Source organism: Vanessa atalanta, chromosome 22, assembly GCF_905147765.1.
Source record: "Vanessa atalanta chromosome 22, ilVanAtal1.2, whole genome shotgun sequence".
Lineage (NCBI taxonomy): Eukaryota > Metazoa > Arthropoda > Insecta > Lepidoptera > Nymphalidae > Vanessa > Vanessa atalanta.
Window position 1 is genome coordinate 5199063 of NC_061892.1, and position 144179 is coordinate 5343241.

A 144179-nucleotide genomic window follows, 5' to 3' on the forward strand; every position below is an offset into this window, starting at 1 on the left:
GACCAAGACGTGGCTTGCAAACACACGACCCTACGTACAATGCTCCTTCCTTCCAACCAACCGACTAGTCTAGTGTGACACCCTCGGCATACTCGTCCAGTCATAGCATCGTACAAACCTCTATGCACACAGAGAACACCGCGTCTCAAATTAAACCGGACGAAGTAAACCCTAGCACTTGCAGCGGACGGCAAAAAGTCGAAACGTGTGGGACTGCAGACGAACTTGTTTCTCCATACAAGGTCCTCCTCGACAAGTCGCTTCCCAACGCACCAGCTCACATAATATTGTTAGCCGCCGCCGATAGCTTTTTATGTCCGATGCATTATTCGATACTCATTTAAAATTCTAACATGAGCTTATAAAGAAAGCTCGCCATTTCCAAGCGGTCCCCTGCTGTCGTCGGTCGTCTTTAACAGTTCTGTTATATCGGGACGAGTTTATTGGTGTTTTATTACCTAAATAAATATATTACGCAAAATCGCTTTGGGAGGCAGCGCCGGCAATAGGCGCCCACGCGCGAAAATTGCGGGGGCGAACGCTAGAGGCTTCACGCATTCAAACGTGCGCGCGCGCCGATACACACGCGCCTATAAAAACCTTTTTTAAGTCGAAAAAATATAAACACGACACGAAAATATCACCATTTAAGAGTCCGGTTTATAGTCTGTGCTGTGTTCCATAGATTAGGTTTAAAGGATTGATAGTTCATAGTGCCGTCAATGACACGAATTTGTGATCGATGTTTATGAATGGAGTTCGATGTGACGTCATGCATAGTGTTGTGACTGTGTGCGCTGCGGTTCGGAGCGTCAATTTGTTGACAATGCGTGATCATTAGACTGGAAAGGTGAGTGTAGTGACTTATATGTTGGGGCAATACTAAGCCAGCGTCATTTATTAAACGCCAAACGAGCTGCAGTTAGTAACATATTAGCGGTAATCAATTTTGTTTTAAGGGATAGGAAACCATATGAGTTTTGATCGTTCATGAATTTATATCTAATATGTTTTGAATATACACGTAGATTTGTGCTTTCGAAAGATCTTTGATGTGAATCGATTAATTTATAATGTCAAGCGCAGATGGTGCCGTGGGTGGCTAACTAGTTATGTTACGAAAACGATAATCAATAACTTCTCATTCATACACATAACATACATACATAAAGTGAAAAGATACTTAATATAAATAATTTACTTCTAAATTAAATATTTTATACTCTTGATTTGAATACGGATACCTTTATAAATAGCTTAGTTACCACTAGTCTTAAGTGTCAAACGTAGTGTAAAATCATAATCCGTTTTTAAAATAAAAATCATGAAGTCCTCCAGCTTTTAACTTTACCTAATTGTTTTTATTATTAATTCAAAAAATGTTAATTTATTTATTTTACTTTATCTAAACAACTATTGTCAACTACATAAAGTTAATTTGAACATATATAAATAACCTTTTTGAATGTCATAATTATATATTTTATATTATAGAATTATTTTAATCATATATCGCATTCATTCTGTTTCTATGAGTGTAAAACCCACACAAGCGAACAAAATATTTGAATGAAAGCGTGGGTGAACAGACCGAATGTCGCGACATTTCGAAATTAACTCTGTTATCCAACTGTAAACTATATCTTCTTTACATCTATTGCAATAGAGTTCAAAATCGTCTAACAAATCTTAAACATTAAGCTATTATTTAATTTTTAAATTATTCATACATATATAAATGGGGCCCATTCACAATTATAAAGTTGTAAGTACTTGTTAAAAGTAAAAATATACTACATTGAACATGTTTAAAATACTTGAGTGATGTTAGGGGAACGAATGAATGGAATTAATATTCGTTTAGAATGAACCGGAAAAAAGGACCAAAATGCGTCAAAGATACGAATACCAATAATAATTTATCTTGTAATTACTTTTTATTTTGTTTTTACTTGTTTTTACTTGTATAAATGAAAATGTATGAAAATGGATGGTGATGAAAATTTCGTTGGTTATTCTTTCCGACGAGATTGATTCGGTCAAAAAAAAGACTTTTTCTTTGTATGTTCATGAATACAGAGTATTACTGATTGAAGGTAGAATATATGATGAGTAGGTGGTACCCACCCAGACGGGTACTACCCAGACCAGAAGTTAAATACGTAAATCTTTTAATTTGTGTTTGAAGTACATCTTGTGCTCGGAGGCAAAGGAAAACATCGTGAGGAATCTTGTATCTGTCGGATAAAAATCATCCAAATATGTATCCAAGAACCCGTATTGGAGTAATGTTCTGGAATAAACTCCAACTTTTTTCCACAAAAGGAGAGGAGGCCTTAGTCCAGCAATGGGACATTTTTTGGAGCAACAGGCTGTTGTTTAAATTAACTGTAGTATTTACAGATACTGTAAATACTATTGATGTCGAAGTTCAAATTAAGTTTACTTGATTATGTGTAGACGAACGCTTTTGAGGTTGCAGATCCTTTTGGCGCTGAATTTAAGTCCCTGGGCAGGAATACGACACTTATTAATTGTATATATTCAAGAAATTATCTGGAATCAGAAAGTTGGTAATGTTACTCCCTTTCCTCGGAAAGCACGTAAATCCGTTCTGTACAACGTTTGATCTCTTTCCTCTTGTTTGATCTTGAGAATTAGGGGATAAAGAGTGCCTCTGTACTGTATTGTCTCCTGCACTGATTGGCTTATATAAGTTAACAATGGCCTCTTTGCGATTTAAATCAATTAAAGATATTACTTATAAAGTAGGCTCATAAAATCTTTTGAAATGTCATATTACATACAGTATTGAATTTATTGTAAAGTCAAAGAAATTACCGGTTCGGCATGAAGATTCTACCGAGAAGGACCGGCAAGAAACTCAGTCGTACATTTTTCTATCAATTTAATTAGAGAGCTTATGACACTTATCATGCACGTTTATGTTTATATATATCAGTCATGTAAATCAACAAATACTAAGGCCGGACTTTTTTGTCCTTAAAATAATCTTGTATTGAGTAATACCTCTTTATCAATATATGAGTTCTATTAGTACTTACATATATCCGCTGGGACATAAATTACGACGGCAAGATTTAACTGAAGTGCACAATGGTGCTGATTAACATAATAAATAAGCAATCTCTAAATTACCTATTAAAACTGGAGAAAGAATTGATACCTTTTATCATCCCATATGTGAGAAAGAGAGAGACATATTCAAAATAACAGAAAAATAAACTGTTATAAACCAAGGGTTATTATTTAGCTTAAAGTTTATATAAAATTCACTTTGTATTACGATTTCTACGACGGAGTGACGCCATAATAGAGCGTTATGTTGTTTTCCGTGACGGAATACGAGATGGATTTACCCCTAAGGGGCGCTATTTGAAATTTTACATTAAAAATCTACAGAATAGTCTGCACAAGCACTTATAAAATGTTTCTTATGTCAGAGTAATCCTGTCAAGTCGTACGCATTTAGTTTTATAATCATATTCCGTTATTAATAAACTAGTTGACGCACGCGGCTTGCGATTTTGGGGCTGATTTTCAAATTTCGTGAACAAAATAGCCTAGATTGCTTGATATGTATCAAATTTTATGAAATTATGTTCAGTGGTTGGGCCCTGAATGAGCAAGCAGACAGACAAACAGAGTTACTTTCGTCTTTTATAACATTAGTATCGATTAAGTTGTTTATATTGCTAAGTAAAACATAGTAGTACATTATTTGGACATCAGACAACTTATAATATCAAAATATAAATAAATGAGACCACCTGGAGACATATCTGAATAGAATAAAGCTTAAATCATCCAAATCGGTCAGTCGTCTTCGAGTTATTGGCAGACATACATAAAAAAATCATTCACATTAAACATTTACAGTCGTCTCCTTTTATGAAGTCGTTTAAATAATGTCGTTTTCACTTTGACTTTTTGATGTATGAATTAAGATACAGATATTACGTGAAGCATTTTTTTTATAATATACGTTGGCCGACGAGCCAGTGGGTAATCTGATGGTAAGTGGTTTTTGTGAAAATTAATAAAGAAAACGATGTTAGTTTTATGAAATTAATACAATTTTTTTTTACAATTTGATAGAAGAAGAATATTTTTTAAAATATAAATTCTAAAATAAAAATAAATCAATGCAATGAACCTCCTTTTAAAATTTGACAAGTTAAATAGCAATAAAAATAGTTTTAACTAAGCAGTGGTACACCACACGTAAAAATTGGCGGCGTTAGATATTTTAACCTTTTCTTATATCACCAATGCGTCAATCTTGGGAACTAAAATGTTATGTCCCTAGTGCCTGTTGTTACAAGGGCTTACTCGCCCAACACTCGTCAACGGAACTTGATGGACTATAAAATTTTCAAAACATGCAAACTCTTTGTATATATATTTATGCTTAATTTTTTAATGAAGAATATAATGGTCTTTCGATCAGTGCGCGAACACTAGTTTTAATAAAAGTATGTGAAATAAAAATACGTCAAGTAAGACAAATTAGGATAGATCATAATATCATGGGGACGAAGATAATGACAAGCGCCCAATAGATCAAATACAGATATTTGAATATCAATATCGATTTCATTATAAAAAAGTCATGCGATAAAACCATCGATTATGCCGATGTCGAGATTAGTAAATTATAAATAAAGTGTCTACTTGAAAATAAATTAAATTAAACGATCTTTTTAATGTCTTAAATAGTTTTATCGAGCAGAAAATTGTCTCTTACACGGTTTCCGACTTGTCTAAGATTTCGGAGTTTGTTATCTTGGCTTCTTTTGTTTTCGTTAAAGTTTGGAAAAGGTCCAAGGGAACTTGAGTCACATCTACCATAGGAGGGACGTGAAGTGACAGCTTAAAAAGATTGGAAATGTCTTAATTTGTATTCTTTTTCATAAATATATCGTTTTAAAATTAAAATAACTAGATATTTGTTATTTTATATTATTTATGTTTCCAGACGTAAACTTTTGGAAAAGTTATTTTAATATGCAGTAAAAAATATTCCATGAATAGTTAAGCAACATTTTACAATATCAGTCGGATGGAAGGATCTCATTTAAAGTTTAGGTACAAATATTAACATGTTTTTTTTTTATTTCTTGAAGATAGACGAGCAAAGGGAGGATTGGTCGTATATCACCAACATGTTTGTCTGCTATGTGAGTCTGCCACAGAACTAATTATAAACAATGACATTAACCATCGACATACACCCATAAGATTTAAGATGCTATGTCCCTGGTTCCTGTAATTATACCACAGCATACAAAGTATTAATGTTTGTTAGAATATATGATTAGTGGGTTGCACTGAGCCTGCACAATGATATTCCATCTTTATTGTCTTTACCTTGTTTCTCAAGAAAAGGCAATGAAGCCATCTTAGCAGGTAATTATTTTCAATAAATAACGCTGGTGGCAAGAGAGCTGGTTCATTTTTGACGAGATAATCAGAGTTGCGTTTCAACGAGGAAAAACCACCATCCCACGTGATCATGATTTGTACAGTAGCTATTTATAATTTTAATTACTAGGTATATATGTACTTGTATAAACAAAATACTTAAGTAAAAAAGGTTTTTGATAGATATTAGAAAATTAATATATGCATGTATGGGAACAACATTAAAAATATAGGTATTTAGGTAGGCTTATTTATGTAAACTAACCTTCTTATCAAATATAATTCGATTTCTTATCTTTGTGCGTTATCAGCCACTCCACGCAATGATTAAACGAAATTATCAAAAGCTTTTAACACACCATTATTTTGTTACATGAAATGATGCGTGTAAGGTTTATTCTACATATAAGTACGCAACTTAAATTTTATACAAAAAATATATCGGTTTGACTCAACTTATTAAATATAGATTTATTTAATAATCTATATAATATATAGATTATATATCTATATATTATATAGATTATTAAATAACCAATTATTATTAAGACGACGGTATAAAAACTCGATTAAATTTGATGAGTAATAATAATAAATAATTATGAAATAAAATAAAACTTAATTAATTTCCATATGCGTTATCTAGATTATATAAACGACAGAGAAAAGGTGTTATGTGTGCTCATGACAGACCGTATCACAGGTTTCCTTTATTTATTTTATTTTAAAATAGTATTTATGTAACATTCATATATTGCATTAAATACTTCTAATAAAACAAAGTTAAAAAAAGAATTGGCGGAAGAGAGTGGAACAAACTCTATAAGCCATATAGTGCTAAGGAAACATAAACTTTATTAACAGCGTCATAAACAATAATATCCTGTTTATCGCGACTCGATACTGCGTCCAATCAGCATCGCTCCCGTGAGGCGCAAAAGTATTTTATCAGTAAAGGTTACGACATATCAAGAGGATTGTACGAGCACCTTATGGTTGTACTATTAAGTAATTTATTTTATTAAATATTCGTGTTTTAATTTCGGAATCACTTTTGAACAATTGAAGCATTGTAACTTAATGAACACGATAAAAATAAAAACTTTAACTAACGAAATACAAGTTCTACGGCAAAGGAATCCCAAACAAAGTGACGAAATACGGGCAATGTGGTAATATAAACTTGACATGACTTTGGTGTAGGATATTCGAGATCCAAAAGGCATTCCTTCAACTCGAATAATTATTGGCGAAAGAATTTGATGCGTCCTTCAGATACGACCATACGTGAAATGCTAACGTTTCGACGTTTGACCGGTCGCATGACGACACGTTTAAATTCTTGTGGTTTTTGTTACGATACGATACGAGCATATATAATTGTTCCACGATACTTTCGTTACTATTTAAATTTAATTATATCGATCATGTCAATTTCGTGTGTTTTTAAATAATTTTAGGTTTAGTTTTTTTTAACATTAATGAAATATTTATGATTTTGTAAAAAATAATTAGATAACAATCTTGTGATTGTATTTCTTACTAATTATATTTATAAATGAGTATTTTGTAGATACGAAGTATGCTTGGAAATAAAATCAAGCAATTCATCATTCACGTCTGTAACGAATAAATAAAATAATAAGTTTTTAAAATAATAAAGATTTCATTCGGTCGAATGTGTCGCTTGCTTTATACCGAGGTCACCGGATGGGCTATTGTTTCTAGTAAAGGCATAGAGAAAATGCCGTGTCCATGAACGATACTCGTTCCGCTAGGGATGTTCAACTAGTTTTTTTTATTGTTAATATAAGCCATATGATCTGCCAGACTCTGTGGTTTGTCGAAACAAGGAAAAGAAATAAAAATAAATATAGAAACTTTTTGTATCATTATTTTTAGTAATCGTAATTCGAATAATTTTATCTGTATTACAGGTAAATAATATAATAATCAAAGTCAAACACAAAAATCTTTATTCAATATAGAAGTGTTTACACTTGCTTATTGATAGTCGAAAATCTACCACAAATATAAATTCTATACGTAAATGTATTCATTGTTGATTCATCTACTTATAAGGCGAGAATTGAGTTATATTTAATTCAACCAAACAAAAAAAAAATATTTTTAATTCACCAGCTTAAAATAATTAATGATTTGAGATTAACTTTGTTTTATTTATTATAAAAAACGTATGATGCTTAAAATGCTGATAACTTACATATTTATTACAGTTAAAAACAGAACATTAACAAAGTATGCACCATATCCAAGTACAAAAACAGCTGTAACATTACATTAAACCTTAATTATAGGTGATAACTATATTACATATAACAATGGCAAGATTTATAGTGATAAATATTAGATGCCAAAACTAACTTAAAATTTAAAATTAATATGTAGTAACAATATGAAAAACGTATCACTTAAATAATTTATTTATTAATATATTTTCTTTATTACATTTTTTTTGGAGCTAAATCTAAAATTAAATTCAAACTGTAATCATGAAATAAATTTATAGATTAAATATCATAAATAATTAAACTAAATACAAACATTCTAATTAACAACCATTATTATGACACCATGCTCGTTTGAACCAATAAACTAAACAATATTCGTCAATTAAATACGATTTACAGCATTCCAAATTAACCCAACTTGTATACATATCTGATAGAGGCAATCAATTACAGCTTAGGCCCATCCCAGTGTCCAAATATTAGGTTGATTCTTCATTACGAATGAAGAGCGATGCGATACTATGTATTTCAATCGTTTTATAAGTTCACCCTTATCTTTCTATGTTATAGGAACACTTCGATATTTAAAAAAAAATTATGAGTAATTAAAAAAATAAATATTTTTATACTTAATAGAAATCATCCTAGCTTAGCCAGTATTTGATCAGTTACAAAGAGTATACTGTGCGTTTGCTAAGAAAAGTTAGCGTGTCAAAGGCAAATTGATAATGCGGTTTATTCTACTCTTGTTATATAAATGTCAAATATTAATGTCAAATACTTTCACGTAGCTATGTGAATTTGTAATTATTATAGAAAAGAGATAGGTGGTACAGATCGTACTGTTATTTTGTTGATTTCTAGAGAGTGGTAAATTTACAGTATAATTTGTTTATATTTAATTAATTACTCAACAATACATTAGACAACAATGATGCTTAATTAAATATGTCATTGGTTTACCTATTTGATCTTTTATTAGTTATAAATTAAATGTTGGAATGTTGGAACGTCTAGTTTAGCTTTACTTTATATAGCATTGGTTATCCAATGTACACCAAGCTTTACTCTCACGCCCAATCCCAAAGATAAACATTTAAAGCACATTTAATGTATGCGTATCACCTGCTTAAGAAAGTAGTTCGAGTCGGATTTTATCACACCCACATCAGATTTTTAATTAAAAATCAGATTGGCTAATAAAATTTCGTTATGGTGTTGCCCTAGCACTGTAAAGTGAAAGAACGCAGGGAATTTCGAAACATAAACAAGATAATGATATTCTTGCTTTTTTATCGTAGGCCTTTCGGGCAGACTGTTAAACAATCCTCCTAATGATTTGTGATTGCTACTGCTGTAAATGTGATATTTACAATGCTTCGTATTTTTTCATTTTTAATACATACTACGTTAATTTGATTTTAATTGTTTTTTTTTTAATTTTGACGTAAATACTATTTTAATTAAAATATATATGTCGGCGGAAAATCACGTATTTAAGAAAATACGTGCCCGAAAATTATCGTTTTGATTTATTGATTTTTGAAAATTAGTTTGAAGTATTTCAAACTAATTTAACATTTCAAAATTTACTAAATATTATTAATTTAATAATCAAACAGTTTTCAATTATTAAAAATAATTAAATCAATCATTTCCGGGCACGTGTTTTTCTTAAATACGTGATTTTCCGCCGACATATATTATTTAAAGATTTAACTAAATAAAGGTCAAAATTAAAAATAATACAATTAATGTACTATATTGTCGAGGGAGCTTATATTTTTTATTTTTTTGTAGAACCCAAACAAGAAAATGCCATTAATACATTATGATTGATAGAAAGTTCCGACAATTATAGATATTATCACTTACGAGCATCTCTTGACGCTTCTCCATTCAAATTATCGGTGTGCATCGTGCTTTCAAGATTTCTTATGCTTGAGATGACTAAAATGCAGCAAAGACGTAAAAAAATATATTTATATTTAGATATTTGTGGAGACACCTTCCTAAATGAACATGCCTATTAAGTTTTTTATTTATAATGTGAGCTTGAAACTACAAAACTTAATATGTATGTAATGTAATGTTATATACAATAAATAGCGTCAATAAATATCTAGGCGTCTTTACGCTAAGTATATATTTTGTGGAATAATACCTGTGATGTGTCGTAATCAAATTAACACGATATCTTATGCGATGTCTACACCATGATTGATGGCGCCCACTACATGAGTACAATTAGTGAGTGAATTAGCCTTCAAACGATATCTAGGTTAACATGTATCTTGGTAGCATTTCGTTTATACAGATAATAACTATATTTGTTCAATAAATACCAATAAAATCGACTATTTTTTTTTAAAGATTAAAACCAAAATCAGGCTTTATAGATAAATATTTTTTTAAGAATTCTTGTGGTTATATTTTTTTCTTATATATATGTTGTAGCTTGTAATGGGAGTGGGGATGATAATATTCTAAGAAATCAGAATCGATTCAGCCTTTCACATCACTAGTCAAATCGTGAGGCCATTGATGCTTTATTAATTAAATATGTGTTCATATCAATGTGTTTCAAATCACCATTATTTTATTATAAATGGCGAATAATAAATTAGGCTATGATTGAGTATTGTTATTATGTTATTATTGATTCGATACTTATTAATTTCTGACATCTCTAGATAGTCTAATCGCATTTTCTTCGCAATGAACTTTGATAATTAAAAAAACAGGTATTAATGGCATTAATTATTGTTTTATGGAAATTGCAAATTTTCTTGCTGTCCGTAACAATATTAATGATAAAATATCTATTAGGGTATCTAGTCTTGCTGCTTCTGTATTATGCTCCATCTGTATATGTAAATTTTGCAAAATCTGGTACATGTTGTTAAATTTAATTATAAAAGAAACATAATGAAACTAATTTGATTGCGATAGATGTGATAGAACATCACGTGATTCTTGTACCAATTTAATCTGAATGTTACTTGAATGTGTGTAGTTCAGTTGTCACGTGAAAATTCAATCTCTTTATCACTGATAAAAATCTAAGTATCCGTTAAATCGTATTGATGCGTTTCTTCTAATATTTCTTTGGAATGTGTTTCTTTCCACATTTGGTCGTGTAACCGTTTCCGTAGTTATCATACTAAACTCAATTAGTAAATCATTTTATGTTGATTGTTATCATTATGTTGATTTAAAAATAGCCCATTTTGTTGCGACTTTCGATTATTAGAAAAAACATAGATGTTTTTAAAAATGTTTTAACTAGAATGTTAAAAAAATTGAAATTCATCAATCAAATCAAACATTTAGAAATGCAGTAGGAAATTTTGAGTTATACTTTTGAGAACTAATGTTTGAAACAATATATTTGAGCATTTTTTTAGATTTCATTGTAAAGGTCGTTTGAAATCCCGTGATAAGTAGATGGTTCAGTTGTTACGTGAATTGGTAGCATCGAGGTCCGACGGAATTATTCGTGATGATGGCAGGAGACCTGATGGATTGACATTGGTTTCCTGGGAACAAGGACGAGCACTAGTGTGGTACGTTAAGTGATATTGTACAAAACTTTATTAAAAGTATAAAACCTAAGTATAGAACCAAATTTCCTGCAATAGTGACATATTGGTGACCAATGGTAATTGGTTCATTTTTAGTTCAGATAAGCAGAATCAGAGGAATTGCTAGTCAACGGGGACAGGCTAGCAGGCATTTATATTTGTATATAATTAAGGCCTTAATTAAATTAAGGCTAACGTAAATAAAAAAGAACATAAAAATAATAATCTAAAAACAGCTTATCCTGTACAAAATAATAAATTCTCTGATACATGAGGCATTTTTAATTAAAAACGTATGTTTCTACTGAATTAATTAATATCGTCTAAAATTCTCTAAGGAATTATTCATTGAGATTCGTTATCATTAGTACCGGAAAATCTTTCACGGCGCTTAACTTATGAATATTTTATAGAATTTAAACAAATTGTCATGAAAATTAATTTTACTTTTAATACAAATTACATGCCTTATATTAACGATGTTCCTTTTATCTCGAGATAACATAATTTTCATAACAAAAGTAAGCCATAATTATGGTGACACTCTTAAAACATACTGTAAATAGTCTACCCCATCACTTAGGTATATTACAATTTGCTCATAGGACAGTTTAATATCTTCCTTAAACGTGTGTATGTATATAAAGCTTTTAAATCATCGAAAAATCTTCAATTAATTGGTTGTGTAACTAATTATTTTGACTATTACTTGTTACCTTGACATAAATATTAAGTTTATTTTACAAACAATTATTTCCAAATTCATTCACATTATAAAAATATTTCAACAGTTACTTCATTAAGAAACATCTATAAATTGTCATTTTTAATATTAACGGTAAAACGTAAACAAATAATGGTGTAACAGAACTTAATAAAATATGTCATTGCGCTTCTTACCAAAAGCGAGATTTCGTATAGTTGAAACTTCTGAAAAATATTTCGATAAAACTTGTTTTACGAGAGTTATAAAATATTCGAATGTAAATAGGGCGGTATGATATTTGAAACTGAATACTTCTACATCTCATTAAATCTTCGAAATGCTTTGGATGTTGTAAATTTTTGACCGGACTCAGGAATGTGGGTTGCTCATCCCGGTTCGAGTGAAATGTAACATGCAATGCAACATATTTGTTTATTATATTTATATTAGCTTGTCGCTTACGGCTTCGTTCGCGTTTATTGCGTATACAATATACCAAAACATAAAAATGTTTTCATACTTCACAGTATTTGAATGAGTACTAAAGAGACTGGTTATTTGGTGAAACTGTTAACTTTTGATTATGCCAAAGCGTTTGACAAAGTCTCACATGGACGTTTAATAAAAAAAGGTTGCATATGTAAACACGGCGATTCATGTTGTTTATTTACATAATTTAAGATTCGAAATAAACTTAACTATTTGTATGAACTTTTTGTAACAAGCATTCTCCAAGGTTCAACTTTTGGCCTCTTTTACAATATATACATTAATAACTGTATATATATATATTTTAAATATTCTTAATTTTGCTATATGTGGAAGATACAAAAAATATCTCTGTTTTGTTCCGTGGAGATAAAACTTATTATATTATGAATTTTTGGTAGAATCGTCGATATTTCAATCATTTTTAGATAGATAGATAAAAACATTATTGCACTCAATATCATAAAAAAAAAAAATCAATCAATCAATCATTTTTACTATTCCTTATAATAGATTTCATTCATTCATACCTATTCGCGGAAAAATATTTTCAAATAACGTATGCACAGCCTGATTACATCATCAACATGATCTGTACTAAACGAAATATATATGTTTGATGTGTCTTTGAAATTAACCAGATTCGCTGAGATTTTACTAATTGTTAGATTTTTCTAGCAATATAATAAGATGTTTTCTTTTTTGAAAATGCAATTACTAAAATAGTGTTTGTTTATAATATAGTAATAGTGTATGATTCTAAAATATTAAATATATAGTCTTCAACAGACTGTTATAAATCAATAAAGCTCCTCTGTTGAATGTGCACGTGAATCTAAACGGCACATTTACAATTGTATATTCAATTCATTAAAATTCAAAATAGGAAGCGAATAGACAATGATTAAAGTGTTTTGCTTTCATTTCGAAATCCACTAGCGAGGCGGCGAGCATATCTAGTAATTATTAATTTGCATGAATGCATGTGGTTTCGAAGCCCAACCACACTCGATTACCACCCACCCATCGCTAAACAATAGTACACGTGCCTACGCTACAAACTTACATGAAGTAATCAGACGCTTTCCGCATTTTTGTACAGTGGGGACGAAATCCGAATGTGTTGATACGGGTTCAGTAGAATTAGGATATTAGGTATTTTTTATCTGTGATAACAATATTTTTTAAAAAGGTATATTACGAAATCGATCATCCATTATCGATTTTCTATAACTTGATTGCATCGTTGGTCTAATAGCTAGCTAGGTTTAAAGTCAGTAATGGGCCAATAAAAGGTTACTGGGGTTTGTCTGCAAGGAATTGTCAATAGCATTGGACAGGCTGTCCATGCCTCGAAAAGCACGTAGTCCTGAACCTAATCTTTTCCCGGTAGTGTTTATTGCCATCCTTACCGATTATAACATCAAAATAATAAGTTTCCCTTGTTTTTGCACAGCCACATGTGCACTAAAATATAATTTCAGAATTATTTTGCTATTTCTTGTATGTATCGTTATTACCAAAGTTAAGAGAACGTCTTATATTAATAGTAAAATAGTTTGAAAGAACCCATAAGAAAATGAGATAAATAAACTTCGACTATAACCGTAATTGTATCCGTGCAAAATAATGGCGAACAACCGATATGTTAAGTAGAGCTAGAAAATCTAAATAGCCTTTAGTATCCTCTTAATTTCTCGCTTTTTTATTGAGCCATTACCGCCCACACAGTCCGAAACAATGGCCTGTCGATTTTCAACGCTCTCTAGAATAATATAAACTATTATAATAATATTTTATTATGCATCAGATAAAAGAACGTAACTGTTAGAAATATTATAAAGCAATATAATGGCACTTTGATATTTCAAGGTTAAAAAATTGACACAACGAATAAAAGAGAATATTTTGCTTTAATTATATTCTGAATATAATTATATTTCGTAAGACATTTGTTTGTGACTTTGAATGTTGTTTAAGGGTAACAGTTTTGGTCCTCTTGGTCGTCTTCTAAGTCCCTTCTTATTCAACTAATTGTGAATTAATTCATTTCGATTTCGAATATAAGATATCATTGAAGGATCTCAACTGAATATCGCGTTTAAATGAAATCCAAGATCCAAGTATACTTTATTCAAATAGGCTTTTTAATTGTCATTTTACAGAATCATATTAAATTTAAATTGAATTTAGTTTTTACCGCGAAAAACCGACAAGAAATGTCACTTTAAAAAAAAAAGGTTATTAAGCTACTTGCATAATTTGTTTATTTTATGCCAGTTCATCTCAGTCATCAGTAGTTTCACTTTTAACTAATAAAATGATGAGTCAAAAGTGTTTGTAAGAGTCTGTTTGAATAAAGTATTGATTTTGATTAAATAAATAATATTGAATATATTCAGATATTTTAAATGTTGATTATGAGATCTTTTGAGTTTAGTTCTTTAAGTATTGATAATATATACATATATCTGGTCTCTGTCTTTAAGAATTAATTTTAGCACATAAAATCATAATATACTTCTGCTATATGATTTCCTTCGTCTTTCCCTTGTTGAGTTTATTGTGTTTTATTTTTTTTATCTTCTACAGTATCTTTAATAATGTGTACTGATATAAATACCAAAGTAACTCTGTCTGTTACGTCTTAGCGCTTTAACTACTTAACCAATTAAGATGAAATTAGGTATGGAAATAGTTTGAACGGGGCTACTTTTATTTCAACCCTCTATGTGTGAAATTAGTGATGACGGTTTGTGTCCTTTAGGTAAAGATTTACAAATTTGGTGCAGGTAAAGCTACAGTTTCAGCTAGTTGATTTTATAATGGAACTTGGATCTTGGCCTATTAAAAAATTTAAAACTTATTTAGGCATATTACTCAATACGAGATTATATAAAAGATAAAATTGTATGCACTTAGTATATATTGATGTATAGGCATATATAATAATTGTATTGTATTTTACTGATATCTCTTTAATTAAAATGGAGTAAAAGAGTGACTACTGAGTTTCTAGGCGGTTCTTTTCGATAGAATCTACTTTTCGAACCGGTAGTACCTTTACATTTAGTTAAACATTGTATCATTACGATTCGAAAGTGCTTTTTTGAGCCTAATTAAATAAAGAATATTTTGATTTTGATTTATTTTTGTTCATATATCATCCGTTTTGACATAGACATAGATAGCTTATAGGTATTTATATATATATGTACTTTTAAATAATATGTTTAAGTTACATTTGTACAAATTAAACCAGTTTCAAAGTCCAGTGCAAAATTTATGTATATTTAGATTTAACGACGTATAAAGATTATGTAGAGAATATTTTTAAAGTTATTGACAAGAATATTGTCATACGGATACTTTTGTGTCAATAAATTAATATAAAGTAATGATGTGGACATAGTGATAGCTAGGGCGATAAATAATTATTATTTATAAAATAAATGTAATAGAACGATTAATCATATGTGATTGAAACAGCTTAAGTCGATTAGGAGTAATCAATCGGTCGACTGATAATCCTTAATGCAAGATTGATGTTACTCTTATTATACCATTGCATTCCTATTATATTCGCTTTTAGTTCTTGTCTAAACATTAATTAATTCAATAATGTCGGAGACACACTCTTCGAAGTGTATATGTATGTAATTCGAGGGTTTACACTAAAAAGGTTTTAGTTATATCATTGTATTTATGATTATCATACTTTTATATCACACAGCAATAAACGTGATAGAATTTATAATATATTTTATAATGTACAAAAAATGTATGAAATAAATATATAAATATTTATACGTGATGGTTAGTTTATTTGTGATATTTTTTTTTTCGAATTCACAATCGCTCCGCTTATGAATGTGTCTCAATCCTTATTATGTTCTCAATGGTAAACAGTCTTTGTAGTTTCCGTGGCCCACGCATTTGTGGGCGTCACGACAGTCCGCCGTATAGAACATTTTGTTATACAAACATGGAATTTTGATATTTTCGATGAACAAAATAATGGATATTTTAGCGTGAATATTAAAATGTTTGGTACGGTGTATATGCTTTCCAATTTTAGTAGTGTGTTTGCTTAACGGACAAGATTTAGAGTATGAGGCTATACAGCACGTAGGTGGCAATTTAGTGGTGAATTACGTTTTGAGTGATATCCAGAAAGATAAAAAAAATGTTTTTTTTTTATACTCTATTACTATAATAATAAAGGCAAAAGTCACAGACAAACCGTAAAACCGTAACATAACAATAATTTACCCGTAGAATAAGTGACGAGAGTGTGGTACATTCCCAAACGGGTTTGCAAGTAAAATGAAAACAAATAAAAGATAAATTTATAACGTACATGTTAAAGGTTTCGCAAAATACCTCACAAATTAATAAGGGCTAATACAACCCATACCTTTTAACAGAACAATGCATCATCGACATGTTCACAGGTTGGTGAGGGAATTACGATCTATTTCTAATAAGTTTATTTTGAAAGTTGTAGCTATCTAAAAAGCTTGAACTGTGCTCTCAATTAAATTATGACGTTTGACTATTAAAGCAAGTTCGTGTAATAATGAATATTTGTTCTAACATATACATTAATAATAGTTAATACAATTATTATACGCGACCTACAGGTTTATTTATTGATGTCATTGATTTCAAGAAAATCTATACATGGGGAAGTAAAAAGATCTCTACAACATTAAAGATTAAAATTACATTCTAAATAAAATGAAATTATTCACATATGTAACATATAATCCGTACTAATATTATGTATCTTTTTGTATGTCTGTCATATCCTGAATTTGATGAAATTTGATACGTGATGAGATTGAACCCAAGAAAGGACCTAGGCTACTTTTTTATAACTAAAACTAACGACCCCCTAACACGGTAGTGAAAATCTAATTGGCTTATAAATACATAATCAATCAGTATAATAATTTAGTTATAATTATATAATATGCGTAAATGATAATAGAGAAATTTACGAAATAAAAAACAATTTGAACAGTATGAAGCAAATTCCGAAATACAAACTTTATTACTGGATAAAAAATCTGCACGTGGACGAAACAATTCACACAAACGCACCGATATCGTCATCTACATATGCTTACAAAGAAATCCAATCGTCCAAAAAACCCGCAGATACTAAATTTCGATTTCGTAACCAATTTTGGAGTACACCGCCGAGAGCTGGAATTTTTTTGCCGTTCCATGTTTTTTATATTAGCCGACGTCCTTCATGGCATCCTATAAACAAAGAGCCTCGTTAGTGCTCCTGGAATCCAGTTGGAATCGATGGAAAAAAGTACCTCCAATCGATCGAATGTCAACGACCCATCTGACGTGGGAATCCGGCCGGGATGACATTACAGAGGCATTGTTAGCTTTTTATTGTGCAATACCGCCGATTTGTTGGAGTAAGGCCTTCGCAGATAATTGTACTCGACGTTTCGATTTGAAATACGGTTCAGAGACTCGTAGAAGTGCCATGTTGTTTATACATTTACCAAGTACAGTACAGTAAGTAGGAAGAACTTTATCGTTATTAAAATTACTATTTAAAGATATTTATATACATACTACTGTTACTCCAATGTTACATATGTGGCAAAATTTATTTCGAAACATGCAGGCTTCCACGGGATGTTTTCCTTCAACGATCTCGAGATGAATCTAAACAAAAATTAAGTATGTACAATTACAACCGATTTATGTGTACCTAGCTTTGGATCCAGTCTTAGGTAAGATTAATGTATTTTAGCTATAGTACCATCTCACTTATCATATTACTGATTTGTATTCTGATGAATATTCGTAACATATGCCTAAAAATCGATATTCGTTACATTTTTTTTTATACTGTATAATCGATTCATTCTTACTCAATTCCGATCACTAATTCAGCATTAACCCAAATCTTATCTGCAATGAAATATATAAATTTAAATCTAACTGAAAAACCCTTTTAGAAACCGTTAATTACTACCTTTTTAATTTTAATGTGCACTGTGCTCGCATCTAAATTCTAATGATTCTTGATTACGTTATAAATGGTCGTTTAACATTATTCACTAATAAAACTTAGCGCTACTGGCATCGAAAGCTGATAGGATTAATTTTATTTGTTTAATGCATAAGGTAAGGCCAGCGTCCATTGAATATAGCACACCATAGCACTTCATATTAATTTCCCCTTTGAAATAATCGAAAGTGCATTTCACATTAAATTCTGTATAAATAAATACGAATGATGGGAAATCGTCGATGCAAAGTTTTTTGATCAACCTGATCAAATAATTGAATATTTATAATAAACATACATTGAATGGCTTGGATATTCGAGGGAAAGAGCAGGGACGTTTTTAAAAGACATAACGCTCAGCGTTATTGCACACACTAACTGTGGACAGGAGCTCATCAGGTTCATTTTTAGCATTTGTAATTTTGTATACATTTAATATATTACACATAAATTTGTCTCTTTTTGTCAACAGTAAATTGACATTCGAAAGAAGAAGATAGCCTATGACGTCACTAAAAATTAATAATATACTTCTTACTAGGTTATATTTTATAAATTTTCATTTTAATGTCCATCGTATGTCGGTATCCGGGGGCGTCACATGGTCGCCACGACTTGATAGTGTGGGCAGACACCATTGTATCCAGACTAACTTTCTAATTTCATATTAAATGTATTAATTTTAATGTATGTATGTTTTTTTCTGGTGTTTGTTCTTTGTGCATTTCTATCTCATCAATTACTTTACCGCCAAACATCAATATTCTGTATTTCTGTCATCTGCTTTGTTTAAGGAGCTGGTGTGCCGACACAAAGAATAAAACATCTAAGAACGTATGGTTGATAACTCAGTACCCTGTATGGGCTACTTCACTCTTTTCGCCGTTCCAGTGGACATTTTGCTATTTTACTGTACAATCTAACTCCGAGCAACAATAATTGGTATTGTTGTGTTCCAATTTTAAAGTTGAGTGAACCAGTGTAACTACACAATGGTCATCTCAGTTCCCAACGTTGGTGGTACATTGGCGATGTATATAATGGCTAAAATTTCTTACGGCGGCAACGTTTATGAGCCGTTGTGACCATTTACCACCAGCTGATCTATTTTCTCAATCTAACAAAGGTACAAAAAAATGGGAACGCTGATGAAGGTAGAAGATTTATTGAATAAAATTTCTAGGTTAATCTGGATAGATATCATCTACTTTGTAGGCATTTTACTATTTAGTATTGTGTTTAAATATGAAGGGTATATTTTTCTGTACGTAAAACTCTTCTTATTAAATTTATAATAATTGTATTGTTAGTTTTGAAATGTTTAGCTTTGCCTTTGATGGAAAACCAAGTTAACGTTAAAATAGCAGGCACTCTCATTTCGATGGTGTCGTGGAATCTGTAACCTTATACGTTGATTGCGATAAGCCATCTGCATAAGGTTTATGCTTATTTTAGGGATCCGCATTATATTTATGCGTTAATTAAAAAAATGTTACAAATTTTCTTAGAAATTCCGAGGTTAAATACCACAACATTTCTAAAAATGTTAGGAGACAAAATTCACATAAACCTATATACATATTTTAATGGTAGTGTTTAAGTTGCGATTTTTTTTCTATTGCTAATATACCATTGCAATATTTTTACATATTAATTCGTAAAAAAGTGTTGACTTTAGTATATTTTTTAGAATGATTTTCAATCGTAAGCAGAATAATAGTCTTGAAAGTTTACCGATACTTCTGCGAAGTTTAATCCACGATGGTTCAGTCCCACGTGTTCTATGAAACTCGTACATAGGCACCGAGTAAAATGTTTTTATTAAAGGACAAAAATATAAAGAATAAAATCTTGTTATGATTACAATTTGAAAACGGAAATAAAATAAGGTAATATATACTAATATTATAAATCCGAAAGTAACTCTGTCTGTTACTGTTGTCTTCACGATTAAACCCTTAAACCGACTTAGTTCAAATTCATTATTGAAATAGTTTGACTCCCGGAGAAGGAAAGAGGCTACTTTTTAATTCGACCTTCGAGGGGGGTAAAATGGCCGGGTTATGTAGTATAAAACTTTCATCAATTTCACGCGGGTAAAGTCGCAGGTTGAACTAGTAATATATCAGATATACTTAGTATTATTGTCTATCAGTTTGAAGTGTGAGTTAGTTAGTGTGACCAGCAGAAAGGATGTGACATCTCAGTCTGCCTAGTTATTTTATATAAAGAAAAAATATACTAAAATTATTAACAAATCACAATAAAAAAACAAACAAATAAAATAAGAATCTATAAGCGTGTCTTAAGTAAATACTTTACCGTACAAGGGTTTCACGGAATACGTCGAAGCGAAACACTTTTGTCGTCCATTGTATTCTCTTTAGTAATTCTACGGCTTCCTATGGGAAAGCCGTGTCATTACCATTTAAACGATTGCTTTAGAACAATATTCTCGTCTTCGCGTGGGTTTTCCATTGATTACATTTTATTTATTGTGCATGGGAAAACTTTATGGTTTATTGTAAAGTCGTATAAGGACTTCCTAATAGAATAAATTGCCGGAAAAAAATAAAATATAAATAGAGAATATATTTTTATAACTACGAGTATAAAAACTTAGCAAAAGAACACTGTATCTAATTATACTACATGACTAGCAAAACTCACAATATATAGAAATGATAATAAATATTATATTATAATACTAATAATTACAATAATTCCAAGTTACGTCGATTTTTTATTATTAAAACCAAACCTCAGTAATGGTCATAAATTACTTTAAAAAAAAATACTTATTTAATTTTACAATATAACTAGTAGTATATGACGGATTAACAATTGTATCCAACCTACATTGAAGCAGGCCTTAGCTCAGTTGTGGGACTGGCTGTTACTTTTACTTTAAACTATTTTATCAGCTTAAAGTATTTTTTCTTACTGTATATTACTATTCTTACAGTTTATTTATATGAACTCCTGATTCAGTTTAAACAATATAAATCTTGAACAGTATACGGGACGCCTAATGATGTGAAAGTTGCAGATACCATTCTGACCCCACGGTCTATGGCCATAACCATTTCTGGTACATGTATAAACATTTTTAGAGATAAATATGAATACATTTTGATATAATATATTTAATTTATTCTTAAACATACAGTAATAAATATTATTATTATCCAAATCAAAATACAACGTACAATCAAAGTAAAAATAGCCGAGATGGTCCAGTGGTTAGAACGCGTACATCTTAACCGATGATTTCGGGTTCAAGCCCAGGCAAGCACCATTGAATTTTCATATAATTTGTGTTTATAATTCATCTCGTGCTCGGCGGTGATGGAAAACATCGTGATGATATGTTTAATTTCAACGAAATTCTGTCACACTGTGAGTCCACCAACCCGCATTGGAGCAGCATGGTGGAGTAAGATCCTAACCTTCTCCTCAAAGGGAGAGGAGGCCTTAGCCCAGCAGTTGGAAATTTACAGGCTGTTACTATTTTATATATTTATAAATTATAGTACACTTTAATAGAGGCTCTTCCAAGTACTTTTGTATCGTCGTTTTATTGTTATGCAAGATTCGGAATTGGTTTTTACAAGAAGTACTTAGCATACATTGCTTTATTAAAATTATGAAATATGTTCTATAAGTCTAGCCTACAATTTCTATTAATATTTTGTTATTTCAAAATAACTGTTCAAAATAAACTCGCTATTTACCAAAATCAATACTGCTGTTTGACTGTTGTTTCGAGGTATTCCAATAAACGAGTAAAAATTACAAATTAACATAGATTATTACTCGACTGTAATAATCCAAGATTTACATTGTCTTACATTACATTTAGTCCAAGGTATTCAACTAATTATTTCATCACCAACAACAGTTATAGCAATTTTACGTACAAACATATACATACGTAATACTATGTTTAGATAGATTGTCAAATATGAGTACGCGTCGAAAAAAAATAGGAGCCAACAGTTGGAAACTAAGTACAAGTAAATTACTACACTACTAATTGCACTAGTAAATTAGTATGACGTTTGGCGTGTGTCAACCGTAGCTTTCACGCACACCAAGATATTAATTTTGTTATTAATGTTTGCTTTAGTTTTTTTGTAGTTTTTTATACATATACATAATCGAAGTCATTTGGCGTATAAGTAGGTTATAGCCATTAAAAACTATTTTCAGGATTTTTCGAAATTCTACTAGCATTTTCACCCTTAATATTATTAAGCTTAGGATTGAAAATTGAGGATTGAAATTTTTTTTTATGATATCGGTAGGTGGACGAGCAAATGGGCCACCTGATGGTAAGTGGTCACCACCGCCCATAGACAATGGCGTTGTAAAAAATATTAACCATTCCTTACATCACCATTGCGCCACCAACCTTGGGAACTAAGATGTTACGTCCCTTGTGCCTGTAGTTACACTGGCTCACTCACCCTTCAAGCCGGAACACAACAATACTAAGTACTGCTGTTTGGCGGTAGAATATCTGATGAGTGGGTGGTACCTACCCAGACGGGCTTGCACAAAGCCCTACCACCAAGTAAATGTGGTAATTATGTTACTCTATAATATTTTATATATGAGGTTTTACGTCATTATCGTTTCACATCGATTTCGACAAGGGAACCCTTGCTATTAGCTTAATTCACATTTTGTATAAAAACTGACCACTTAGTATCAATATTTGAGCGATTAAGATGAATCGAGTCGATAATTGGACGAGGATCCAATTATAGCTAATTACGAGAAAATAAAATAAAATCGATACAACCTACAAACGATACTCTTTTATGAGTTACCAAGTATACGTTCTTTTTTTTTTTAAATAATTATGTCGATTTCGGTCTGTATGTATGTTTTGGTCAAAGTTGTCGTGATGTCTTTGTCATCTATTTTAATGAAATTGTAGCGTGGGAGAAACTTCACGCCTCGCTATTGGAACCTTCGGAAGGTAGATTCGTGCATTGCGATGTACCTTTTAACTAAAATCTTTCAAACGTTCTCTAAAAAATAGATTATTATAATTACAACATTAGTAGGATCGAAAATGTTAGCCTCTTGTGCCTGTAATACTTCAAACTGGAACTAAATATGTAGTATAGATGTATTGCGTTGGAATGCTTATTGAGTGGTTAGTTCTCACCATGACAGTTTTTAACAAATCCCTTTACACCGGTTACTGTCAGTAAACAGTTTGATGATGCCCTCCTGACTGATTTCAGTCACAACTCACATCAATATGATAATGGGATCGTCCACATCACCCGGCTTCAAGTGAAGCTAGTTATCTGCGTAGGACATACTATAGTGAATGATTTAGTTTTAATACACTTGCACTCTTCTCCTACATTCTCTTAAGTCAATGGGATTCGCGGACAGGTCTAACTGTTTTTTGTACTTTCCGAAGCATGATAGTAAGCGCTGCCGAATTCAAAACTATATTTTGTAACTTAAAATATTTTGAACAAAAAACATGATAACATTTTATTGGCCAGGGCTAGATCCAGGACCTCGTATTCCGCGGTCGTTAAAGCTAGTAACTGCACCAATTCGGTAGTCAAGTAGCTTAAACTATAACCCGAATAAATGAAAACTAAGCGCAGTCCTTGCTTTATATTATATACAAAAAGCGTGACATTATTACATTGACTTTGTATGAAATGCATTTTCTATACCCGCACTTTCTGAATTTCATCAGTCTCGGTTATGAAAATAAAACTGCAACTAACCGCGTTGAAGCAATATCCGGGCTTTTGAAAATCTAACGACATGCCAAGAAGTTCAGCCCGTATTATGGAACATTATGAAACTTTAGAATTTATTTAAACAGTCTTTACGTTTGATTTTATCATATTTCGATTTATAAAGTAATTTATCTACCTGTCAACTTACACGAGTCCTTTATAACATACTGACTTTTAGAAATTTTTAATATTTCATGTTTCATTGCTAAGGAGATGAGAGACACAGCACGATGAGGAATGTACATTAAAAAAACCAAATACTATGGTATATAGTTCAACGGTACAGCAGTTGATGTACTGCAGCGTCAATTCACAAATAAGTTAATAGCATAAAAACCTTCACAAATATACAAATGTGTGTTAACTTTCATGGTAATTCGTCGAACAAGGTGGATACTGGTATGTCCATTGTTTTAACAAAAACAGCTGTTTTTATGCTAAATCAGTAACTTTTTTTCATCTAACAACGTCGTAAATCTCACATTGAGAAATAAGATTACAGTTAGTTATTCAATATTCCAAGTATATGAAATAAGCTAATCATATTCCTCGCATAAATCACTTACAATCAGAATTCTGTTTGAATCAAGAAAAAGCTGGTATTGGAAGCGCAAACATCGTTTGTTTATCGACTGTTCAAGTATTCCGACGGATTGTGAATCACGATCGAATCGAATCGCTGATTTTTCTGAAAAATTAAAACTTCTCCGTTCTGAATCTTGTTTGGTTTTCAACGTCACATTTTTTTCTCATTTTCGAGTGATTGGTAATGAGTTTGAAATGAAAATTTAATTAAATTGTTAGCCTTTGAAACTGATTTTTAGATATTATTTAGACAGCAATCAGCAATTACTAAAAATAGTGGTTCGCCGGGTAAACTTATGTTTATTTAAAATACATTTTAGGAATTTCGAAATCTATGACAGGTTTTATTTTTTCATATAATTTGATTGTAAACTACACCTGCAAACCCCTGGTGTTGCAGATGTCCATGGGCGGTGGTAGTCACTTTCCATCAGATGAGTCTCCTGCTTGTTTGCCACCTATAACATAAAAAAAACACTGCAAGTCACTCATCTACATTTAGCGCCAAAATGACACCTTATTTAAATTTTTTTTTTATGTCAAATAATATACGTTAGTTAAAATTATTGGAGTTTGTCGATAGTAATTAAGTTTTGTTTGCGTTTTTCATTTTTGTTAATCATTCTTAAATTCTAAAATTAATTATTTGTTAAACTTTAAAATTAATTATTTGTTAAATTGTAACAATTTTGTAAATTGCAATCTATTTTGCATTCACAGCCTGTAAATTTCCCACTGCTGGGCAAAGGTCTCCTCTCCTCTTTGAGGAGAAGGCTTAGAGCATATTCCACCACGCTGCTCCATTGCGGGTTGGTGGATACACTTGTGGCAGAATTTCGTTGAAATTAGACACACGCAGGTTTCCTTACGATGTTTTCCTTCACCGCCGAGCACGAGATGAATTATAAACACAAACTAAGCACATGAAAATTCAGTGGTGCTTACCTGTCCTCATAGTCCTCTTTAATTTTCAGCACATCTTCGGCTAGAGCTCTTTAGAATGAGACCATAACCGATTTTTAAGTGCAGCCATCTTCCCATAATCACTGGGACAAATATCGGCTTACGCTATTCATATATAGGATATGTCAGTAAAGACAAAGTAGGCTGTAGTACTGGTTAATACAATATCCCAAGGATCGTAGCTCAACCTTTCACACTTTTAGGCAGCCCATTATACTGTTGAGCTATTAGGATTTCTTCTGTTTGTATTCTGATAGTTATATATATAGATGTACGAGAATACAAATGGTTATCTTACATTGTCGAGATACAATTTAAACACACGAAAACTCAGTCTCGACAAAATAAATTGTCTTCAATTCGTGAGAATTTTCTTTAATATCAAATTAATTATTTTAAATCAACTTATGATATAATAAATAGTTCATTTTTGTCGAACACTGACGTGATATCGTTTTAATTTATAACGCAATTTGATATTAAAATCCGTAACACATCATTGGGCTTAATTAAAGCTCGTAATAATGAACTTCCAATAGGCTTTTAGTACTTCATTATAGAACGGTGACATGACTTTTGTTGTAAATAATTAATAATTATACGTGACAAATGTCATGGTGAATATATTATGAGTTATTTTATTTTTCATAATAAAATTACATGACGCATTTGTAAAATGTTGATGCTTTCAATCAACTTTATTTGTATTTATTATGAGAATTGAAGTAAGTATAACGAGACCAAAATAAGAACAGCTATTGTATTAAACATGACCACGTGCAACGGTGACAATAAAGGTGTAGCATTTTCCTGTTGAATCTGTCCAAAAAATGAACCAACCTTGACATCGGTAGAGGAAATGAGTTTTTATATATTAATCTTCTGCACGTGTGTACGAAACTCAACTCCTTTACGGTTGGACCGATTTCGATGAAAGTTAGGACGGGCAGCTCTATATATATAATTCTTCTGTATGTTAGTATGTAAATGAACTTTTCCTTAATGACTGGACCGATTATTAATAACTCTTAATATGAAACATTTTGAAGTGTCGTTTGAGTCCTTGTACGACTTAGAATGGTGGCGCTGCGATCGGGTTTTCCAAAAGTAGACATATTTTATATAATATAGGAGGGACCTACTATATTATATAAAAGTTTTGAAGATCTTGTTAAGCATATTATATACATAAAATCTCAATTAAAATATTCGTTTCGATTTATAATCTAACTATGTACTAATCTACTGAAATGCTTAGAATATCAAAGTGGTTTATAATGCGCCTGCATATTCCGTCATAGCTACAATGTGCATCTTAGTTAATTCACCAGAACAAATTTCGCCAGGCGGTAAGCTTAAGATATACGCTACGTGATTTTGTGAACAATATATTATATAATTTAATATGTACGTTGTTGTTGTATTATTATTATATCTGATTTGTGCCCTCGTTGGTCTAGGTAGTTTATTAGACACAGATCTCGAGGTTCCGACGTCGTACCGATAAACAGTTATTAGGTTTTCCCGTCGTTAAATCTCAACAGCAGCCTGGAGTCTAAAAGCGTGACAATCCCTTGCTTCGGTGAGAACATTAAGCGGTAGATACTGCAAATTATTTCTTTCCAGTTATGTTGAAATTACTGTCCTATTGGATTACATAAACATAACATAAGCAGCCCGTAAATGTCCCACTGCTGGGATAAAGGCCTCCTCTCCCTTTGAGGAGAAGGTTTGGAGCATATTCCACCACGCTGCTCCAATGCGGGTTGGCGGAATACACATGTGGCTGAATTTCGTTGAAATTAGACACATGCAGGTTTCCTCACGATGTTTTCCTTCACCGCCGAGCACGAGATGAATTATAAACACAAATTAAGCACATGAAATTTCAGTGGTGCCTGCCTGGGTCTGAACCCGAAATCATCGGTTAAGATGCACGCGTTCTAACCACTGGGCCATCTCGGCTCCCTATTGGATTATGAGAGTAAAATAGGTAGATAGTTTTAGGAACTTGTGCATTGTAATATACCGCGTACCCAGTTGCATAGTTAGGTGGGCAAGGGCCCTGGTGCATAGAAAAAGAATCGGCTCTCGCTCCCTCTTTCCACCCCCTCTTTAGCTTCTATTGCCCTTCAAAATTATAGATAGGATAAAAAAAAACTTGTAAACAGGGTCGAGGTTTTCTAACTTCAGGACCTGGCGAGTTGCTTGACCCGCTCTTTTCAAAGCTTAGGTTAGATGGCACCCCGAGCTCCGGGGCCCTTGTGCACTGTATCACCTAGCCCTACGATAGCTAGGCCACTGCGTGTACCACGTAAATGGCAGTCTTGCTTGAGAATGGATGTTGTGACCGAAACCGGTCAGGGGGATCATCATAATTATTATGTCTCTTTAGTTTTGAAAATGGATATTATATTACAATAACAAACAAATGCTTATATTATTTTATTTTATTTCAATTCGTAACACATGAACCGTACAAATATAGAAAATTCAGTAAATTAGTACTAATTTATTTCTACGACCTAGAATCTAAATGTAATACTTAAACTAAATACGTTGATTAGAAGGTTAAATATATAAAAAAAAAGTTATTATTTAAACATTGCACAATTACCTGCTATTCGAAATTCTATCCTAGAATAATTTCAATATTCATCCATTATGTAATCTATATTTTACTTTTTTAATTATAAATTTATATTGTACTATGACGTATGTAGATGATTAATGTTTTTAAATAATGAGTAAATCTTAACCTATGACATAATCCATATTTAGAAAAAGTATTTTATACAAATATGGATGCTCAACACCGATTATTTTATTATTATTTATTGAGCAAGACCCTTGATGTGCTTCTAATCGTTTCAATATAAAACTTACAATTTGATGTATCTGAAAATTTATTTTACAAATTGTTCGTTTATGCAAATTATTTTTTTTGTAATTATAATCGCGAATGCATTATTTAATCAATAAACAAACTGTTTTATTTATCATGTGTATTAAATTCGTCTGAGAATTAAAATTTTAAGACCACATATTTAAGGCATGGTTTTATTTGAATAAAGAATGCAGTAGAGAAAACGTATGCTTTTCACGGTACAGTGAACGCGCAAATCAGCGTTAGTTGCCTTTACGGTGTATGCGATGATGAAGCCCTGTTATCCCCACGACCGTTAACACGCTCGCACACAATACCCTCGACTTTTCAACACATTGTCAGTTTACGTCAGATTTTCATAGTTTGCCTTTAACAAGTGGCCTCAAAACTTTAATACTTATTAAGGATATAACAATACAACTTTATGCATCTATATTTTAACATCTAGATAGATCAGGGAGGCTTTTCTCTTTGCAATAAGCATAAGAGGCAGGCCAGGCCTTGAATCCAACTCTGTCGTAGATACGCTTGGCGCAGCGTACATCATCAGCTAGATCTTCGTTTAGGAGATCTGAAATAAATTTAAGAGTTAGTTTTATTAACATTCATAGAAAAAGCGTATCAAAGTGCTCTAATAGAATTGGTAGAAATTAATATTATTTATATAAATAATAGCATTATCTGACAGCCAAAGTTCTCTTTATGGGTATTTTTATTGGTTGATTTAGGTTCTACACTGTATGAAAAATTAGCAATCGGCCACGGCTTCGCACGGATGCATTACTTATACTAAATATACTACAGAATGATTTATATTAAAACAGATGACAGAAACAGATGATTTATATTAAATGCACAATATATTTAAGGTACTTAATTGGATAAGGATTAATGCTGTATTGCTTAAAATCGCTTCGAAAATAAGCTATCAATATTTTTTATCCTTTACATTTGACGAGAAATATCTCGTTCAGCCAGCGTTTGCAATGTAAGCGCAAACATACGTACATATAAACCTTCCTCTTGAATCACTCTATCTATTATCGCATGATACAGCGGGAAGTGACTTTGTTTTATACTATGAAGTGATTACTAGTAATCGGTGAAGTTGTATTTATAAAATACATAATAGAAGTGATTTTAACTTATTATTTAGTGTCAATAATGGGAAATATCATTCCTCATTATACTATGTATGTCTTCCAGTTCTCATTCCTAAGTTCCTACGAGAGATTAAGAACAGATTATATAATATCTACAATCTAATTGAATGTACGTTACACATAAAACATTCACAGTAACAGCCTTGAGGAGGTTTGGAGCATATTCTACCACGCTGCTCCAATGCGGTTTGGTGGATACACATGTGGCAGAATTTCTTTGAAATATACATGCAGGTTTCCTCACGATGTTTTCCTTCACCGCCGAGCACGGGATTAATAATTATAAACACAAATAAAGTACATGAAAATTCAGTGGTGCTAGTCTGGGTTTGAACCCGCAATAATCATAAAACATTAATTTACTTCATTACATATATTATACTTTCTTAATGAAATGTATTTAAAAGACAATGCATGGAATCCACAGTAAGACATTGCAATGTGTCAAACTCACAGAAATGCAGTCTTAATAAATTCAATTATATGAAATAAAGTTTATTAAACGCTAGAAGAGCACGGTTAAATGAAATCTGAATGTTGCGAGTGACGCAGTGAAACATAATTAGTTGGAAGTATTAATCAGATTAGCGCACCTTCGCATTTCATGCTGCAGTGACCTCCTTTCCTTCCTTTCTTACACCATTCCTTGTTGTTTATCTGTTAAATACAAAATAGAATACATTTAATATAATTTAAAATACACTTGGGGGTTTTAAGCGAGTCCGTCTGGTTACGTTCAACCCACTCATCTTATATTCTACGGCCCAGCAGGAATACTTAGTAGTTTTGTGTACCAGTTTGCTCAAAGTACGTAATAGGTATCTCACTTCCCATTGTTGGTGGCGCGTTAGTTTTGTAAGAAATGGTTAAAATTTCATACGTCGCTAATTTTTATGTGCAATGGTGACCACTTGTGACCACCAGTGACCACCAGTGACCACCATCAGGTGGCCCATTTGCTCAGTTGCTTATCGATGCCATAAATGTCTCTGGACCAGTGCTTAGAACTCGTTCATCTTGAAGATTTAAATCTGGATAAGGATCACTGAGTTTTCGTGCCTACATTTTTATTAAATATCATGGCATCCTTCGAATGCCAGTTTTTATTACGACGATATCCTTTTAATGACTTATAACACAAAAATGAGCTCATGAAATTCTACCGGGATGCGAAGCTGCGACTTTCGGCTAAAATCCAGAAGTCTTATTCTATGGGACTATTTTGCTCATATGGTAGCCATTGTTACTAGCACAAATTCTTATTAAAAGATAATTATTGAGATAATATAAAACGCTAAGACCGATTATATTCGGCAAGAAGCGTGATAAATCTTTATGATAGATGATAGAAAAACTTGACAAATTGATTGATCATTATTTACTGATACGAAAATGGAATAATATTTAAAGAGATTCAAAACAAAATATAAAGTCTAATCACATAAGGCCTTACTACTGATGAAAAATGTGATTTTTTGTTTATCTAATTAAACACTGATTTCTCTTTCTGTCATTATTGAATTAACATTCGAAAGAAGAAGACAACATATATAATGAAATACCTTCTAAAAACATTTAAAGGTAAAGCTAATATAATGTATCAATACATTAAGAGTGTTTGACTACAATGTTAATAATATTATGTAACGATAGATTTTTTTAAAAATGAATTGTCACGTAAAAGTTTTAAAGAAAAAACGAGGAATAAAATAAAATCTGGCATTAAGAAGGCGACGGACCGTTCTTGAGATGCAGTAAAAAGAAAAAGAATTATCACAGGACTTCTTTTTGCTGTTGCGGTGGAACATTTTTCTATAATAGTAGACGACCCAGTGGGTAAAAAGTAAAGTAAAGTAAAGTAACAGCTCGTGAATGGACTATTGCTGCATACAGGAGGTTTCCTATTGTGAATTGATAGATTATTCCATCATATCCACATAGAGATTTCAGCAGAAATTCATTCGACACATGCACAGTTTTCAAGTGATAACTTCTTATGGTAGCGTTAACCGCTTCGTTACGTAACGCGTTAAGGCGCCAGTCTGTCAGGCTCTTCTTTCAGGCAATAACGATACTAATAATGTATATCCACAAAATTCTAATGTACATATTCAAGAATTGTAAAAAACAATAAAATATGTTTTATAAACAATTTCAATATTTAATAGTTTTTTTAAGATGATTTCCTTTACTGATAAATAGGAGATGAATTATAAAAACAAATTAATCAGGTGAAAATTTAGTGAGGCATGCCCGGGTTAAATTCACAATCTTCGGGTAAGGTTCATCTGTTCCAGCTGCTGGCCTTTATCGGTTCTTTAAGGTTGAAAATATGTTGTCTTAATGTTTTAAAATTCGAACATATTCCAACTGAAATATTCAATCGTCATAAAAACTATTCCTTTAAAAAATAAATAGCAATTCCATTGTTAGTATCAATGTTTAATCAGCGAATTAAAATATATACTTTTTTTTAAGTTAACAGTAATAAAAAATCCATCAAAGTCTTTATATATCTTCAATTTAGTCTATTGTTATTTAGAAAGAAATGAAGATCAAATTTTCTTGAAGATATAAAATAAAATATTGTATTGTTATAAAATACAGAAGAGTCGACTCTTGCCTCGCTGTGATCAAGTGACATTTATTCGACACAAGAACCTTGTTTCCGTCGTCGGATTGAAACTGTCTGCTTCTTACGATCTGAACTGTCATTTCAGGAGACGACTGCGATTGAGTTTGAGAAAAATATTGATGACTATTAGAAATTTCTGGAACGACATAAATCTCTTTATAAAATATAGTGTGGAACGTAGTTGAGATTATTGTCAGCGATCTGTTATCTGTCTGCTTATTAATTAAATTGTTTTCTTTTATTTTTATGTTTATTGAAAAAAAAAGTTAAAACTATACACTGATAAAAAACATTCTCTGAAAGTAATTGAATCATATATACGATATTCTTGTTCTCAATTCTTATCTACTAGTTATTCAAGGATTTATCGTTTAATATGTATATAACTATTATTAGTTGAGACGAATGTTGTCTAAGGATGGTTATGGTCGCAAGTTACTTTTCCCTGATCGACATTAAATTTAAGAATTGATATATTTGAATAAATTACGTAAACGCGACCGCGACCGGACTAGATAAAAATATAATTGTCAACAGACTTCGTCCAGTAAATTCGGAGTAAAAGATATTTCGACAGTCAGACAAGAGATTGATGCTACAAGGGATAAATTTTTCCATTGGATCTACAAATGGCCGACCTAAACAAATATGTAAATTAATGGTGTGTTTATTCTATTATAGATGAAATTTTTTGAAGGCTTTGGAAATAAAACCTCGTCTGCATTATTTGTCGGAATATATGTATATTAGATGCTTGTTTTATTGTTTGGTTTGCATATCGTTGCTCTTAAATTCCTAAATAATCTTTGACGCTAAATGATAATCGTACTGAATAATTATAAATATTTTTTATGAAAAAAAAATTGTCGCTCATTAAATCTCTCCACCACGATATTAATCGTTTAACCGCACAAGCTTGCATTATTTCATGTTTGTGACAATTATAGAGGAAAGAGGTACAAATGAAAAATGCTGACATATAAAAAAAAAACAATAATAACGCATTTTTTATTCATCTGTTTTGTACTATCACGTTAAATTTACAATATCGAAATAAAAAATAAATCTCAAACGGAATTATTTATTGCATATTACACGACAGACAGTTGGCGAATGTGAGTTACAAGTAGGTTAAATAAGGATGTTATATCGACCTTCACGGCAGAATTTGCGTTTATAGTATGTGTGGTATCTAAGGAAATTATCCTAACTTATAATTTTATTAATGCTAAAATCAATTTGTTTAATTGTTTGCTTGTTTTTGCGTCTTTACTGCTTCACGGGCGAAGACTTGGACGGAATTCAGATATTCATAAATTATTTTCTTACCTAACGTAACGCATATATATTAATTAAATTATTTTTAAAATGACTTATTTTTATTTAATCACTCTCACGCGTTGTTAATTTATTTCCTTGTGTATATTGTGTATATTTAAAAGATGTTTTCTATGGAAAAGGAACTTCATTCCAATCACGCCTTACGACACCTTTTTATTAAACAACGATTATTTAAATTTCATAATAATATATTTTTATTTTTTGTTAAAAATTTTATTTAGAATAAAATTTGTACAAAAAACCGGCAAAACTATTCACGAATAAAATTAAAAAAGGAGCCATTATATTTTATTCCCGTCAAAAAACTATCCGATACGCATTTCTCCATTAGGGGCGTTATAAAAATGCAAATTTCAGAACACACCGCACTGCATTTTGTATGTAGTCAGCAAACATGTTTTTAATTAATTCGCTTATTTATTTGGCCGTTGATGGCGCTGTGGGCGGAATTATCCATTATCCCGTGTTAGTTGTACTCTTGATTGAGTTGCATTATTGTGATAAAAATATATCATTATTATGTCGTTAATTTAAACCGTAGACGATTTTAAACGGCGTTTTTGTGCTTTACAGCCGGGTGGATATCAGGCCAATAGGCTATCGAATATACATTGCATTCAAGTAACTATTTAAATCATTGCTTATATAATTCATTATTTATATACTGGAACAGTTTTGGGTGTATTTACATTCATGGATTAGACTGGATCCATTAGGCGGTCCTGAGATTGCTTTCCAGAATATTTTTTAAATAAAAAAACTTATTGTATTTATTATAATTTTACTAACAACACTGTAAAATATAAGTGTTATATATTTTTTAATGATAAAAATAGGCGGAGTAGCATATGGAACTGATGGTAAGTGGTCACCATTCCTTACATCGCCAATGCGCCACAAAACTTGGGAACTAAGATATTATGTCCTTTGTGCCTGTAATAACACTGGCTCACTCACTCTTCAAACCGAAACACAATACTACTGGGTTTTTGCTGTTTGGCGGTAGAATATCTGATGAGTGGGTCGACCTACTCAGACGGGCTAGAACAAAGCCCAACCACCAATTAAAAACCCGTTTCATTCAAAAGCCTGGGTTTGAAACCCTAAACATCGGTTAAGATTCACATGTTCGTACCATTGTGCTATCATCTCAAAAACAGATTTCTACTTCGATATAAATATTCCCATTTTAATATTTACATCAATACCAAAATGCATCCTTAGATCATCCAATAACATAATCCTAGGTTCCATTTCGACTGTAAACATAAGAACGGGAGACGTCGGATTAGCAATCTCGGAAAGTATTAGGACGCTAGATGTTATTTACCGACCGCCCAGACTGATTTCAATCGCTTCGATTTGCACAGAGAACGTATTTAGTAAGAGAGTATTGAACTTCTTATACGCCAGGTTTTACTTGAGACATTACGTATATTTTATTTGTAGGTTTAATATAATGTATACAATGGCATTACTTAATTGCAAAGATTATTAATATTAAAATTCTGTTGTATTTTTAGAATTTAATCTAATATTAAGCTGCATTCAAAAATACCTTTGGCAGCTAATATCAAAAAAACAAAAAATAAAAAAATATTTTAAAAATAGAAATGATGAATGGTCGAGTTTTATTTGTTTTATAACTCTAAAATATCATAGATGTAAATAACACTAAACTTAAAATAATTTTCGTACAGACATAGGAAATTCTTTTATTTATAAGCAATTGGAAATAAATATATAGATAGTACGAATATTCCGCCTCTTTGCAGACACCGCAATTGAGATTTCCTTGGTGATTGAAAACGTAAGTACGTGTCTGTTCCCTATATCGATGCGGGTTTATCTGGCGATAGTGTTGGAAGAATTTCAACGATAAAAAAGTATCGACTCTAATTTTACTATCTAAGTTAGTTTTCATATGGAGTGGACGCGGATCTATGTGCATGATATTGGAATAAATCTATTTGAAATAATATTAGCTACAGAAGATGTTTATAATTATATTATGTTGTAGTTTTGATAAGTACGAGGCTGTGAGATTTATCGCTATATATTTATGCGATATATCAGTGGTTGACTCATAATGAGATCATTGACAATTAATTAATTCAGTAATTCCGATTGACTTGAAATTTAGCCTAGTTACTACTTTCGCGTCATAGACGCTCACCAAAAAAGGATTTATGGAAATTTCAACTTTGAACTTTAGCCGTACAACATCGGGACTGACAACTAGTAGGCTATATACTCGTAGGTGCTTTTGGTAACATTTTTAAAATATCTAATATATATTTTTATTAAAATAAATATATAAAATAATTATTATATTCGGTGATATTTCCACATCACTACTTAAACTTTTAGTGACTAACATAGACGAATGGTGGAGAATTGATCGGTGTGAATCTCGTTACGACTTCACTCGGTCACAATTCATCCACTTAATTTACGTGAACTCTATATTTTTAACAATGATATTTATTACTTTGTTGCTTGAATTTTTTTTTTCATTTCTTAGAAATACCCCTACGACCAATACAGCTCAGTGGCTAAAACGTTAAGGATGTCTGCATTTTCGATCTTGGGCTAGCAACAGTATATACTTATTACTGTTTAACTGTCTGTTGTACTATTAAAGTCTGCCACATATTTAACACTAGCCAATGTTAGAGCAGCGTGGATGAACAAGCTCCAAACATTCTCAGAAATAGGAGATACGAATTTGGCCCAGCAGTTGGAAATTAACACTTGTCTGTCTGTCTTGTTACTTTTTTTTAAATGATATATTTTACTTCATTTAAAACTGTTACATATATTTTCAAAAATTTTAACAATAACTTCTGATCGCCCGTGTTTTTATTCGCGTTTGAGGGGTCAGTCGTCAGGTTTTCTTGAAGTATTTTCTTTAAGTTCAATCTTGTTTCATATCAAATCACATTTTTAGTTTCGGTACAGTGGTTTGGCTATGAATGACTTTCGTATTTATAATATTAGTAAAGATTAATAGTCACTTTGATACGTATTTCTAGAATACTATTTCCATGATCATTATACGTTTGATTTGTCTACTAAATCTTCATAAAGAAATGAATTATCACTACTCAGCGTGTATTAGGAAATTAACTTTTCAGATTATTTACTTCTAGCGAACAACCCCGGAACGCACGCAAAGAATTGCTCTTAGATTTAAGATAAGATATTTATTAGTCTGTCAAAATTATAAATATAAATAATAATATATCAATTCGTCTGAGTCGTAATTTTAATATATAGATTAAAATTCGTCATATAATGATATATTCAAATTTGAGTAATTTAAACTGCCAAGCTCAAATTTTTATTGTTACAGTCAGTTTCCGATCGCCCGTTTCTCAGCGAACGATTTTTCGGTGGCACGTTGCAATCGTATATAATTTCTAAAGTATGTTATAGTTTAAAAGAGAATTTGGATCAATATCAATACATTTTTTTAAATTTGCTGTCATATATATACTTTTTAAATATTTTGTGGTACTGCCTTCGTTTAGAATTGTTTCTATTGGTGAAAACTGCATCAAAATCCGTTGATTGGTTAAAAAGAATTTAGTGGAGACAGATCGCAACTTTGTTGTATACTATTTATAGATATAGTTAAATAACTATTTTCAACTGTGCGGTTCTTACGGAGAAGCAAAAAATCGCCATGTCTCAATTCGAGGGTGTCGTAATGGAATTTTAACGTACCATATCTACCAATAAATAGCCATTAATGTGTTTTAATGTTGCGTTTTCAATAAGAAACTGACTTTATAAATTAATAGCTAGTTTCAATGAGGACAAGCTTAAATAAAATAAAATAATTCTATAAAATCTGCTATTTCATGAAATCTGTTCTAATATTTCAGTTATTCCAATATAATTCAGAGATGTTATACAATGGAACCCTTCGGTCCCGCATCTAAGGTCGCTGCACTGGCCCACTTCCATCTAAATTAACACTGGCAAATCTGGCCATAATGCGTTTCATCCGTTTGTGTACCGTCAGCAAAATCATATTACATTTTATTAATAAACGGAATTAAATTTTTGTTAATACTTAATACGGATTATATTACAAATTTGTTTATAAACAGATTTGTTTATCTCTGCTACTAATTAATTACTATGCAAAGAGCAATTATGTTCGATTTTATTTTAATTTTAAAATATTGCCAGTTTTTATTTTCCAAGAACATTAAGATTTGTTTGGTTTTACCAATAATATAATATTAGTTACCAATTATTGAATTTAGAAAATGTGAGTGAACCAGTGTAGCAACAAGCGAGGGATATAAAATCATACATTTAGAAAGTGGCTCTTTGGCAATAGTTATAAATAAATAATAAATATTGGACAACATCACATACATTACTCTGACCCCAATGTAAGTAGTTAAAGCACTTGTGTTATAGAAAATCAGAAGTAACGACGGTACCACAAACAGCCATACCCAAGCCAACATAGAAAACTAACGAGCTTTGTCACAAGTTAAAATTATTATTTTAAAAGCGCTGACAGTGTTAATGTCTATGAGTGGTGGTGGTAATACGGTAAGTGATCCCATTTACAAGTCTGACTACCTAATTGATATAAAAGACCCGTCAGGAGATTTCACTTGTTCGTGATAGTTTGTGCTGTCGGTACAGGACGTGTATTAGTTAGATGTTCTGATTGTTATATCTATTTTATTACTCGAATGCGGTCACAGTGGGACAGGTTGAACTAGAAATTGTCGACGATTCTATTTAGAATTAACAGATAAACTCTGTTTCGCTATTCAATATTAGTACTTAAATATTTGAATAGTTTATTTAGTTGAATTTAAATGTTTTAATGATATATACCTCAAATATTTATCGTAAATGAGATTTGAAAGATATCGTAATGTTTGAAACATTCAAATATCTAATTCCAGCATATGTTGTCGTACACATATAAAAACCAAGTGTCATACCGATTGCTTGAATGATGTGGAAATAGCTGTAGAGCTATCTTACAGCAAGTTATAATGGAGGGGATATACTTTCATAAAAAAAGCCCTCTTAAAAAAACATATGTGTCAAATTTTATTGTGATTGGTAAAATAGTCAGTCAGTGTCAAAATTTGTTAATCTTAAACTGAGAATAATATAGACACGTATATTACTCAGCATGTGATTCTGTAAGAATTAATCTCACTAGTGAAATATTGACAAACGCCGAGTCTTGCGTCGAGAAATAGCGGCGCTGAGCGTTTTCTATCGACTTTATCACGGTGAGTGCTCTGAGGAATTATTCTCTCTAATTCCTGCTTCCCCTTTCCTACAAAAATCTACGCGTGCTGTCTGGCGATGTTCAGTGATACGTGTATATAGTATTTTTTATAAATATAACAGTTGTATTTCGCATATCAAATTTTGACATTTCACGCTTGTGTTTCGTGGTGAGTCCCGAGTTCCGAGTTTCGGAATACCTGAGAAGGACCGAAAAGTCCGGACGAGTCAATTCTTCATCATAATCATCATTATCAACCAATCGAAATCAACTGTTAACCGTTGAGCCAAAATTCCCGGTTCTCTGTACTCCGCATACAATCGTATATTATTATAATTCTCATTTGCTGTTTCTTTAATATAAATCATGAAGCCACTTGTTTTTGCTACTACGAAATACGTCACTAAAGATTGAAAACATATTTCAAACAATCTTTCATAATTTTGCCTTGCCACGACATTTTGATTTCTGAAGTGAAGCTATAACTCGGATGGTGATGAACTCCAGGCTTTCCTCGTTACAAAGATATTTGGCATAAGAATCACATAATGTACATAATTCGAAATGTTCCCAAACGATTTTTTTATTCATCATCGTACAGGAAATAAATTATAATCATATTAAGTAAATGAAAACTCAATTTGAATTACGTCAATTTCATTGGAAGTTCCGAATACTGAAATAGTTTATTTTGATTCTAAATATATACACACTGATGATATTCCTGGAAGCTAACAACCGTTTTTTCACTGATGTTTTAGGTTTAAATTTTGTAATATATATAGAGCAAACTCGCGTGCAGTAAATTTATTAAATTTTATTATTTTAAAAATAGCAATATAATTCTTATACTACCTTTATTACTTGGCTGTGTTCGCAACCAGTTTTAGCTACCGTTAGACGTTCATAAATAAAGCTTGCTTACAGCTTAGCACGCTGACTGATATATATTCGGAATTAAATTTTGAATGGGCAGTGATGAATCAATACTTGTAATCTAGCGAGTGAGCGCCATTTGTTAAGAGCCATCACATTCCGGAGTGATTAGTGCAAAATTATGCGAATATTTCACGAAAAGCCCGAACCGATGCTGCATTTACATAGGTTTGGAAGATAGTTGATGTAGTTTAGTATACCTATCTATTTATTTAGAAGATTTTTTTAACATTTATATGAGTGATAAAATTAACCAAAATAAAATAATTAATAATACACTCAAAGTTGTGAGTAGCATTGAATTGTAGTTTGGATTTTCTCGGCAAAAATTAACCAGTTTGTCTATTCCCGTGGAGTGTCATGTATCTATATATAACAAATGTTTTTTCCAAAGACTAAACTATTAATGTTTAAACTATTAATGGCACAAATATATTAGAATTACAGAGTATTAATTGCGCCGTTTCACTTCAACATTTCTCGCTCCGGCTTCGACGTTTAACATTGATTTTCTGACAAAATACTGGACCCATGTATTTCAACGCATGTAGCATCCATCATATGGCTTGTTCACGTTCCCCGGCTACAAGTATCAGTACAGTTTTAGTGCTTATAATATAATTATAAGTTTTGATAGATAACAGTTGTGTCTTTATTCTTTAAGGCAAAATTCTATCAAATATTTTTTTTTTCATCGTTTTTTTTTTAACATTGTTTTCGGTCTTAAATGAACGAACACTAAATGAATTAAACTCTAATATTTACTTCAGCATCGGTACAGGATACAGAGCATAAACTAATCAGGACGTCTGCATTCAGCATTTGCTTTGAATGTTCCAGAAACATCGTAACAGTATTAGTAAATAAGATTGTCATAGCGAATAGCAGTGTTGTTGATATTTGAAATACTGTCGACTGTATCTCAAATTTAATAACATCCACTAGCTTTTGATAAATCCATACATATATTTCTAGAACTTTCTATTAGTTTAATTCGTGTTCTGAACGGAATTTCGTCGTTATTTTATTTTATTATTATTAAAACGATCGCGTTTCTTTTTTAAAGTATGGATTAATTTCCAAGAGGCCGTTATAAATCAATTATATAATTGCGACTGCCTAGTCGTAGGTAAAATATTTTGCAGTTTTTTATCTAGTATTTAGTACGCATTATTTGTCTTGGATTGTAAATATTAGATTTAAATTTAGTTCAACAAATAATAATTGGTCTGGTTTTTAACAGTTTTTAAATATTCAACATTAAATCCTATTTACAAGGCATTATATGATTCAAATGACAATCATTCGACCATAGTGAATATTATATATAAATTGAGAGGTTTTCTTACTCAAATTGTTCTGTTTTTTTTTTTTTTAATTTGACAACATCCACAGGTTCACAGTTGGTGCCTTTGTTACATTCTTCATACTTTTATACATTTAGGTGTTCTATATTTTTATTGAACATCAGCAGATCTTTGCTGAAGTTCAAGCTTGTCATCTTCTTGGAAGATACTCAAGTGATTCAATGAGACGGCAATTCTACAAGAGTGAAGAGAGAGATAAGCGTAACCAACGGCTTTTTGTTCTTTCGGATTCTATGATCCCGCCAAGAAATTGGAACAGTATCACATTCTCGTGTCTGCTTCGCCTGACTTCTTCTCCGTTGTGTCAAATATGAGTTAGGGCGTGAAGAGTCTATTTGTGTAAGTGCACATACATGTGTTCAAAAATCGAATGAGCTAGTTTGATCATAATGTGTCGGTTATTTTTGTTCAAGTTATAAATAATACACAAACGAGGCATAACGCGCAATATGGTAATGACGTTTTAATATGACTGCGTGTAACTGTGACGTTATTTGTGTGATAGTGTAATTCGTAATAACAAAATCAATCATTGCTGATGATCAAATATGAAATACTGGATTACATTGCCAAATTGTTTGTTGGTATTTAGAATTACCGGCAATTATCATATTTGACAGATTGAGGTAAATAAACTGTGTCGATAAACAGCTGTTAGATCGCTTTGCGTAATTTAAAGTAAATTTGAGTAACGAAAATTTTATGATTTTGATTAAAAATAATCAGAGTGAAAGATTAATTCAAATTTTGTTTAGTCGAAGTCACGATATAATTACTACTAATTACAACTTGTTTGTGCGTTAAATAATTACATATGCAGAACTACGTATGAATAATGTAGCAAGCTATTGACATTTTCCACAAAAAATAGGGAAGTTGGACTTACTCTGTTTACTATTGGCTTAAATAAAAAAAATAACATAAGGCACGTAAAATTAATTAAAAGTTGTAATTTTAAGTGTTATCATTGAAATCGGACAAATGCTTTCAAGGAGGAAATCCTTGTTCCTAGAAACATCTCGTATGTTTAATTGATTTATTTGAAGATATACATCAATCTAAATATAATATTTACAGTGCAGTTAGAGTAAACTAGATATTGCCAAAGATCGAATACCCTATGTATTATATCGCTGACAGAAACTTAAATTAAGTTATTTAAAACTCGTTGTTCTAGTGGCTATACAATGTCATATTGTTTTTCTAAAGTTTGTAGATAATAAAAATATTAATTAAAAAAATCAAAATGGCTGCCATTTAGCGTGGAGGCGGGTTGGACCCAAATTTATGTTGTATTTGTATATTAAAATAGTTGTTTTATTAGTATCTCGAATATCGCTAGTCCGTAGCCGGACACACTGTATATAAGGCTCTAAAGTCCAAGGTATTGAGTTTAATCCCCAGTTCAATAAAGTAAAACGTTATTAAGGTTTTCTGTCGAAAATATAGTGGCCCGGAGTTTGAAACTACACTCCTGTGGCTCTGAATGCATGTAAAGTGTCTCTTTCCGGTCGTAGCAGTATTGTCGTGCGATTGGGTTATGAGAAAGAGATAATAGAGAGTCCACCTGTGTTTGCGCACACACTTGTGCCCTATAATATAATATTCTGCGAAGTTGATTATTCTTCTTTGAGATTAGTCGTTGTGATCTTAATAGGTCAGGAGCACGTCATCATTATCAGGATAAAAACAAATTCAGTATAAAATATCCTTAATTTCTTTAAAAACATAAATACTTAGAAAAGTATACAGCCTATTCCAAACGCAGAAGGTGTACATTTAATCAACCTACATTCATATATTTTACTAGTTTCAGCCCGCGGCTACGTTTGTGTGTGATGGTTTCAATCTGTGTTAAGTCATCTGTATTCCAAATTTTATCTAAATCCCTAAGTTCAGTAGTTTTTGAGTAACGAAGATTTATAATGATTATAGCGTTTATAATATTAGTAGTTTGTAATTTTCAAATAGCATTAAAATATATTTATTAATAAAAAATCTCTATTCCACTTAATTACTTACCATTTTAATAACACTTCCAATTTTCTGATGACAACTTTGTCGATATTCAAAACGCCATTTTTTCACGAATCCATAATGAATACCTTTATTATTTTTATCTTTCGACCAATGATGGCAATTTATGATGTATCTTTAATCATCGTTTCTTTTCCTGGTATTGTAACGAGCTCTAGGTATCATATTTTTATGAAAACAAACACAAAAGTCAATTACGAGTACGAAATTTAATTGTAGGCGATTACTTGTGCAATATCAAACAAAACAGTGACTACATAAATATTATGTGGGAAAACATTATAATTATCTATGAAAATTAAATGTAGGATGAGCTATTGTTTTGATTTAGATATACTAATGAAACATGTCCAACATGTTATACCATATCATCAGTTCCAGGAACGCGTCAGAATTTACCAACGCGAATAATATTTTACGAATAATTTGATTAAAAGAATAAAGATAATAATATATGATATAATATATTTTTGTGATAGCAACACTGTTATTTAAAAGACATCTGTCAAGTTTACTATTTTTTTTTAAAGAACTCTACTCGCACGTGACATTGGCGAAATAATCTGTGTCTTTTTGGCACAAATAAAAGCCAGAAAAAAAACAAAAAAGAACTCTACGAAATAATCTGTGCCCTTTCTCCCTTAAAATATAAAATGTTGTTTAGAACTTCCACGTGTAATATGATCCTCTATTTGCTATACATATACTAAGTCGTTTCTTTGTGAAAATGAGCACCTACTCCGCTTGGTTCTTTGGTTTTTTTTAAAGCTTACGTTTTTCACAACATTAGCGATTTCAGTGGATTTAGTCTGTGAGAGGCCATCACGGAACACGATCGTGAAATGACAAAAAGTGATAAGCGGCATTGATCATTATAATTGTAACATTTAAAGAATACACGATTTATTTAACTACTAATCCACCACATTAATTAGTATCTATTATACTAATTAATCAAAATCAATAAGATTTTTCATAACTAATTGATGACGACCTCCGTGATCGAGTAGTGTGTACACCAGTGTGTTTTCATGGGTACGCCAGTCCCGGGTTCGATTCCCGGCCGAATCGATGTAGAAAAAGTTAATTAGTTTTCTATGTTGTCTTGGGTCTAGGTGTTTGTGGTACCGTCGTTACTTCTGATTTTCCATAACACAAGTGCTTCAGCTACTTACATTGGGATCAGAGTAATGTATGTGATGTTGTCCAATATATTTATTTATTTAAATAAATTACCACTTCCTAGTGATTTGACACATTCCTACTAGCATGAAAATTGCACATCATTGTAAATCGATTATCAATGTTTCCGAATTTTAATTAAGTCTATTTATTGGGATTTAATGATAAACTTTAAATAATTAAACTTTGTAATTTATAATAACAGTGTTATTTCACCGTTAGTCTAATAATCATAAAATATTTATTACGATATTAATTTTCTTATGCAAAGTTTGTAATATCATAGATTGCTGTATCCTCCATCTTTAAGTCAATTTAAAACTTAACTCGATTACTATTACGATTTTTGAAAATCGAATTGTAGATAGTGATCGAATTTTTGACCGGGGAATTGAATTATTCAGCCAGTAGCAGTTTTCTGATTATAATTTATAAATAAAATATATGTGTTTTTTTTTTTAAAGAATGAAATATTATTTGTTTAATAGAAATTTTTATGTCTACAATTTATAAATTCTTTTGTTTTTAATTTTCGCGTGATTTATTTGTTTGAAGTCAAAGAATCACAAGCTAAATTTATTACTCAAATACAAGTTTTAAGAAACATTCTTTAATAAAATTTTGTCCATTTAAGTAAGACGAGTTTTCTCTACGATTTCTTGTGGACTGATTTTTGTACAGAAATACGCTATATTGCAAAACTTTATAAGTTTATTTCTTAGAAATATTATACCACCTTATATAACACGATGAAGTTTCTCAGTACATTTAATTTTGTTTATGTTTTGTGAAGGGGAATTCGATTTTAATTCGACCTTTCGAAAGCAAATCGAAAATAAAACGAATCATGTGTGTACATACATAGTTACCTTATGTAGTATTTTTTCAATATAAAAACTAATTGACTTAGTTCGTATCGCATGAAAAGTTTTCATTGGTTTCACGGACCTTTTTCAGAGGAAAATAGATTTGATTTTTGTATATATTTTTATATTTTTTTGTTTTCAAAGAAATCAATTTTGAAATCAATATTCTTTCGATCTTTTTTTTTAATGACTAAGGTCGCAGAATAAAATGGGGCATTTTTAGGAAATTACTAATATTCCTATCGTTGACCACTTTGATCAAGCTTAAGGCTTCTGCTAGGAGTGCGGAAGACACCAGCGACTTTTTATAATTTGAGCCATTGACGCTTGCGCTTGGATATGACGGCATATAAGACACGACCGGGAAGACCAACAGGCATTCAGACGCAACAAATACGGCTTAACGTGTTTTCCGTTGCACGAGTGAACACACTTCAAATTGCCAGACTACGGGCTACTTCTGAGACATTTTTCGTCAGAAAAACTCCATTTCTTTTAACTTTTTATCGGCAGATCTATCTATCTAATAGCTAGATAATATTATATGGATACAGGACCTCGGGTTCTGTATCCATATAATATTATCTAGCTATTAGAGCAACAAGTTACACAACGATGTTATTACTTACAGAATACCACGGAAAAACAAACGTTAATATCGAACACACTATATATTTAACTAGATGTGCCCGTGCATTCGTGCATGTTTGAATATAATATTATTGTTGTAGCCTAAGTTACTCCTTATTACATCATCTTTTCTTTCCAGTGAAAGTTCCGTCAAAATCGGTCCAGTCGTTCCAGAGATTAGCCAGAACAAACAGACAGACAGACAGACGGACAAAAATTGAAAAAAATATATTTTGATATATGTACCGTGTACACATTTAGTAAAAAGCGGCTATTTTAATATTACAAACAGACACTTTTATTATATGTATGTATAGAAGATTATTCATTTCGCTTGTAAAAGTAAATTAAAATATATCTTTCTATATTTCTATTAACCCTTTATGAGAATCCGTTCAGTCGTTCAAGAGGGATTGCGTAACAAACATGTAAACGTTGAATTTTTTGTACATATCTAGTATTTGTATGTTTTATATCGTTAGAATGTAATAAAACTACCGTCGGTATAACGATTAACAGCTATTTTTTTAAACAAATTCTATAAAATATAATAGCCTGTTAATTTTCCCAACGCTGGGCAAAAGCCTCAACTATATGACTGGTGGGGAATTCTCATTCACCATTTCTCATTTTCACACGACATTTTCCTATACGAGATGAATTATAAATATAAATTAAACACACGCGAGCTCATTGGTACTTGTCCCGGGTTTGAACACAGGATCATCGTTAAAAACGTCATCGTTAATCACGTCTTGTAACCACTACACCATCACGTCTTCAATAAAGAATAAATTTTAAAATATATGATAGATGACATAAAGCATTGTAGCAGAGCTAAAAAGACTTTTAATTAAAATGCGCTTATAACTAGCGTTAGGCAGAAGCCCGTTAAATGTGAAAACTCAATTAATGCACGCCAGTTTATTGCATAAATCACTCTTAATTAGGATACTTCACGTTGCTATATTTAAACGTATGTGTTAATAATGTATTAGTTGCTATAATTTGACTTGGTATAATCTGTTTTATGTATGTTTGAGTGCCTCTGATACTTTATACACACACACATATAACATAACATTTTACTCTAGCAAATTTAAAATATTTGTAATTTAAATATCACTGATTTTATCAAAGTGATTAATGTTACTGTGAATATTGCTGTAAATATATTGTGACATAACAGTGAGGATTCCTACTTTGTTAAAAACATCCCGAAGAGAGTCTCTAGCTCCAAGATTATAAATAGACCGGATTGCTCTCTTTTGTAAAATAAAAAACAGATTCAATATCTGCAGCGTTACCCCAAAGTAATATTCAATATGAAATAGAAAAGACGAGCGGTATCAATATCAGTTAGTTGTCTAACTATTTTAACCGCGTATGCTGCGGAGCTAAGTAAGTTTGTAATCCATTGCTATTCCTAAAACACCGTAGTATCGACTACATCAAGACGGCCACCGTTTAAAGAAATATTATAATTTTGCTTTTTAACATTGGGTAGAGTAAAAACTATACATTTTGTTTTTTGAGTATTCAAAACTAAACTATTTACTGTAAACCAATCGTGTATCTGTGATAATGCACCGTTCACATCGTCGTAGGCAGCATAGATACGTAAAACCTATTTTCTTTTTCGTATTTATGCTTAATTGCATTATATGCATTAATTTTTCATGTATAAGATACCAGTTGCAGCGCGCGGCTTCGTCACGTTTTAGAAGTTGGTCGTCTGGTATAAGGCATAAGAAATAAACAGAAATATGACATATGGTACCGGAATGGTAATGAAACCCCAAAAAACTATTTCGTACAATTTAATTAAAGTTTCACTGTTTAATCGTCTTCTTATTATTTAACACTTTCTATAAAACATACAATTAAGAAGCGACATCGATCTAACTCCATTGAACGACATTATTATTTTATACTTCCAATCATCCAGTCGATCCAGCTTCCCGCTATTCCTATCGTATAACAAAATCCCCGTCACACTTTCCCGCCGAAACGTTAAGGGCTCCCACACAAAACTGCGAATTCACATCGCATCGCAAATATCTGCGAATTCGCACGAACGCACCGCAAGAATTTCCGATCTGCTTCGCATCGCACATTCCTACGATATTACGTCATCCTTGGTAACGCCATTTTAGTCCGCTCTGAGACAGCTTTAGAGAAAGACGCGCGGCGCCTGCGCCGCCTTCTTTGTTTATAAAAAAATGGCGGAATATGATGTAGATTTTTTAATTTCTTTAATTGAGGAGGGTCCCCATCTTTGGGACACAAGTGATGAACATTATAAAAATAAATTTATTAAGCAAGATGCGTGGAAAAGCGTCAGTGAAAGTTTGTTTCCAAATTTCCAAGACAAAGAAAATTTATCTTCTCCAGTCTCAACGCATAGTACTTTTGAGTAAAATAGTTCCCATCAGAGTTCATAATCGTAATAAATGGATGAACCCAGAATCTTCTTTTTCTTTTATATCTATTTAACAATAACAGCAGTGCAATAATCTTTTTGCGATCCATCTTAGGCTTCCTAAAAACACGTCCAGTACGGCTGACTACACTTGAAGGAATGGTCGCCCTACCAAACGGTTTGCCGCACTAAATCGTATCGCAGAAATTCGCATCGCACGTTCCTGCGATGCGAATTCGCATCGCATCTCATCGCAGTTTTGTGTGGGAGCCCTAAGAAAGCATATGCCCTTCCTTGGGGTTTAAGATTGCATCAATAAAGAGCCATTAAAGGCCGTTAAAGAGTAACAAACGGACAGAGTCATTTTTAGCATTTATAATATTAGTATACATTTATAAATTTTTGTAGTAGTATGTGAGTAGAATATTGTAGTAGGCTAGTCTGGATAACGTTTTCAAAAAGTTGTTAACTCGATTGCCTCTTGTCGATTACTCCGCGGTGTTACGTCGATAGAGTGTTACTAGTTGTGAAAACGATGTGCCATCAAACTTTACAATGTTTGGTTGTGATTGATTTTTTTGTTGAAAATTGTTTTCTGAACTGACACGTACCTACCAGCTATATATGTTTCAGTGACAAAAGAAAAAATACATTATCTGTTTACGGATAAATATAAAACCTGCTTGAAGCTTGTTCGACTACGAAATGGCACTGAGTTTTGATGTGCTTAATTTTTTATTTATTCATGCCGTGCTCGGAGGTGAAGAAAAACATTGTAAGGAATCGACACGTGTCGTATGATTGTGCCGCAACCCACATTAGAGCAGAGTAGTGGATAGTGATGAAACCATCTCCTCAAAACGAGTGACCTTTGTCCTGTTACTATACTTAGTCATGCTCCACAAAAATTATGCAAAAAAAAAAACTTAACAAGAAGAGTGAGTAATATCAAATTTATTACCAACATTAAATCTCATTAATTAATCTTTTGTGTTCCATTTAATATTAATTTAAATTTATTAAATGGAATAAAAACCAAAAATGTAAAGTTCCGAAAATTGTTGACCGTTTCATAATTAAATCACGTAGGTAATAAGATATATCGGAACACGATATTTTATATGTATTACGTTGGCTGAATAATTAGTGCCTTTGGGAGCGCGCTATATTTTGTAAAGTGACATTTCTCTTATATTTACCGACAAATTTGAAGCGAGTTATAAATTTGTTACTTAAAATATTTCTACATTAGAACAAGTGTTTTGTTATTATTATACTATTAACCAGCATTTATTTAACATATATATTTCATTGTGCAGCCAGAAGCTTAAAAAGGTCTTAAAAACATGTTTGTTATTGAGGATAACAATAAGATCGCATGAAGGTTTTTATACATGACGACAGATAGATGTAGATAGATGCACAATCTATAATTCAGGATTGTAAATTGATGACTGTAGAGTAACTATGAATATAATGTATGTTCAATTTTATCAATAATAAAATGGCTTGATCTTAAGAAAGTGAAAAAGCCTGTTTAACTTTAACCTGCTTGTAAATGTCAGAGTAGTGTTTTCCATGGAAAAATACACATATTAGACATTTATTTTGAAAACTAGTCCAATAGCGTTGAGGTCGTACTTAAACATCTATCCATTTTTATATATAAAATATCTCGCTGGTCAGAATAGTAGATCCGTAATTCTGTTCTATGAGGAGTTAATTTGTATCTCACTTGTGAAATACTGACTTGCGGTGATTAGATTATTTTGATGCGTGTACTTTAAATGTTGTAATTTTTATATGAATTGTGTTGAGTCTCGAGTTAAAAAATAACAGTATTGGTATACTTTTTGAGTCTGATTTTTTGAGATATTGTTTTTTTTTAATTAAATAAGTAGGCTGACTGGGCCACTACCGCCCATTGATAGTCGTTGCCAGATTTCCTGTTTGGCTGTAGAATATAATATTATGAGCGGGTGTTACTTATCCAGACGGGGTTGTACAAGTAAAGAAAAAATATATACTTACTTGGAATAATCCGAAGCTGGTGTAAGAATTGTTGTGATTGGTAACTTTTTCTGTTGTTCTTCCGCTGGCGTGCTCGATCAAACATACCCCTGGGAACGGTTTTTTTATTATATCAGTTGTTTTTATATAATTTAATTTTTGGATTAAAATTAAAATATAATTTAATTATTGGTATATTTTTTGACAACATTTATATTCCGAAACAGTGGTACGAGTTGTTTTACATTTTATATTTACGTCTTCTTGTAAAATGTAAATTGCAAACTGCTTGCAAGGCTCAACTTGAGCACAACTTTTGTAAAAATATATCATAAAATTCATAAAAGTCCTTATTTAAGGAACCTTACGAACGTTGGTCGTCAATAATCTACTGCCGATTTGAAAAGAGTTTATCTGAGATGATCCGACAAAATAATTCATTATAAAATTAAATATGATTACAATTTTAAGCTTTTTAAAAGACAAATGCTTCTCGAAAATCATCTAAGTAAACTCGTCAATTTGAAACACAAATTAAATTCGTCGACTTTAAAATAAGTAATTCTTATAATAACATTAAGTCGCGGAAACCGAATGAATTGCCGACCTTAATAAGCATTCACGGTGAACTTAGAGATCTCCAATTTGCATAAAAAGGGGGCATGATTCAAATGACAAAACATTTCGAGAGGCTCTTTCATTTAAGTTTAAAATTGTTAGCGCTCCGGTTTAATTGACACTGTAAAGGGACGCTGGGTTAATTCGAATTAATTCAAATTGATACGGCCTTAAATCAAAAGCGACGTTTGCTGTAGGATTTGTTCTGTTCATTGATATCTAAAGTATAACAGATTTCATAAATCGATTAGACAATCCTTCAAAATCTTGGTACAATGGCAAAGATGAACTATATATACATATATACCGTTCATTTCGTATTTATTTGGTTGTAGGGCTTTGTGTAAGCCTGTCTGGGTAAGTATCACTCATCATATATTCTATCACTAAGTAGCAATTCTATGGTATATACTAAGCAATGTATGGTTCTGTTCAGATTTGAAGAACGAGTGAGCCAGTGTAACTGTAGCCACGAGGGAATAGCTACTTAGTTCCCAATGTTGATAGCGCATTGGAGACGCAAGGTTAAAATGGCCCATTTGTCAGTCCGCCTACCTATTTCATAGAAAAAAATATGCACTGTATGAAATATGTAGAATAAATGAAGACAAAACATAATAAAGATTACACATATACAAGTTTAAATTAACTAATAATGTCTAGATTAGAAGTGCATACAATGTTAGCTATAATATTAGCAGCATTTTCCCTTTAACTCGTTACTCCGATTTCTTCAACGAAAAACGAGCCAACCTTTCATTCGACGTTGAAGGTAATGAGATGGCGTAAGAAGTCATAAAATATGTTTTTTTTGCAAGCGTCGTAAAGCTGTAATTTTGAATGACGAATAAATGCGCCATTTTCTAGATTACGGCTGCCGCGGTTCCCCGTTATCGTTATGTTCTTGGCTGTGGAATGACTAATGTGTCAACGCTTGATGTTATTCGAGAGGCCCTACCCTTTCCAACGGTACCAATATTCCAGTGGTATTAAGCTGTTAGTTTCTAGTATAATTGGTACAGAATAATTTTTATGCTTATAGAGCTGAGATTATTGATAAATATATAGAAATAAAATAGATTAGTTACTACACGTTCCCTTATACGGAGAGCTCGTTATACGATCCGTAATACGCTATTTACAAAATAAATTAAATGTTAATTTTCCTGTGTCATTTTCCACAATCACGTTCACAATAGAAACATGAAATTTTATGCAATAATTAATAAGAAAACTTTAAATTTGTTGCTCTCCCAGAATATGTTGTCTATCTGTCTGGTGGTGCGGAACCCTGAGTGCGCGAGACCGACTCACACTTGCTTGGATTTTTTAAAATTGTATCTCTTAATTGTATCAAAATCATTCGTAAACGAATAATTTAACATTGCTCCTATACATGAAAAAAACTTATTCAAATTAAACAAACCATTAAATTGAAAGCAGATTAATGTAATTAACACAAAGTTCTGGTCTTCATTTCGACATGTCTTAATAAAATCGATATCCAATGATGATCCACGTACATCCAAAGATGAAGTCAAATCGAAGTTTCGGATACTCAGCGATGAGTAATATAACAGGCGAAGTTGCTTTCAATCGCTTTAAGTTCGAGAGATTCAGAACAAGAGTAGGCACATCACTAATTAATTCTTGTTCGATAACTGATACCTACAATATATATTACTGGTAGTTCTTAAACATGCTATATAAGATCAAAGAGCATATATTTTAGCTTTTGTTAGCCTAGTATAGTCAGTTCAAGCACGTTGACGTGATCCACTATCCAAATGTAAGTGTGTAATTAGAGTTTCTATAGTGTGAGTTCTATTGCTACCCTCAGATTATAATCTATTCGGACACACACACACACACACACACATATCAGAAGAGATTCATAATCAACTGGAAATATGCTCTACTACATATAAACCCGATTTCCAGTAATGAGGTTATTGATTCAATGATATTACAATATCTTTATAAGTATATGTATAATAATCTGTTCAACCTCATTTAATAAGATGTAGAGTCCTATTATAATTCAGTTATAATTAAATCCGTCATGATACTGGCTGGCGTGAATGCAACGAATGTATTGCCGTGGCTTATCTGTCTACCGTGATTTTTTTTTTTAATATTTATGAATAGAATTTTGTTAAATGATAAAACGAAGGGAAGGTTGGCAAAGTTACACGAACAGATCGCGCAGGAAAAAAAATCTAAGTCTCGAAAACTGAAATCTGGAACACAGCTTCATGTTATAAGGTCTGTAACAATGGAATATTGATATTTATTGATATCTTTATGATTTTTTCTCCTATGAAGTCGGGACGCGCTTTATATCCTGTAAATTAAAACCAAAACTGGTTACGTGGTTCTAGCAGAGTTTGTGATGTTTTGAAGAGCCAATTAACGGTAATTAAAGTATTAAATACATTCATAATTTCCATCTGCATTTTGCCTCAACAAAAACGGTACAATAAGATCGGTGTCATTGTTTCTTGTTTTCGTTTGAAGTTTCTATAACATTACTCTTCATTAAAAATAACGTCACGTAACGTCAATTCATTAATGTATACGAACATAACGACTTTTGTACAAGACACTAAGCTCTTTATACCAAAGCTCCCAAGTCAAAGCCTAGTTGTAATTCAACATATATCATATGCCTCGAGAGAACTGAGCGGTACTTTGCTGATTAGTCCTGTGTTCGCTAATGCATCCATCTCACAGCTTGCGTTGTCAGCACCTCTGGGATAGTCTTTGCTAGGTTAACTCACTGGCTTGAATGATACGCTGTACAAGTATTTGCTTGCTCCATTCACTTTACAATCAAGCGAAAATAGTTTCTGTGATATAAGAAATTTTACGTAAAATTTACAATAAATTTGGAAAATTATATGTTATTATATTATAGATGGTAATTGGGAGGTGGTATTCGTCGAATTTTAAAGATAAATGAAATTAATTGTATATGATTTATAAAAAACCGACTAAGTGCTAGTAGGACTCGCGCACGTAGGATTTCGTACCATTATCAATAAAAAAAATGTCTGTTGTATGGCAGCCTGCTTAAATATTAAATTTATTCTGTTTTTTAATATTTGTTGCTGTAGCGGCAATAGAAAAACATAATCAGTGTCTAGCTATCACAGTTCATGAGATACAGCCTGGTGACAGACGGACAAATGGACAGAACCCTAAAAAAAATACCTACTGAGTTCTATGTCGGTTCTGATCATTACATGCTTGTTTTATACCACCATGAAAATTACCATAAGATCCTATTTGAAAAACATATTTGATTTTGATTATTTTAAATGGTATTATAAACATTAGTGTAAGAATTGGTCAATTCTAAAATCGTTTTCTTTTTATTTCATACGTATTAATTCGAATAACATTATCTCGTTGAAGTTTTTTTAGCTCCATCTTCATGGACCATAAGTTCTAATGAAAATTAAATCCTCTTAAAATTTTGCAATTCGTGGTTAGATGGTCAGGCTCCATTTCAGTTTAACTGCACTGTTACTTTTACCTGAAACGTCTGTTCTCATCCATTTCTCTGTCTCCGGATTTGTTAAAGAAAATTGGATACTTTTTCCAACGCTATTTTCCTTTTGATTAAATTTAGTAGCGGTAAGACATTCTTGATAAGGTATTTTGTTTTCGTTTTATAATTCGGATGTTTAAAAGGCTGTGATTATATACGTGACTATATTTATCTAAATAAATTGCACGAAATTAACTCTAGAGTTATTTTTATGAAAATTATATTGCTTACATTGGTTTTTATTACCCTTAATAGGCTAGCGTTTGACCGTTGTTTAGCCTGATGAAGAATCGACACGTTGTACAATGTAGCACGCTTGTCTAGAAGATACCTGTTAATAATATTTGAAGACACCAAGGTTGTACCTATCGGGAAATTCAGACTCAGGCAAAGTATTCCACAGTTTTGGATTGGTCTTAAGAGCTATTCAAACGCACATACACCAGATTTCTGTCTTCATTTAATTTACTCTACAGTTTAAGAAATAAAGAGTTTATCTGCTATTTTAGTACAATTCCTTAAACGTACTACACAACATATATATTTTAGTAAATCGCATTAACAAACGGACTAAAATGATAATATAACTATTCAGAAACTTCGTATTCCAATTGCATAATCTTGTTAAGGTAAGCCAATAAATACTTACAATTTGATATCAAAGCACGTGGAAAGTTGTACCGGAGGAGTTCTCTGGAGAGTTGACAGCGTGTGAATGTTCTAGCATGTCCTTCTATGTTCGTCACTAAGGACACGGCAAGCCAGAACAGCACGAGTTGGCGTCGCATTTTGATTATTGCGGTGTTCTAATATAACATCAAAAGTATTAATAATTATTGAATAAAAACATAAAATAATATAGGATTTAGAAAATTTGAACCCATATCCTTCGATATTACGATGGCTTCGATAGTTCAATTATGGATCCTCGATAATGCTAACACTTTGATGTTTCGATCTAATGCAATTAAAAGAACCACAGATTTTTACAATATTAATACAAATCGACTACATTTTTTTTTAGACGTATTTTAGATTTTATAAGAATGATAACAAATTCCGTTATAAGTGTACTAATATTTCTATTTACCGCTTTCAATTAAGTATAAGTCTTGTGCTAGGAGTAGGACAATAACCCAAGGGTCACAATCGGACATCCCGCCTCATAAACGAATGCACTCTTGAAATTTAATCGAATTAAATAACCGTTATTGTATCGAGTTACTAACAAGTAACCCTTGGGTATCGCGTTGAGTGCTACGTAAACTTAGTATTGCTTCCTAGGTATTTTTTATGTACTTTGTTATGTGATATAAATGTATAGTACCAAAATTAGTAATAATAAGACTATTAATGGAAATATATTCTAAGACATCGAGTAGAAATAAAAGATAGAAACAAGTCATAAGAATATTGCGAAATAAATTCGCTAAATATATATATATTAAAATTATCTACTTTGAAGCAAAATATTCTATAATTATATATTATATTTAAAAACTTGAATTTATTTAAATTTTTATTAGAACTCCATTAGTATCTCACTCGTGAAATGCTGTAAATTGATTTACGGTGATACGCCATTTTGATGCGTGTAGCCCGTCCATGTTACAATGATTATAGACAATGTTGCGTATTACTTTGTGCATTACACAGTTGTGTACTGCGGTAATTTTAAGTTTATTCTTACAAAATTTACTTTTGGTTTTTATTATTGTTTTAATTAAAAAAAAAAAATCGGAATTAAATAAATTATTTTCCGTTAAAGAAGTTAAATTACTACAAAAATAAATCTATTGTTATTTATAACATTAACACTAAAATTTGTAATATTTTTTTACTTCAAAAATAAATAAATAGAATATAGTCATATTTCGAATAATAAATAACATTTAGTAAGTCATTACGATCAATGAAATTTTGAATATAATAGCAACACGCAGGCCTACTAAGACAGACTATTCATTCTTTCTAGTACCGAATAGCAGTACTATGTATTACTATGAATTACGATTGAAAACGTAATATCTGAAATTAGTTTTCAGTACGCAGGCAATGCATGGACTGGTTGGGAACATCGGCATATTTATTAAGGTGACTTACAAATCGGTCGTATAATATGTTGATTAACTCAAATATCAAGGAGCAGAAGATACGGGATAAATGAGTTACAATTTTAAAAAAAAAAAACGTCGATACGTAATAGAAACAAATCTAAATTACTAGATTAAGAATATATTGTTCCTTATTGTAATTAAACTGTAACTAATAAAAATACCTCTATCCGATTTTCATTGGGTATTTGAAATTCGGTTACATGAATACGATAACGTGATTGGCTAAAAAACGTTTAAAAACTAAAAACAAAAGTAAAATAGGAATCCTGTTGAAAATAGTTCTGTTAATTTATTGAACGAGTCCGTGTATGCTTTATTTAAACTTTTCAAATTCCCAAATTATTTTAAATATTAATATATATATTCTAGTAATAAAAACAGAGACATTACCTTAACAATAGTCTGCGCAGGAGATGCAAGTGCAACTAACTGTTACTCAGGACACAGGGGCCCTGTCAATTATTCGATTATGTATTGCACGCATCTAACGCACGCGCTTAAGGGTAAGCACAGACGAATCGCAAAATATTAAATTATTTTAAAGACGGTATATTTAATTTATTTATTACGAAAAATAATCAGATGGAATCAAAGTAAAGTTTAAAGAAATGAATTTATTTAACATGTACAGCCTGTAAATTTCCCACAGCTAGGCTTAGGCCTCTCCCTTTGAGTAGAAGGTTAGGAGTATATTCCACCACGCTGCTACGATGCGTGTTTTTTTAAATTTCGTTAAAATAAACACATATAGGTTTTCTCACGATGTTTTCCTTCAGCGCCGAGCACGAGATGAATTATAAACACAAATTAAGCACATGAAAATTCAGTGGTGCTTGCCGGGTCGTTATCTATGTAAGTTACTAGGTGACTTCGCTTTCATCTCATCCAGGCTTCGAAGACAGGCAGGTTCCTCGCGCAGACGGTCGCGCCACGCCGCTGGAGCCCTCCAGCGTTCCCGCCATCTCAACGCTTCAAGCGCACTCGGAGGTGGCGCGCTTTCTCTTTCTTACACAAAATTTTTAAATAAACATCCAAACTTAATAATGAGTAATAAATAGCAAAATCAAGACATAAAACACGATGTCTTTGGTGGCAAGAGTAGAAAGATTTATGTTTAAAACTGTTTTATTTTCTTTCCAAATTCTTAGAGGAGTGGCAGTTGGCCCTAGTATAAAAAGTTAGTTAGTAGAATAATCATTCAAAAGCTTTTAATAGAAAATGATCATATATGTACAATGCGTGAATCAATACATGAATCAAATTGTAATAACGGTTAATAGAATTAAACGGACGATTTTTTGAAAATGGAATTTTTACGTATTCTTTTTATTTACGATACCGATTGAATGCACAATGGCCTTTAAAGAACACTTCAGACAAAAGTATAGTGCGCGTTTGCTATCGCCTAAACCCCTGTTCCCGGGATCATTTATGGCTGCGATTTCAGCGTAAAGACTCGCAGTTTTTTAAACGGCGTTAGGAGACTCGTACAGCTATGCAATGGTAACACCTAACCATTAGATATATGTTTTGTTTTATGCGATTTTATTCTGGAATTTTCCAACATTTAAGTGTATCATCGTCGTTTTATTTTACGTTTACGTTGTGTCGCATTGGTATTAAAATATTATTACGTCTATGTAAAAATATCGTATGCTTATTACCTCCATATAGTAAAATGTTTACCTAGGCAAAAAAAATATCCCTTGAAAAAACGCGTGTAGCAGTAAGTCTAATGAACGTATCGTTTAAAGAGCTTGATGGTAGGGCTTGAAATTCAGCAAGGCCATCTGGGTGGGTATTTACCCACTCATCAGGTATATAACCGCCAAATATTGGTTTGAAGGGTGAATGAGGTAGTGATAGATGTTATGCCCCTTGTGCCTGTAGTTACTGCAGGCACAAGGGACATAACATCTAAGTACCGAAGGTGGCGCATTGGCGATGAAAGTAATAGTTAATATTTCTAAGAAGTGTCAATATCTACGACTAGTTACTTAACAAATTTAAATCCTTTTCTAACGTTTAGATATTTATATTTTACGTTATAGATCTATTCATTCACGAAGGCCTTTTTTCCTATGTTCAGGATGATATTAGTGTTAAATATTAAAATACAAATACACTTTATCGCCTGAATATTAGAAGATTTGCTGATAGAAGTTTTGTTCTATTGGCTTTTGAAAAGTGAGCCAAAAATTAGATCATTTAGGACAAACAAGGTTTGATTTTCTTTTGCCTATACGAAGTGGTTATAATTTATTACCTACATTACAATTATTATATGTATATATTGAACCTAATAAAGTGAAAAAAATATTTAACAATTCCTTAAATACTAAAGATATTCTAATACTATTATATTAAATAAACACCGAGTTAAAAAATTACATTTTCTACATCTCTTTAACGACATTGCAAAAATGTTGATGTAAGAGAAATGGCGTAGAATAAAACACTCTTTCCCCAAATTAATATTTCAGAACCTCACTTCATAAACAAAACCTCACGATACAAAGGGCTCCACATTTTTACAAAGCCTTTATAATTCTCAACAATAATGAAAATGAAAATGGATTTGAAACAATGTTTGTTGTTGAAACTGTTATTAAGCGTGGTAAGTGTCAGGGGCATTAACTCTTAGTGATGTATCGTTAAGGGTCCAAAATAAACCAAAATAATGCGATCTTCATATGACAATGTTTGTTTTGGGCTTTTTTTGAGAAAATGTAAAATTTGAAGGTCAATTTCAATTGGTCGCTGAAAAGCTTAAGCTTGTCCTTAGGAGGCGATTAATTTGAATATTATCGTACCTCTCGTATTGTCTATTTCAATTTTAGTAGCTTTGAAAATTCTTATTTAAGATAAATTTATCAGAGGAAAACTTTTTTATTATCTGACGATGATTGAGTAGGTAGTACTACGTAACGAGCTGTGATGGCCCAGAGCTTACAAGACTTAATTATAACCGATGATTTTGGGTTCAAACCTTGGACACGATACTTATTTTTTATTTATAGTTCATCTCCAGCTTGGTGGTGAAAGTAAACTCTTTGAGAATTTGTCCGTCTTGGAGCAGCGTGGTGGAGTAAGCTCTCCTTACCCTAACCTTCTCCTGAAAAGGGAAAGGGGGCCTTTGCCCAGTAGTGGGACATGTATAGGCTGTTATTTTACTATCGCTACCTCACTCCACGTTAGTAGTGTCCAAAAAGTTCTGTTATAAATATCTGTCTGTCGGTCCATATGTCACAGGCATTTTTTCTGAAACTTTAAGAACTATACTATTGTAATTTGTTAAGTAGATGTATTCTGTGAACCGCATTAAGATTTCCACACAAAAATAGAAAAAATATTTTCATTGGGGTTTCCCAATACTTAGACCTGAAACTCAAAAATAATTATTTTCATCAAACCCATGCATGTTTTTTTTTTAAGTTATAGGGGGCAAACGCTTTGGATACTCACTTGATGGAAAGTGATTACCACCGCCCAAGGACCGCACCACCTGCTCATTAATTAAAAAAACCACTATTATTAAAACATCGATCAAAGTTACAACGAACTACAAGAACTTTTATATTATGTTACTTGGTGTTACGGAAACCTTCATGGGCGAGTCCGACTCGCACTCTCGCCTTTTATTAAATATGTTCGTAGACGCAAAACTTTAAAAAGAATAATTAAATACGTATACATACTAACGCACATTTTATCATAACATGCTCTCAGACAAAACTATGCCGGTTTTTAATAAAATGTATTATAGCTTACGAATTAATTATCGAATTTTTAGCAGGCTTCAATAAAAACCAATTTATAAATACAGTCTTTTTTTCGTTAATAGATATGTCAATAGCTCTCATTTGATCATATATTATATTAAAATAAAATATTAATTATTTTTTTCAACTTTTGTGTACATGTAATGAACTAAAAGTTTATGGTCTTTATGTATTTTTATATTTGGTCTAACAATTCATTCTTTATATCAATATAATCATATAAAATCAATGTTATATGGGTAAACACGACTGACGAAAAAAAAAAAATGTTTTCATAGGGGTGTATTGGCTGTGTGATTGACCAGATAACTTATGTCTGTATACACCGGATTTGACTTTTAAAAATGAATATAAAACAATGTTATTTTCCGTAATCATGGAGATTTTTTACATTATTTTAAGTATATTATAAAATAATAACACGTATTTTTTATATATTGTACTATATTATTATTTTAAAGATTTTTTTTATACTAATTTGTTTATTTTTTTAAACAATATCCAAATAGTTGTAATGTCCATTTTCTCAAGGTGCTTTGCGCTGATTCAATCTATTTGAGATATGGGCCAACGACCGTCCATCAACCATCTAATAGTCGTGTTAGAGTTGTTCCCATCGTATCGGGCCTAATGCAGTTCTAGGTATTAAACGATAAGATATTAGCATCCATATTCAGTTTACAACATATGACAAAATAAATAGTAATGTAATATATAATTTTCTTGAGCACTTCCTATGCGGTTTGGTGTGTTCAGAACAAAAATATAACACGTACCGTATTTCGCACTTGTGACTTGAAATACATTTTTTTAATGTTAATTTATCCTTGTATTTATACTTATAAAAATATGTGTCATAATGGACTTCGATACATGGCCAAACTATTGCATGTAGGAAATTGAAATAAATGAAAAAATAAAATTTATTTTTTAACGTAATAAAGGATTTTTGGATTTTTTTTACTTTAAAGGAAATTGGAAGGAGTAACTTTGTGATATTTTTTTTCCGTACGAAGACGGTTAGTGAGTTATTGTTTCGTTTTCTTTCCACCACTCCATGGTGATGACTTAGATATCCTGCGACTTGTCGAGCATTCCTCAAAAAACAATGAAATTGAAACCGAATATTTAAGAAAACTATAATATTATAAATACCTACGTTTTATTGAGGAGTAAAGGCCCCAATAAAAATGGTATCCATTTTTATTAATCCAGTTGAAATACCGAGAAATTCCGATTTTCTAAACGAAAAATAAACTGACTTTCTGTCAATCACGGAGGCAATATTGGGTGTTAAATCTTATAATTTTTTTTTCAATCTTATTCAAAGTATTCCAAATGCAAACGGCACAGTTATAATTTAAAAAAAAAAAAACGTAATTACTTTTATTTTATTCTTATGCACAATTTATTTCACTTTAATATTTTTTATAATAAAAAGAATAATGCAATCTAGTGTAACTAGATTTATTTATCATTATTAAAAAATAACGAATAAAATATAACGAAAAAATGTTATATGAGTTTCGAAAAAAGTAAATTAATTTTAAAATATACAGGGTGTCCCAAAAGTCGACGTCAAGCCGAAATTTCCTGACAGGTAATGCCACACCAGTTATCAGAAAAATTAAAAAAAAAATTAAGTCATGTATTTTTGAAGTTATGGAAATTTTTCTTTTATTCTAGAAAATTTACACCATGTGACCGTTTTTTCATTCCTGTTGTTACAATATTTACTTTTTGCCAATTTTTTTTCTCTTACGTCATCCCGAATAGTGCTTTATGTAACCTATGATCCTAAACCCTGTGTCGATCACTCCAACTTGTAGGAAAATGTCATTTTATACCGTACCAAGTTTTCAAAATTAAATTGTATGTAAATATGACTGAAATAGTATCTAGTCTTTTTTTTTGAAAAAGTATATTTTTCTAAAGAACATTTATATAATTCCGTTATTGCACGTTCAGTTTTCTGTAGAAAATTTTTATTCGCATTCGCCTATAACTTGGTGAGCACGAGTCCCGTCCGGCCGTCAGTCAGTGGAAATGCGCCATTATGTCGCAGCCACACGCATAGCTGTAGCAATTCTCTCACAAGTACCTCTGGATACGAAGAAATTACCTTTTGAGATCTTTCTTATTTCATTTTCGTTTGTTCTTTCTGATTTATACCGGCAGCAAATATCGATTGGTGGTTTCATTTTGTATAATTGTTGGCGTATTAAAATTAAAATCACTTATTAAATTTTTTTTTTTTTTCGTGTAGTTTTTGTCAATTAACACCCCTATTTTAATAGGCAATACCTTGAAGCTAGTGGTTTAAATAAAAGTGAAAGATCTGGATTCGACATTTATCTACTTAAACGGTTAATTTCAACAGATATGTCATATATGAGTACGACTTAGAAACACACTTATAATTTGACGTGAACCCATCGATATAATACATAGCTTGGAAGTATAAAACTTATATTATTACAGTAGAAAAAGTTATATTATTACAAGTTGACATGATATGAGAATTAATGCCAATTGAGACCAAAATAAAATTATTGAGAATTTATAAAATAATACGCTTATTATTAACTTATTAATGTTATAAGAATATTAGTTGAACCCGCGGCTTTAAATTCGCAAAATTTATAAAACTACCTATAAATCCATACCAAATTTCATTCAGCGATTTTAAGCGTGAAGTGGTAATAGACAGAGTTACTTTCCCATTTATAATCTATATACATATATAAAAGCGAAATACCGCTCACTGATTAATCACGAAATCACAAAAACTATAACACCTACCAACTTGAAATTCTGTAGGTTCCTTATAGGATGTAGACATTTGCTTAGAACAGGTTTTACGAAACTGTATCCCCGAAAACGGGGCTTGGAAATTTGTGAATAAATTTCAGTCAGTATTAGTATAGATCAAAGTTGTTTATCGTTGACATCTATGGTAAAAAAATCAATTTAAGGTGATGATAACAACGTGGTTTTATTAATATTTGATATTTTTAATTTAGTTAATACTGCTATATTATCATTCTAATTATACATTGTTATAAGTTGTAAACTCTTATGCAATATATTTTTGTTACAGAATGTGGCTAATGGGCGCGCTGTCAATACTGTGCGCGGTATCACACGCTGTGTCAGAGTGGCATTGTCCTGAATTGAGTGCACGGCCCTCCGCTGAGTGCTCGTGCGATCTACCTCATACTCTGCGATGCGCTGGCGACCATACAGCGTTACAGGTAACACAAGTATAGAAATGTCCTTTATTCTACGACTTAAAAATAATATTTAATACAATTATTGATCTGTACAAATGCGCTCGGAGAAATCTCTTCCAGACAAACTCTGGAATAAATTGTTTTTGAATATCAACCATTTTTTTATTTGTTACCTTTTTTCAAAAATTACCAATAAAGTAAACAGGTTTTATTTCATTATTTTTTATTAAAAAGTACTGAAATAAGAACTAAGTACCATTTTCAAAGCAAAATGTATTTAGTATTTTTCTTTTGTGTCAAAAAATAAATCCGTTGTGTTTGGTTTGCTTTTAAATTGAAATAACGAAGTCAAAACTATTAATTAAATTCAGAACACTATTTTTTCCTGCCGTTGATTCCAATTTATGTTTGTTTTCTCATATATATGTATATTTAGGTATATTAACTCGTACTTGTTGATAAGTTTGAAAGATTTTGAAGCAAGCAAGCTAGTTACAATTGTTGCTGAATTGCTGGGTCAATAATTATTTTATGATCCCAAAAAACGTACAAAATGGTTTAACTGTATATATATATATAAAAAAAAAACATATTTGTCAATGTTTGTGTTTTAAAATATATTACAAAACTATTAGCTTTTTAAATGATAAGATGTTTTGGAGTGAGAAGATCACCCCTAGGACATTTTAAATGAAAATGTAAATATATATTTTTTAAACAAAAAGATATTCTTTCGCCCTTTCTTTTACGTGTTTCTTCCCAAACAGATGGTGGTATTATTTACAATTAAAGCAAGTTTAATACCTACTGAATAAATATTTTGATTTTTAGCTCCAGGTAATTCTTTTTCAATTTATTGGTTAGAGCTCTGTACAAGCCCGTCATGGTAGGTGCCATCCTTTCATCAGTTATCCTACCGTCAAACAACAATACTTAGTATTAATGTGGTTGGTGTTTACTGTACTAGAGGAACAAGGGACATGATATCTTTGTTACCAAGGTTGGTGGCACATTGACACACACACACACACACACACACACACACACACACACACACAGAGAGAGATAACACACACATGAACACAGATAACATGAAAAAAATCAGAGCTTTGTATATTCAAAAAGTAAAGTAAATTATCACTATCGGCGAGGATGAGGTCTTAGCTTAAAGTAAATTATGCAAAAAAAATAGGGTGCGAAAGCCAACTTAGAAAAGAAAAACAACGGCATTTACAATATCACAAAGGTTTACGAGAAGACTATTAAAAATCAAAATATACTTGAAAAGTTCCTAGCTACATCGTCAGTCTACAAGATCAGTCAAATAGCTACTCTTTTCCACTAAAACTAAATAACACCTTTATGTATACTAATAATATAAATGGGAAAGTAACTCTGACTATCTGTCTATCACTCTTTTACGGCCAAACCACACTTAATGAAATTTGGTGATGCAACCTTGAACCCCAAGCAAGGACATTTTTATGTCTAACAGCTGAAACACGAGCAAAGCCGCGGGCGACAACAAGTTATTCATATACTCTAGTATTGAGAAATATTTATTTAACATTTTGTAAATTATGTTCGGTAAAGTTGAATCGATTCGTTGCTATGGATAACATTTTATTTATTAAGGGAGCTGATTGGTTCAATCGATCAGTCCCTACGCTTCAACCCGCTTCACTTTGAGAAAAGATTTCATTGGACGGAGCGTTTCTACGTTCCTATTAACCTTGTTTGTGTGAATTGCAATAAGAGAATGCAGTGCCGCAATGAAATTGAAACCTTTGTCAATTTCTGCTCGATAAAAACCAGATTGACGTGTAATCGCATTGACTATCATATTTTCACCAAACTCATTATATAAATGTATTTCTTTATATATTTAAACTTAAAATATTCATAATGTTGTCTTAGATTTTCGCGATTATTACACATTGAAATAAAACTAGTTTTTAACGGATTTAATCGCGTATATTAATTATTTTAACATCCCGACGTTTCGAGCACTTTGCAGTGTTCGTGGTCACGGGCAGACTAAGGTGACATTTGTCTGTTCGAATTACAAAAGAAATATTATAGAAATCGTTGGCGGTAGTTGTAAATAATATTTCTTTTTCATCATTCAATCAATGTAATATTAAACTACATATATTCTGACCGCTTCGTTGGTTTAGCGGCCAAAGATCCGCAAGTCCTGGGTTCAAACCCAGGTCGATCCGATTAAAAGTTATTGGGTTTTTTACCGAAAAAAAAATCAGTAACAGCCCAGAGTCTAGATGTTGGAAACGTTTACACTTTCGCGTCTCGGAAAACAAGTAAAGGCGTTGACCATGCGCCTGAACTTCTTCCGGTCATGTCTGATTTTCTGTCTAAACGGAACCATTTTTGAGTTATCACGTTTTATAGCTATTTATTTTATTTTCAAAATAAGTCAAAAATGCCACCTTAAAAAATTTATTAAAAAAATATCAATATAATTTTTTTTGTCTTCTTGTGTATATGCTTCTTAAAACCATAATAATTTTAAGAAGAATATTTGTTTTAAGACAAGAGCTTATTACTATTGTATACATTTGTTTTAATAAATAAAATAAAATCTTTTTATTTCAGGTCATTTAGGCCCATAAAAAATTAGTAACAGAATCTCTTAAAACTATGTCAGTATGCATATAAGAACAAGTTTGATTTAATTTAATTTAAATACTTCCCATGCCGTCCGGCACCAGCTACATGAACATGTGTGTGTATCCAGTATTTTGTTTTAGTTAATCGAAACAATGAATGGATTTTCAAATTCCTATAAATCACAAGCAATATATTTGTCATAGAGATTTTAGTATTCAAAATATTACATTTCATTGTTCGCTAGTTAAACGAGAATTCGTTTTTATTTGATATATATGATTCGAATATTTCTTTATTTATACTACTCTCGCTCTCGCCTCGACTCGCCCCACACAGATTTTATATGCCTAAAACTTTAATATACTTACTAATATAAGTCCTCAAGTATATACAAATATGAATTAAAAATAATCTATACATAAATAGAGTCTGTTTGTAATAATCGCTTTTTACTAAATACTTATGTATTCACGGTACACATACCAAAAATATATATTTATTTAATTTTTGTCTGTCTGTTTGTTTGTTCCGGCTAATCTCTAGAATGGCTAGATAGCTGATGTAATAAGGAGTAACTTAGGCTACAACAATAACTTTTTTAAATGCAAACGCGCACAGTGTCGCGGGCACAGCTGCTTATATAAATCTTGACTTGGAATTATGGTAAGAATGCTATCAGCAATCCCCCGTTGAATCGCAGTTCATATAAATGTAATAGTGAGTTTATTGTTTATGCGTTCTCAGGGATACAGAATAAAAAAACATGTCACCTACAGGGAGCACCCCGTCCACCCCTTAAAGGTCTTAAGAAATAAGTTTAAACTTATTTATAAACATAGCGTTAGGTAGCTGCTATAGCAAAATTTACAAAATAACTGATTAGCTCTAATGAGAATTCGTTGAAATATACTAACGCTTACGCGGGTAAAATTTCGATATTTTTAACATGGTGAACTTGATCGTGATTTGTGAAAAATATTTATATATTTTTGACATTAACGCTGAAATAAATATTAATCATACCTTACATCACCAATGCGCCACTAATCTTGGGACCTATGATGTTATCTCCCTTGTACCGTAGTTACACTGCCTCACTTACTCTTAAAACCGGAACACAACAATATATGATGAGTAGGTGGTATCTACCCAGACGAGCTCCATTTTCAACCATGCACCATGCGTTGTAATCATTAAAAACATTCAAAGGATACACGCATCACAGTCACCAACTAGGTATTACTATAAGTAAGTTTGTGATATTTCAAGTGTGATAAGAATTACAGCATACCGATTTAGAATAAATTTGGTAGATGCCTTAATCATATGCCTTGATAAGCATAAGCGATTTTTTTTTAATTTACCCCCACCCTTTATCTCCACAGACATTTGATCCGGTCCTTTGGTGTATATTCCTATTCTTTGAAGGAGTTTATCATGCATAGGAATTTTTTGACAGGAAGCTTAAGCTAGTAAAAACTTTACATTTTCTTTGTGTGTACATAATATTTGGTAATTAACTTTTAAATTACTTATTTCTTGTAATATAAGACTATTGTTTGTTAATAACTGTATGAATTATTATAACATTTTTTTTTTCATAAATTTTCATTTATATATATTATTTGATAAAACATACTTATAAAATACAAATTTAGATATTCAGCTCCCATATAGAAAGTAAATATAGATATTTATGAGATGAGAGGCTTATGTTTGAATAATAATAATAATTATTTAAGCATTCTTTGGAACTTGTACAGTTAGCCTCATAAATATGAGTACGTTTCGATACAAGGTATGCATTATTGATAGTTTTTGTATTCAAAACCAAACCACAAAAATGTATGAATAAATAATTGGACTTTTCATTTGTATACTTGTACATTAGTAGTTGTCGCCCGCGGCTTTGCTCACGTTTTAGGGATTGGTCGTCAAGGATCAGGGATATATATATTAAATATTATTATTAGTTTTATGATATAAGTAGGCGGACGAGCAATTGAGTTACCTGATGGGAAGTAGTTACCACCGCCAGTAGGCAATGGTGCCGTTAGAAATATTAACCATTCTTTACACGTCAATCAATCATCGAACAATCAAGCTTGGAAACTAAGATGTTATGACCCTTGTTCCTCTAGTCACACTGGCTTACTCACCCTTCAAAAACGAACACAGCTATACTGGACGTTACTTGCACAAAGCCCTACCACCAAGTAAGTAAAAAGTACTCCATGAAATACACACATCGTACATAGTATTGTTGTGAGTGAGCCAGAAGAACTACAGATACAAAGAACATAACTTATTTAAGACTGTCTTTACAAAGATTTTTTTTCTGTGAAATTGTTATAAATATAGTTGTTTCGTAAATATTAGAAAGTTTTTTTACGTAGACAGTAGTGTGAACTCGCAAAAATCGACACGCAAGGAAACAGCGTTATACCCCTCTTCAGGCGACCGTTCCTTCTATTTCTCATTTTCTCTCTCTCTCTTTCATTTAATTAAATATATTTCTTGTTATTTTATTTATGAGCCGATATTGCCCAGTGGTTGGAATGCATGCATCTTAACCGATAATTTCGGGTTCAAACCCAGGCAGGCACCACTGAATTTTCATGTGCTTAATTTGTGTTTATAATTCATCTCGTGCTCGGCGGTGAAGGAAAATATCGTGAAGAAACCTGCATGTGTCTAATTTCAACGAAATTCTGCCACATATGTATTCCGCCAACCCGCATTGGAGCAGCGTGGTGGAATATGCTCCAAACCTTCTCCTCAAAGGGAGAGGAAGCCTTAGCCCAGCAGTGGGAAATTTACAGGCTGCTTATGTAGCTATGCTATGCTATTTCGAACCCGAAATCATCGGTTAAGATGCACGCGTTCTAACCACTGGGCCACCTATTATATTAAAAAAAAAAGTCATAAATCTAACAACAGCTTTGTCAGCAATATTTTGAGACGGTCTGTACATACGTAGGATTGTTGGTTGTGACATCCACTTGACACACCCACAATTGTTAAGAGGCGTAGGAATTCGAACATGAATAGTGATTGTTGATCAAATATTTTTGGCTTAGAAAAAGTCTGTTGTGACGTAGTGATCTTCAAAATCTTTTCTTATTATTATAAGGTTTTATTTAATTTGCAATGTTTTTATTTCCTTAGACTGAATATTGAATTACAACCACGAGATCATAATATATTAAAAAAAATGTTCTGATGACAGTGTATATTTATGGTAATTATGACCTAATTCTTCACGTAGGAGCGAGAGAGACAAGGAATGACGCGATGAGGAACTCCTCAATGCTCAGCAGCATTTACAAATTTTACGAATTTTAGTACATAAATTCTAGTTATTAAGAATGTTTTTTTTTTAATATAATTAATTTACTAGAAGTTAAAATATATTTGTCGAGGAACGAGCAACGCCATTTGTTAATACGATTAAGAACTATGCGCCGGTGTTGCTAGTTAATTAATTCTCGATATCGAAATGTCAAGTGGACAATTGGATGGAATCATTTTGCGAAACGGCAACACTGCATTTTTGATGGAGTTGTCATTCATTCATTTGTTATTACCGATTTTGTTCCGTTAAATAAAATCTTGAGAAGTCCGTTAACGGTTTTATTTGAGCACCGAGTAATGGAGGAAGAGCGATCTGAGCCCGAACGTGCGGAGGATGCGACATATGTATAATGATAATACAGAAGTTACTATATTTGCTTACTGATTGGCACGTGTCTATCAAAACATAAACACCAAAAATAAAGCAGGGACATAAGTACACCGATATTATTGCTTTTCTTTTAGTTACTTTTGACAACACACAGACACACAGACAAGCTTGGCAACTAAGTACTCTGAGCCTTATTATTAGTAACTAGACCAATGAAGCAGTTAAAATCCACCGAAACATTTATCTATATTAGTCGTTTATATTATAATAAGAGGTTTTTTGTCAGGCCAGCGAAGAGTTGAGTTGGCATTAAATACATTCTCGTAAAGAAATTTCATAATAATACCTGATACTATTTTATTCTATGCGTTAAAATTGGATTTAAAAAAAAGTTGATTGAAAGGTTTGAGTCCATATCAGGCTATATTTCATGAACAATTTCATTTACATTTTTGTTTAATCCAATAGAAACAGTGACATGAAATAGCTAAATATAAATTTATAGACCTGACAGGTGAACGTAACAGCCGCGAATTCATCAATAACCAATCCCCGCGTCCCGTGGCCTGCAAAATGTATTTGCATACAAACCAATTTAAGGATTTTAAAATAATTCGTTTTAATTTTTGTGGTTAATTACGTACGGATCGAAACTCTAGAAATTGATAGCGAGACCACTTTTTGTGGGTTGTTTTCTGCGTAGTGGTATTTAAACATGATTTTTTAATTAAAAATATAAGGTATACTTAAATAAATGAGATATGAATTAATTGTATATTTTTATACAGTTTTTGGAACCTAGAGCATTTAAAAATTAATTACTTAATAAGAGGCTTCATATAGTCAATTATTATTCATTTACAGCCGAGATGGCCCAGTAGTTAGAACACGTTAATCCTAACCGATGATTAGAAGTTCAGGTCCAGGAAGCACCACCGATTTTTCATGTTCTTAATTTGTACTTATCTCATGCTTGGAGGTGAATTACTTTAAAGAACACTTCAAGTTAGGATCGAGAAAGACCTCTTAGTCAGCACCGACTTCGAATTAATTAGTAAAGGAAATTAAAAAGAATTATAGATATTCAAAAAATGTCTATACAATGATTTTATCATAATGATAGATGAAGTTTCTTTCTTCTTAAATGTGTAGTCGATTATTCCTAATTGAATATATGTTATTTTTTTATTTAAACAACATTTACGTTCATCCTCTGTCATTCCGTCAGCTAGCTACTCATACAATTTTAATTTTAAAAATAATATAAGTAATTATATTTGACCAAAAATTATAGTTATAATCGATACAAGATTTATACACAAGATTTGTAATGTTAAATAAAAAGAATGGCATGTCTTGTAAGAATTTTAAAGTACACGCTACATACATCGCGTGTTGCATGTTGCCTTTGAACACTTGCTTTAGAATTCTTTTACAAATGATAACATTTTGTAGCTTTATATTTATTGCATTATGTTGTAGTGTAGTTAAGTTAAGCTATAAATCAGCATGTGCTTGTATTTAAGTTTTTCTAAAGAAAGGATTTTGCTCATAATATATATCGTGTATGAAGCAAAATAAACAAGCGATGGTTATTACACAAGCGGCTTTATATATAGTTACAACAGATCTCATATTTAATCTAGTATCGCAGATCTTATTGATAGTGAAACATTTTAAGTGAAGGCAATTCAGCAATTAAATCCATATAAAATAATCAATTTTACAATAACAAGTATATTTTGATTGAACTTATTGTAAAACAAGCCTGTTAATGCTTTAATGTGGGACTGAAGTATCCTGTTCCGAGGAGAAGAAAAAGGACGTTTTCGGTCTTAATTCCACCACTTAGCAACAAATCAGATGAAATTATAATCGCTTCAAAAAGTATAATTTTAAGTTTATGCAACAATATTCTAAAAAGCAGCAGTTCTGATTCATACTATTAATGAGCTACTTATAGTACTTAGAATAATAATAAATGCTATAAATATTACGTGAAATAAATTAGAAAAGTTTTATAAAATCATACAACTTTCTATCAGCAGTAGCACTGTTTTGCCTTTATGAAGCCTTATAATTTTCAACTACAGAAATACCCTACTTAAGGCGAAATTTCATAAATAGTTTCAACAAATTTATATTTCACTTTACATAACAATAATCAAATTTAAATTTTGTTCAGAGTTAAACAAACGGCCGGTTTATTTGTACATAAGTTTGCTGAGCAAAAATCATCTTAACAAAGGGAGAACCGATGTGAAAAGTTTCAGATTCTCTGCTACGATTTAAATAAACTATTAAATAGACGAGCCCTTTCAAACAGTTGGCGTTTCAAGTTGACTTATTTGGACAAGTGAAATTATTTTGTTTAAACCATTAATTCATTTCGATAATTTATATAAGTTAAAATATCTATATGGTTTAGTGTTATCGTAACCGGAACGATCAAAGATCATTGGATCCTATGTAAGAATTGGGTATGTTTAAAAAGTGTTTATAATTAAATTAAATCATTTTTTTTAGCATTAGCAGCCTGTAAATTTTCCCACTGCTCGGCTAAAGGCCTCCTCTCCCTTTGAGGAGAAGGTTTGGAGCATATTCCACCACGCTGCTCCAATGCGGGTTGGCGGAATACATATGTGGCAGAATTTCGTTGAAATTAGACACATGCAGGTTTCCTCACGATGTTTTCCTTCACCGCCGAGCACGAGATGAATTATAAACACAAATGAAGCACATGAAAATTCAGTGGTGCCTGCCTGGGTTTGAACCCGAAATCATCGGTTAAGATGCACTCGTTCTAACCACTGGGCCATCTCGGCTCAAAAATATCGCAATTAATTAATTAAATCATATCACAATAAATCCGTAACTAATATACGTGCAATTTCAAGATCAAGTCAATTCAAATTTCAATTTCAAGTCTAGAATCTAAGACTTCTAATACGGACTCATATTTAAGTTGCTTTTGAATACCATATTTCGTTGATATACCAAATGCACGTACAATATCTTCGTGGAGATAGATACTAATATCACATAAGATGGCTTAAACGGACGTAGGGCTTGTTACAGGCTCATTTTTGGTATATCACCTTTACTAAAGTATTTAAGACTTTATTACGATTCTAATTCGATGTGAGAGTGATCAACATCTTAGCCCAAATCTGAAAAGTCCAACTTAATTTAAAAATGTCTTATACCTGTATATAGTTTTTAATAAATCCGTCATTAAATGAAGCCTAAAATAGTTCGTGGGCACTATGATGTGATGTCTTTAATTTTTTTTAAGTTATGATAAAGTTAATAAAAAATAATTATATATTTTTATTGAAATGTTTGTTATCAGATAATTGGCCGCCATCTTCGCGAGCAAAGAGCAAGAAACAAGAATAGTGCTGTATCATTATTGGACTGTGCTCTCCGTGGGGTAACATCGCTGTCTTCAGCTTCAATAGCGGAACTGGCTGGTGTCGGTCTACATGGTCTGGTCATATCATCTGGTGACATAAAGCGAGTGCAGCAAGGCGCCTTCAGTAGCATATCTACGACGATACTTGCTTTAGGTAATGTATCCGTTATTTTTTATCTTTTTGCTAGAGTAAATTTGAAAAGAGTTCAATTATGTAGGTACCTATGTATAATAGTTATATTTTTTTATGGTATAGTTAGGCGATCGGACAAATGGGCAAACTGATAGTAATTTGTCACCAACACCCACACACATTGGCGCTGTAAGAAATATTAACCTTATGATTCCTTACATCGCCAATGCGCCACCAAACTTGAGAACCTAGATGTTTTGTCCATTATGCCTGTAGTTACTGACTTACTCGCTCTAAAACACGTAACACAGCAATACTATAATATCTATTGATAATATACGAGAGACAAGGCACCATTCTCCAATCAGTTAACCTGTTAAACAGTAATGTTTTAAATGTCGTTTTAGTAACTAGGGTAAGTGATCAGTGTAATTACGAGAATAATAGATGCGAAGGTTAGCAGCATTAACAATGTACACGTGGTTAGCTTACTTTCCAAACTTGTTCTACTTTTTGTACAGAAATAAATCAGAATTAGTGTTTGAAAAAAAAATATACTTGGTTAATGTTTTGTCATTGGATTTATTTTTAGTATATAAAATGTTACTAGATAAGTCTCTTTTTCTTTATGTGAAAGATCTTTTACTTGGTGATAGGGCTATGTGCTAGCCCATCTAGGTAGGAACGATCATTAGATATTGTCCAAACAGCAGTACCCAGTATTGATGTGTTCCGATTTGAAGGGTAAGTGAGCCAGTGTAATTACAGGCACAAGGGACATAACCTCTTAGTTCCCGAGGTTGGTGGAGCATTGGCGATGTAAGGAATGGTTAATATTTCTTACAGCGCCATTGTCTATGGGCGGTGGTGACCACTTTCTATGAGACGGCCCATTTACTCGTCTACTTACGAATGCCATTATTCTTCCTCTTCGCCGCCATTCTACTAAATTCTTTGCTATATGTTATTCTTAATAAATTCTTACAAAAACCATCGATTTTGATGTTTCTCATCCACTGGACATCACGTTATATATTTTTTATTTAATAATATAAGTTTAATAACAGGTTTACCTAACAATCAACTGCCATCAGTGCCGACTGAAGCGTTATCATACCTCACATTTTTGGATCGATTGGATCTTTCCAATAACAAAATACACATCCTGGATTCCAATTCGTTCAAGGTAAAATTACTCATTGTTATCAAAATTATTAATACATTCAATTTTAAATTTACGTTATTTGCCATAATTGTATATAAAGCAAATCAAACAGGTCCCTTGCACATTGCTGTGTTTGCACAATTAAATGCAAATACGCAAACATGATATGACAAGTGAATTTCCACCATATCGCGATTACTAAACTGAAGTTTGCAATAGTTAATCTATTTGACTTTCTCAGTAGTATTTAGTTTTTTACATATCACGGTATGATTTCAATAAAAGTAATTTTGCGTAAAATACTAGTGTTGTAAAGTGATAATGTAATAACAAAACTGTACCATTACGATTCAAAAGTGCTACTATTAACATTCTTGCATGAAGAATATTTTAATTATTTGATTGATTGACAAGTACTTAAGCCAGTTTCGATTATAAGAGGACTAAAAACAAATGAAATAAATTAGTATTGAATCCTATGAAATAGTGTGGTAGTACATAAAATATACATGATTAAGTTATAAAAAATTATATAACTGGCAAAATAATGTTTCACAGGATTTAACTTAAAGTATTATTTATAATTTGTGTTGAATTATTTACCTGCACTTAAGTGCGTAATATCTGTCAGAAATCAAATAACATAATAAAAATATTGTCAAGTTTCTATATGGTTCGTTCGAGAGAATTTGATCATATTATTTAAATGCTTATAATAGTATCCATAAAATTAATATTATTTTCGTTAAGATTAACTGTTTACCTTTTAAGAAGTACAGGTACTTTTAGCCAGAATATACATAGCCTCGGTAGCGCAGTAGGCAGCGCGTAAGTCTCATAATCTTAAGGTCGTGAGTTCGATCCTCACCCGGGGCATACTTTTTAATCGTTATATATTTTTTAATGCAATTTTACTATATAAATGTCGTTATAAATTTGATGGTCAAATAGTCGTCAAATTTTATTATTTCAATAGAGACTGTATATATATTTCCAAAGCCTGACTACAGACTTATCAAAAAATAATAATATAGTATAAAGCTATAATTGAAGGGCAAATTCATAATTAAATTTTTATCATTTTATTTAAATCTGTTATGTATTAAATAATTAATTTAATAAAATTAATATTTTTTCCTTGACAGGGTATTCAAAATCTTACATACTTGGACATGAGTGACAATCAGCTGACGAGTATATCACCGGGCGCGTTTGAGCCTTTATCTAAGCTGTCTGTGCTACGGCTTCGTGGCAATTTACTAAAAGTGTCCGCTCTGAATGCCTTGAAGGTATTACACAACTTCTGTTCATAAGGATCTATCGTATCTAAATAATTTTGTAGTTTTATATCGTAATTATGTGTCATTGTAACTCTATTTATAGAAGATAATATGGATCATTTGAAGTATAGGGGATGGGATAGGTAGACTTATTCATTAGCGATCCCGTGGCGCCTACCGATGAGACGGAGAGGGTACCGCTGGTTTTTTAGTGGGTATTCCGGTGTGCCGCTAACATCTTGGGCACCGGCGAGTCCCACATACCCCCCCACTTCCACGTGGGGGAAACGCGTAACGCGTTTTTCCAGCGAAAAAAAAAAAAAAGGCAGACTTATTCATACGGATATGAAATTTTCTGTTTTTACAAAGATAGCTTCGAGTTTGCAAAAATTCTTCGTTTAAAATTTAATTTTTATTTCTTCATATTATACTAGAAAAATATACACATATAATAATTGTGATCGGTATATAAGTCCATGCAGCTTACTTGCGTAACAGCCACCACATGATAAGATTAAGCCATGTAAAACAAAGTCATTATTTAATACTTCTAGTATTGTTAAAATTATATGATTGCATAATTCGAAAATTCTATAATTGTAGTAATGATAGTCAGACATTCTAGGTATAGGCTCAGAAATACTTAGATATTAGTCAGTACGTTTTCCAATATACAGCGTTAGGGATTAGCTTGGCATTAATTACATTAAACACTGAAGAGGCGTTGCTCAATAATAGGATATAGTTATATATAAGATAATTTTAATATATATATTCTAAGCTGTGCATATACGGAACAACTTGAAAATTTCAGACGTATGGATTCAAACACGAGGGCTCTAAATTAAAATATCGGCCTTTTAAAAAAATAACTCTTAAATAGTCTCTTTTATTATCCGATGGGACGGTGAATTCAACACAGTCGGAAAGATTTCACGAGCACGGCTTTACGTGCTTTCCGAGGCACGGGAGTGAACACTGCTGTTACTGAGCATTTTTCGATAGAAAAGGCAATAAATTTTTTATCACCTGAGGTTGGAGCCCTTTAACATCTTAGTTTCCATGGTTAGTGGCGCATTGTCTATGGACCGATGGTGACGACTTACCATCTGCTCGCCAATTTGAAAATCTGCCTTAGACTATTTTAATTGTCCTTTCCTGGTCGCTGAATATAAATAAATTATAACACTTCAAGGAAACCGTAATCTATGATACTATTATGAATATATTATGGATGAATCATAATATTCTCGAAGTCCACAATTGTATTCCAAGTGGTCAAAATACCATCTTCAGTCGCTCAAAGCTAATCATACTACATGTGGTGTCTTTGAATAATGGATGAGTCTTGCAATGCGTTGAATAGAGGCGAGACGGTGCGAGAGCAGTCAGGCGTTAAAGTCTATATCCTAGAGGATTCGTTTCTATGCATTCGTTACATAATTTCATCTAATACTAACAAAGACCAATAAATAATCAAGGTGTAATTTTGCTTATGATAAAATGGAAACATGTTTTGTCTTTATTGGAATTTTTTTGATTGAGAAAAATTGATAGACACCTAACCAATGAACTCTCCACATATTATCATAAAAACACAGACACAAGTTGTCGTAGACTTAAATGAGAAACTAACTAATCAGCTCCAAGAATTTATATAAGCCATAAAAACAAAACAAATTCAAGTAAAAGTAATTAAGGCGAAAAGAAATACTCGACAAAGAATTATTACCATATAAACTACAATAACTATCTTCAATTAATGTCCTTGTGTGCTTAGCAATGAACCTCGTTATTATAAATGTTATCTTCTAAAATATTTCTACAAATAATTTAAAGTTGATTTTATTCGTCGTTAGTTTTAATTTAACTTCGTCACTCTTCAATCAATCTACATATTTTAATCATGTTTGTTTGTATATAGGAGGCGCATTTTTTAAAGGAACTCGACGTTTCAAGTAACGCACTAGAAGGACCGGTTGGACCGACCACGGTTCCGGCTCTCAGCATTTTGGAAACCCTTCACTTGTCCGATAACACCTTTGCGAGCATTCGACGAGGGGCTTTGGCAGGTAAATCCCAAATATTTTAAATTATACCGAGAGTGTTTGATACCGATCGATCACAGGTCAAAGTGAGCTTCTGATTGGTGAAATAATCTTAAGTAAATACTACCAAAAATCTTTGCCAACTTTGACAAAAAAGTATTTTACATTTTAATAACGATGTATTTTGTACATATATGATGTTAGCTTGGTGGTTGGTTGGATTCATTTGTCGATCATATTTGCCAGCAACACATGGGGCCTTATTAAGATGTAATCTAAATTGACCGATGTGAAGCTATGAAATAATATATCGACTATAAATTCACGTGATTGTAACCGACAACATAGGTACGCACCTTAGCTGTAATACCATTGTATCGTACTCGAGACGAGAATTCTGCTATTGTAATTATATTTATAATTGCAATATACTAATTTACTGATAGTCAAAATATTTATATTGGTGTCAAAATATCTCAATTGGTGGGATGTGAAATATGTAAAGCAGTGTTAGCAGTCTTATATATTTTCCATTTTTGGGTCATTGGGTCAAATTAACTAATGTTATATATACCTATAGCTCAATGGTATACCTAGAGATGAGAAATGTGAAAGCCATGAGTTCAATCATGACCCATTAAACTATTATTGTTCTTACTTCAAAGCTTAATACATAATCCGAGAGATAAAAGGATTATTCGAAATTGAAAATACAAATGATGGAATTAGGATTATTAAAAATGAATTCTAAATTCTTAAAAAAATATTCCAAACCAACCGGAAATTAAAAAAAATAAATGTCATTTTATCTTTGTTAAATGCTGATAAAATTGACTTTGTATTTGTATTATAATAAGTATTTTTAATCTGTAGTTGTAACTGACTGTTTATTATTATAGGTCTTACAAATCTCACCCATTTAAATCTTCACAACAATCAGATCGACGTGTTAGAAGACTACGCTTTCAAGCATCTCTCTAATCTGTCACACCTGGACCTTTCTCATAATGAGATTGTAGCCGTCTCAGGTGAGATTACGATACTCTATTACTTAAGAATATATACATCTATCAGATATCAGATATGTAGTTTGAAAATCGAACATTAAAAATAATAATTAATTAGTATGGTGTTTTGATTGCTTGTATTTTTGTTTAGCAGGAATACATTTTATTGACTTTAAGAAAAAAAATATTATTTTTAATTTAACAATCGTAATGTAGGATTAGAAGTGCCAAATTTGATTAGATCCGGTGCGGGATAACGTCCATTGTGAAAGTTCTTTGTCGAACGAAGTCACTGACGTTTCAATTTCCGTTACAAAAAGGTAGAAATCTGGGAACAAAAGGAAAAGAATTTCAGCAGAGATTTTTACTTTATATTTATTCTATATTTGAATTATTGTTCTAGAACTACCTTTGTGTTTATTAATCTTTGCGTTTTTTTTATATATTAAATAAAAATATTTCTTATTCATCATTACACTCATGTTAGAGTGCTGAATTAAAAAATGCTTATTATATCTATCACGTCGCAGTGGTAGCTTTACTTTAATAAATCTACGGGATTAGATTACTATTCATGTGCTTGTAAGAACCTACTTTAATAAAAAATATTTTCAATTAGATTATAATTTTTAAGAATCTCGTCCATTAAATTTCTTTCTAAGCTGCAAATATAATTGTTACTAACATTTTCGTCTTTTTTCTTTAGGAGCATCATTAGCACAATTAACAAACTTGGCGCACTTAGATCTGTCACACAACTTCCTCCGGTCTCTCTCAGCGGAACCTTTGAAGGCTCTCAATCATCTCACAGATCTTCTGCTCCATGATAACGATATATCAATGATTGAAGACGGAGCTCTTGTACAGCACAAGGACTTGCGTCGGTTTACTATTGAAGGTAATGGCGATACGATGACATGCAGTTAGGGAGTCACACACGGTTGTAACGGAAAACGAGTAAGAGACTTTCGGAGCGGCCCGTTTTGTTAAAAGTTATTTTTTATCATTGTTAAGAAGAAGTCCAATCAGTTTCTGAATTTGTCTTAGTTGTGTGATTGAATTATACATATACAAGTCACGTTTATATGAGAACTTAAGTAATTTATCTTTACTGTAACTAGAAATGTTAAATCTGATTTAACTTTTAATTTTAGCTCACAATACGTTTTGATGCTTTCTAAAAGTGCAAAAGATATATGTATAATTAATAAAATCAATATGAACTAAAAACTTTATCATAGGAATTAGATATGGATAAAATGTATGCTTTTTGGGTTATTTTTAGTTGTATTAAAAGTGTTAGGATTATTTTCACTATATGGTATGATTATTTAACTGCTCGTATGTCCATATTTGGGTATTGTTTAGCATCAGACGTTTTGTGTGGGGCGACGTTGTAACCTCTTTGTTCGGCTGTCGAAACGCCACCCAAAGCTTTTGTGCGTGACTCCACTGTTCGTGGTTATTCCTTTATGAGACTTTTATGAGAAAATAATTTTATGTTGCTTTTTCTTCTTTTAGAGCAAAATATTTTGACGCTATGTTATTTATGGTTCTCTTGGAAAATATATTGACAAAGGCTTTTAACCCTTTCGAGGTGCGTGTCCATTGATAAATCCGTTCACTAAAGTATTAACCGAGAGTCTCAATACTTTACATTAAAATTTCGGTCGTTGGAAATATTCATTAAATCCAATGTGCATTGTCAAAAGTTAAAACGCAAAAAACTTCCTCGATAATCACGGCTTTCACAAAGGAGATAAAAGTAACAAAGAACAATTGTTTGATTGTCGTTAATTTTAATTCCAACCCATTTATACTCACGAACTCATAAAGATAAATTCGTTCTCTTTTGCAGATAATCCACTTAATTGCGATTGCTTAATGGCTGGCTTTGCGAGGTGGTTGCGGGAGGCAAAAAACCTGCCTCAATCAGATAAATCAGCAGCCGTTTGTGCCACGCCACCTCATTTAGAGGGAGCATTAATTTCTCGACTATCGAAAAACAAACTTTGCGACGATGAACATGTCGATACGAAGGTTATTGATGAAGATAATTTTTATTATAACAAAGTTATTGAGAATACAATTGACGATCAAGACAAAGATGATCCTGTAGATATGTATGGAGATAAGCCTGATGGATTAGATGATGATATTTATGATGAAGAATTGGAAGTTCCGGCCGAAGAAGACTTGCCTATCTCGAAGTCTAAGGTAATAATCTGAATTTTTGTGTTCTTACAACACGATCTCTTTAATTAGTATTAAATATCTTTATCAAAGTAATAATAAGTTGCGTTATATCTAGGCACGACACCAACGAGGCAGTCAATGAGTTGAGAGATATGAGATCCATTAGGATCTGGGTTCAAACCCCAGGTCGGGCCAATAAAAAGTTATTTTAATATTTCTAGATCGAAAGATTCTACTAGTACTAGAACGATTACTGAGAATTTTTCGATCTAGAAGAATCGACGAGTTTTTTGGTCTGAAGTGTATACACTCCCGTGCCTCGAAAAACACGTAAGCCTCAACGTCCTGTCTCGGAACTCTTGTTGGATTTGCCGTATCATCGGATTATGAGAGCAATGCGCAAACCAGATAGAGGACGCACCTGTGTTTGCGTTCACATTTGTGCACTATAATTTGTAATTGGTTGATCTGCCTTGAGTCTCAAAATTAGTCATAAGTGACGAAATTACATTTAAACAAATTCATATACATATGTTATATAAAATGAGTTTAAATAAAACAAATCTGTAAAAACACCTTTAAAAATAAATTTATTCAAATTATTGTTTATGCGTACTTCGAAATATTCTTTTTTTTATTTATTCTTTGATAACTTTATCGAATTTTAATATCGTGATAGAAAGTCATTCCTGTCGAGGTTGTGTGCGGAATATCCAATGCCATATTTTAATATTATGATGAAGCATTGGTTAGGTACCAATGAAGGAGGGCACTTTGCATCGTCTGAGAAAATTTCTTGAAGAGAATAGATCGGAAGGAGTTTAATAAAACTTCGCGTTCACGTTTTTCTTCGGAAATATTTCATTAAATCAATATTGCGGAATCACTTACTTTATATTATAATTTAATAACTCATATTTAATATCTGAGAGTAATTTAATTGTTTAGAAATTATTTGACTAAACAAATATGATTATAAATTTTCTTTTTATAATCGAGATCATATTTAAAGACATTCAATTTAACTGTATCGTACATCGAAAAGCTAGATTAAACAAAAAATAATTGAATCTATAATTTTTGTTAGGTACAACTTATAGATTCTTGGTACGATGACGAGGAAGTACACTTATCCTGGACAATGGAACCACCTTCCACGCGGCGATATAGGTGTACCGGTGTGACAGCATCCAAGAGCGGTGGACTTCCTAAGCATGTTGCTTGCCACAGAGCTTCACCTGCGAATATAATTTTAAGAGGCCTGAAGATTGATCCTATAGAAAAATATACGTAAGTTACATTGTTGTAGAAATCATATGTAATAAGTTCTTATTGGACAAAAAAAATATTCCTATTTAATATCTGTTCTTAGCTATAAACGATTACAATATAGTATGATTATTTTGTATAATCCTAAAAATTATTGAGATTGATTATCTAGTTGTCAAAAGTAATTATGATTGCTGATATTAAGCCTTATGAACGTCACTCGATAACCTCTTGTAAGGTTAGCAGTGTGCGGTACTTGCGGTAATTCTATGATCAGATAAACTCGCTATAAATAATTTAATATTCATGTTATTGCTAAAAAATGTTAAAAATTCGATGAAATTAATAAACCTCGTTATGCGTTAGTGTGTAAGATTGTATTTTTATCTCGAAGAATTATCGAAGGTAATAAAAACATGCAACATATTACTGTGACTTATATTAACGAAATTTAATTTTGTGACTTATATTAATAAAAATATAATATGGTTGATATGGGTATATAAAAATAATATTATAAATTGATTTTATAAATACGAGACCAAAATATTTATATATTTTAAATTTGAGATTGACGGTGAAGGAAATTATTAGAGATCTTCTAGATGTATCGGATTGCTGAAACAGTGCCACAGAATAGGTCCAAGATGAAAACGCCTTCTCTTAAGAAGAAGTCATTATCATCTCTTCCACGGCCCTAACTTTACTTCTGTTAAAAAATTGACACAGTGTTTGTTTTTGCAATAGTACATTTTCTTTACAGATTCTGTATAGCATTAGAAGAGATGGATGGCAATGATGTTCCCATGGCTCTTGTTTTGGGTTGTGGAGCTCCACAGCTAGTAAGACAACGAGCTGCGTATGTTACTGTCAGACCTTTGCCAATTACTGTTCCAGATCGAGAAGTTTTGAGGTAAATTACAGATTTAATGTTATAGAATATTGTTTTCCTTAATAAGCTTTTTGATAATATACCAACTATGATGAAATGATTTTCTTGAATATTAATTGCATCTATCATTCTTTTAGAGTCTCAGAAGTCCGATCAAACGTCACGAGTGAAGGACTTCTCACCGTCTTAGTTTCTGTTATGGGAATGCCGCTTTCAAAACCGCAGTATGTTTTACCAAGATCCCAAAGAGTGTCAACACCTGACACCAGATTCTTGCCCTTGCATAACTGTTATGTAATTTTAGCAGTCTTGTCTAGAGGGTCGTTGGTAGCGCAAAAAGATACACCATGTCAGGAAACCTTAGAAGTATCTATGGAAGGGTTTATTCGAGGTCCTTACAAAGTTTGCGCGTCAATATCGAAGTTCAAGATCAGCGAAATGCATCCAATTTGCATCGTGCCACAATTGCTGGAACCAGTTGGAACTTTAGAAATGAAGTCTGGATTTAAGAATCTTAATACGGCTTTAGTTGGTGTTGCATTGGGGTTGATGATTATTGTTATAGGATTGGTTTGGTTCGTGAGGAAAATGTTAAAGAAACCAGCAGAATTTCCAGCTCACAGATGTTTCAGAAGTGAACCCGCACCGGAAGAAAATCTAAGAGCCAGTTACGTCATGCTTACTGCGACTTCCAAGGTTTGATGGTAACGATACTTTGAAAGCGTGACAAAGTCACCTGTTAACTACAAAATATTAGTCACGGTTGTAATTTATTGTATGAAATCCTTCTGTAATATACTCTTATATTAACGCACATTTCAGTTTTATTTTGGTTACTCGAATGTGCATTATAGATAAGTGTTTTTTTAATTTAATATTTCGGAATATTTTCCCTAGTCTTTTAATGCGTTCTAAATTTATAATACTCTGTGTCTAACACGCAATGAATATTGTCTCACAAATAATATTTATGTATTATAAGTATTTTTTTTTTATTTATATAATAAAGCGTTTCAATAATGCATTTTGAATTAACTGCGTAAATAATAATTTATAAGTATATCGAGGAGTATGTATCATATTACGGTAGATTCCGGGAATATTTTATTGATTATAAGTAATGTTTATAAACATTCAATTCCACGATAAGCCAGTTAATTATGTTTCTAAGTAATTAATATAAAGTCGATATAATTTCTTACTATTAAGTTAGTGTCAAAAATGACTGATTGGTTTATATTAATACTGAATAATTAATAGATTATTTTACTCGGTGATCGTACTTTGCGCAAGCCCCATTTGGGTAGGAGCGCACTATTGTGTTCCGGTTTGAAAGGTGAGTTAGTATAACTACAGGCACTAGGGGCATAACATCTTAGCTCCCACGGTTGGTATCGCATTAGTGATCTAAGGAATGGTTAATATTTCTTACATCTCCAATGTTTATGGGTGTTAGAGACAACTTTTCACCGGAAGATAGATAGGCAATATATAAAATAGATACTTTCCACGAAAACAAAACTTTTATGAAATGTCAATATGAGAATTCTATATTTTCTATGTGATATTTTACTACAACTTCATAGTAAAATCCAAATCAAAAGGTCATTTACTTTTTCATGAAGTTTTAATTAATAATGTACTAAAACTATTTTTATATTTCATATTGATGAATAAATAATAGCACGTAATAAGAATTCCAATTAAATATTGTTATTTTATTATATGAATTAACACTTAATTATTTCTTCTATGAAGATTAATATTAAAATAATTTTATATACTAATGTATTAACACGAGGCTTGTGTGTATAGGTAAAGTGGCGAAGATGCTATGTCAAGAAAAAGGTTCTTTATAATCGACTGTTGCATAATAACATTCACATAATTGTATGCCAATTTTTTCCATGCATTGTAATGTTAAACTGTCTTAAATAATTGTAAGATTGAACGTAAACGTTAATTTGAATAAAAACACATAGATTTTTAATATCGTACAAGATTGATTCTGCTTAATATTGTATCAATTTTTAATAAAGTTTATTGTATCAAAACAAATTATCTTATCTAGAAGAAATCTTAGCTTTCGTTAGAAATTCAAATTATTTTCTCTAAAAATTCATATGATTAATGGAATACTAGAGAAATGATTTCAAAAACGCCTGAGTTTTTGGCATGGCGTCTGATTTTTTGCTTTTTTTTAGCAAGATTAGTCAAAGTCACTAAAGATTTTTTCCTTGTTATTTAAAGTTTTAGATAGAAGATTTTAACAAGTGTTAAGTGGATTATTTGTATTGTAATATTATTATTTTTTATTATTATTTGCGTTTTGTAAATTTTTTAAAGAACTTTGGTTCCGCTTTAATTAGTAAATAATTGTGTAAATAATAATTTATGAATTGCAGACTTTTTCTTAATAAAAAATTAACGAATATATCTTTTTTTTATTTCAAATTTTCCAAATACGTTTCGAGGCCGCGTCTCTTTGAGTGTCTCTATTTTGTATTGTTTGTGTTGAATTTTAATGACACTGTTACATTTGTATTCATTTCATTTTGATGTGAAATATCTGTTGGTTCGCCTCGCGGGGTCAGATCAATTGTCGTGACGGCATACGGCGTGACGCTCTTATGCTAACACGTCCCTTATTATAATTATTATAGAAATATATTTAATATATTAACGAAACTATGTTTTAATTTACTTTATTCATTATTTATTTAGTGTTTTTTAGTGATCATTTACTTGGTGGTAGGGCTTTGTGCAAGCCCGTCTGGGTAGGTACCACCCACTCATCAAATATTCTACCGCCAAATAACAGTACTCAGTATTGTTGTGTTCCGGTTTGAAGGGTGAGTGAGCCAGTGTAATCACAGGCACAAGGGACATAACATCTTAGTTCCCAAGGTTGGTGGCGCATAGTTGATGTAAGGAATGGTTAATATTTCTTACAGCGCCTTTGGCTATGGGCCGTGGTGAACACTTACCATCAGGTGGCCCATATGCTCGTCCGCCAACCAATGCCATAAAAAAAGAGATCATTCATTTCAATGATCATTACTTTCGATGTTTCACATCTATCGTACATCTCGACGGATAATTTTTTTTTGTTTTTATAAATATTTTAGCATAGTGTGTGTAGTGTAGTATTTATAGTGTCAATGTGTTTGTTTGTTTTATTCGACTTCCGTTAACTAATACCTAAATGACATCCCATGTGGAAAACGTTACTGGTGTAATTTAAAAGCATTTAAAAACTGTCTTATCATGCTCCGATAGGGATAATTTACAAAATGGATTTCCCGAAATCGATGTCAAATGTCAATAGGTGCGTCTGCGCATTTAAATATATTGTACTGGATCATAATTAACTAGTTGTTAAATGACCGCCATGGCGAGCAGACGTGTTTTTAGTGTTTTTGTTATAATTCTATTATCATTTTCATTAATAAATTGTAAAGTATTCACACGATGTTCGTTAACTCGCGAGTTGTTGAAAAATAATTTTCCGAAGACTTTCCTTACTAATTGTGAGTTATTTCTGTTGATTTATGCTAACGTGTGATGAAGTGTGTTTTATTGTTTGCCGGTCCATTGTATTGTAATTGTTGCATTGTATAATGTAACTATGAACGCGTGGGTTCCGAATCTGTATTGTATTTATATTTATGCTTCGTTGATAAAATGTTCGTGAGGAAATGAAATGTATTTTTTTTAAATTTACGTTCGAAACGAGGAAAATATTTATATATTATCTTGTTGATACATTTGTAGGTTTGGTTTGTTTTGATATTTAAACGTGATAATATCATTGTCTTTAAATTAAATAAAACACTTATTTCGTTTGAAGGTTATTTGTGAATTCCGAATAGTGAGTGGTTGCATGCAATTATTGTGTCGCGAAGTAAATTCCTGTTCATTTTTTTATTTAACATGCAAAGATCATACTTGTATATTATAATCTAAATATTTATGATTTTTTAAACCTTGACGACGTTTTCCTTAATCGTTTAATTCGTGACGTTTGATTTCAATATCTTTTATTCAATCTTCATTCGATAATCGACATTATTATTTATATTTAAAAAGGAACATCTTTCGTTTTTGAGAATATGGTACAGAGCTTGTGTGGAGCAAGTACAACAAGCTGCTCTAATACGGGATACACATGATTTATGTTTTCCTTCACTCCAGCACGAGATGAACTATAAACACAAATCAAGCAAATTAAATCATCGGTTAAAATTAAAGTGTTGAAACCAATGAGTCACTGGATACTTAAAAATCAGTTTTGTATAAAAAAATAAACTTTGTTTTTGTAATTTTACACTACTATTAGTCTGCAACCTAATTCGTTTTAGTCACATACGAACTGGTTACAAATGAAACTATTAAATAAGACATCAGCTGTTGACATTTCCTCATATAAAGTGGCTTGTGAGATCAGCATTCAATCATTTAACGAATTTGGAATTTACTATTTACGTAATATAAATATTTTAGAAAGAAAAATTTAGTCTGATATTTAATTTTACTTGATGATTAGTACCCAGTAGAACTTTATGCAAGACTGGATTGGTACTCGTACCGCTCATTACACCACTTACCATTAGGTGACTCAGTGTGCTACTCTTACAAAAAAAATACAACTCAATTATCGTTTCCGTTAATAAGAGTTTATCATTTACGTAATATTGATATTTCTTCGAAGGTTATTTCTTTCTTATCTTAAACTTTAATGGACTTATAATATATATAGCCTTTGTATGTTGTGACGCTTCGCTATTATTGTAAAAAAAGGTCGTATGTTCCGATCGAGAAATTAGCAAAAATATCATTTTGAGTCTAAGTTTTAGAGATGTTAACGGCTATTATCGCAAAATAAACAAGACGTAAACTGTTGAATATTGTGAGCATTTTACTTACAATAAAACGCATACATTTTCGATTGTTTATAATCTTCTATGTTAAGTAAGGTCATTGTTTTTATAATTAAACTCAAATTATAATTTGTTTCTTTTTTTTTAATGTTATACAATCGTTACTGTTATATACTAAAATAGTATATTTAAAATATTCATCTGTTTCCATGAAAACGTAAAATTTAAATTGGATTATAATTTGTACATACGACAACGCTAGCGTGTTCTACTTTGATTTCTGAATATGAATTTCATTTATAAAGGGCTCTTCTTATAAAACGAGAAAAAATCTTAGTTCAGGGATCCACTTTAGGGAATAGTTCGGGATGTAGGCACAACATTTCCATTACAAAACAAAGGTAATACTGCATTACAGATAGTACGTGATTTTCACAAAATACTATCAGCTTCTTATTTTTTTATTTTTTATATATACCTAATATACCTATATTATATACATAGTCAGTAATAATATGTTGATATCGATATTGATCGTTGATGAAAGATATATGTATCTTCATTTATTTATTATTTCATAGACAACCTCATTAGTAAATTGAATTAAGATTGGGGCTGAAATTCATTTGTGATGAGGTAACAAAGACCGCTACTTTCGCTTAGATAATACTCGCTGAACATGCGACTATACCCGCGCGTAATTTATAAAACTTTACCTGAGGCAGATAAATCCCCTCTTTTAACTCCTCGAGGGGATAATCAAAAAGTAGCCCATGTCTCTTCTCATGACTTAAACTATGTCCATAACAAAATTTCATCGAAATCGGTTCAGCGGTTCAAAGAGGTAGCAGCAGAGCTACTTCAGCAACATAATATTAGTATACATTATTAGTATACGTTCTGAAATGTGTGTTTTTCTATGTGTGAGTTCGCGTACTATATTGGCAAACACTGCTGTTATTCCCAAGCTTTGTTTAGATTTGTATAAAAGTCCATCTTTCACCTATCCATACTTAGAGACACATCATATTTTGCCTGATTTTTTTTTAAATTAATTTTTAAAATAAATACAAAACTACTGGTGATATTTACCAAGTAGAATTTTTTATGAATGATTAATCATCGTGATGAAACCTGCGTGTGTCGAATGACAATTTGTCACAAACCTGCGTCAGAGCAGCGTGGTTGAATAAGCTCAAATTTTTTTCCTCAAAAGGAGCGGAGGCCATATCTGTGGGAAATTTACTAGTTGTGAAATAAAATGAAATTTTAACGCAAAAAAACGACAAGTTATGAATTAAATAATAGATACAATTCTAATTTACATGCGACCAAACGGGCAGTATAACCAAATTAAAGAAAAAAATCTAAATAGGTTCATATATGACGGACCTCTACAAACTTAAAACAAATTACAACCGACATGAGAACCTCTTTAATTGATATAATGAAGTCGCCTAAAAATTACTTTTAGTAGACTTACAATCAAGTTTTCAAAGGTTATATATAATAACATAATAGTTTCTATCGAACCAAATTCTAATGCTTTCAGTCTCTCTCCTAAACTAAATTAAGAAGAAACATTACAAATAAAATTTAGATACATATTTTGGAGGGCTCAGATTATCCGACAAAAAATTAAGATGTTTTTTGTAACATCGATTTACAAATACATTTTAATTTTAATGAATTATTAAAACAAAACCTCGATTACTTGTTTATAATCACGAATTATCGTGACGCACAAAAAATTCAGTAGACGATCTAATTATTCTGCTCCCAATGTATACGAGTTGAATCATTCACACACATAATACTATACTGTGATATAACTACATTTAAACAAAAAACATATACTTGTAATGATAAATGCAAAATAGAAAAACCTAGTACGGACGATCAAACTATTATGTACTATTATTAACTGACTTCAAATAAGCAGAATATGTTCGGGCATAGCTCCAAATTCTTTTTTTTGTTCGAAAGAGCTTTATTTCAAAATGGACCCATTTAAATTTCGTAAAGATCTGATGACATTTGGAAAGAACGAAACTCCTTAATAAATGTCAGCACGATTGCTGCCATATTAATTTTGTATGCCATTGAAATGATATTCCTTGTTTTTACTTTATTTTTTATGACATATTTATTTAATTAGAACGGGATCTGAAAATGTTACATAATTATATGTTCAAGCATATCACGAACGCAGTTGCTGTATGGCTCGTTATAATTTGTAATTAATCATAAGACGCGTAAATATACACAACCAATTAGCGAACAGACATAATTAATGTAAACAAAACGATAAGATAGTATTCGAAATTATGTGTATCTTGAACGTATTTAATAAATAAAGTTTAGAATGTAAGATTTATTTAATACATGATTAAATACTACACTCGCCCCGCGGCCTTGTCAGCATATGATGGGTATGGAGCAGGTTCCTTTCTTCCTTTTTGTATCCCTTGATAATGTGTATACAATAGGTTATCATGATCCGTTGAGTTGTTAGAATGTCTTCTCTAAATATGGGATAAGTTTGCGGAGCTGTGATCGTTTACAAACTGGTTTTTTTCCAGGGGTTTGCTTAGTAGAACAGGAGAGTGATAAGAACACAGCAGCCCATGTAGTTAAGACGCCGCGGAAGCAGTATTATGGACTATTCCAAGTAAGTATTCTTTAAAGTGGTAATATTACTCACTTAATAGCCTATTCATATTACGAATACGGACTGCGTTACTTATATTTTAGTGGTGGCAGAGGCCTCTCCTTGTTAAAAAGACGGCGTCGAGCGCACCATACCACAAAAGTGAAAACAGTTCAAAGTCCAATTCTTTGGAGAAGTAACCTTTGCTAGGCAATATGTTTGATATTGGTAGGCAATATATATGTGCTTTTGTTTAACTAGGAATAACAAAAGATTCGATTTTGTTTCTAAATTCAAAAAAATTAAGAGCTGAGGCTAGTGACTAGAATATAATTTTCTATATTATCTAAAGATCACGGGATCAAGTCCAATGTGTGTTTATAGTTCATCTTATACTTTTTTTTTTTTTTTTTAAAAAACATGCTAATGCTAATGCTTATACTCCACTGGTAAAGCCACAAGGAAACCTGTAAGTCATATGATATTCTGCCACATAACGTATGCCCATAAAACCTGCTTGGACTTATCCAAGCAGGTTTTATGGGTTTTCATTTCATTTCATTTCAAAATTTGTCAGTTTTTATTTCACGATACTTATATCGTGAAATAAAAATTCCAAAAGCTTGTCCATACGAGGAATGAAGAATTTACCTTTTTTTATTTGATTCTGAAAACGTATATACGAACTTTCATGATGATCGGTTGTATCACAAACGCACTCATTTTCGCGATTATAAAATTAATTATGATTTCTAGCAACGTCAAAGATACCAACATTGGGAACTAAGATGTTATGTTCCTTTTGCCTGTGGTAACACTGGATATAAATAACGAATCTGATTGTAATAGAACATTGTGGTTTTGTAGGCGTTTGTAGACATCCTCCGTAATCTTCAGCCCTTGTTTAATCCGGCCCGTGTTGTAATCCGACATGACCAAATTTGAAGTATTCGGTTAAACATATAGCATGGTTGCCTTTTCATAATAAGCCTGGCTATAAAATCTAAATCAAAATATATTTTATTCAAGTAGGCTTTTACAAGCACTTTTGAATTGTCATTTAACAAACTATTTAAAGTAAAGCTACCACCGGTTCGGAATGTAGATTCTACAGAGAAGAACCGGCAAGAAACTCAGTAGTTACTCTTTTTCAACATCTAAAAATACAATCATGTTAGTTAAATACAATTATATTAATAAGTATGCAGGCTATAAAAGGATGGTAGCAAAACTCTGTATTTAGATAAAATTGGTAATCTGACACCACCTTAAAAATAGTTCGTCGTATTACCGAGGCTCACTGTTGCTTTAGTCAAAGTATTTTCAAGGTCATAGATCAATTAATTTCAGTACTTTGTTGAGTAGCTTTTAGATTTGCTCACGGGGTACAAATTATTTCGCTAATTTCACATAAGATACATTATTTTCTTAATTTTGTATTTTTTTTTTTTGTTTTAGATAGGAAGCGAATGGTGTAAAGAAGGCCGTAAAGGTGGTAAATGCAACATCGCCTGTGAAGGTTAGTGACAAAAAGTATGCATAAAATCTCGTTGACCTCAGAGTTTTGATATTGAATTTTGAATTATATAGTAAACAATAGTTGCGTATTTATTTTGGATTAAAATATAATTTAATTTTGAAAATATTATTAAAATACTTATCTCTAAAATAATGTCAAAGTCAAAGTCAAAAATCTTTATTCAATATAGAAGTGTTTGCACTTGCTTATTGATTGTCAAAAATCTACCACCGGTTCGGAATTTAGCACCTCGGACCTGAGAAGAACCGGCGAAAGAAACTCAGCGGGATATATTTTTTTTCATTTTTTTTAACCATTTTCCATGTAGGTACAATGATAAGTATATATTAGTTGTTTGAAACAGCCTGGAGGCGATCATTTCATTCCCAAGGTGTGCAGTCAACTAAAAAGTCATTAGTGTTGTAATATCCTTTAGCACACAAACGCTCTTTAACGACTCTTTTGAATTTTATAATTGAATAATTTTGAACGTTTTCTGGGATCCTGTTGTAAAAACGTATACATTGCCCCAAAAAAGAGTTACTAACCCTGTGTAATCGGGTACTTGGAGTAACAAGTTTATTCTTGTTCCTTGTGTTAATAGAATGTACGTCACAATTTCTGGGAAAATCATTTATGTTTTTGCGTACATACATAACATTATCAAAAACAAATTGAGAAGCGACAGTCATTATTTTAATTTCTTTAAATTTACCTCTTAACGAACTCGTTTTGACACATCTTACATTGGGAGTAGTGAACTTAATACATTTAGTCTTTTTACTATTTAACATTAAATTATTAACACTAAACCAATTTACTATTTCAGAGAGAGTATTGTTCACATCGTCATATATTGAAAGACGTCTTTTTATTTTAAAAATTAAAGAAGTATCATCAGCAAACAATACTATCTCGAGTTTATCACCTAGGAGATGTGGCAGGTCATTTATATAAACAAGGAAGAGAAATGGTCCAAGAATTGATCCTTGAGGGACCCCCACAGTAACTGGAGACCCGGGAGATCTCTTTCCATTTACATCAACCCTCTGAATGCGATTGCTCAGATACGAAATCAGAAGACTGAGTGCAGTGTCCCTAATTCCATAATGACGTAGCTTCCTGACCAAAGTTTCGTGTTGCACACAATCAAAGGCCTTAGATAAATCACAAAATATCCCTAAGGCATCCTGTGACTCCTCCCAGGCCCTGTAAATATTTTTAACGAGCTCAACACCAGCGTCAGTTGTCGAGCGACCCCTTGTAAATCCAAATTGTTTCTTGTGTAGCAACTTGTTATTGTTAAAATGTACTAGCATTTGATTTAGTAATAACTTTTCAAAGATCTTGCTAAGAGTTGGTAATACAGAGATGGGCCTATAGTTGTTGGGGTCTGATGTACTACCTGATTTAAATATTGGTAATACTCTACTATGTTTCATGAGGTCAGGAAACACGCCACTAAGGACACATTTATTAAATATAGTGACAAGGTAGGGTGCGATTACATCAATTATTGAATTGACTACCTTGACAGAGATCCCCCACAGATCGGCCGTTTTCTTAATATCTAGTGATCTGAAGGAACTTATTACATCACTTACACTTACTGTATTAAATTTAAAGCTAATATTACATTCTTCCACATGGTTTTTTAATAATGATTCAGCAACGGTAGGAGAGGAATTTAATGAGTTAGTTGTCGAAAATGGAATGTCAGCAAAAAAATTTTCAAAAACAGTTGCAACATCCCGATCTGAGGAAAATAAATTGTTGTCAATAGATAAGCTAAAGTCGGAGATGTTATTTTTGACTCTTCCAGTTTCACAATTAATAATTTTCCATGTCATTTTAATTTTATCAGGTGCCTCAATAATTTTTTTTTTATATGCAATGATTTAGCTGTATGACATACACGTTTGAATAGTTTAGAGTAGGCACTAACATAACTGATAAATGAAAAAGACCGGTTGTATGATCTTTCACTATAAAGTTCATACAACCTCTGCCTACTCTTGTGAATTCCGACAGTCGCCCAATCATTAAATTTAAGAAAATTCCTAGAATAGACTGTCTTGGAAGTAAATATGGCATTAAATTCTGTTTTAATTAATTTAAAAAAATTGTTATAAAGCTCATTAGAATTATCATTTAATTGTAAATATGAGAGCTTTGCCATGATATTACTTCTGAACTTCTCAATTCGATACAAATTGATTGGAACAAATGTCTGTTTTAAATCCTTAGCATTGTTATTTATTTGCGAATTAAATGAAGCCAACTGTCCACAATGATCAGAACTTAACATATTTATAATACATTTATGATTAGGTACACAGTTGGTAAATATGTTGTCAATACATGTTCCAGTGGATTCAGTGATTCTAGTTGGCTCTAAGAATAAGTTAATGAGGTTATATGAATATAATAATGATCTGAATCTAATACTTGTGCTACAGTTTTCTAATAAATTTATGTTGAAGTCACCACAAATAAAAATATATTTACTCGATCCAGATAATTTCAATAATGCACTTTCCAATATTTTCTCAAATGCTTCATATAACCCGCTAGGAGGTCTGTATACGCATACAACAATGACATGCTCAAGCTCTGCACAGGCTATTTCAATAGTCTGCTCAATAGAAAGGCTCACAACATCCTTACGTTCTTTAAATTTTAGATTTTTGTTAATAAGTATTAATGAGCCACCACGTATAGCTTTTTTTCTATTGAACATACTAGCCATCTGGTGACCACTAAAGTTAAACATAAACTGATAATTTACAAGCCAATGTTCTGTTATACATAAAATATCAATGGCATTACTGTTTATGAATAACTCAATTTCTAAATCTTTTCCTGTCATTCCTTGAATGTTTTGGTGCACCAGGTTTACAAGTTTACTATTATTATTGTTTTGATTATTTCTAATTTTAAGATTTAGGAATTTATCCAAGGTTAAATTACTATTAGGTAAATTAATATTAGTATTAATAATACTTGAGCCAGAGACTATCTCTTTTGTCTTAAAATTCAATTTAAATTACTTTTATCAGTGTTAATATAAATTAAATTGTTATTTTTATTATGCATATGATCCTTGGTAACATTAGGCATAAAATAATTATTGATATTGTAAGCTATTAGGTTACCAATTTGTCTTCTCGATTTTATTGGTAGGTACATAGTACCCTCTGTCAACTTAAATCTATATATGAATTTATTAATGTCAAATAACATAAAATCATTGCTACAATGTCGGGTCAAATTGTATAAAGATACATTTAAGTCATAAATATGTAAATTCTGTGCATCTGTCAAGGTATATGAATATGGAAATGTACTAATTATAAATTTGCATTTCTTTTGATTTTGAATTTCACATAATAATTTTATATCCTTAATTAGATTATTTTTGTTCAGAGACAAGCTGTCTCCATGCATTAATACAACTATATTATTGGAATCCAGATGCATAGAACTTATCTTATTTATTTGGTACTGATAGGTTGCCCCGGGTGAGCATGTATTGACTACATTTTTTATCTCATTTTTTAGTATTGAGCCAAAGCCCTGACCTAACTTGTCAGATACTACTATAACATTTTTAACATTTTTATTTATATTTATTTCTAACCCCAGTTTATTGTGGTTGTGGAACCCTGGTGAACATTGACTCAACTTGAGAGGTTGGGACACTGTGTTAATATTAGTGTTAGCAGAGGCCAACTCATCTTCTTGAGTATTCAAACAGTTACACATGGATTCCTTTGATAACGATTCAAATTTTTCCAAGTTAGAGGTGCATAGCTCAAGAAGATTGTTGGCTGCATGTATATGTTCCTCTATCTGTTTTTGAGCCAAGTCATATTTTTTATTCACAAATTCTAAAGATCTCTGGAGGCTAGAAATTTCTAGTTGCAGATGTTCAATGTTATTGTCATATATCAATTTATTATTTTGCAACTTATTATTACATGATTTTACTTTATTAATTAAATGTGACCGGTCTTTTCTCATTTTGTATACATATTGATATTTATAAGTATTACTAATTATTTTTTTTGTTTTTTTAATGAATTTATTTAATTTTATGTATTTTTTTATCTTTTTATGTGAATTCATATAGGTATGATTAGCTTCAGACTCCTGCAAGGTGGTATTGGAGTCAGAGGCATGTGTAACTAACTCATGATACAACCTTTCAGTCGCATCACATTTCTGGATTGTTTTAATTTGTTCTAGTTCTATTTCTAATTTTCGGGCATTAGTAAGACTTACTTCCAGTTCTGAAATGCGACTCAAAGCTCTTTCATGTTCATTGCTACACTCTTTAAATGAGGTCACAATCTCAAGAAGATTGTCCCGCTGGCTAACAACATCTAAACAATGTTCATTCAACTTAGCTAGCTCACTTTTGAGACAATAATCAGTTTATATCAATTTTTTTATTACATTTTATATATATAATCATTTTAAAGCCCTTTTTATTGTTTTTCAATATATTTATATGTTATAGATGTTTATGTGAATTAACATAGCAAGAGAGAAATAGAGAAATAGATAAATATCATGTATTAAGCTTTAAACGATCTTCTCATAAGAAATAGAGGTCTTAGAACAGTGAAATGAGGATATTTTCAGAGTGTTTCTAATGTTTTAGGAGAAAATATTGAAATAAACATTTAATTAATGATATTTTATAAAAGGTTTATACTTTTACTATATTTTCAAAATATGTTTTCAGCTCTTTTAGACGACGACATCAAAGATGACTGCTTGTGCGCATCCCAAGTGTTCGAAGAAGAAGGTTTCAAGTATTGGTCGAAATGGGAAGCGAGGTGTAAGGGACAGCGGCTACCTGATATTCAGAAGTAAATATTACCATCATTTATTTTATCGAATAACTGTCATAAAAAACTTTATTCAGACGAGTGGTCTCGTGTGACACATACAAATTACTTTGAGCACAAGATCAACGCTTTACGTGATTTTCGAGGTATGGGAGTGTAAACTTACAGACTACGTCTGCTACTGATAAAATGTATCGAAAGAAAAACCAAGTAACTTTTTTATGGACTTGACTCGTAATCTGCACCCAGAATGTAAAGGTAAATCTGCGGCCTTAAAAGCCACTAGACCAACAGGACAATTATACAAGCCAATAAGAGAATTTTATGTATAATTTATAAAGCAACATTGGACCACTTTAAATTAATGGACAAGGGATTAATATTAAAAATACTTTAATTTTATAAAGATAAGTTTATTTTATCTTACAATTTATCTTTTCAGATGCCCAGACTGGCAGTATCCTAGGGCGTCTCCAGATAGATTTAAGAGAACAACTAAAGAGTCTAGTTTAAGACTATCATTTAAGCCTTATGATAAATTCCTTAGATCCGTAAGGTTAAATCAGTTGTAGCTGTAATTTACTGTTAATTTAGTTACAAAGATATGCATAGTTAAGTCTAATAAAGAAGTAACTTTTTGTAAATATATTTTTTTATTATTGTATATATAATAATTAATAATATCCATTTACCTTCGACTATTAATTTGTTAGTAATTAAATTATTTAAAATAGCAATAATATTTAATTATAATTATACAAAAGTAGGTTTTATAACTGGTTTGAAAGATAACTATGAACTAAAGCGTTCTTGTTACTAAAAATATTTCAATATATTATACTAATATCCATAAAGCGAAATAGTTTTAATGTATTTATTTCACAATTTCTTCTTAATAATTAATATTACAACAAACAACAATAACAATTTTATATTGTAATTGTATGTCAGTATATCAGGCACATGGGACTAAGCATCCTAGATCCCAAGGTTAGTTGTGAATTGTTATAAATATGCCAGCCAAGTGGTTATAACGCGTGCATCCCAACCGATGATTGCGGGTTCAAACTCAGGCGAGCATTACTGAATTTTTATGTGCTTAATTTGTGTTTATAACTCATCTCGTGCTCGGCGGTGAAGGAAAACATCGTGAGGAAACCTGCATGTGTCTAATTTCAACGAAATTTTTCGAAAATTCTGCCACATGTGTATCCATCAACACGCAGCTTGGTGGAATATACTCCAAACCTTCTCCTCAAAAAGGAGAGGAGGCCTTATACCAGAAGTGAGAAATTAACAGACTGTTAATGCAAAACAAATATATTAAACATTTCTTAGAGACCATAGTTTTGGACAAATTTGCCAGCCTGCCTACCTATTTTAAATAAAGAAAATGAAAATGCCGTAGCCAAAACTTTGAAGTATTTCATATTATTTTTACCCATTTATTGAAAAATTACATATTCTTATTGAAATCTTTATAATAAATATTAAGACAATACTAATTTAAAACAACGGAACTAGTGCATTTAATCCGGGAGTGCTATTCTATTTAATCAGAATCTGGCTGAAATTATTCGTTGAATACGACCAAAAACTATAATTATACCCAATAGAACTTCGCTAAGTGATTTACCTTACAATGGAACGTCTATATTAAACCCGTAAACTACTGGAAGACACGCTCTTATGACTCTGAAAATTGTTCAAAGGCAGAATATTGAAAAATTCCTTGGAAACTAGAAAACTTCATTCTTTAAACTTAATAATGTTTCATTAAATGATTCTCATTTTCAATAATAATAAAATTGCATGATAATATTGCTTTTCTAACGATAAATTGTTTTACTCTGTAAATTACTTTCATTAAACATTTTTTCTTATTTCTTTGTTACTACAATAATAACAGCTGTGTGAATTTTTTTATGATGATATTTTTCCTTCGATTCAAAGCCAGCTAAAATAGCCTTCAAACATAGTTCTTTGTTTTTTATTTGAAGTTATAATTTAATTGTTGTTGAATGTTAAAATAAGCAGAATAGTTTAAAATATATAATTGTTAAGGCTCAATATTGATTCTATATTATTATTATGGCATCGCATTAAATGGCATATAAATGCATGTTAGCCGAGAAGACCCATTATTAGATATTGCGTGGTAAATAGAAGTCTCATGGAAAATTAGAAGTAACGACGGTACCACATACACCCAGACCCAAGACAACATAGAAAACTAATGAACTTTTTCAACATCGACTCGGCCGGGAACCGAACCCGGGACCTCGGAGTGACGTACCCATGAAAACCGGTGTACACACTACTCGACCACGGAGGTCATCAATATATATCAAACTATAAATAATAAAATACTAGCGAGGAGCTACTTCAGTGCTAACATTATTTAACGTTATATTTAATTTTCCACGAAGAGTAGGAGCACCATTAAATCTTGCAAAATTTAGATGTAAGTGAAATCATGCAAGGTCACGTCCGTAAGTACGGTTTGTCTAATAAAATGTATTATCTAAAGCCCGTTTACACGATATCGAAACAAATAATAATAAAAAAATTGCATCATTTTACAGATTACACAAATATATTTTTATAAATCAGCTCATGCTCGGCTTAGATGGAAAATATCGTAAGGGAACCTGCATGTATAGGATATGAATCTGCCACATGAATTAGCCCCAAAACTTCCCCTCAAAGGGAGAGCTCTTAGCTCAGCGGTAAGGCATTTACAGGCCGTACAGTAACCGGCACTATCTACTACTAATAAAATAATTTGTAAAGCAACATTCAATGATTATTTTATTATATATATTCTGGGTCTAGGTTTTATACCTATTACTTATAAACTATTTTTTTCTATCTATCCTTTCGTTATGAAAAATACTTCTATTTAATATTAAGATCGACGAAAATCGGCTTTGAACGGATCGTTTAGGAAGACATCGCTTAAGAAAAGTCTGTTTCGTCATTTCGAACACGTCACACGAAGCAAACGAAACATCCACGAACTCACACATATGTATATTATATGTAAATGTTCTTCTAAATGTTACTGAGACTAAATTGTGAAGTTTTATCTAAATTTGAAATTTAAACACAGAACATAAAGAAGGAGCGTAGTAACAAAATACGTAATTAAATTGTTATAAATTTCACAAACTTTAGTGTGGTAAGGCTGAGTCATTAACTTGTTTGTGTAACCTGGCGCATACCGTTTAACAGTTCCGTAGACTAATATTAGTTACCAGAGATTCGTCAAGGTCATCTTCAAGCTTTGCACGAAACTTTACACAAATGTTTGCGTTAATTAAACATCGCTGTCGTCAGGTTAGTGAGGAAGACATGCCAGTGATATGCTTAAGAAATAATTTATAGTCAATTCAACTATGTTTGTTATATATACATAGTTTATACAAATATATAAAATAACAATAGTATATTTACAAGACTAAAGTTATTATCTCACCGCTATGTTAAGGCCTCCTTTTCTTTCGTGAAGGTTTGGAGCTTATTCCATTACGCTGCTCCAATGCCGGTTGGTGGACTTGTGTGATAGAATTTCATTAAAATCAGTTGGAAACTTCAAGAAAAGAGCATACTCCTTTCTTAAAGGCCGGCAAGGCACCTGCAAGCCCCCCGGTGTTGGATGTCCATGTGCGGTGGTAGTCACTTTCCATCAGGTGAGCCTCCTGCTCGTTTGCCACCTATAACATAAAATAATGCAGGTTTCCTCACGACGATTAAATTCAGTACATAAATTCATTGGTGCTTGCCTCGATTTGATTCTGGAATTATCGGTAAACTTATAATATCGGGTAAGTAAGAATTTCGTTTATAAAATAGTTTTTTTTCTAATAATTTATTTTATTTATAATATTTTTTAGCACCTGACTCCACTGACTTTCGTGTCAGCTGTTTTTTCAGTGTTTGTTGTTGTAGTACTCAGCTTCTAACGAATTTTTATAATGTCACTAATATTTAGATTATACGTAGTTGAATTTGATATTAATAATTAATATTATTTCCAGTTTTATTACGTTAATTTTGACCGAAATAGGCGTCGCTTACTCGGTTTTGTTTGTTATGAGAAACATATATAATGTTCAAATGAAAGTAGAAACGATATAGTGTGAACGATTGTTAGCGAATGTTGTTTTCCTGTTTATTTATTCAGTAATCCCTTACACAGCTTTCAAGTTTACGCTCTTTTGCGGTTGTTTTGTTAATTCCTTATTATTTGGTTAGAGTATTTTTATCCGACCCACAGTAATATTACGTGTATCTTTTTTAATAATTATATTCTTAAATATCTATAAAAAATAAGCCAATGACTGCCCTCAAGAGTCAATGAATGAATTTATAGTTAAGTATTCTAACGATAACCCATAAATCCAAATCTGCTTAGGCGTGTAAAAGTTATCGTGGAATATAGATCTTATCGAATATATCTCATTAGAAACTCAGTAGTATTCTTCCAACATTTGAAATACAAAATAATGTCAATCAAATATACAATAATACAATTAAAATATAACATATCTTGACTGAGAGTCAACAAGGACTAACACAACGCTTTTTTATAATGTATAAAATCTTGTTTTGTAAAATATTCCTTATTAGGCTTATGTCTATATTTTAACAAAGATTTAAATATATTTTTTAAAGTTTAACCAATTTTTTTCTATATAAAATAATATTTTGGAGCGACAATCGAAAGAGCTTATAAATAATAACATAATACCATGTTTCGATCTGGCTCGTTGCCGGAAGACCTCGCTTGTATTGTACATAAAGGTCGTATGCAGCGGTGACAGAATTACGTAGTAACCGAACCGAATCAATTCGTGTACCGTTTGTTTATTTCGCACCTTGTATCGTTGCTCTGAATATAATGTATATTAATAAGAGACAGACCAATAATAAATAAAATATATAAATATTGAATTTTACAGGAATACCAGGATTTCAATAACAAATATGACTAATAAAAAACTCTCGCCTCCAACTTTCCGTTCCCAACAAATCGATATTGTTGTATTTTAGAAATCATACTCATTGCACTAAATCTAAGAAGTGTCAAAAATGTTTTTTAAACTAATAAACAAGTTTAATTAAAAAAAAATTAAACTGGCTAAATATATTAAAAACTGCCGGTCCTTACAATTTTACGGTAACACAAAAAATGTAATATAATTTCCAACTACTCTGGATTTCTAGATATCATCTTATCCACTTTAATTTATCTTCAGATTTGTCTTAGAAACACGATTATTGCTGCTTATTTTAAACAAATGTCAGTAATTGCAAGATGTAAACACAATCGCCGGTTCCCAGTGGTGAGACAATATCATACAGGAACGTCTTTGAAAACCACCCTTCTGAAATATAGAGTATCTAAAATGTAGAGAAATATTATTTATAAATTCAATTTAATAATACAGATCAAAAATTCAGATCAAATAATATTGTGTTAATCTGTACTTTTGCAATTGCTCATAAAATCGTTTTGCAATCACGATACTTATTTCAATTAAATTTTACCTACATACAATTAAATAATTGATACCTACATACAATTGTACGTAGTTTTCAATTATATTGGTTATCATTGAGATATTGGTTTATGTGGAGAGTTATTCTTCTGAATTAAGATATTACTCTGTGTCTAGAGAACTTAGTAGGTGATATTATAGTAAACAAAGGTATAACGTTGCTCTGTTACATTCTCTTTTTGCTACCACTTATAATAATCTAATGGGATGATAATCTGAGTCGTTATCGGTGATCTAAAATTTATTGACGTATGTATTATGCTTTCAAAATTAAATTAGCCTGTAATCTTGACCGTGCCGATCAATCTCCACGGTGTATATCGCACGTGACATTGGCGACATAATCTCCGCCTTCTTGGTACAAATAAAAGCGACAAATGTTTCAAAAAAAAAAAAACAACTAAGATTTTTTCGGCAGTATTTTTATTATTTATTTTTCAGGTCTGGCTATTTTATTAACTCACAGATGAGAAGCTTGAAAGAGGGAACCCTTTCTGTCTGGAGAGGAGTTATTTTCGTTAACAGAACATTTATGTATTGTTCGGTACTTATTTGCCAAACAAAAACAAGGCTTTTTAGAGCTTTCGTTTGTTATATACATTTGTAATAAAAAAAAACTACTTATATTTATAGTACATTACATAGTATAAAACAAAATCGCTTACGGCTGTATGTTCATATGTATGCTTAAATCTTTAAAATTACAAAACGGATTTTGATGCGGTTTATTTTTAAAAGATAGATTGATTCAAGAGGAAGGTTTATATGTATAAAACATGCACAATATTGTAGAGAAACACTGATAATTTTAGAGGTTTCTTAGGTGATGTCGTAAATAAAACAATTTTTGCGTTTACATAGCAAACGCTGGTTGAACCCTACGAGATAGAACAAAATAATGTACCACAGTATTGTACACCTTATAAGGGTCTTCAAAAAAGTCCGCGGTGGTATATGTCTATCTCTTAGGGATAACTCACAATAACTATTTTTTATGAAAAATAATGGCTTACTTTCGAAGCGATTTTAAGCAATACAGCATTAATCCTTATCCAATTAAATACATTGTGAATTTAATATAGATTAATATATAATTTCTTTCCTGAAAGGCCGGCAACGCACCTGCAAGCCCCCCGGTGTTGCAGATGTCCATGGGCGGTGGTAGTCACTTTCCATCAGGTGAGCCTCCTGCTGGTTTGCCACCTTTTGAAATAAAAAAAATAGTCATTTACAGCATGTAATTTTAATGAATATTTTCGAATATATTACAGATTTAAAAGGCAGGGACAAAATATAAGTTATAAGTATAAGTTTGTATTGTCTAATGACTCTAATGTATATAATATACTACAGAATGTCTTAACATTCTGTAGTATATTTAGTATCAGTATTGAACCCGTGCGAATCCGGGGGTTCGCTAGTAGTACAAATATAGCACTATGAACCAACGGTCATTTAAAATATTTTCTCAATAGCATTTAAACTTAAAAAAAAATTGTTATACGTGTTTATATTTCTTTGAAAAAATAATATTTAGATTGTAATTTAAATTAAATAAACTTCTAGTTAGTAAGAGAGTTCTCTATGCTTAAGTTAACCTGTTATCGCTTGTTACCCAAGAGCTCTCGAGCACAATATCTGGAGCTGGCCCTCTAGGATATAAGGACTTGTTATACTTTATGTAAGACACATCGGGATGCACTCTTAGTTGCATTATAACCTCTATCTCAAATGCATTAAGAGCTATTAATAACTTAAAATGCTGCCAATAACAATAAACGGGGAATTTGCGAAGTTATAGAATTTTGGGGTTAGTTTTGCTTTAGTTTCAGACTGTTCGAAGTTGTGGCCAGTAATATGGTTATTGTGCTTAAAATACACGGGTATTAATTTAATGGAAGAAGACTTATCTGATATAAGATATGTTTATAATTATATTTATAATTCGATATTCCAGAGTATAAAAATCGATTAGATCCAGCTAGTCTAAGTTGAATCTACCTGATCAGTTCTTAACCTTTTCTATAATTAAGGCTTGATTTTAGAAAAGACAACTTAGTAATATTTTAATCTCTATCAAACCGACATCAAATATCAGTTATAGTCATAAAATATAATTTGTGGTTTATTTTCAATATTTTAGTAAACATATTTGAATCTAATTTTTGTATATAATATATGATATAAAAGCAATTTTTTATATATAAAACATTGAGTTTGTTTGGTTTAAAAATAAACAGTACATTTTACAAGTGTAATTTCTCTCTGGATCCCGGAGGAAATCCTGTCTTATTCACTGTTTGAAATTTCAAATTTGATGCCTCTAACAAGTCAGAAAGTTTTTGAGTGACCCGATTTTACTTTTGTAGCAATTGTTGCTGTCACAGAACTTCCTTAATTACAAGAATGAAACAAATTCACTTTCTGAATTTTAAGAATTTCACGAGTTATATTCAATTATAAATTTAATTTTTAACCATAATATGTATATTAATAAATTATAAATTCGAAGATATATTTTCTTATATATCTTACGATAATTTTTATTTTCTGCTTTAGGAAAACTATTTATGTTTATTAAAAATATACTATGGACGTAAAAATTTTAAGGCCGAAATTATGACATTTGTGTATTTTACATGCTAGATTGGAGATCTCTTTTGCACTCATCTGAACCGTACCTAAAAAGTCTTCTGTCTCCTTCTTCGACGTTATATTACTCGACTCAACAGTCAAAGAACTATTTTACTTTAGCGCTTTTCTCGTTTAACTGTCTTCATCTTCACCGCCATCTTTTCCTTAAATCTACAGCTATCAATTTCTCTAATCCTACAAGATAACTATGTTATTGAATCTACATTATAAATTTATTTAATGTAGAAGCAATACAAATTTTGCTTCTCAAATGATAACCTACCCTTGACTAGAAAAAGAAAATATCGTGATCAGAAAAGTACTAGTGAAAAATTTTCTATACGAAAATACTAGCCGGCTTGCAATTGAATGATTTTTAATGTATACGATATCTACGACATTAAAACAGTACTCATTATATAGATTGCGAAGTAAAAACACGAGTAACAAGATTCAATTTTCATATTTCAGTAGCTCGGTTGCACCGCAGCGAATGTAACGGCTATGCCGACTGCCAAACGCGTGATAAAACTACTCGAGGCTGGAACATAGAAATGTTAGGAGATGCACTTATTGATCGTATAAAAGAGGATTTAAAATCATAGTATCTACATAATAGTAGATGACGAATGATGCTACTTAATTATTTTTAAAATAATTGGAAGTTTGTCGATAGACGGAAATGATCGTTGTCGACTTTGGTTACAAATTTTAATAATAAACGCCTTTTTAAATTGTGAAGTCTTCGATATATTATATAAGTTGGGCAAACGATCCAACGATTGGAATGTGGTTATCAACGAATATGTCCATTGGTGCAATCAGATATGCTTACATCGCCAATGCATTATTTGCACCTACGTTGGAAGCTAAAAGGTTATTTCCATGTACTGAGGATATAATTAGGAACGTATAGATTTTTGGTAACTATGAAACAAATTGTAAAGAACTGATCAATCCGCCATGAGCTAGTGGCAAGAACACGTAAATCTGTTCAAAGAATTCGGGTTCAAATCCAGGGAAGCATCACGTATTCTGCGTTTAATAAAAACATCACAAGAAAACCAGCAAGTGATAGATGAAATTCTGTTGCACATGACCATATAGGAGCAGCATTCTTAGTGTATTGGGCACCTAACCTTCTACAAAATACAAAAGAAAGGGTTAGCCCAGCAATGGGATATTAGAGTTGTTACTAAGAAAGAAAATCGAACAAAATCGAGAGTTAATTTATAGTTATCTTTTAATTGATCTACCACCAAGTAAAGCTAGCACAACTTGGTATTATTACATTATACAGGCTGGCTTATAAAAGTCACAATATATATTATAATATAACATAATATTTTATTCGCGACTTATCAAAATTTTAAAATTTTATTTAACGATCTACTCCATGGACATTTGTAGCCCTTTCGTCACCCAATATTACTTTAGTGTAAAAGCTAGTGTGCAACTCAGAACTTTATTCCGTACACGGAAAGTTCATTCCAAATTCATTGACACAACTTTTGTTCTAAGTCTGAAAATGCGTCGCCTTGAGAATGGCAAGTCAAAATTAAAGTGACCTCCCTCCCTCTTGGCCTCTTCATGGAAAATAACGAATTTTAGAACAAAGACTGAGATTTCATGGACCTTATATAACTGGTGTTGAGTATGTTCTTGCGTTTTCACTGGTACTTAAGCAAATATTAACCGTTAAGTTTTATTAAACTATTACTATATGTTCTCTATTAAAGTAATGTAGCTGTCTTAGGTATTAACCGATTTAGTAAATGTATTTATCAATTTGAGTAAAAGAAAGTTGAACTTTTATTGAACTACAGAAGTCTGCTTCTCAAGCCCTGATAAAATATTTCTAAAAAAATAATATTACCCTCAAGTAGCAGTATTTTTTAGTCTGTTCCAACCACAAGTAGACAAAAGTTAAATAAACAACATTTGACATTGTTTTGAGGCGAGGTCGAGCTTGAATAATCGATTATATTTATTATGGATTTTCGAAAAACTGGAGTTTGAACGTCGACGAAGCTGTTAACGGAACTTTGGAAGTAAAATTAAAGTGGAAATAAGATTTTTCTATTTTCTTTATGATATTGTGTTTGGTAAGAAAAAAATAGGTTATAAAATATAAACAGACCAATAAAGACATGTGAGATCATAGAAGTACTTTATAAAAAGATATTCGAATATCTTTAATTATCAAAATATTTTTCACCAATCAAAATTTGTCAAACTCATTTATGGAAGTTTATTGAAATTTTATTCAAACGACAGAGGTCTCAAAGTTATCCATAACTTGTCTTTTAGAACTCTGCCGAAGTAAATTATGCCTCGTTATGATGCGATGGCCGCTCTTTATTAGCTTTTTGACATTATTAATGGCATTTGCCAGTTGAAAGGACTGATAATGATAAGAAAGTAAAAATTTAATTCCACGAAAAACTCAACGAACCTAAAATATATAAATATATTTCTTTTAATAGATGTGAGAAGTATTTTTGTTCTATTGTTTTAAATAAATTGTAAGGCCGTACTTCGTTACAATGTTATCCTAGCGGGATTAAAATAAACCAATAATTCAGTGCAAACCTATGGCAATGCGGGAGGAATTTGCATCGATTGTTCAGTCAGACTCACTTGGTGGTAGGGCTTTGGGCATGTCAACCTGGGTAAGTACGACCCAGTATGCTTTTTACCTATATGAAAGGCCTAGTTGTGAATTTCTAACTTGGAACGACCTTTGTTTAGAAACCACGCACCATATATCTAACTGGATCATCGGGGATCAATTATATAGATATTGAGATGGTCGATACATTTGTGATATTAAGTCAGTACATCAAGTTTTGCTTAGCACCATACAAATTGTACAGACAACAATCCGTATATTGCTATAGAGACGTTTACACCACTTTCTATGTATATTTTCATACATTTTTATACCATGTGTACCAATTTTGTAAATTTATCTTAGTATATATATGACTATAATCTACCTCTGTTTCAAATTCCACTCAGATCCGTCCCAGCCGTTCTGATTGATCAACAAACATCCATTCGAATTTTCTTATTTTTAAATTTTAATTTGATTTTTTTTTTTAATTTAATGACTGAACCTCAGCGCCTTTACTGGTTTAAAAAATTGATTCCAATTTCAAATTAATGAGTTTTAAAAACAAACCGTAAGTCGTGTTTTGTTTGTGAATTTATTTATTGATTTTCGTGTTGCCATCGAAATAACTAAATACACGTTAAGAACAGCTCTTCTAAGTTACTCAGAGTAGTCGTCGAGGATCATATATTTATTTTTAGTGTTCAAACTGCCAAGCATTCTTTGTTATTGCTTCGTACGTCACAATGGGGGGCGAATGAGACGAGCCTTTTATTTCATAATACATTTCTGTATATAAAAAAAATTGAATATACATATATATTTTTAAAATAATCTATATTAAAAAATAGATTATTTTTAAGAATATATTTTATAAATAACATACATTTTTATATGGAGTAGTAAACTATTAGCTTTATAATATACTCAAACTCAAATTCCTTTATTTAATAATAGAAGCATTACACTTGTTTATTGATTGTCAAATTACACACTACAACCGGTATATAGTATTGAAATATATGTTTCCGTTATATTAAAGTAATTTTTGATAATCATATAATTTGTTTATATCAGTTGTTAAAGTCGATATTGACAAATTTTGCACTTACTACTAACAAATTTGAAATCTCTATAGAATTGTTTTCATACCCAAATATTTATTCATCAATATTTATTCAGAGCAGATAGCGTAGTCAATTATCTTAAGCACTCAATTGTGGCACACGATAAATCATCTCCACACATAGGAGGAAAATAACAATAGAAATAATAAAAGATTTATGGATTTCAGTTCACTTGCCATGATCCTGAATTATTCTTTCTATTCTTGATTAAATTCACCACGAATATTTTACGAGGAATTATTGCTTAGAATCTCTTGTAATAAAAAACTCATTTTATCTGAGCTGTATTACTTGGTGGAAGGGCTTTGTGCAAGCCCATCTCGGTACCCACTCATCAAACTCCGCCAAACAGCAATAATTTAGTATTCTTGTATTCCAGTTTGAAGGCTGAGCTAGTGTAACAAGGACAAGGGATCAAACAATTTAGCTTCTCAGGTTGGTGAAGTATTACTCAAACCTAGATGACCCTTTTGCCAGTCCTCCTCCCGATATGACATTAAAAAACCGGATAAGCAAAAATATAATTTGACGTATAATTTTTTATACCAATATTGAAAACTGTATTAAAGTCGCACTTGTAAGTCTCACGTTTTGACGTCCAGACAAAAGGCTTTTATACTTTATAATGTTGAAAAACGTATTTCGTATTGTTTGAAAAATTGTAGACTCCGGTGTAATATATGTATTTATAAATGAATTCCTATTCCCATTGGTCACGGCATCACGAGTGAACGACTGGACCAATTTCGCTAATTCTCTTTTTGTTGTGTTTGGTACTGTCAGGAAAAGGCTCTTATGAAAGAAAAAAATATGAAAGTGTAAAAAACAATATAACGACCATATTAACTTTTTTGATATAACCTTTTGGCCTTTGATATGCGTCAACTGCCAGTTGTTTGACAGTTGGACGCAATTGACCGAATGCTACAAATAGATTGATTTACATATATTTTCTTAGTGCACAAAGAGTCGGTTAGCATTTGCGATGTTGATAAATAAATCGCAAGGGCTAAGTGTGATATCAATCTTGATAATCCATGTTTATCACATGGTCAGTTGTATATCGCCCGTTCCCATGTCGGAATATATACAAAACTATTAATATACGCGACTAAAAATACAAATGAGAATGTTTTGCATTTAAATAATTATACCAATTCGAATTCAATATAAACCCGAGATGGCCCAGTGGCTAAAACGCTTGCATTTTAACCGATGATTGCGGGTTCAAACCCAGGTATGCACCACGGAATTTTCATGTGCCTTATTTATGTTTATAATTCATCTCGTGCTCGGCGATGAAGGAAAACATCCTGAGGAAAATTTCATGTTTCTAATTTTAAAGAAATTCTGCCAAATGTGTATCCAAATGCTCCAAATCTTCTTTTCAAAGGAAAGGAGGCTTTAGCCCAGCAGTGGGAAAGTGCAGTGACAGGCTGTTACTGTGTGAATTCAATATTCATTGTTCAGACAGGACAACAACACGAGAGATAATATATATATAAAACAAATCATAGTCTTAACTAGGATATTATTTTTATTTTGAAAAAATAAGGATATTTTGATGTATTTATTACAGACTTGGTACGATTTATATGTTATTTTTACGAGTTATGATTTTGTACGTGTTTTCTTAAATTGTGATTCCCTTTAAGAAAGATTGCGAGGGGTGAACTTGAAATACATGGATACGGAACTTAATCTCTTATCTTACAAGCATAAGCTGAATTGTTGTTTTAGGTTTAAAAATATGTATTAAAATCTCCGGAATAAAAGTCATACAGTTTTAAATAATATATAACATAGTCGATCAGTCTTGCTGTTTGAAGGAGTAAAAAACTCTAATGGATTTTCATACAATTTTCACCAATGGTTTGTGTATGGTGTATGGTATTTCATATGATTTATAAGGAAGGTTAGGGACGAAGTAATTGGTTGATATGACGGCAATTTAAATAAATAAATATTGGACAACATCGCATACATTACTGTGATCCCAATGTAAGTAGCTAAAGCACTTGTGTTATGGAAAATCAGAAGTAACGACGGACCCAAGAACACCCAGACCCAAGACAACATAGAAAATTAATGACATTCCATTCCATTCCTGACATCACCAATGCGCCACCAACCTTGGGAACTAAGATGTTACGTCCCTTGTGCTTGTAGCTACACTGGCTCACTCATCCTTCAAACCGGAACACAACAATACTGAGTACTGCTGTTTGGCGGTAGAATATCTGATGAGTGGGTGGTACCTACCCAGCGGGCTTGCACAAAGCTCTACCACCGAGTAAAGTGTATCCCACCACCAAGTGCTCTCGATATTATGGAAAATTATAGCTATATATTTACGATATAAAAATATGTTTTAGACACAGATGCACACTTAAAATCATAATCTGATTGAAAAGAAATACCATAGATTTGAGGAGAAGACGCGTGCGGCAAGGGATTGTAAGTAACATAAATTTAAAGAACCAGACTTAAAACAAAAATTCGCAATCTTTTCTTTATTATTAAATCAATTCAACTTCTCTGTCGGAAGTCATCTCACAAGGAACATTCTTTTTAACCATATCGCCTTTCACCCAATCCATCCATCGTTTCTGGGGTCGTCCCCTACCTCTATATCCATCCACATCCATTCTAGAAAACCAAATAAATAAATCAATTCAACTAGTATTATTTTTAATTGATATTATATGTATTAAAATATATCATCAAATTACATTAATAGGGTCCTATTATTTTTTAATTATATTAAATAATTAATAAATACTCTAAATATGAATGTGTAAACAATATTTCTGAACATTAAAACTATTTATTACCTTTCGAATGAAATTGAATGTGTTCTTGTCTGTGGTCTTGACAATGAGAATGCAAAAAGATCCTGATGACCGATAGTAGTTAAGACGGTAAAGCGTGAAAAATAAACAAACAGATTCACATTTTCGTATCTACAATAATAGTAAGGATTATTACTTGAAAAATGTTCGGGTATTATTATACTAAAACAACGAACAACAAACTATTATGGCTCGAAACCTAACGCAGAATACGATCGTGTAACGGTAGAATGTATTTCGTAATTATAAAATTTTCATCTTACACGCATTCAATTCAATACTGACCTAATGTCACCGTCGATTTTATATATTTAACTTCGATAAAGTAACATTAGCTGGGCACGTAAGAAAATTTTCTGATGGATGAACAAAATTAGTACTTTGTTAAACTTACATCAACGCTTGTGATGCTTTGGGTATTTCTAAATAATTTGATATGATTACGTAAAAATAAAAGTTATACTATATAAATATCGGCTGGCCTGCAGTCTTTTTTGGGGAAGTTATGGAGCTTAGTTAACTGAGCTGCTCCAATGTGGGTCGATGGAATTCACGTTTTATCTTCGCCGTCAAACACTTGAAAATCCAGAAATGTTGCCTGGATTTGAAACCGTATTCCGCAATTAAGATTAACGCGTTTTGACCACTGGGCATCTCAGCTCTTTTAATATTTACCATTAAATAATATTCGAAAAATATTTTTGTAATTAAAATATGCTTTATAAATATTGTAAGATACCATTGATTATGAAACAAAGAACATTAAAGGATGACCCTAATTATTATTCAAGTACAAGATTTCTTTTTATTTCAATTCTAAAGGTAAAAATATGTAACAGACGGTATCTTATTAATTAAGGCTTCATCAAAACGTGCCTTTAGGACATAATTATTAAAATCAAAGTATTTTTTAAACATTATTTAAAAGATGTTTTGCTAATTCATCAAAAAAATTCTCATTATATTTTTACATAAGTCCGTCGTATATTTATTAAATATTTGTTATGACAATGTTTTTTTTTGTATGGGTTAGGAATATGAAATCAGTTCTTATGATTCTATTTGGTTGATATATATTTTAAATAATTGTTTAAGCAGCTCTGCTCTTGACTCTTTATTTCGTTTTGATATATGTTTGAACATTTTACGTCTATCCAGATGTTCAACTGTTTCAAAAGCAAAATATACTTTATTTTAATAGGATTTTACAAGCACTTTTAAATCTTCAGTCATTTTATAGAATCGTATCAAACGTAATGCTACCGGTACGGTATGTAGATTCTACCGAGAAGAACTGTTAAGAAACTAAAATTTATCCTGCCAGATAGTTAACAAGTTATATAGTTAGATAGTTAGCTCCATGCTTTTTTATTATCTATATAATCTTGTGTTGGATAAAATGTCTAATTTATTAATGTTTTTTTAAACAAATGGTTTGAATTTATTAATTAGCAAAATATCTATACATAAAAATATCTGTGGAATTTTATTATAGAAACGAATAAATTGCCCTACGAAGGATTTATTGACTTTGTAGAGTCGAAAACTTGGCGTTATAAGCATATAATTATTCCTCGTGTTCATTCAATGATTATTATTGATTCTATCAAAATGATTGGGTGAAGTTAAGTGATAATGTACGGAATGGCAGCGCAAGATTTTTGTCTTCATCGGGAACGGGATCAAGACGGACATTCGATGTCTCCACGTCACACAACACAAGGGACATAACCTGTTATACCAAGCATCGAGCCTCAACACAAAATTGACTAAAACTCGGAGTTTCAAAGAATTCACATCAAAAAGTATCCAATATAGTTTCCACAAGACATTTTAAAAATTTTACAAACAATAAAGTTAAAAATTTTAAACTATATCATTAATATGTCTTGTTAATAAAATTTAACTTAATATTCTGATTGAAATTATCATGATAGTCTATAATCTAAGGCCTGTCTATCTCAAAAACGCCGAGAAATATATCAAAGTGGTGTCAATCTTATATTAATAAAGCAATTACGGCACAAAAAACACTTGCTTTTTCCCACGTGGCTTTTTGTAATTTTTTCGAAGAACAACCCATGAAGATGATTGCTACGACAGGTACAGTTATTTAAAGAACACGTTTTATTTGATAATTTTTTTGTCGTTAAATATTTTTAAGTATTTGCCGTGATAAAAATCCTGCTTTTTTTAAATTTTGAATGGTAATTTGTACTTCATATTTCTATTATAACATATTCGATGGATTTTTCCGTATCACTCATAACGTGTATGCGAAATTTCATGATAATCGGTTCAGTACTTGAGACGCGAAATCTGTATGAAAAACAAACACTTCTGTATGTAAGTGTACCCGCTTAAAGTCGGTGTGAAAAACGTCGCGTACCATTTTCATAATTCTCTTCATCAGTTTCCGACATGGATGAAACTATCCAAGTTTTCGATCGAGTACTATCTTTTGCCGGTATTCCAATTTTTGCTAAACGAAACTGGAATTCCAAAAAATGGCTGCTGTTTCAGTGTTTTAACTTTTTCATCGGTTTTCTAACTTTTGTTTTCACGACAGGATTTGTGCTCTCCAACTATTCTGATCTTCTGATATGTATTCAGGGTGCCTGTGTGTGGACGACGGGAGTCATTATGTTCATATCGCTTGGAATTTGTTTAGTTTTCAGGAATAAGTTCCGATCATTTCTGGAAGAAATAATTTTCAATGACTGTACGTCGGAAATGCCGCTGATACAAAATATTTTGCGGTTAAAACTGAATCGAGGAAAGTTGAAGGAGTTGCAGGAGTTGGTAATATACTCCCAGGAGAAATTATTCAGACTTACAAGGGTTTTGTTAAAAACTTACGTAGCAAGCGTTTGGCTGTGTGCAACTCTTTATTTGTGTGGCCCGATATACACTATGTGGATAAAGAGGGACAAATCGTTGCGTTTGCTTGGTAAATACTTTTGTATGAACAAATACTTTTTATACAATAAGTTATAAATATGAAAAAAACAAGTTCAAGATTTCAAATTTGAAATTTTATTATGAGCTAATGAGGTATTGGTTCCGAAGAATTCATCCTTCAATCTATAATATACGAGCGACCTGCCCCGGCTTCGCACGGGTGCAATGCTGATACTAAATATACTACAGAATATCTTACAACGTTGACAGTTTTCCAGTCATTAGACAATACAAACCGCTATGTCCCTGCGTTTTAAATCTGTAATATTTTTGAAAATATTCATTTAAATTACATTCTGCAACGGGCTGTATTGATCTAAATTAAATACATAATGTATTTATGATATTTTATTAGAAAAGTAATAATGGTGTATTGTTTAAAATCGCTTCGTAAGTAAACCATTTACGACACATATCTCGTATAGAGTAAAGGATAAAAATTGGTTTTTGTGGGTTATCCCTAAGAGATATACCATCGCGGACTTTTTTGAAGACCTTTTTAAAGTGTACAATAAAGTAGTACATTATTTTGATCTATTTCATAGGGTTCAGCCATCGTTTGCAATTTAAGCGCAAAAAATATGTTTATTTACGACATAACTTTAGAAACCTTTAAAATGATCTGTGTTTCTCTACTATTTTGTGCATGTATAATACATACAAACCTAAAAAAACCGTATCAAAATCCATTGTGTAATTTTAAAGATCTAAGCATACATAGGGACAGACAGCGGTAAGTGATTTTGTTTTATACTATCTAATGATATATAAAAGCGAAATACCACTCACTGTTTAATCACGAAATCTCCGAACTTATAACACCCACAAACTTGAAATTTGGTAGGTAGGTTCTTTATGAGGTGAAGACATTCGTTTAGAACAGATTCTATGAAACTCCACCCCTAAGGCGAAATCGGCGATTGGATGTTTGTAAGAAAGTCCTGTGTTTTTGAAGTAAGAGACTTGAAATTTAAAATGTATATATGGTATGGAGGTGTACTAATAATGTATCTTTAGAAATCAACCGCCTTTTACGGTTAAAACATGGGAAGGTTGTTTGTCATAGCTAGTCTTTTATAAGAAGATTACACTATCAAGTACATCAGCCCTGACGAGTAATTTAAATAAAGAACAACGGAAATATAAATACAATAGGATCTGTATTTTTGACTCTGCTTTTCATTTAAACAATACGCTATTATTATTGCTTGAAATTCATAAAGCTGGTCGAGTAATTTTTTTTTTAATAAACATCAAGTAAAATAAAATCTCATACAATAATCCTTATTATTATATTTTTCATAACGTGCATGACGAAACATAAAAATTAAAAGGAACGTGCACACTGCACAAGTTTACCTAAATATTGTTCCTTTTCGTTATATTCATGCCGGCGTAACGAGGGCATGCGGTGAAACAACTTTTATTATAACACTCATTCGCGTGCTTAGCTTTTGTTTAAGTTTTGCTTTATTTCAGCGTTCGACATGTGGTTTCCTTGGGGTTTGGAGAACTTTACCATATACGTTGCTTCGTTCCTGTTCCACGCATACGCCGGATACTTGTGCTGCATCGGTAACTCGCTATTTGAAAACTTTGCTTTTTACTTTATATCGACTGATTTCCATGTGTTTATGGAGTTTATTCGATTTGAAGGATTCTGGATGTGTTTACTGTGATAGAGTTTGAATGTTTTGAATTTATTTTGATAGATTTTTCGAAACTATAAGTTTTTATAGTCCATATAATATACATATATGATTTGTTTGGCGGACGAGTAAATTTGCCATCTGTTAGAAAGTGGTCACTACCGCCTAACTTAACTTAACGCTGTAAGAAATATTAATAATGGCATATATCGCCAATAACATAAGAACATAACATAAGCAGCCCGTAAATGTCCCACTGCTGGGATAAAGGCCTCCTCTCCCTTTGAGGAGAAGGTTTGGAGCATATTCCACCACGCTGCTCCAATGCGGGTTGGCGGAATACACATGTGGCTGAATTTCGTTGAAATTAGACACATGCAGGTTTCCTCACGATGTTTTCCTTCACCGCCGAGCACGAGATGAATTATAAACACAAATTAAGCACATGAAATTTCAGTGGTGCCTGCCTGGGTTTGAACCCGAAATCATCGGTTAAGATGCACGCGTTCTAACCACTGGGCCATCTCGGCTCATATCGCCAATGCCAAGCTTGAAATCTAAGATGTTATTTCCCTTGTTTACAATAACAATACTTAGTATTACTGTATGAAGGTAGAATATCTGATGAGTGGATGGGCTTGTAAAAAGCCCTAACACTAGGTATAGCACACACTCAATTTTTGTTCAGGATTCCGTCGTGAATTAATATTCTGAAATTTTACCATTTTCTGATAAAATAATTTGTTGCAATAAATAATAATGTCGTATCGACATTTATGGGATATCGACACTGTATTATTTGGTCTTGCCAAATCACTATTGTATTACTATTATCATATACCGCTGTTATTCCAATTCTAAAACAAAAGAAAAACGTAGGATGATTATTTTATTTGTGGTAAATTTATTATTCTTGTAGCGTATCCTGGTCTACAATCTACAATTATCCTACTAATTGGTCAAATAATTCGCCAGTTAAGAATTTTAACATTTATATTACTGCACCTGGATAAAATAGTCTTAGAGCTCGTGGAACATAGGGATGAGAGATGGCAAGCTGGTTGCACTTTAATATTATCACATTGCGTTGATCACTATATCAAGGTTAAAAGGTAATATAAGATTTGTGCTGTTACTTTTAATATAGCTTGGAAGATCGATGTTCGCTTGTTTAAATTATTATTTTTGGCATTTGCGTAATATTGTCTGACATAGAAAACTCGACGCAACAATCAAGAGCGGTAGTTATCGATATTTAAATAAATGAATGAATAATAAATCAAACATAAGATTTCACATAAAAAATAATTTCATATGTCTATCCTATTGACTCTTGAGGAGTTACTTCACTTGGAGCCAATCTTGTGTTTTTGGATCATGCTTACCGTTAAAATGCATTGTTATTCGAATTGAACCAATACAATCGTAATTATATAAGTTATAAGGCGTTTCTAATTCAGCTTGGGAGATTTGACCGTAATAAATTAAAATTAGAAGTTGAATAGGAGCTTCTAAAATAAAGTAAACGAGTCATTGTATCACATGTGCCGAACATGTGATACAATGACTAGTTTGTTTACATAGCTAGTTTAACAGAAAATAAAATGAACAGAAAATACTATGTATAATTTCTTTGTGCATTAAATTATATTATAATGACGATTTACTTTGAATTTTTCAATATTCTACTATTAATCAATACTAGCGACCCGAGCCGGCTTCGCACGGGTGCAGTGCTGATACTAAATATACTACAGAATGACTTACAACGTTCACAGTTTTTCAGTCATTATACAATACAAACCGCTATGTCCCTGCGTTTTAAATCTTTAATATCTTCGAAAATATTCATTTAAATTACATGCTGTTAAGGGCCATATTAATTTATATTAAATGCACAATGTATTTAAGGTACTTAATTGGATAAAGATTATTATTATTACATATAAATCTTCTTCTTGAATCAATCTATTTATTAAAAAACTTATCAAAATCCATTGTGTAATTTAAAAGATCTAAGCACACATAGGGACAGACAGCGACAAGCGATTTTGTTTTATGCTCTTTAATGATGATGATTATTTATTAGATCTTTGATACACTTAATACAATTCCTTTTTTAGATTTTCAAACAGATTGAATGCAATATGTCAGCCATTTTATTTAACTTTGATATTGGTCGCAACAATGTTAGTTTGCGTGTGTTCTGTGAAGATTGCAATATCGGTATGTATTATTTATACTAATATGATAAAGCTAAAATGTTTGTTTGTTTGAACGTGCTAATCTCTGGAACTACCCAACTGGGAAAACTATTTACGTAGCGCAAGTTAGATAGATTATTTATTGAGAAAGTTTATAAAAAAATATAATACATCGCGCGACGCTGACGGAGCGACTTGTCTTCGTCAAGGACCCAAGAAACAATAATGTTCCGCTGTATGTGTATGCATGTAAATTTTTTACTTAGACTCTTATTGTAATTAATAAAACTAAAATATTCGTAATTATATATATATATATATATATATATATATATATATATATATATATATTACTTGGTAGTAGTTCTTTCTGCAATCCCGTCTAGTTAGGTACCACCCATTGATCAAATATTCTACCGCCAAGTAGTAATACGTAGCATAATTGTCGTGTTCCCGCTTAAAGGGCGAGTGAGCTAATTTAACTACAGGCACAATGGACTTAAAAAAACTATTTTTAAATATCAAAAATGCTCTACTTAACTAAATACATAAGTTAACAAACATTGTTATGAAAAACAGTCTATAATTTCACTAACTTTCTTTCGTCGTTTTTTCTTTAGGTTTTAGGTATTTTTCGAACGAGTGTCATATTTTTAACAATTATTTAATTATTATAAGCGAATGTATTAAATTGTATTTTTAATAATTAGATTTCCTTTAAATTATAAAAGGTAAACCTGAATGATAAAGATCGCAAGCAAAAGAGCAAACCTCGTTGCCTGTTATTTAATTTTATTTTTATTTAAATTTGTTAGGCAACGACACGCAATGAAACTTACTTAGATTTTTAAAATGAACTCAAATTATTGCTTTTCATAACAAAGTTAAAATCAGTCTGATTTTAGATGACTACCTTAATTATTTATTAGTTGATTAAAATGACTTTGTGATGTAAGTTAATTAGGGGGAAAATCGTAGCTTAATCCGCCATATTTTTTTAATTGCGGGATGCTGAGTAATCATTTTTTTTCGTTAATTTTCAACGTCATCGGTAATTAAATATTTTTTGGGATATGATTTAAATAATACCTACGATTTTTTAATCGAATATAATTTTAAACTTTTAATCCAATATGTTTGTTATCAATTTCAGAACGTTATTCGATTAAATGTATTTGTATAAGAATTATTTACACGAATGCCTTAATTATAAACAAATGGCGGTAAGAATGCTAGCAGCATTTCCCAAAGTTTATTTAGTTAAACAATAGGTATAAGCAATGCATATAGCCTTTGCTATTGTTCGAAAACTAATAAGATGCAGTATTATAATAAGTTCATTTATTTTCAGGATAAACTTTCTCCAGATATAATGAAGTATTACGTTCATGAGTTTTGTTTCATCTTAGTTGTTCTCATGTTTTGTTATCTTGGCCAGCAAGTCGAGAATGAGGTGAGCACACAATCCTCGTTGCCTTAATATAACCTTTAGTTTAATTTTAAAAGTATTTTTTAATTATTTTTTTTTTTTTTAAGATATTTTGACACTGGCTTTATTTTCGCAATTTTTTAACTTGGTTTATTATAAAATTTAAAGCTCATGCCAAAAAATTATAAGTGAAGCATATTACTCAATACAATATTATATTAAAGATAAAAATGCGTGGATCTAGTATTTGTTTTCATTTCTAGGTAGGATATATATAATCTACTCTGACTACTGACTCTATAATTAAAATGTTCGAAAAGAGTAATGAGTTTCTTGACGGTTCTTTTCGGCAGAATCTACATTCCAAATCGGTTGCAACTTTACAGTTTATTCAATACTGAAACGATAACGATTCAAAAGTGCTCTTACGTGCTTACTTGAATAAAAAATACTTAGATTTTGATTCTGCCATTGCAATATAAGTTTTTTTTATTATTGATATTGGGACGTAATATTTTTTTGTGAAGAAATTTGCACATTGACTTGATTTTGTTAAAGTAGCAGTCTGTGAATATTCCACTGCTGCGCTAAGGCCTCATCACTCCATTGAGGAGAAGGTTTGGAGTTTATTCCACCATGCTGCTCTAGTGCGGGTTGGTGAAAACAAATGTGGTAGAATAATTACCTGTTTGAATAATTACCTATTTCTTATTTTTAGAGTGAACAATTAGAAGCAGCTGTTACAGAAAAATGGTACATCTTCAGCTCTAAGCACAAGGTCAATATACGAATCTTCAAAATAGCGCTCAGTCAAAGGATGCCTATATATATTTTTGGCTCTATAACTCTTTCTTTACCGACATTTACTTGGGTGAGTTTGTTGAGAAGTTTGTTTTAAAAAAGAATATAAAGACGAATTATGATAAATCTTTGATAAATTGATGAATGTAACAACCGTTTATTTTTTTTTTATGATGTCCACCTGATGGTAAGTGGTCACCACCGCCCATAGACATTGGTGTTGTAAGAAATATTAACCAGTACTTACATCTCCAATGCGCTACCAACCTTGGGAACTAAGACGTTACGTCCCTTGTGCCTGTGGTTACACTGGCTCACTCACCCACAAGCCAGAACACAACAATACTGAGTACTGCTGTTTGGCGGTAGAATATCTGATGAGTGGGTGGTACCTACCCAGACGGGTTTGCACAAAGCCCTACCACCAAGTGTTTGTTCTTCTGTTCTACAAAAAAGTAATAATGTAAACTGTTTATTTTAATTTGATAACTGAGATCAGTGTTGTAAGGAATTATATTACTCACGGTGAAGATCTCTATGGGTGATAAACACATATGGCCCATTTGCTTAGAATATGGACGACAAATGAGCAATGCATCCGCCGTGATTAGTATCATCAATATTAAATTGTCTATATCGAAGAGCAGTTGTGCATTTAGTATCAAGTTGACCATTTGTTTATCGAAAAGAAAAATGTCAAGTTGAAAAAGTGGATACGCTTAGATATTCCACTAATAGAAAATCCGAACGTAACGTTTTAAAATGGGCGAGTTGGGTTGTTATTGTCATGTTTTTAGATTTATTGTAATTCAATTGTTTAGTGTGGTGAAGGAAAACAGCATGATGATCTACGACGTATTCTAGTATTCTACCTATAACCACCAACATAGCAGAATCTTTTGATGAGATCCGTTTTTTTGTTTTAATTTAAAAGATGCCAATATGTATACCATATACATATGCCCTGGAATGTCTCCAAATTTTCCAAATATATAACAACTTATTTATAGTAATAATGGAAAAAAATAGTATCTGACTGTAAAATAATTTAATTAAATAGACGTTTTAAAAGGCAACCGTTTATATCTTAGGGGATAGGGATGTAGGCTATGTGTGTTCCTTGGATCTTTGGTTCGAACCCGATTTCGACTAATAAAAAATGTTTTCCAGTCAAGACTTAGTAACAGTTCATAGTTTGGATATTTAAAAAAATATTTGGTCCTGTACCTCAACGTGGGAATGAGGAAAATAAATAAAGCACTAGTGTTTGCGCAAGCACACGTACACAAATATAAATATGTACATAATTATATGATTATGGAGGTGGTTTTCTAACTGCACAGTTTGTTGGTTCAGTTGGCACTGAAGTAATTATTAACTATTATTATTAGTATTAACGTTTTTAAAATTAATTTTGTTTCAGTTTATTAAGACAGGGATGTCTTTCTTCACTTTAGTGATGTCGGTGTTAGAAGATTAATCACAATCAAGAAGTTGGATCAAATAAGAACACATAAGAATTATATGTTCTTATAATTATGTGTTTATTAAGTACATTTTGATAAGTAGATACTTTTGCACTAACACTTTGTTGTTATTTATAATTTTATTATTAAATCAAATGCCGATGATGGTGACTTTTCATCAAATGAGCCTTCTGCGATTGCGTATATCTTAAAAAATGTTCAAAAGGGATAAAATATACTTTAATTCCTTTAACTTTTATATTAGGCCATATATGAAATGGAGATGTCACTTTAATATTTATTAAGTTCTTTTAGCTGTATGTTATTTCAATAAAGGAATATCTATAATTGTTTGGCCTTTATTAATTGTTGTTAATCATGCTTCAATAACAAATATACTAGTTTTTATCATAAACCAAATATATAGGACGATTACAATAGAATTGTAAAATGTGGTACTTCATTTTCAAAAAGTTTTTTTAGCCAGTTTCTGAAAATTAAATGTGTTTACATTATACATATAATATATTTTATATTCAGTATATAAATATTTTTTTTGAAATATTACTTTATAAATAAAAATAAATTATATTATAAAGTAATACAAAGCGGCTTATTACTAATTATTGTTGTATGTGTGTGTGTGTGTGTGTGTGTGTAAAAAATGTAGTTTTAGGATAATTAGTACTTTTGAAAAATCTATTTGTTATTTGTGAATATGTTGATGTACTAAATATTACAACTACTTTAGTTGTTTACTGATCTAAATATGAGTTATTGAGCGTATATTTTGGTTCCAATTCATCACTATATATTTAAGAATAAGTTTTGTAACAAATATGTTGTATTTTAAGTGATTTCAAGTTGTCGTGTGCGATAACTGACCCAAACGGGGACATTATATTAATAATCTGCCTTTAACTATCCTTTGAGTTGGGAAGGCTTTTAAATTCACAGGGATAGTTTTTATAAGTCTGTCAAAGCGCTCCGAGTTTTATATTTATTTAAATCTAGCTGGTCGTTCGTTGCAGCGCTGAGGTCCGATATTTCTTTTTTTGCCTTTCTTTTTGACGTTGTATCCTGTGAGCTGTATTCGATGAGTTCTCAGCCTCATAACTTTGTCTCCTTGGCGTTACTTCCTTAGAATAAAGGTTTATTTGTGATGACAGAACAAAAATGGTTCTACTACTTCGGTGTAATTAAGGATATATTTTATGCAATAAAATTAAACCAAAAAAATTATAAAAATAATAATTCACAAATCATATTCACAGTTCTTTTTTCGCCATTACTATAATAATTACTCAAAAATATAAACATTTATACATTAAATTTGTTTTAAAATAAACAACAAGGTATGAAGTTGTCCATTTCCAGTGACTTCACACCTAGTTGGCGGTTTAGGGAGCAACTTCATCATATTGCTTCGAGTGACCCTGCGCGCGCCTAAAAAAAACACTCTCATAATTTTATAACAAAACACGATCGCCGAACGTCAATGTGTGCTAAGTAATGCGATATATGAGGCACTTATCAATATTATGAGTGAGATACGGAGTGAGTTTCTACAGAATAGCACTGTAGATAAGTAATCGCCTAAAATATCTTAGAAAATATTGTATGATGTAAAATGACTAAACGTATTTAGTAGAACTAATAACATTTTGTACGGTATTTCCTTTTGTATATACGTTAAATCATTTGATATTTTACAATAAATCACCTTTTAATAGTAAAACGCATAACATCCAAAATCTGATATAAGCCTTAATTAATACACGCCGGGAATGTTTTAATTAACTGATAATTTTATATAATCTCTCATAACGTAAGTGCATAATTGTTGCTGTTAAAACATATTTTGTTTGTTTAATAATGTTTATATTCGCTTAATTTCTCTGAATAATGAAGCGTGAAGTTAATCCGTTTTGATAAAAAAAAAGTTTTAATTTAAAAAGTTTATTTGTATGCTTACTAGTTAGCTGTACGTACTTTGTATGGGTAAAAAATTGGTTCTTACTTCAAAGAACAATGGCTTTATTTATTTATTTAAATACTTTATTGAGCACCACAAAGTAAATGGGACAAAAGGTGGACTAAAGGCCAAGATGCAAGACATTCTCTGCCAGTCAACCTTTAGGTCAAACAGAAAACCACGAAGGCGGTAATTAATAATTGACAATATATAACAATATACATACTTATGTATAAATCTATAAAAAACACATATAGCATCACAATATAAATACTGATCTCTGTAGTAAAAAATATATAAATAATAATCACGCAAAATAGAAGTCAGTCAGGGAAATAGGGGCTTTCTGACAATAATATGTGCTCACTTAGAATATTTATATACTTTTGTCATTGAGTAAAATATTTGAAAAAAATATCTTTATTCAACTTTAGGTTACTTTTGTATAAATATTTCATTTTCATAGTGAATAATTCGGCTTTAATAATGGTCGCTCAACAACTGATGCTTACACTGCATGTGAGAAATCACAGAACAGTATTTTGGCGTATTCTTTGATTTAACCAGAGCATTTGATTGTGTAGAACGAAGCGTTTTTGTTAAAGAACATTACGGTTTTAATAGTAAAGCTCTTGATCTCATTGCTTCCTACTTGAGTCAAAGAATTTAACAGAAGTCTATTGATGGAATAATACTATTCTCTCTAGATCTATACTAAGGATGGGCGTTCCACAAGGATAAAATTTGGGTCCTTTTTATTTTTGTTATATGTAAATGATCTTCCTTTCTATAATTTATTGCTAATATTCACTGTTGCGTCACAATTTATTTACAACAATATTATTTATATTCATAGTAACTTTGATTACATTGATAGTTTCAGTGACAATCATTGTTTGTGCACGAGACGTAAAAGTACGCTTATAACGCCAAATTTTCTACACATTTACCGTTAGCTCAACGTTCGAAGGAATCCATCGCAGTTTCAGATACTTACCGCTTGATTGTAATTTAATTAGTGCATTTAAAATTTTTTAAGCTACTAAAATTCCCCTTTTACCCCTAACGCAGCCTATGAAATGCAGTATGGCACTTTTGCTGTTTGAACATTAAAACAATAATTACCCTTTTAAAATTTCTACAAGGCTGAATATAAGAAAAGAAGAAGGCTGATACTTTAGTAAAACAAGCATTACTTGTAAGGACAAAGGCCGGGAACGCACCTGTAACCCCCCTGGTGTTGCAGATGTCCATGGGCGGTGGTAATCACTTTCCATCAGGTCATCGTTTGCCACCTATAATTATAAAAAAAAAAAAATGAAAAATGTCAACCCGTCGCTTAGGCTGCGTTCTAGATATGTTCCACTCGATTTCTAATGTAGAAATTAAATTCTCCAAACTGTAATTTATGTGGGATAGAGGATGACATACATCATTTCCTAGTGGAATGTGCCCGGAATGCTGCCACGAGACAGGAGTTGACGCGACGTTTCAATGTATATTTGAAGGATGTCGGCGTTTTTCAAAACGCACTGTCTATACCCGACTCAGATATGGCAAAAATGATTTACCAGCTTAAGTTAAAATAAGTTGTGATTATAAGGTTATCATTATTAGTGGTGTAGGAAATGTTATTAAGGGAACGATTGTACTGACATTTAGTTTTATCGCTTAAAAATTGCTAAAAAACGCCAAGTTTCCGACTCAAAGTGTAAAAAAATTGTAAAAAAAAAATTCAAAGTGTAAAAAAAAAAGTAATCACTGAGTTTCCTGCTAGTTCTTCTCAACAGAATCTACTTTCTGAGCCGGTAGTAGCTTAAAATTTAATTCAACACTACAACACGAAGATTCTAAAGTGCTTTTATAAGTCTACTTGAATAAAAAATATTGAGAATGCTCTTTTTTTCTCAAGAACGCTTGGAGGTATCTCCAAAAAGAGTTTTGACAGACAGTGAAGAGATTTTTTTTAAAGATTTATTTTTTATTTACAGATCCGGAACCTTAAGATTGGAGAACAAAATTAAATTAAATGGAAAATGAAAACAAAGTTTGTTTTGTTTTGGTAGAATTTGTATTTCTACATCTTATAATATTATATTCTTTATTGGTTTTACTATAAATATTGGTCGTCATACCAAATGTAAACAAGGATTACTCAATAAGATTTATCTAGTGAAATTCTAAGGAAAATAATAACGAGGCCACTCCATTAGCACAAATGGAGGAATCGGCTAAGAAAATAATTTGAGTAAATCTGAGGCGGGTAATTCTGTGGGTTTATATTTAAAGTAAGATTTGTGTGATTTCTTTGTAAGATAGGCAATTCGGGTATTAGGATTTTTGACGGTTATTTTGATTTGAATTACAGATTTCAAAGTGACCAAATTTACTTGACCTCATGAGGAAATAGAGACATCTTCCTTCTGTTTTGATGAGAAGGTTTGAAGCTTATTTATGAACATGAAAAATCAAGCTCAGTGGCTTATAAGGCGGGTGAAACTGCATAACGTCGCTATGGAACTTTTAATTGTTTGCATTAGTGAGTGACGCTCGTATTTCTTTGTATGCGTGAGATGACTAATGAAATAATAAAAACCTCAAAAAAAAACAATAAACAAATAGGATTATATTTAATAATGCACTTGCAATTTCGTCAATGAAGAGTTCCATATTTAAATAAAATTTTTTACAATAAAATCTTCTCCAAAACGCGTTGCATCTTCTGATAAAAGTTTTATGTATAGTGGTAGTAGATTTTTAGGTATCACTATAAAAACGTCTTCTCATTTGTTAATGTAGATATTGTAGCAATACACTGGAAGTTGTTGAATATACAAATATACAATTAAAATTTGACAGATGCTAGCTTGCTTAAGATGTTTTTTCCACACTGCCAAATTACGTGAATTTTATTCTTACCTTATCCCTATAAAAAATATTTCATACTAAAAATAAGAATGAGTTTATATTTTTGTATTGTCTACTGAATTAAGATCTTTTTAAATGAATGATAATAAATAAAATAAAAAAAATGCTATTCGAGACATGAGAGGTTGCACTATTTGAATTTCTTTAATTAAATGCAAAGTTCGATTTAAAAAAAAAAACCTGTCTACACATTTCTCTTATGTAACGCATCACATTAAGAACCAATAAATATTCTACGTTTACGTAAAGGCCTTTTTTCTCTAGGGTTGAAAGCAATCTACGTCATATGCGGGTTGGTAAATTTTCATGTTTCAGGTGGTTTTATCGTATTTTTTAGATTTCCTCACTACGTTTCTCACAGCAGTTAACGAGATAAGTTTGTAAACAAAATTAACATTTAAAAATGGCATATTTATTCACTTCTTTTTTTAAACATTGGTTGTTCTTTTCTTTTTATAAGTGTATTATAATAGGCTTTGCTATATGAAGTTATTGTAATAATATGAGCAATTATTCAAGAGCAATATTTCTTTGATCGTTATAGTTGAAATGTTGAAAATCCTAAACGTTTTAAGGCTTCTAATAATTGATATGTTATTATAGCAGATAATTTTAGAATATAAGATTGCGGATTAATTTGAAACCTTTAAATAAAATTAATCATTATCTATCAATTAGTTGTCAGAGCACCTTAGCTCCTTGGCTACGCATTGGCTGCATTGGTAACCAACTAGGTATAAGTTGGTCCATTGGCTCGCTCTATATTATACTTTTATTATTTTATTAACAGCATTACTATGTGTGTAATATTGACTACATTATAAAATATTTGCGTTGCTTGTCAACAATATAGTTCCAAGTTAACAAAAACTGCAAGGCAAGATGTTTCACAGTCGATAGTAAGTAGCGTAGCAATATGCAGGCAAAGACTTGCAATATGCCCCTAAGAGCCCAACTAACCTCTCATTGTTTTCGGCTCAACGGGGCCGGGCTTACTGCGTTGTATATTCGCTAAATAAGAATGCAACGTTTATATTGCCTCTATTATGTATAGTATTTATATATATATGTCTGTTGTATAAGTGTTGTCTTGGTTGTTTACCAATTTTATAAATTCTAATTTTTCCTGAATTATAATTTTGACTTTTATTTATATTATTAATCAATATATGTGCGGTTGACATGACATAGAAATTGGCGGGAACGCAGTACTTTTTTTTTCATTTTGTGGCGCACACGAATGTTGTTATTAATTTATTTTTCTAAGTGACTTATTATTAACTCGAATAAACAAATAGTAATTATGAAATCATTAAACTAAAACGTAATTATTATGGTAATAAAAAACCTACCGTTTTTTTTTTCATATAATTTCCAAATATACAAAAAAGGATATATATGTGTAAACAAAATTTAACGCGATTGAAAACATGTAATTTTTCATACAATAGATAAACTATTTAATAGCTTTGTTTTCATAACAGGATTTTCTATCAAAAATTCATTAAATTTAAAAACGTTAAACGTACTAGTACATTTAATTTAGTTATTGTATTTGTTTTTGTTTCTGCTTTTGAAAGTGTGCATTCTTTGTATTTGAATGGGTTGTAGGAAAGCATTTCAGAGTATCTTGCGGTGACGCCAGTGAGTGGAACTTTCGTGGCGAAGTTAATATCACCGGAACCGCCTCGTTTTCCTGTGAAGGCTTTTAAACAAAGATGTGACAATACACTTAAATTTGTTGTTCATTTTTATTACTATGGACCTCTACTTATTACCATTTTGAGGAATTGAAAATAAAATACTTTTTTTTTCATATCCTGAACCACCACTTCTGTGACTTCTGTGTTGATTCAGAGAATGTTGAGCTGACAACATTGTCTAGATCAACCGGCAGGCACATATCTGGTTCCAAGGTGCAAAGAAGGATTACATCCCATCCTAATCCGCTGACCTATAGTGACATACAAATCTAGGCTGGGAAGAGCGAACAACCTCCATTGTATGCCGAACGAGACAGTAGTCCAACGAACCCAGAGAACAATCGATGGTAGTCTGGTAGCTATCCGGATGAGAAGTCAGCAGAAGGTGTGTGATTAGTCAGAAGATTTGAAGGTGTATGATCGATGAGTAATAAAGTGAAGTGAAGAATATGTAAAGTGAAGTCAAAAACAGATTCAAGCAGTTTAGTGTTATGGGCATTAAAATCATCAAGAAAATCGATATCTGCGGGTGGGATCTGCTGTAGCAGGCAATCTGTAGTATTCAACGAGTCGGCCAGATTTGGTTTTACCGCTGTGGGACCTAAAGGTGCACGCGTAGATCTGCGGATGATCATCACAGTTTACACGCAGCCAGATGATGGAAAGGTCCCGCCCTTTAAGGCTGCCGAGGTGATGAGAGCATATGTCATCTCTGACTTAAACGTATACCCCAGCCTGCGGTATAATTGTAATGTTCCAATTTGTACCTGGGTAGGAGAGAAAAGAGGTATCAGCCGGAGAGGATATCTTTTCCATTCGAGGAGGAAGCTTATATTCCACCACGCTGTTCTAATGCGGATTGGTGTAAACACATATATCACGTATTTACATGTGTGAGATTTTTTTATAAGACAGGCTTACTCACGGTGTACTCACCCAGCTGAATACGAGAAGATCTATAAATTTAAATTGGAAAAAATGATGTGACTGGTTGCCCTGATTTGAAAATACAATTACCGTTTAAGATGTTCAGGTGTTCTAATCACTTGGACATTTTAGCTCATGAATAAAAGCTTGTTATTAGATTTTCACAGTATGGAAATAATTACTATAGTATTGCGTATGGTAAGAGATGGTAGTCATGAACTATAATATTTTTTATAACGCGTAGAGATGACCCAGTGGTTCAAACACGTGAAACATAACTGAAGAAGGCGGAGTCAAACCTGGGCAAGCACTACTAAAATTTAATTTGTGTATATTTCATCCCGCTCTCTTGTAATACCGAGGGAAGCCTGCATGTTTCATACGAAAATTTGCATTCGCTTTAAAGTAACGTGGTGGAATGAGCTTTAAAAACCCCTTCAAAACAACCATCAGCTGTGATCAAGCAGTGGGACAGCAGCAGTTTTGATATAATAAACAAGATGTTACTGAATATTTTTCATATCCAAAATTCGAAGTTTAATTTCGTTATTAATTAGCGTCGTAACAGAATTTGCATTATTCATTTTCACGTTAGACAAGATAGTAGATCGATATCACTTTTAAAACTAGAATAAAGTTTTCGCCTGTTTGATATTTGATACAGAAAGGTCAAGATCATTCAATAACCTGAAAAAGTATGTCATCTAAAAATACAAAAGAACACTTGGTCTAGAAACTTTAAAAGAGCATTTTCCCTCAACATCGTATACATCGTATGACTATAGATTGGTATGTTCATACCAATTTCAAATGATTTCTCACAAAACTATATCTATAGTTTATTCCGATCGAAGATATTTATTAATTATTCTATGAGATTTGCTGATGGCTCAGCTATATTGTGCAATACTGACAGATCTTGATTAATACTTATTTATATTTAATACAACTCTATTTCACTAACTAGTCACATCCAGTTTGATTCTTGTTTTTTTTTTGTTGTTGAATATCATAGATTATTCAAGCTCTCGACCAATTCGATTCGTCATTTCGATGTCAAATGTTGTTAACTGTGTCTCGTCAACGATTTCAGTTTAAAATGTTGACGAGACAGGCGTGTATTTAATTTTTTTTTAGACTATAAGTATCAAAGTGGTTGGTAATATATATATTTTAAATACTACTGGCAATCCTCCATCTTAAGGAATTAAAAATATTCCTTTTTACCCCTCGAATTAAGCTTTAAGCTTGTTTTTGGAGTGGGCTCAATAGCCCATGGGGTCAGGATCAAACCTGCGATTTTTACATCGCTAAGCAGCTCGTAAGCCATAGCGCTATTAATGTTTTAATTTTTTTTTTCTTATGGTGTAAGTTACTCTTAATTTGTATTGAAATTTTGAATGTGTTAATTAGGAAGTATATCGAGAGTATCGTTTGCAAGTTATCTCGTTCAATACTACTAATGATCCACTTCGATTTCGGATACAATGGCATTGTCATAAAGGATCAACATCAAGTCAACTGGTGATGATAAGGCTTTGTTTAGATCAATCTGGTAAATAAATAAACAATAAATAAACTCGCTAATTTCTATACCGTCATATAGCCATACTTTGTTTTGCTATCTTGCAAAGATTTTGAGCTCATTCTATCACGTTACAATTTATTATTTGGATATATAATATGTGACAAACTTTGATATCTACATATCTATCATAATTTAAATAAATGTATATAAACAAATAACAAATATACCAGATATAATAGAAATTACTAGTAATTTGAGTTCGGAAAATGATCCTTTCCGAACTCAAACTATTTCTCAAGGTCATGTACAGTTTGAGAATAAAAGCTCGCTACAACATGTATTTGTCTTTCATATATAAGACAAGCCGTCTTATATATAAAAAGCAAATACATTTTTTTATAGTCTCGAGCCGATGAAAAATAATTAACTCCTAATCGTTGGCGGTAGGGACTTTGTATCAAAGACTGCCTGAGTAATTTAACACGAGACTGCAATAAGTAGTATTGTTGTGTTTCGATTTGAAGGATAAGTGAGCCAGTGTAAGTAAAGGCAAAAGAGACTTAATTCCTTAGTTTCCAAGATTGGTGCATTGGCGATACAATTGATTAATCTTTCGGTTGGGCTTTTATGACTTTTTGCCACCAAGTAATTCATTTGCCGTCGCACTAACATATATAAAAACGTATACTTAAGCGAAATTAAAAAATATCATATTCAAGTAGCTTCGTAACGATTAAAAGATATTTAACTTTTTAATTGTCATTTTACAAGATAGATAAAGCGTACATCTATATTTACATTATATGCGAGAGTAACCCTGTCTGTATGCTTTCTGTTACTCTTTGACAGTCGAAACATCGGACAAAATTTAATCATATTTTGTACGAATTAAGATTGAACTCCAAAGAAGTTTTTTTATGCATAATACATAATCACTAAGCCCCAAAATGCGAGTGAATCTACAAATGACAACTAGTACAATATAAATAGATTAAATAAATATATACACATATATTTATTTGAATACATGTAACTTCTATTTCCTTTCCAAAGAACTCGTACTCGGTACTAAGTCTAGCTATTAGCTTATAATTACGTTCTTCGTGTACTCGTGGAAATCTATTGAATTAATAAAGTTACACATCGAGGGTTCCGTAGAATATTGGATTATGTATATTTAATTATAATATAGATAGTAAAAATAAATAATTTAGTCTTGGAAAAAATATATGGAGTATCATATACTTAAACCTATTACTTTATATACAACCGCCGATTTTAGATAACTTGGTCTTTTTGCAAGCTCGTCTGGGTAGGTAGCGAAATAGCACTACTTAGTATTGTTGTGTTCCCGTTTGAGGGGGCGTGAGGTCTACAAGGGCTTGTCAGGTACAGTTTACAGCTTAGTTTTTAAGGTAGGAGCATTGGCGATGTAAGACATGGGTAATATTTCTTACAGCGCCAATGTGTGTCTGTCTCATATAAAATGATCTTTTCATTAAAGAAGATGGCCATAATACTCGTAGAAACTATAAACGTTATTCAATTTGGCACATTGGTGCCAAATACTCATTTTATTTCTGTAATTAAATTTTGGTTTTGACAGCTAAGTTTTTAAAATTTTATCATAAAAATTTAAACAACAATATATTTTAATAATAATAACGATACGATACAATATCTTTAACAATATCCTCAAAGGAGAATATTGGTTAAGGTCGATGTCAATGACCTTTAATCTTTAAGGGTTAGCCAACATTACGTGAACTATTATAGTGCACAAGTAAGAAAGATATTCAGATGAACGAAACAGAAGAAGGACACAAATCGTCAATATTATTATTAATAAATAATAAAGATATTACAACCTTATCACATGCTAGCTTCTACAGCATATTCCTATCACAAGAAGTATAAAGAAAAAGAAAAATATTTGTCGAGATCTTAAATAAAATAATACTAATATATTCAAAATGGATTAGCGAAAAAATTGCGTTTTGAATATCGGCGTCGGAACTTTCGAAATTAAATTAAAGATATTATATTCATATAAGATATGAAATTGAATTGTATTATAATAAAAGATTCATTAATCAAGAACTGTTTGTAGTCTATAATATAGTAAGATATCTGCAAATCATATGGAATAAGCAAATCTAAAGTTTGTTTATCTTCGATTGGAGTAGACGAGATCAACGAAGGAGTTAAATTTAGTTAGGAGTATGATAAACATCAGTAGTAACTCATTTTTAATCGTTTCCTACCTTGAGACACAAACATAAACAAATACATAAAGCGTTTTTCTACCTTAAAACAGAGAACTCTAAAAATAGCTTCGTGAAAATAAACAAGCTCCAAGTGATCGCGCATATGAGTTTTCTCCCTTCAATTTTAACACGGAACTTTAATAGGTATCTATCTATTGCAGTACAAACAAAGCACTCAACAGTTTTAAAGTACAATAATACCTCAAGTTTCAAATTACATTTGACTGAATACTCCAACAATAAGTGGTACATTCATTTTTTTTCCAGCGCAATATGCGGTGAAGAGCCTCTCAACCTTTTTATAGCTGAGCTCTAAACAAGTGAACTCTTAAATGTCGAGCGCGTCCTTAACTACCCCATGCATCATTTTCTGATTTTCAGTCATTCGTATAAAAACAAGGTATTACAAATTTATTTCGCAGTTCGTTTTATTGAGACATGTCATAATGAACAATTAAAATTCATTAATTGTAAGTTTGATTCTGGTTTAATAATGATAATTTCAGATACAGTTTTCGATAAAGAATTTTCTTAAGTGTTCATACGTGAGGAATACTGGTTAATTAAATTAAGTGTACCTATAGTAATTTACTACTTAAATAAGGCTAGATGGTGATGCTGATATTATATACAGTAGTAGTAGTAACATTAGTTTTAAGATTTCTTTAAGTTTTGTAAAAACGAATGTGATTTGATGTTCTCGATTATTTTGATATTTTAAAGAATTAGTACGGGACGCTTTAATAATATATAAAAATATATTGCTCTATACTGGGAAGTGGGGTGTAAGAAATCGTATAGGAGAGTGTATGGATATGTTTTATTCAAAAAAATAGTTTTAGATTTTCACTGAATCATTTAAAGGGTTAAGCCTTACAAGTTATAAGCCACGGTTACGGCGTTTTATATATCTTTGTTTATTATCCCTGGAGGTGTAGTAGGATTTAAACGTGTTCCCGTTTATGTTGACGTTCTCAGTAGCTAATAAAGACTTGATTATATTTGCATTTTAAATCGTATTATAATGATGATATTATACGTCAAAATCACAAAATTGAATTAATTTAAAATATATTGTATTATTAAACTAAAATTTAAATTTCTTCTATATAAGTATTGCGCTTGCTTAGCGATTAATCGAAGTCAAGTCAAAGTCAAGTCAAAAATCTTTATTCAATATAGAAGTGTTTACACTTGCTTATTGATTGTCAAAAATCTACCACCGTTTCGGAATTTAGCACCTCAGACCTGAGAAGAACCGGCGAAAGAAACTCAGCGGGATATATTTTTTTATTTTTTTTTAACCATTTTCCATGTACAATGAATTAAAAACTATCATACGGATAAGACCTTAGAAGAACTTAGGTTATAAAGCTTAATGTTTGCAGAAATGTAGTACATAGCTTTTATGATATACCTAATAAAAATGATTACTAATAAATGTTGATTATTTTAAATTAACTCAAATACGACTCAAAGAATAAAATAGAAATTATATAACAGTATTTAAAACGGGATATTGAGTCCACGTTAGTACCATGTTGAGTCCACGGGACTAGTGAACAAGACATTCGTATATAATGTCGAAATATCGAGCTCCAGCAAATAAAAAAAAAAACATGGTAAATATCCCGTTTTAAATACTGTTAGTAATAAAAAAAATAACTATGTTACTTTAAAATCTTATACAGAAATTATATATTTGACAATGATCAGGAGATTTTGTATTTCGCGGGATTGTCAAACAAACGAGATACGAATTCATCTAGCTATATTTAAAGTGCTGTTATTTATAGAATGTAATGTGTTTTAGGTTTAAGAACATCGTGTCTGGTCTTAGCGCAAAGCAGGTCACCCGGCTCCAGCTTTTGTCTCGTCCCCATTCAGTCGCGATGTCATACCGTAATGTAATTTGTCAAGCCGCTGTCCGCTCTTAAAATTGAGAAACTAAGAGCATTACCACTAAAAGTCTGAATGATGAGACATGAAAATTTGCTGTATATTCTATTTTATGAGTATTTTCGTTGCTATTTTCCTAATGTGATAGCGTCTCGTTTACTCAAAATGTACTCGCATGTCTTCTCCAGTGTAGTCATAACCATTCTTTTTGTAATATCTGAGCCAATATATCGTTTCAATATTTAAAAAAAAACATACTCTTTTTTCTAATTAATTTTTTTTAAGGAAAACATTATCAACGCAAGGTTCAATATTTTGTCACTATTGTCAAAGTATTAATAAAATAGTCGCAATTAGTTAAAAGTGAATTCTTAAAGTGTATACAAGTATTATTATATGTAGGTTTCCTCAGGATTATTTTCTTCATCATCACCATGAATTATTAAAACGTACTCGCCTGGATATAAAGTCGCGATTTTAAGCCAAAACCCACATTTCCTATTAAATGTGCTGTCTCGGCTTAGTATAAATAATGACAATATATTAGTACTTTAATACTTCATACTCATATATGGTGACATTAAACAGTAGATCTTTGTTGGGATGATTTTTCACAAAATAACATTTAATTTTAGTAAAAAGGTTTTATTGTATATAAAAGTTTAATTCCTATATTGTTACCTATTTTCAGAACATTGAAACTATAGAAAACACTATACAGGTCATAAAAGTTCCATTCTCACAGTTCTTGGCGCAGAACACTAAAAAGTCATAAAAAGAGAATAAAGCCTATTCCAATTAAGTTAATTGCATTTTATTAGTGCACGTTTTCATTATTACATTATTAACCGACTTTTTTATTTATATTTTATAGTCGATTCGGTTTTGAGATAAGTGGAAACATTTAAATCATATTCTTAGCGGCAGAATACTTAGTATTCCGGTTTGAAGGGTGAGTGAGCCAGTGTAACTGCAGGTACGTTCCAAGGTTGGTAGCGTATTGGCAATGTAAGGAATGGTAAATAATTCTTACAGAGACAATGTCTCTGGACGATGACGACCCATACGCTTGACCTCCTAACTATTACATAAAAAATATATCATTTGTTTGGAAATGTAAAGAAAATTGTTATTCCTTTTTTATATTAAAAGTAAGAAGAGAGGAGAAAATGGTTTTGACGTGAAACATCTATTGGTGCTCCTTGGGGGTAAGACTATTCGTATGCTGTAACGGCAAACGTCATGACTTTTGAGCCGCCATGCTCCTGTCTGCCTCCGACTGTATATACCATACACTTTATTGCTATAATTATTAAAAGAATAATATTAGTATCGATCTTAAGTCTCTGTATTTATTCCTTGATTTTCTTTTATTTATAACTAGAAAAACCTGAGGCTTTACCCGTGCGAAATTTATAAAACACAAACTTCCAACCGCCGTTTTACCTCTCTGTAATCTGTTATTAGCCGATGTCTACAGCCTATCAGGAACCTAAAAGTGATAGATTAAGGATTCATCCAATAATCAACAATAATTTTTAAGATTTATTTCAGCCATTTAAGATGTATAAGCTATTTCTCGTATTACCAATGCGTTGGTTGATTTTGGTTATGTATATAATTATAATTATGAAGTTCTCTGCATACAGTAATCGCAATTATTACTATACATATTTTACTATATTTTACATGAAAAAATTTGTGTAGTTTTATTAGTAATCAAAACTAGGAAATTATTTAAAAATTTACAAACCTAAACAATGCATTTTGTCATTTTCAACTTTTCAAACAAACACCCACACATAGGCAGGTATCTTCCTATAAAATACGACTTAAATCTTCCAAAGTTAGTCGCGTAAAGACGAAGAGATTTATCAGAACTTTAACATTTAAAAACTACCGCGACGTTTTCTTATAATGTGAACGTGCTCTAAGACAGAAGCCGGTAGTCTTGATTGCAAACGACCTTTTTATGGTCCTATGAATGGTAATTAGGAATTAGCGAGCATTCAAGTATTTCGGTACCTATTCGAGGAAAAATGTAAGGTGTTTAATAATTAGTAACACTCCATATACATAAAATAGCTATAAAAAGGAAGTCTCCTGTTTTTTGTTTATGATATCGGTAGGCGGACGATCAAATGGGCCATCTGATGGTATGTGGTCACCACCGCCCATAGACAATGACGTTGTAAGAAACATTAACCATTCCGTACATCACCAATGCGTCACCAACCTTGGAAACTAAGATGTTACGTCCCCTGTGCCTGTAGATACACTGGCTCATTCACCCTTCAAGCCGGAACACAACAATACTGAGTATAATATCTGATGGTATTGGTGGTACCTACCCAGACGGGCTTTCACAAAGCCCTACCAGCAAGTAATGCTTATTTATTTATGCTTAGGGTTTAAGAATTTTTAATACGAATATTATTTTGTTTTAATAATATAGTTAGGTTTAGATACATACATATAGACCACCTAATGGACAGCAATCATCACCGCTATAGACATCGGAAATTTGCTATAGACACCGGCGCTGTAAACAATATTAACCATCCTTTACACCGCTAATGCGCCACAAATCTTGCGTTTTGAGATGTTATGTCCCCTGTACCTGAAGTTACATTGGTCCACATAGCGGGATACAATACTATGGTAAGCTAAGCTAAGCTAACTAAGCTAAGCCCTACCAGGAAGCCAAAATTTTTACACTTTGATAATAGTTGAAACAGCTTAAGTTTTTATATTTAAATATTTTTTAGTATAATATTATTTTCTTCCCCTTTATCGCCAAAATTATATTAAATAAATATATAATTCTTTGTTGTTGATTTTACGTAAAATAGTATGTGTATCATTATGATACAAGAACAGATTATGGAAGGCCCCTTTGACAAGAATAAAGTATTATGCTCACTAAATACTACGGTAAATAATAACAAATGAATTTTATTTACGTCTATATTAAACATTGCAAAGGATTAAAGGCCACCCAACCATTACATTCCTTTGCTGACAGTACTTTGAGGCGAAATATTGCGCCTAGATGAGTTTTGATTGATGTGGCGCGTGCATTTTATGTTTGATGGTCAGTTTATTCTAAAGCACTGCTACTTCAACTTCACTTTCGCCTACTAAGAGGAGCTCCGCCAAGAGAGAGAGAGAGAGAGGGAGAGAGAAGAACCACGAGCGGACTGCGTTATATCGACACGACCCTGAAGCCTCTACGATCCATGATGCAGAGGACGGCAATCGCAATGGTTTTAGTTGGTAAAAATCCCACATAACCCGTTTATCCTCCGCAGAGGCGCTGGTACCTTTCTGAAGGTTCTGAAGGAAAAAAACTGGTCGTTAGCCGAAAATTTGTATCGCATTCGTTTGAATACCAATGGATATAATCCTTAGATTAAACACGCGAAGAAGGGGCAAGATGGTAGTGTAGTAATAATAAGAAGACATTTATTCCCAAATAAATTCAAAACATAAATTTGTAGTAGAATGAACATTCACTTAAGCATAATGAAACGATTTGTAGCCCGCGGCTAAACTCGCCTTTTAGGGGTTGTTCGTTAGTGCTTAGGTATAAGAAGGCTTCTTTGGCGTTCAAGTTTACTTCTTACCAAAATACATCAAATTAGATTCTGCGGTTTGGCCGTTATAATGAAACATACAGATAATTACTTAGAATTTATAACAGTAGAATAGATCATTTTATAAAATAAAATTCGAATATCGAATATCAAACAAAGAAATAAAAAACAAAAAACATATATGTTGTAAAATAATTTGTATAATTTTCGTTTCATTGTTCATATTTGTTTTGAATATTGTTAAATACATATTCTGAACTGAAAAAAATAAACGAGTCTGTGTGAATCCTGATGATATTGATTAAGGCTTCTTTCTTTTGTCATTGTTTTCTTTATAAATCAATTTTTGTCTCAATGTAATTGTGTTCTATTTCTTTCAATATTTATTTTTATATTAACAAATGACCCGTTGAGGTTAAACGTTAAACGATGTACTTTTAATACACGCAAACTTTTTTTTATGGTGCAGTTGGCAAATTATGGCACTTGATGGAAAGTGACTACCGCCGCAAGTGGACATACGCAACATCAGGGGCGTGCAGGTCCATTGCCAACCTTAAGGAATGAGTCGGAACTTGCTTCTTCTTTCAATGTTCCCCAGTCGTGTCGCATTCAGAAAAACCGCTGGGGAAAGCAGATTTTCCAGCGATGGATAATTTAAACCGACATTATATTTTAAAATATCCGCATGCACCGAAATGTGTCCAGCACAAAATTCCCATTGAATTCGCCGGGCCTTTCGGCTGCAACCCGAAGGTATGCAGCGTGGCACTTCCACCTGGTAAACTAACTAAGGATGTGTTTTCGTAATAAATTAAGTAATTGTCCTGATTTCAAAGAAATATATCGACTTTATTACTTGGAAAGTAAAGCCTTATAAGTAATAAAGTCGTCTTTGAAAAATTTTATAAATAAATATATTTAATTTTTACATAAAAATTCCAACTTTATAATATTATAAATGGGAAAGTGAATTTTTTTGTTTCGTTCACGCCTTAACTACTCAAACGTTCATCACAAATTTTGAAAACTTCATCTAACACCTGACTCTGTAAACTTTATCAAACGCGGGCGAATCCGCGGACGAATATTGGTTTTACATAAAATAGGTTGAAACATTACTGCTGTGCTCTAAGTCAAAGTATAAGCCAGCAAGTCATATTACAAATAAATTATATAATTTATTATGTTATCTATTACTATTTAAACGCATGAGATACGAATTTGCTAACCGATCAATTCCCCTGTACTATGCTGATGTAACGTAACTCTTAATATAGTTTTTTGATTGACATGATTATTTACATTAACAGCCTCTAAATTTCCCACAGCTGGGCTAAGGCCTCCTCTCCCTTTGAGGAGATGGTTTGGAGCATATTCCACCAAACTGTTCCAATGCGGATTGGTAGAATACACATGTGGCAGAATATCGTTGAAATTAGACACATGCAGGTATCCTCACGACATATTCCTTCAACGCCGAGCACGAGATGAATTATAAACACAAATAAAGCACATGAAAATTCAGTGGTGCTTGCCTGGGTTTGAATCCGATATCATCGGTTAAGATGCACGCACTGGACCATCTCGGCTTTCAATGATTATTTAATTATCTCATATTATTCGAAAACACACTGGCTCGAAGTGCAAAGTGTAAAAATCTTTATTTACATAAGAATGTTTGATATCAACTCCTTAAATATATATAAATATTAATTAAAAATAGTTTATGTATATATCAGAAGCGCATGGAAAGGTGGCAAGAATTTTAGCAGCAGTATCCTGTGGAATCGCTAAATGAACAATAATTGACTATACAATGTCTATACCTATATTTAAAGAAAGACGTAATAACTTCTCACCATGGGGCCCATTTACCATCTTCATAAAGCCTTCATTATACAACAGTATAAAGTTAATTAAAGCGGCAATAAAAATGTCGTTTCTTATGCTATAAAAAATAAGTGCTCTTAAGTTGTAAAATGAAAAGATGTCTATAAAATTTCCTGGAAACTAAGAATCAAAGTTTCTACGTTTTTAGTATCATTAGCGTCTCTAAGAAACGGCAATTAGTTGTTTATTTCATATTCGCGGTTATTCAGACTGAAATATTAATTAATAATAGGTAATACATTTAATAAAATTGTAATGTGTGTTATGTGTAAGCCCGACTGAATAATTTACACCAATTAATTTAATTATGGAACACCAATGAGAAACATGAGCCCATGCCTCACAATATTAAAAAAAACTATAATATATTTATTTTAGTAATTAAATATATATTTATAAGTGTCGAATTAAAACCTTCCACACGTGAATCAACCGATAGCAAACCAAATACTAATATTTTCGTCCGGTTTGAAAAGTGAGTGAGCCGGTGTAACTATTTGTGGATTAATTTGTGCACAGATTTCTGAAACATTGGTGATATGAGGAATGATTAATGCTCTTTAAGTATACATGTTAATGAGCGGTAGCGACCACTTACCATGAGGTGACACGTTTGCCAGTCATTTGCTAACAGCGTTTTTGAAACTAATCAAACAATTTCCTCAAGAGTAAAACCTATGGCAAATTTACTTTATTGTAATTACAGCATTAGCATTAGCAGCCTGTAAATTTTCCCACTGCTGAGCTAAAGGCCTCCTCTCCCTTTGAGGAGAAGGTTTTGGAGCATATTCCACCACGCTGCTCCAATGCGGGTTGGCGGAATACACATGTATTAGAATTTCGTTGAAATTAGACACATGCAGGTTTCTTCATGATGTCTTCCTTCACCGCCGAGCACAAGATGAATTATAAACACAAATTAAGTTCATGAAAATTCAGCCTGGGTTTAAACCCGAAATCATCGGTTAAGATGCACGCGTTCTAACCACTGGGCCATCTCGGCTCTCATATAGTAATTTATAAAACAATAAAATATGCGGAAGAAAAAGTATATTTTGTGTAGCTAATTATTACGAATGCGCATAGTAAGTAAGCGGGTGTGACTTTAACAACTTAGATTATTAATCTTATATCAAATCATAACACAATTAAATTACATACGTCCAATAATAATATCAAACAGTGATTATTACAAAGTAGAGTGTGTGAGAGTGTTTAATTAAATTCTTCGTTTAATGGTTTTAGTTTAAGAGTGCGTGGTGATAGCGCATTGGTGATGTCTGGTATCCTTGATATTTCTTAGAGTAACAATGTTTGGGCTGCGGTAACTTACCATCAGGTGGTCTATTTGCTACGCCATATAATGATACTGTAATAAAAATAAACCTTTTAATTTTAGTGCAGAAATAAACTAAAACTCACACCAATACCAAAAACTTATTAACTGCGCGTAAAATTTTAAGAAAAATCTCATATTGTAAAATTGTAGTGATATTTTATCTAAAAAGAGGAAAACTTTACTCATTTTATTCCTAAATATATTATTAACAAAACATATTCGAGCCGTATTGGTATTGTATAATTTGACAACATTCTACTCGTAAGCCATTTACAGTCAATGTGCTGTACTAAAAGTCATATAAAATAATTCGACAAATCCACATTTCTCAGGACTTGGATACAACTATTTGAACGAGGAATGCTTTTGACGGCTATCCTTAACTCCGACATTTTCTGTCTCACTCCATTTGAAGTTTTAGTAAGTGAGAGGGAGATAGATAATACATTCAAAAAGTGGCAAACTCAAATAGATACTGAACAGACCCTTATCATACTCAACGTCGAATACAACTAAAACGGAGATATTTGTTGTTTACGGATTGCTATTAACTTAACGATACAAAAGTATTATTGCATTATCTTCTATTCTCGGGTTTCAAGAGGCGTTCTATAAACAAATTGTAAAATGTTCTTTTTTTTCATGTCTTCCACTGCCTATAGACAATAGCGCTGTAAGAATTAATGACAATTAATTATATCACAACAATGTGCCACTAACCTTAGTATTGCAGTTTAGTGGTACAAAATTAAAAAAAAAAAAACTTTCAAAACTGCCCTCCTAAGCAATGACAAATCTGCACTTAGCGTGTTTGTCTTCTGTTTCAAAATTGATTTAATGTAGAGTTAAACCTTTTTGGTCTGCTTAAAATTGAATCCGCGACCTCGAATTGGAATTTCACGTGTACTATCCACCGAGCTTACTTAACTCTGTTATTTTAAATAGTACTTACGAATTTACATATCAAAAGAGCAAGTTTATAAATAATTTGAAGGGAAATATGAAAGTATCCGTAGTGGGAGACAAAAACCGCTCTGTTTCAGAGTATCCGTTACGGGTCACAAATTGTTTTTGTGACTGTCCTAATTATTTCCACTTGGTGATTTTATGCGTACATAAACTTTTCTAGAAGTGAAACAGATGACAAGGAAAAATAAATGAGCCATTCGGTAACTAGACACGATGAAGACGTGAAAATGATACGATTTCGTCGTCAAATATCTTACAACGATTTTATTACCTTTTTATATCAACATTTAATGCAAAAATAAAATAAGGTTTTTGACATCCTTTCTA

General features: G+C 31.6%; 3 protein-coding genes and 1 non-coding gene across 4 annotated transcripts; 3 read left to right on the forward strand and 1 right to left on the reverse strand.

Annotated features, from left to right (window-relative positions):
- Positions 1 to 392: 392 nt before the first annotated feature.
- LOC125072650 (slit homolog 3 protein) lies at positions 393 to 97552 on the forward strand. The gene is made up of 17 exons (XM_047683297.1): positions 393 to 850; positions 63772 to 63925; positions 73570 to 73786; positions 74833 to 74951; positions 76076 to 76219; positions 78135 to 78282; positions 79158 to 79286; positions 79972 to 80163; positions 81124 to 81482; positions 82549 to 82751; positions 83494 to 83643; positions 83760 to 84024; position 86474; positions 87084 to 87152; positions 91085 to 91173; positions 92611 to 92671; positions 97422 to 97552. The coding sequence occupies exons 2-17, from the start codon at positions 63773 to 63775 to the stop codon at positions 97550 to 97552; spliced, it is 2430 nt and encodes an 809-aa protein (XP_047539253.1). The 5' UTR covers positions 393 to 850; position 63772.
- LOC125072649 (lysozyme) lies at positions 29122 to 57303 on the reverse strand. Its single transcript, XM_047683296.1, has 5 exons — positions 57280 to 57303; positions 55422 to 55578; positions 50623 to 50711; positions 30491 to 30554; positions 29122 to 29305 (listed from the first exon to the last, which is right to left on the reverse strand). The coding sequence occupies exons 2-5, from the start codon at positions 55558 to 55560 to the stop codon at positions 29172 to 29174; spliced, it is 426 nt and encodes a 141-aa protein (XP_047539252.1). The 5' UTR covers positions 55561 to 55578; positions 57280 to 57303; the 3' UTR covers positions 29122 to 29171.
- Trnam-cau lies at positions 75734 to 75806 on the forward strand. The gene has a single exon. It is a non-coding gene; the product is annotated as a tRNA-Met (tRNA).
- A 17187-nt stretch (positions 97553 to 114739) lies between the features above and the next one.
- On the forward strand, positions 114740 to 122842 carry LOC125072729 (odorant receptor 85b-like). The gene is made up of 7 exons (XM_047683409.1): positions 114740 to 115268; positions 116759 to 116854; positions 117848 to 118040; positions 119052 to 119154; positions 120484 to 120585; positions 121280 to 121432; positions 122786 to 122842. Exons 1-7 carry the CDS (start codon positions 114740 to 114742, stop codon positions 122840 to 122842), a joined length of 1233 nt encoding a protein of 410 aa, XP_047539365.1.
- The last annotated feature ends 21337 nt before the right edge of the window (positions 122843 to 144179 follow it).

What these genes read in the sequence shown, in the direction of transcription:
- LOC125072649 (XM_047683296.1), bottom strand. Translation starts at nt 55,560, where the DNA reads ATGCGACGCCAACTCGTGCTGTTCTGGCTTGCCGTGTCCTTAGTGACG. An exon ending in ACGTGCTTTGATATCAAATT is followed by an intron (nt 50,712 to 55,421) that starts GTAAGTATTTAT and finishes AACCGTTCCCAG; the next exon opens with GGGTATGTTTGATCGAGCAC. An exon ending in CTGCAGCATGAAATGCGAAG is followed by an intron (nt 29,306 to 30,490) that starts GTGCGCTAATCT and finishes AATTTATTTCAG; the next exon opens with ATCTCCTAAACGAAGATCTA.
- LOC125072650 (XM_047683297.1), top strand. Translation starts at nt 63,773, where the DNA reads ATGTGGCTAATGGGCGCGCTGTCAATACTGTGCGCGGTATCACACGCT. An exon ending in GCGACCATACAGCGTTACAG is followed by an intron (nt 63,926 to 73,569) that starts GTAACACAAGTA and finishes GTTTGTTATCAG; the next exon opens with ATAATTGGCCGCCATCTTCG. An exon ending in TGAGATTGTAGCCGTCTCAG is followed by an intron (nt 79,287 to 79,971) that starts GTGAGATTACGA and finishes TTTTTTCTTTAG; the next exon opens with GAGCATCATTAGCACAATTA.
- LOC125072729 (XM_047683409.1), top strand. Translation starts at nt 114,740, where the DNA reads ATGGATGAAACTATCCAAGTTTTCGATCGAGTACTATCTTTTGCCGGT. An exon ending in CGGATACTTGTGCTGCATCG is followed by an intron (nt 116,855 to 117,847) that starts GTAACTCGCTAT and finishes TTATTCTTGTAG; the next exon opens with CGTATCCTGGTCTACAATCT. An exon ending in CACTATATCAAGGTTAAAAG is followed by an intron (nt 118,041 to 119,051) that starts GTAATATAAGAT and finishes TTCCTTTTTTAG; the next exon opens with ATTTTCAAACAGATTGAATG.